Source organism: Perca fluviatilis, chromosome 3 (genome assembly GCF_010015445.1).
Source record: "Perca fluviatilis chromosome 3, GENO_Pfluv_1.0, whole genome shotgun sequence".
Lineage (NCBI taxonomy): Eukaryota > Metazoa > Chordata > Actinopteri > Perciformes > Percidae > Perca > Perca fluviatilis.
In genome coordinates this window covers 13,995,803-14,097,289 of record NC_053114.1, presented here as the reverse complement: position 1 = coordinate 14,097,289, position 101,487 = coordinate 13,995,803, and the positions used below count along the sequence as shown (strand labels likewise).

Sequence of the window (101,487 nt, the reverse complement as noted above, 5' to 3'; positions counted from 1 at the left end):
CTCCTACCAGTCCCTGTGGCCACTTGGCCAGTGCGAATGCAAATGGTTTTGGGGGAGAATAGTTAGTAGAACTGTTTAGAAGTGGACTGTTCCTATATCTACGTTCCTGTAACTACTTGGTCGGAAAGAGGCTAATGCTTCACTTGAAAAGTTTAAGTTTAATCAAATGCTGTTTTCACTTTTCAGTCTTTCACATGTTTAGAAATATTCTTCTGTTGCAACAAAGAATTGTGGTAATTATTTACCAAGTGTCTTATGTGTTGTGTCTGGTGCCTGAAGGGAAATCTCTGCCTAAAACAAATGAGCTAAAAAAAAATATATATATATATATATATCAGTTTACAGTGAGATCTTTTCCCTTCGCCAGAGGTGGTTTGATAGAAGCAAAAAGTTATAGTTTTACATTAAATAGAAAATGTTTTTTCCAGTTTCTTCTCTCCTCAGTCATCAATCAAATTTTTTTTTCACTTTTTAAATTTAAGGAGATTCAAGTCACTGTTTCCTTAATATGCGCGTATCACTCGTAGCAGACTTTCCTTTATTGTTGCTAGGTGGGGGTGGCTGTCCTCACTGACTTATGTAAAATAGCCAAAAGCATGGCTAAAAGCATGCTCTTTACACGGATGACCTTTAGGCAGCAGATGGTGACCACCCCCCCCCCCAGGCCATCCATGGGGTGTCCAGGCATTCCTTCACACAAGTGTCCATGTGGAGTAAAAGCCCAAATGACCATCTGCCTCATGTTGTCCACAACAATGGGCCCCACCCTCCAAAAGTGTGCTGAGGGGTGGTTGGCCTTTGTGCTGACCCGGAGGTGGGGGAGGGCACAGTTTCACTAAAGGGAGTGCGTGGAGGTTTTTAAAATAAAAGACCCCCCCCCCTCCAACAGTCATAAACACAATAAAGAGGATCAATCCATCCAAAAAAAAAACAGCAAAACTAAATAGTACGTGAACACCTGATTTGATTGAATAAGGATGAATAGAAAAGGAATATTTGCATCTCAGGCTACAGTTTACTAAGATGCTATTTGCTGAATCTTCAGCGTGAATAAAATGTGCAAAGCTACAAATGTAGATACATTCTTAATGAGTTTTTTGTGTGCTTATTTCATTTTAAAATGTCAAACTGCATTCCTGAATCCGCAATTATTGGACTTGCAAATCCTAACGTCTGCCTCCTTTTGCAGTTTTCTCATTTAGCTTCTTCTAATTTGAACAATTTGATCAAAGCCTGGTCAGAAGAAGCCACCATCATGAAGATTAAGACCATTAACACCATTCCTGAGTCAAATTTATTTTAGCGTGCAAACCTACACGGTACACCTCTAATGCATTCAGCAGCATCACTGACGTTTTAATTGACACCATCGCTGCACTACTGAAAGCTTCATTCACTGACAATGTACTGAGCAGCTTGTAGGTTACATCTTTAAGGGAATTCAATTCATGTATTGGGTGGAAAAATTGGAATCCCATGAGACTTTTTTGGACCCTAGGGATAGTTTGATTATTGATTTCTTGACTGGTAACATGCATCCATTAGAGCTGAATGTAAGATCAGCTGTTCCTAATGCAGAAATAACACACTTAGCATTGGCTGTCCTTGGCATTTCGGCTTTTAAAAATGTAAATGTGGTGTTTGCTCTTTCTTTTATGCCTGAACTTTGCTGCAGCAGCATACAAGTTAACAGGGGCCAAAGTGAGAGTAAGCATTAGTAGATAGTAGATAGGCTCGGACACGTCAGCGATAATAGCTGCTTCGACTTTGAAAAGGGACAGAATGAAAAGAGAAAAGTTAAGAAAAGACCTGGGGGGGTTGAGGAGCTCCAAAGGCTGATTTGCAGGTGAATTAGATGGCACACTGCTTTGTGGCAATTGTCCTGCTCTGTGGCCAGATGGCCTCTTGAAATTCTCTTGAGCTGAAAGCGCAACACCGTGGGGGCGAATACGCCTCTGTGGGATTTGGCCTCTCCAATGGGCTAATTTGGCAGTTACGGCTCATATTAAAGGGTATAATTTCAAGCCTGACAGCACAGTCCTTATGATTGTGATTATGGAATATCTCATAATGCAACCCAGGAAATGCAATTACTCGAAAACGTTTTTCTCCTTTTGATTGCCAAACTTGCATCTTGAATTGATTTTTCGACGACTTTAGAGGGACACTTATTATTAGCTTACTCATGTGTGGCTGCCACAAAGTCAGCATAAAACCAAAGATGTACTTTCCCTTAGAACTGCAGTCATATTGAATATCTAATAATTTGAAATTCTGTTCACAAATCACTACAATTACAGAACTCCAGGGTCCGTTTTTTAGTGCCAGTAAGTTCTCACAGCAGCTTTTAGATAAAGAGAGTCACTCTCACGATGAGGACATTTTTTTTGTACTTCCAAACCTAAAAGTGCACTTAAAACTACGAACGTTTCAGGGAACACTGTTGACGTGTTCAACATATCTGAGGCTGACAAGATGTTTAACAGAGTGGTATTAGAAAGTTTAAACTCTGTAAAGTGTAAAGAATTTCTCCCAAAGACAATGCCAAAGAGACCTTTTGTTGCACATTATTTTGTTTATTACAAATCAGTGTGTTTGTATCCTAAACTTTCTGCAGTAAATGCTGCAGGGGCCAGTTAATATAAGAAATATATTCTGGACTATAGAATGTGAAACATTGTTTGGAGAATTGATGAAGTTTTATGAGCTATTTTGTCACATTTTACTCAAGATAGGAAACAAAAACTAAGATGCTATGAATGTTCTACACGACTAAATAATTGAATCATTGAATTAGCATTTATCAACAAATGAATTTGGACTACAGCTTATTGTGTTTTTGTCAGCATATGAAATGTTTCAACGTGCTATAGGCCTTTCTCAGAGGAACGATTCTCCTAGAAGACGGCAGCAATGACAATCATTCAATCAGAAGTACAACTATAGTGTCACTGTTAAAGCAGTTTATTAAAATTGCAATATTTGTAGGCATTTACAATCTCAGTTCATTTAGGCAAACATGACAAGGACAAAACAGTGCTTTTCTATATAGTTAACCGAAGCAGCTCATTATTGCAGAAATCCACCAACAAGATTGAAAAAGACACACACGGAAACAAAATGTCATTAAGTCTTTCCAAGGCTCACATAACAAACAGATGAAAATGAGAAGAAAAAAAAACATCTAGAAACAAACATATTTGTTACAGCAACTTATCAATGAAAAAAAAAAAAATGCAAAGACATTAAATAAAAGTCCATAAATAGAATAAATAACAGAAAAGTGGTATAATTTAACCCCGTTTCACAAAATACAAAAAAATGGCAATAAAATAAAGTGTATAGGCTAATAAAATAACATATAACAAAATCCTTTGGTGCAGTGAATAGGCCTTGGTCCAGTCCATAAAACATAAATATAGTAAATCGTCCATTTTCAGCAGGATGTTCACCTTATTGTTTTGCACAGAGCTGCTTCATTGGAACTTGTGTGGAAAGGATTCTGGATGCTCTTGGTTTCTGTAGTTTTCCTTCTCTTTGGGAAAAAATCTGCCAGGAAAAACAAGAAAAAAAAAAGACGTTTACTCAATATTCATCATGATAATCGAATTAGTGTGGGTTACAGCATGGGCGCCCGGATATGGTAGAGCGGGCCCCTCTATATAGAGGTTTACTCCTCGACGCAGCGGGCCCGGGTTCGACTCCGACCTGTGACCCTTTGCTGCATGTCATTCCCCCCTCTCTTTCCCCTTTCATTTCTTCAGCTGTCCTGTCAATAAAGGCCCAAAAAATAATCTAAAAAAAAAAAAAAACTATCCGTATTATGGAGCTGTAAGCCGGGTTCCTCACCTGTAATTCGGGCGTTGTTTCTGTTCTTGGCTGCCGGTTTTGAGAGCATCCTCTTCCTCCGGACGGGCGTCACTTCAGCGGGACACTTGTGTGTGTTGGAGACGCTGGAGCAGTTCTCCTGGTCGATCCCGGCTGCGCTTTCTTCCTCTTCTTCTTCTTCTTCTACTTCTTTACTCAGCCTGTCGTCTTCCTCACAGACATCGTCCTTCAGCTGTGCGGACTCCTGATAGATAGCAGCAGCGCAGTCTGCGGGTATTTCCTCCCACTGAAACCGGCCGCACAGCGGCGTCTCAGTGTGGAAGTTAAAGTTCCAGCGGCGGCTGTCCCGCTCGCTGATCTCCTTCAGCTTCAGCGTCAAGTCCCGGCGCAGCTGCTCGTGGTCCACCGGGCCAAACAAACTCCTGCAAACGGACTCTCTGCGCCTGATGATGGGATTCATCCTTCTAGCGTGGTTCTGGTGGAGTTCTGGTGGAGTTCTGGTGGAGTTCTGGTGGGGATCAGGTCTTCCTGTAGTTTAAGGGGAAGCTGCTGCTGCTGCTGCTGCTGCTGCTGCTGTCTCCCTCTGGTCTGCTCTAGTCATCACTTTTCCGGCAGGACGATTTAAAGGATGAAGGGCGCACGGTGTTCTGTTTGTACACAATGGGCAGAGGCTGCTGATTGGCTGCAGCCCTCTGAATTGGCGGATAATGGGAGGGGGCAAAATCCAGTCATTGTGTGATGAAGACCAGACCATCAAAGGTCTCCAGTTCCATTTTTTTTACATTGTGCAATAATTTGGGCTGGGTGTTCTCTTCTTACATCCATGGTCCTCCCCCAAGGAAGTTTTGAGCATCAACGACTTCATTTCCTGTATTCTGATACATTTATCGATTTACGGTGGAAATACATTGTTGTTATCTGTATTTATATTTTTCCATTCCGAGTACTTACTTTTTCAATATTATTTATATTATGGTCACACTTCAATATCATTTATATTATGGTTAATTACTTTTGCTATGTTATTTAATTACATATTATTCAATCTAATTTCACGTCAATTACCCACTTACATTACAATATTGTTCATACTATGGCCACCTAACTTTAATTTACTTTACTTTACTTTACTTTACTTTACAATACTTTTTTATACAATGCCACTTTACATTCATTCAGTACTTTTTGCACATTGTCTGTTGTTTGCCTGTTGTTTGTTTGTTTGGTTGTTTGTTGGTTTGTTTGTTTTTATTAAACTGCTGCTGTAACAAGTGAATTTCCCCATTGTGGGATGAATAAAGTATTATCTAATCTAATCTAATCTAATTTATTTAGCCTATGTGAAGAAAAAAAATAACAGATGACAATTCAAAATATATAAAAAATATAATGGTAATGGTATGTTGTTGTGTGTCATTGGCCATTTTTAAGTGGGTATATGGAAATCCTGGAGCTTTCCTAGTGGGTATAGGCTACTGTACCTGCATCACATAGACTAGGCCTACACCACTGCCTTCTTCTAGCTGACTGACAGCATTCTTGGTGCACATAGGCTATCCCATAGGGTTGTCATGTTGTCATTGTGAGTTCATTTTCCTACTTTTTACTTGCATATGATTGCAACCGTTTAGCACATTAAAAGGCCGTTTTATGCTGACGCTTGGTTGAGGACACCTTGGCGTCACTTTTGAACACTCAGACAGACCATTGATGTAGGCCATTAAGAGTCTATAGGAACCACTGGCGTCACTTTAGCAAGGGCAAAACAACCCTAAAAACCTCAGGGTTGTAGTCACAATGTCTGAATGAAAAAGGGCAACAAAATGCAGCAGTGCAGTTTAGCCTCTGGAGAACTGCAGTGATAATGGCCACAAGGCACATCTGTCTGAAGACCATATAGAGTCTTCTTGCCAAAATGAGTTAGAAAGTAAATGTATGGTCTACAATGTAAAAATAGTTCAAATCAGGAGATGAGATTTTGTTTAAGTTACATATAGGTCAAGAAGACTGTAGTAATTAAAAAGGTCCTCGCTTTAATTGCTTTTTTTTAATTACATACTTAAAGAAGAGTTTTCCACAGATTAGAGTGGTTCTAATTTTTGCAATTGCTTTAAAGCCCCAAATCAATGTTCCTACTAGATAGTTTATTATAGCCTATACTTAATTAAATAAACTGTTTTAAATAAACAGAAAAAGGTTTTTTTCAACTTTGGCTGAGAAACTACAGGAAGACCTCACTCACACAGTCAAACACCCTCACAGGGCCCTTCTATACTAGAATGCAAATAGTGTGACTAGCCTGATGATACGGGCCACAACCCTGATAAACTTCTTCTCTGTGTATTCTCTTTGCTATAATGGTGACTTAGTATAGAATGTAAGCTTAGACCTGAACTAACACGTTATGATGAAGCACAATAGGCTACTAATCTCAAGTTCATCGGACAATGATTTTCATCGGTTTTTGTCATGACAAGTTATGGTTAGAGTTAGGGTTAGGGTTCATGTGTTTATGACTGTACGTCATGACAGTGTCATGTCACTCTTATGTAGATACCTTCAAGTGTTACCCATATTTCTTTCCATTCAACTATATATTAAATATTGCAGCACGCTCACATTGATGGAGTGAGGATCAATGCTGAAGCTTGATATAATACTAAATTAGCCTACACTTTTTATGTAAATCTATTTTCCATTGTGTTTTTTTTAAGTTTGTTAGATGTTTGGGAAAATGCAAACATATATCTAGCCTATGTTACCACAAAGTTTGAGTTCTTTAAAAGTAAAGTACTTAAAATACATGTGTTTCACAGTGCAGCAGGATAATGTGGTCCTGATGAGAGCGATTTGCAGTGCCTGACCAACATGCAAAGCAATGGTGCACAGCAGTGTCTGGGATTGGCCAGGAGGAAGAGCTCCACCTTTGTACCACAAGCTGATGGCCCAGGTAGCTAGTTCACCTGAGGGCATGTGAAGGAAAACCCTTACAGGTGGAGTTCAGCAGCAGGAGGAGAAGAAACATTTATTTGAGCCATGCAGGAGAGACAAGGCACACCTCTGGTGAGTTTGTACAGTGTAGCAGCTGTTTTCTTTTCTGTTTATCACTGTAGGGACGGTCTAGATAGCTACATTTGGCCAAGTGAAAAGATTATATCTGTGATTCCCAACCAGGGGGTAGCCTATGTGGAAAGATTGTATTGTATTGTATTGTATTAGTTAGCTAGCTAGTATGTGAATAATGTTAATATGTCCACATATTAACATGAAGTCAACTGTACACCCGAAAACTAGCTAACGCTAGCTACATGTCGCAGTCAACGTTATGTAAAAGTGTGAAAACTTGTCAGCAAGCGAGCACAGAAGTTTAGCTAGAAGTAGAGCTGGGCAATATATCGATATTATATCGATATCGTGATATGAGACTAGATTTCGTCTTAGATTTTGGATATCGTAATATCGTAACATAAGTGTTGTCTTTTCCTGGTTTGAAAGGCTGCATTACGGTAAAGTGATGTCATTTTCTGAACTTACCAGACTGTTGTATTATTTGCCTTTACCCACTTAGTCATTATATCCACATTACTGATAATTATTTATCAAAAATCTCATTGTGTAAATATGAAAGCACCAATAGTCAACACTACAATATCGTTGCGGTATCGATATCGAAGTATTTGGTCAAAATTATCGTGATATTTGATTTTATCCATATCGCCCAGCCCTAGCTAGAAGTAATGAATAGATGGATAGGTAGAAATAACTAGTTAAAAATAATGACTGCAGTTCAAATTATTAGCTATCTAGCTAAAGTAACAGAGAAACGGTTAAATTAGCTAGCTAAAAGTTGAAATAGTTAGCTAGATAACAGTTAAAATACTTTGCTAATGGCTGAAATAGAACCAATGATAGCTAGCTAGCTAGCGCGATATGGTTGAAAAACATTCAGTTTCACTCCAAGTAGGAGCTAGTAGCCTAGAAGGCTATAGTACGGTTGCTGACCAAACCAACTTGAGAGTTTAAGCGTATGAAATAATTAACAATATCCAGTTTTATATAATGAATAGTGTTAGATTTGACAAAATACATTGTGAATTGATGAAGGGGTAACGTTAGGCTATGTAGCTAAGTTTATCTGACAGGGTTGGGGGGGTTGGGGGTGGGGGACCAACGTTGTTTTACTTAAAAATTGTTTCTGTTGATAATACAAATCATATTCTATGTTAAAAGTGATAAAGCAATGTGTGGAACATTCATTCTATAATTAAAAAAAGTCATAACTTGATGTAGCTAGCTAACACAGTTGAAGATTTTGACATGAAGGTGAAGCAGAAGTTGTGGATTTTGTCTTTTTCTTAGCCTTAACAACAAACAGAGATGTAGGCCTACTTATGTAGCCTACCTACAGTATGTCTTCACAAGTAGCCTATTATACAAATGTAGACACATATGTCCTACATATCTCCCCCTCACCCAATCTCACAATCATATTACCCAATGACATTGCCTACTTATGTTAGTAAGCAACACTTTTTATGTGCAATATCTTACCTCTCTTGGTTTATGGTTAAGTGAAGGATTGATTTTTCCTTCCACGATAATATTTTCAAGGGCTGTAAAATGTTGAAATCAAGTATTGATTTCTAACCAGTATATTCATTTTTTCCTCATGAATACATATTTTAAGGGCTCTGCAGTTTTACACATACTCAAAATGTAGCTGTGTGTTTGCTGTCTGTAGCTACACTATGAATTAAGAAATCCCAGATCATAATTTCTTCCATTTCAGTTAATTATGACAGACTTCAAACAAAATGTCAATGTGTGTGTGTGTGCGTGTGTGCGTGCTTGTGTGTGGGTGTGTGAGGGTGTCTCTGACCATACCTTTGCATGCAAATCGTCCTGTTTGCATATCCAATCTTCTTTTCCCTCCCAGATCCAGACCTGTAGTCAAATAAAGGCCTCCAGGCTAATAACAAATGACTCTCAGTGTATGAGTGTGTGTGTGTGTGTGTGTTAACTATTGTACCACAATTCTATTAAGACACTTTCATTAATTCGAGGTACCCACAGAAGCTTTTTGTCAAAGAAATATGCGCTTGTTCTAATCATCTTTCACAAATAGCCCACACAAATAAAGCAGTGTTTACTCATGCAGATGGATAATCTTATCAATAATGAATGAGTTTCTTTTCTGAACTCAGTGTCATTTGTTTCTATTAAAATAACCGTTCAGATATAACCAGACTGACTGTTTTCATTGTACAACAATAACTACATACAGACCAAGTCATGATGTCACATTCGACTGCTTAATAAAACCGATTGCCATTTGACATATTAGAGGGCTTTTATGTTTAGAGATTCTGTTGGGAGCCTACAGTATTGTGGCCCAGTTTTCTTGGTTTCATGTATATGAGTGACAGGGTTTTGTGAATTTCTAATTCAAACATCATGCAGGAAGCACTTTGCGTATGAAGCGAGGATGAAAATTCTGCCAACTTTGCATTGACCACAAGTATTTCTAAGGACCTTCCCCTCTGTTAAAGGAGTGTGCGAGTGAGTCATAATGGATTTAGAGGAAAATAGAAAATCGACATATTATCTGTTTATTCATTTGTTTACAGGTGTCACTGCAGCCACAGACCCGATGTCTGCGATGTGGGGACGTGCTGGAGTGGTCAGAGGAGCACAGGTGTGTGTGTGTATGTATGTGTATGTGTATGTGTATGTGTATGTGTATGTGTATGTGTATGTGTATGTGTATGTGTATGTGTATGTGTGTGTGTGTGTCTGTGTGAAAGTAAATGATGCTTCAAACACATACAATAGGCCTATTCCCTCCGCATGAAGTGATATAAACAATACATTCATGCCAATTGGCAGAACCTTACACATTACATTACAGTGCTGTTCAGTATTCATGATAAAGAAATCCCTATCAGATAATTTGCAAGCAATCAGATCTGACTTGCAAGCCATAAAAGGAAGAGTTGCTACAGGAAGCAAACATTTGTACTGGACTAAGAAGCCTTAACTAATTCCAAGCATAGTTTTCTATTTAAGTTATTCATGAGAGCTGGTCATACTTTCCTCGCTGGAGACAAAGAATGCTTTCTGTTAAATACATAGTATACAAGTATATTTGTAATCCACCTCTGCATTTGGATCTGCTTTAACATAATATGCATTGTGATGCTGTAAGCTTTGTCCAATTAAGGATAAAAGTGAGGGTTATAGCATGGTGTAGAACAGTGAGTTATGTCCAATTATGACATGAAAAATACATACGAATAAGTTTGTGATAATCCAAAAGTGTTTATTGCCAATTATGGTGAAAGCTGGATACTATGTGTATGAATCATGGTTTAAAAAAAAAAAAGAAGCTTATTGGTGGAAAGACACAAATGGGCGTGGGCGCTGCTGAACATTTCCATGAAATCATTATATGCCTTACTGTTTAGGAGTTATGATCTGAAAGAGTTTATAAATAACCCCATGGTGGCATTAATCTGTTTGTCCTTGGCCCATGGCTTTACTTTCCTGCAACAAATTGACGAGTAGTGTTTGAAAGCCTCTGCTAAAGAACACCAAAACAAGCACAGAACAACACAATCACCTCCTTGGGAGAAACAAAACTCTGACTTTTTGCAGTGGGTTGAATTAAGCACTGAGCTAATTGGGCAATTTAAACCTTTGTAATTAGAAAAAGTAGAGACTGAAAAGTTGTATGTTTTAAGAGGTGAGTCTTAATTTTGTGTTTGAAGATTGCGAGAGATTCCACAGTCTTATTTAAATGCTTGCTAATCTACAGGCGGGCAGGGAGAGAGAATCACCTTGGTGCATTTTTATGAAGAACATACTGAGAGGGATATTCCACTCAGAATTTGTGCTACAGCTTAGTTTTATTTTTTTATTGTGTGTTGGTAGAAACTACTGTATGAAACAATACCCATATATATTGATTGTGTGCTTCTGTCAGTGTCCTGCTGGGCTGTTCCTGCTGCTCTACAGTGGATGAGACTCTGGAGAATGTAGCCAGAGGCATGGCTATCAGAATGAAGAGGGAAAAGAGTCACTGGGCATCTGGAAGAGTGGGCGACATTGACTTTTCTGGCCCTACTAAGACAAGAGGAAAGGTGAAACCAGATAACATAACAAATACTGAGGTTTTTATATTAGCATAGAAAGAGTTTGCAGAATGATGACGTAACAACTCGTCTTTTTTTATACCCAGTTTGTGAGGGTGCGCAGCAACACAGACCCAGTGCTGATCTACCAGATGCTGACAGAGGAGTGGGGCCTTGCTCCTCCACACTTGGTGGTGGCCCTGGTCGGAGGAGATGAGCTGGCCCAGATGAAGCCCTGGCTCAGGGACACGCTGAGAAAAGGACTTGTGAAGGCTGCACAGAGCACAGGTTATAGTCAAGTGGCTAAAACTGGCCTTCGGCTTTTAAAATCTCTCTGCCATTGATGAAGAATTGCTTCTCTGTTTCCCTCTATTGGCTAGTAGAAGAATTACTAAAAACAACATCATAATATTTCCATGACGTTTAATGCTTGTTAGGAGGACAAACACAGAATGCTTCATAACCATATAAGGCAATAACCTAATTAGCATAATCAATAAGCCAGCTATGATATATAGAATCCAAGACATAACTTTTTGGTTTGATATACACATAGAGACTGGCTATAACTTCCTCTAGATCCCGCTATTAAGTGCACAAAAAACTGTCTATACCACATACACACACACATATGCAACTGTTTCTCTGTTCAATAGGGGCATGGATTTTGACTAATGGCCTTCGCTTTGGCATCACCAAGCACTTGGGCCAGGCTGTGAGGGATCACTCGCTGGCCAGCACCTCCTCTAAAGTGCGTGTAGTGGCCATTGGCATCGCACCCTGGAACATGATCCACAACCGAGAGGCACTACTCACTAGCCACTACGCCAAGGTCTCTGTTCGTACACAGACAATATAGAGCTGATTAAAAACAGCAGCAGCATCTATGAGCAAAGATTTACACCTTTCACAATAAACGTGTCCATGCTGTCCTCTGTCATGGGTCTACATACCTGTATTTATGTGCTCAAGGTGGACGAGCCTGCAGTATACCAGCCACAGGACTTGCCCCATGGGTCGGTGTATTCTCTGGACAGCCACCACTCCCACTTTGTGCTGGTGGAGGAGGATCCCAACAGACCAGGAGCCACCAGTGAAATGAGGGTGAAGCTGCTCAAACACATCTCTCTCCAGCGCACTGGTTATGGAGGTAAAGCCCTTTATCTCACAGAAATGGAACCAGAATCCTTTACGTAAGCAGTAATAGCAGTACCAGAATTTGAAATTACATAATTAAATGTTAAAGTCCTGCTTTTACTTATATAAATAAAAAAATATAAACAGTAAAATGCACTTAAAAATTAAAAGTAGGAGTACTCATTCCAACAAATGGTCCCTTTTATGGTGTTAAATTATAGATGCATTAAGCATTATTTCACTGTCGAGCTGTTTGTAGTACAGGTGGTTGCTTCATATACTGATAGCTTAAAAAAAGCCCCGCTTCATATTTAATGACCTTTTCGTATGGCTTGCTGTAAAATCACATGCCTCAAAATTGGTACACAGTGCTGTAGTCGAGGGAATGCACTTCTGCTCAGAACAGGGGTTTGCAGTACGTCTGCAATTGAAATTCTGTGTGTTGGGTATGGACTTTTCACTGCCCAAGGGCAGTAAAATATATATATTAAAGATTGGAATACAAACTGTCTCCTTAAGAACAGCAAGAGAGTAGACTCACCAGTGTTTGCTGTTTTCTTACTCTCATCCCTGTAGTATTCTTCCAATTGACTAAGATAGATAACTGGTGCTACTTTACCAGAGTAGTTAAAGGTAATCTGTGTAGTTTTCCTGTTGTCAAGTACAAAGCAGTGAGGACATGAGGAGAACAGGAGTTTTCACTGAAATTTTTTATTTTTTTTACCCAAAAAATGCTAATATAAATGAAGACCTATTAAAGAGGTCAACAAAATATAACTATTCTCAAAATAGCAACAACAATAACAACAAAAACCGGATGGTCACTAAACAAACTGACCTAACTGAATGAGACACAAGGGGACATAATGTACATATACTGGCTTGGCCAAACCAAAGGACACACTAGGGGAAACCAAGATGGACATAAACAATACAAAGAAAAACAAACTCTACCTAAATACCCCCTCCACCACGGCAGCACATTGTATCGCTCAGTTGGCAGGCCATAGGATTTAACGGTTCTTGTTAGAATAATTACATTATCAAGAATAGACAGAAACCACTGAAGATCTCTCAAAGTAGATTTTTACTTGCGAACACAACAAGGAACCAGTCACAGCACTACTCATAGTACAGAAAATGTCTATCGAAACACTCTCTACAATAGCTATTGTAATACAACGTGGAATGTGATACAAAGTCTATAGTCATAATAAAGAGTCAATGTTGATGTTATGTCTGGTCAGGCTGAAATCTCCTCTGCCTGCTCTGCCCTCAGAAGCATCCTGTGTCTTTCACAAGGACAGTCGATAGATCCATGGTATCTTATTTAGAGTACTCAGTATAATATGGTATTCTAATGCAAACAGTTTTAATAATTATAAGACACAAGTAAGTAAATCATAATTTTACTAACAGTCCTCCACTCATGGCCACACCTTTTTCTCCACCAGGAAGGACATCCCCATCAGCATGGTAACAACAACAAAAACATAATGAATAAAACAGAAAAGAATTATTTTACCCTACAATGTAAGAATGTGTGTTGTCCATTTAAACGGTGTAAGGCCAAAAGTGCAAATAAATATGTAGATTACAAATCAAATAAACAGTGTAATGCGTACCTTTTTGAACATGAATTGTTTGGCGTATGGCTGACTGCAAAATAAATGAACCTACGCACTTAACAAAATGAGGTGAAATTGTGTACAATATGATCATTGCTGGGTGTTACCATGTGTGGCTTTGGCCATCAAACTTGTGTTGTTTTTACAATTGTGTGTTGACCGGGGCAGCAGTAGCTCAGTCTGTAAGGACTGGGCTTGGTAACCGGAGGGTAGCCGGTACAACGTGTGGACTGGTAGCTGGAGAGGTGCCAGTTCACCTTGGTGCCCTTGAGCAAGGCACTTGCCTAACTGTTCGGCGCAGATCTGCTGTCGCCATCAATCATTCTGACATCTCTTGAGAATGAAAAAATGATTTTTTCCCCCCAAGGGGGCAAATAAAGTAGGCCTACATTATAAAAAACAAGGTTAACATTTACTAAAACACATTGTATATAGGTCTAAATGTGTTTAGTGCATTTCCTTCCTCATATAACATTTGTTAAGCCAATAATGTAAATTATGAATATGATATAAATTGTGAGTGTGTGCTAGCTTGAGCCCTTCTTCGCTGTCTTTGTAGGATTAATGCAGTTACTGTATTATTATATTGGTTCCCAACCTAGGGGACGGGAGTTCTCAAGGGGTCACAAGATAAATATTAAGAGGTGCATATTTTTCCTACATTTGTCTCTACTCCATTTACCTCTTCAGGTCTCCAAAACTGTTCCAATTTAACAATCTGAGAGGGGAACATCCCTCTTTGGTTTATCTGCTCGCAACTCAGACACAAAGGGAACCTGTGAAAAAGATATTTGTCACTATATGTATGAAAATCACTTTGATCAGACAATGCTTGTTTTACAGTTGACAGTAGAAGCCTATATGCTCCATCCACACAACAGTGGGATGTAATACCAGTGTGGTCATAATTTGAGACGCTTTGAGATGCATAAGATATTATTATAAATGTTCTTGTTGGTGCTTGCAGGCACAGGCAGTTTCGAGATCCCTGTTCTGTGTCTCTTGGTCCACGGGGAGCCCAGGATCCTAAAGGTCAGTTTTCATTTCATTATGCTGTGTTGGTTACTCAAGAACTTTAAAGACGTCACTGCAAAGAGACCTTTTGAGAGCTAGATATCTTTTGTCATATGAATGTGCACAATCTGACTTTGAGCAGCAGCTGAGGCTTGAGAACTAGGCTCCAAATCAAATTTTGTCTGTGCCACTTCCCGAAGTTGCTGGCCAAAGCCAGACCGAGAAACAAATTCTTTCTGTTTTCACAAAACTAATCTCTTCGGCTGGAAAGCCTGTCAAAGCCACCACATTAGCATAAATGGAGCCATACACGATTATGGAACACAGCTAACACTGATCAATATAATTCTTTGTTTGTGTTTAGTTGAGATGTTATTTTGTGAAACTGAGGATGTTTGTGAGTTTGCCCGCAAGTCTGAACATTGTGTCCCTGTCTGCAGAGGATGTACAAAGGCATTGGCAATTCGACACCATGGCTGATCCTGGCAGGCTCGGGAGGCGTGGCTGACATCCTCGTCACACTGATGAATAGGGGCTGCTGGGATATGGACAGCGTTCATGAGCTGTTGCTGGACACCTTTCCAAATGCCCACCACAGCACAGACATCAGTAACTGGGTCAAGCTGGTGAGAGCGATGTGCACAGCATGGAGGCAGGCGCATACACGGATATGCGCATCACAAGACTTTAAACGTTGCCAGAAAAATGGGGCACACTGGGGAAGATTGTGAGGGAAGCTTATGTGGGATTTTTTTTTTTTATAGTTATCTTCAAAACTTGTATGTGATGACCTAATTACGGATACGAAGGAGGAGGGAAGGATACTGATGATGGAATATTTGATCAAGCTGACATACACAGTGAAGGGATTGTTATTTTAGAAAACAATGCATAAGTGATAAAACAATTGTACATTGTTCAACTAAAATAAGGTATTAGTAATAACTGACTGTCAATCTGCCAATCAGATCCAGAAGATACTTGATCACGGGCATCTCCTTACTGTCCACGACCCTAAACAGGAGAGCTCTGAGCTGTCCACGGTCATCCTCAAAGCGCTAGTCAAGGGTAAAGTACCTTTTGAGAGATATGTTTTGAAGAACTTGCAATTTCAGTCTGACTTTAGAGTTGCATGAAGAGAGAGCCTTGACATTTTGAGCACCACATGTGAACCTCTTGAGTGTGTGTGTGTGTGTGTGTGTGTGTGTGTGTGTGTGTGTGTGTGTGTGTGTGTGTGTGTGTGTGTGTGTTTGTGTGTGTGTGGCTGTGGCTGTGGCTATGGGTGTGTCTCTCAGCATGTAAGAGCCAAAGTCAGGAAGCTCAAGACTTCCTGGATGAACTGAAGCTGGCTGTGGCCTGGAACAGGGTGGATATTGCCAAGAGTGACATCTTTAATGGAGATGTGGAGTGGAAGGTGAGACAATTAGTTATTTGATAAGCGGTTTGTCATGCTCTTATAATTAAACATTCAGCGTGGGAAAAAACTGTAGAGTTCAATCGGCAATCAAGTCAAAGTTTAGCATATTTAGTGAATGACATAACCACCTACTAGTGGTTCCATGAGGCTATACTTCCGTGTGGATGGCCCCTTAGGCAGAGTGGTGCTGTAAGCTGAATGCTAATCTCAATATGCTAATATGCTCACAGTCACAATTCTAGCATACTTCACTTAGGGGCCATCCACACGGAAACGTTTTTTTGTGCAAACGCACGTTTTGCATCGTTTGGGCCGACCGTCCAGACGAATCCTGCAAAGCACTGCCTGAAAACACACTTTTTTGAAACCTGGTCTCAGGGTGAAAAAATCCGAAAACGGCTCTCGTTTGGCTTCGTATAGATGGTGAATACGAATTCGTATTGATGATGTCATCGCCCCCCCCCCTCTTTTACACCCTCTCCGGACGTACACCTGAGTGAAGCTAAGCGAGCATGTCCCATCTCCATGGTCAAACCAGCTCACTTCATCTAAATACTTTGTCTCTGCTCCCTGACCCTTCCCTCTGGATTCTACACAAAATATATTGCTAACGTTATGTAGCCAACGTTAAACATCGCTAAAGCAGCTGACCGCTCCAACAGCGAAGTAACGTTAACGTTAGCTGCTATGGCTATCTGTTTATAAAGTGGAAGTAGACAACTTATCAACTAACTAGCTAATCTGTCTGCTTATCAACTCCTTGAACGGATTATAGTAACTTTTACCCCGGCTTATTGTAGAAAAGCTACTGCAAGAAAAACGTATAGATTATTAAAAAGACAACATTCATGGATCATTGATGTTTGTTTGACTGCCGAAGTTAGAGCTAGCTAACGTTAGCGCGCTGCTAGCGCGCTGCAATCATGCAAAATAAAAAGCAATCCAACAGCACATTATACAACGTAAACAAAGACACGTTTTCTTGCAGCGTCCTTTATAAAATGAGCAGTGGTGAAAGTTATTATAGTCCACGGATGTATTAAGAGAAAGTTATAATCTAGCTAGTCATGTTATGATGGGAAGTGGAAGTGACTATGCTCTTGTTCTCCGTTTTTTGGTGAATTTCTGTAGCAGAAGCAGCGCCGCCTATAGGCCTGGCATATGAAGTAGCGTATTGAGTCATTTACAAGTGGATTCGTTTGGACGCAACTATTCTTGAAACGAATCCAGGGAAGACGGGTAAAAAAAAGATCGTTTTGGTACGTGTGGACGTGGCCTTAGTTAGTTGGTGTGCTAACATCTGCTGATAAACACACATCCATCCAATTGTTGACAGGATATATCACTGAAAACCACAAATGTCAACCGGATGGTGGCCCTAGAGGAACAATCAGAGGATCATCAAACTCAGTAGGTTTTATCCTCTGGGGACCATGAATGTCTGTACAAAACTGGCAAACTATCCAATAGTTTTTCGAGATATTTCAGTCTGAGCCAAATTGTGGATCAATCAATCAATCAATCAATCAATCAAGGCAAGGCGAATTTATTTATAGAACACTTTCTCATACACAGAGGTCATTCAAAGTGCTTTACAGGCAGAAACAACAACAACAAATATACAATTGAGAGACATGAGAAGACAAACATAAAGGCATAACATAGTTTAAAAACAAATAATAAAGTAATTAAAATACCATCAATCAACCGACCGATCGCCCAATTTCCATCCCTAGAGCCAATGCTGCTAGCGTGGCTAAAAGCTATTTTGCGTGAGCATGTCTTTTGTTATTTATTTACATTTGGACGCAATCAATATGAAAGGGAATGGTTAACTACTATTACTATTACTACTATTAACTTACTTTACAGGCATCGGACCTTGAGGAGGTGATGATGGATGCACTGATCAACGACAAACCGGACTTTGTGCGCCTCTTTGTGGACAACGGCGTGAACCTGGGCGAGTTCCTTACCTACGGTCGTCTCCAGGAGCTTTACTGGTCCGTGTCGGAGAAGAGCCTCTTTCACAACCTGCTCCTCAAAAAGTACGAGGAGAAGCAGCTTCTGCTTGGAGCTGCCAGGACACCTGGTCCACCTGGGCACCATCCGCCTGAGCAAGGGGACCGGAAAGCCCGCTTCACCCTCTTCGAAGTCGCCAAAGTGCTCAAAGACTTTCTCCATGACTCCTGCAAAGGCTTTTACCAAAAGATTCCCACAGTGAGTGATGTACTCTGTCTCGGATGTTCTAGTAAATCATATATACCGCGCTGAATAAGAAATCCTTTCAACTGATGAATGATGGTCCACCTTGATTTGCTTCTTGCGGTGGTTCTCATCCTTTTTGGCTTGTGACACCTTAAAATGAAGCAACGTCTATTTGTGCCCCCTTTGCACAGTTTGCATTCGTCTCTGAGTTGTGAGCGGAGAGTGATTTTGGTAAAGGCCTGAAAGATGCAATGAAATAGACAATACACAGACTTCATAGTAAACTCACTTCCTTGATAACAGTGAATCTTTGATGGCGACATCATCCTGCACTTGTCAGAGTTAAACATCCAAGCTAATCTAAATCTAAAGCAATTGCAATTTTTAGGTGATCTTGGGGGGAAATTGAATATGGTTTGTGTATCAGAACAATGTGTTTTTCTATCCTGTTAGTCAACATGAGACCCCTCAGATTTTTCTTGTGACCCACTAGAAAGGTCCTCACCCCCAAGTTGGGAAGCACTGGGGGAGGGGGCCTTCAATTTCACCGTAATTGTGGAAAGAAAGATATGGATCATCATCGCACACCAAACCTGCTGTTACACCCTAACTATACCCTCAGGATTTGCAGTGAATTACCTAACTATAGATGGTGTAAACGTATGTTGTTTGTTTTATGCTGTGCAGCTAAAAAAAAGCTCATGACCTCGGGGAAGGAAGCTCAGATCGTAACCAAAATCTATTTGTTACTTGGCTGAAGATCTGTCTGTCATACATTTTTGAAATACCTACATATCTGTTGAGTGACAGAATAACCTCCTTGGCAGAGGAAGTCATTCTTTTTGCAATAATGACTAATTACTATACACATTCCTCGCCACTGTCGCACTGTTGCACTAAATGCTTGCTCTTGGGGGAATTACTAGAAATGTTGGGGCTTTGTAAACTATAGAGTGTGTTCTAGACCTACTCTATCTGTAAATTGTCTCGAGATAACTCTTGTTATGATTTGATACTATAAATAAAATTGAATTGAATTGAATTTAATACTGCCTGTGCGCTCCAGGAGAAGCCAGCGAAGGGTCGACTGTTCCACAGCCAGAAGAACCTGCCCGAGTTAGAGGAACGCTGCGAGCATCCTTGGAGGGATCTCTTCCTCTGGGCCGTCCTTCAGAACCGACAGCAGATGGCTAACTACTTCTGGGCTATGGTCAGTTTTGTTAGCTTCTTTAGTCAGTTCTGCTCCAACTTGTGCTATCTCAGCTCTGTGTGGTTCAACCCATAAAAGTCCAAATGGGACTGGCACTGGCAAAAACGATTCAAACCACACTGAAGTGAGCTGAATTATACTGCGCCAGTTTGTATTCTGAATTTAGTGTGAACAAGAGTGATGTGAGCCAGCACAGCGCAGGTGCAGGTCAGTCCTGCCATATGAAAATTACACTCCAGATAAAAGAGCCCAGCAAACGGCATATTTATCAAGAACTCAGGTGAACTATAAAAGCTATCTAATCTCCAAGAACATTATTCAAATGAAGGTCATGCTGCTTTGTGGGACAGTATATTCAACAAGCTGTGAGGTAGTGCAGGCGTATCTAAAGTCCTGATGAAATTAATGACATAGTATTGATGCCCTATGAATAGTTTAAAAGACCCAAATCAACCATAATTGCACTTTGTTTGCAACATCTTTTCAAGGCACCTTTCATTTCTTTATTGCCCTTCCCCGAACTAAGGGAACCAATTATTGTAATCTCACAAGCGGTCACCCTCATGTGCTCCTTTCCTGCGTCTTATTTCAAACATTATCGGAAATTATGGTAATTGTATTCAGTGTGTGTACAACCCCCACTGCAAATCTTTTTACCACTCACACTCTGGCTGGGATATGTGCATTCATAATTTTCATTGTTTGAAGTGTCTATCGTGTTGAAGGCCTCATTACAATTATCCTTGCAGGCTGGCTTATGCTAGCAAAATATTTCATATGTATTATGTAGATATACATGAGCCCAAGTGAAACATTATAGAGGGATGTATAAAAATATTGATTACTTGAATAAAGAGGATTGAGGTCCACACCCAACACAAAGTATAGGGCCACTAAAGGTTGCTATTAACTGTTAATTGTAGGAAATTACAATATAATACAATAAACATAATGTACTAATAATGAATGTAATAATAAACAATGCCAATATCTTATCAGAAAGGACCAGCTAACAATTTCCTTTTTATATTAAAAAGAGTACATTTGTTATCTTTTGGCTTCTGTGTTCCTATAAACACCCTCTTTATTCTGTCAAGAAATCAACCTGGAAGAAAGTTCAACGCTTTCGGAAATAAGTTTATTAGCTGTCTTAAATGAGGAGATTGCTATCGGAGAGTGGTATCTATCTTCTCATCTAACACACGGTAAGAAAAGAAAGGACCACAGAGCGGTTTTGCATATTTAAACTTACTTAATAAAAATTGCCAGTTTGCAAAACTACCAAATATTTTCCAAAATGTCAGGTCTAGACAGTGGTTTGTCTCCATTCATTTGAGTAAGTTATTCAAATCAACAGGTAGATTTTTCAGATCCATCTGCACTTTTTAAGCACAGCATGCTACTTAGGGCATTTTCACACCTACCTCATTTGGTCCGGACTTTCGGACTTTTCAGTTTGGTCCGTACCAAAATTGCAGGTGAGAAAGGTGCCTCAAATTTTGGTCCGATCAAAAGAGGTGGTCTCGGTCCGGACCAAACTGAATCATGGTCCGGTTCGTTTATAGTGCGAAAGCATTTTTTGGATGGTTCGGACTTTCGGACCAAATACAACAAGCTCTGGCAGGCTCTCCTTGTGTTACAAGAGAAGCTCTTTTAAGGAATAGCTCGGTGCTTAGTGTTTAGGCTACATGAGAGAGTGAGTGACGGTGAATGCGCTCAGAGCAGACAGCTGTCGGCTATCGGAGCAGAGAATACATCAGCAGTTTACTTGTTAAGTGGTTGTAAATGCACATTGTAGGTTTCCGTTTGTCCCTGAATAAATGCTCCAGAAAGAAAGTATCCCCGTGTCTTGCTTCTCAACATCACAACAAAACAAAAAGAGCCGTGGCAGTAGGGGAGAGCAGCAGTCAGTTGAAAAAACCTCCGACCCAGAGAGAGAGAGGATACGAGAGGACGGGGAAGCGCGTCATCAAACCAATCAATTCTAAGTATCTGGACACGCAGCTCATGTATGTGATGACGGCAGGACGTAGTATTTGTCACCTATAGATCTTTAGCGCGCATGCACAACTGCAGTGTACAATTTAACAAAAACATGAACCTTGGTCTGGACCTTGTTGTGAAAACACCCTTAGGCTAAAGTGAATGAAGACCTGACGTCCACTATGATGAATTACCTCTTCTCAACAATGTTTGAGAGTTGATTTTCCAGTTGAAGCCTGATACAGGTTTTTATGTTTTGTACTCCATATCACAATGTGTGGTCTATGAGTAAAAATATCTGAAATCTGAAAAAATAGTGAGCAGAAAAGTGTAAGTATGCATGAATTATATTCAAAAGGGCAAACACTGGTAAAGTCTTGTAGGTAGATTTTTTCCATCTCAGGTTTGTACAAACACCACTTTAGTCGATTCCACAACCAACATTCAAAACTGTTGACCGCTGTAGACTATAACAACAACTCCATTTAAGATATTGATTTTATAGATTTGTTTTTTCTGATGCTGCCAAAGGCGTGTTCACGTATGTGGTAAATACAGGGTAAAGAGGTCTATAACCTTAAATTAAAAAGGCTGCTTACGTTTTATGTAAATATTAGAGTATAAGTGTTACATGGTCAAACAAACCAGACAGGCTTCAGAAACAGCAGGTCGACTTGCAGGTGGAAATGTATCTTTTGCAGCCTGATGCAGTAGATTTCTCCGATCGCTCTCTCAGACCTATTTCTTGGATCCAGCTTTATTTTTATCCTTCAGGGCCCTGAGGCGGTTGCGGCAGCGCTGGCGGGTTGTAAGATTCTGAAAGAGATGGCACGACTGGAATCCGAGGCCGAGTCTGCGCGTAGTATGAAGGAGGCCAAGTATGAGCAGTTCGCCCTTGGTGAGTACACGAACTGTCGGATGAACAGCCGAATGTGTTAACCCTCAAAAGCAATGGTCAAACATGGCAAGAGGTGCACTCACTGACCTCAAACAACACAAACAGATTAGAGCTGCCTTAAAAGTTAGGCCCGACGAGGCCCGAGCCCGACAGAATTCGGCCCGAGCCCGACAAGTACATTTTGATTGACAGCTTTTTAAAAGCCCAAACTCGTTAACAGCCCGACATTATTCAAATGTGCGCACGCACACACAGCTCTTTCGCCTTTTCGTCAAGAATGAGTCATTTATACATATTTTTAAAATAATTTATTCATGACTAACGTAGGCTATAGGCCACTTGGAAGTTGGAACAAAGAAATAAAATAAGTACACATTTACACCTGACCGCTCATTTACCGCGGAACCCAGAGCGCAAGCCCGAGCCCGGCCCGGCCCGATCCCGTGTAAAATGATTAAAATTAAGCAAAGGCAAAGATTTTCAGCTCTAAAACAGGTCCCAAGGGAATGACATAGGAATCTGAATGTGCAAATTCTTCAAATGTGGCCGAGTGGTTGACGCTGTGTTCCCGTTGTTCTTGTTGTGGCAGATGTCTTCGGAGAGTGTTACTCCAACAGTGAAGACAGGGCGTATGCTTTGTTAGTGAGAAGAACACACTGCTGGAGCAAATCTACGGTCCTTAACCTGGCCACTGAGGCAGATGCCAAATCCTTCTTTGCCCACGATGGAGTTCAGGTAACAAGGACACATATCCATGTGCTCATGTAGCTCCAATTTCACTGATTCTTTTAGCTAATGTAAAACATTTAACTATCACACTGTAACAGTTTCAAAGAATTGTGCATTTGATCAAGAGAGTTATGCAGTTTATTTTTCCGACTTCTGTATTGAAATACTGGTGTTGGCCGGCAGTTATTGAAAAAGATGTTCCAGGACATTGCACATAATCAAATACTTATTTCAAAGTCATATCATTTTGCTGATCACTGGACTCCATCACTATACAATTTGACCTAAATAGACGTCCTTGTCATTACAAAGCCATCATTGAGAGTTAATTGGTATTCAATGTCAGCAGGGAAGGTTAGTATGCAGGAACCTCTTGACAGCAAAGTCATATTTTATTAAAGGAACTAAAAAGTATTACAAAATGTAGCCTATTTAAAGCTGCACAATGTTTCAAGTGAATAGGGATTTTACTGGTCTGGTACAGAAGATGGACAAACCCATGACTAAGCATCAGATGTCCTTACATTTAACTGACTCATCGACTGCGACTAGTCAGCTGTGGAAAAGGAAACTGATCACACGTCCTTTGAAATGGTTTAATGAGGAGGGAAAAATTAAAATTTTTGCTCTTCTGTCAGCTGAGGGTAACTCCCTCTACGATGCTTCCACAAGACTGTAAGGCAGAAATACTCTATGCCTATGATGCCCTCTTGTGGAAAACATTCAGATGTTAAAGTGCTCATATTATTCTCATTTTCAGGTTCATAATTGTATTTAGAGGTCCTACCAGAATAGGTTTACATGGTTTAATTTTTTTAAAAAACAACATATTTTATTGTACTACAAATTGCTGCAGCTCCTCTTTTCACCCTGTGTGTTGAGCTCTCTGTTTTAGCTACAGAGTGAGACATCTCACTTCTGTACCATCTTTGTTGAGTCGCACATGCGCAGTAGCTAGGTAAGCACTGCTAGCTAGTCAGTTGCAGAGTATGAGGGCGTGCCACGCTAGCAGCTAGGCGAGCATTATAACGTGCGTTACAAAGTGACGCACGTTCGTCACGGAAGTAAAGGCTGGACTACAATAGAGCTGTTTGGAGCAGTTTGTGAACAGTGTTTTCTGTTGGAGATGGTAAGTCCCTTTGGGGTGGACTTTGGGCTTTTTCACTTTGTAAACCTATAACATGCACACAAAAAAGATATACAACACAATAAAAGAAAGGGAAAAAGCCCAAAAGCATAATATGAGCACTTTAAGTTAGTTTGTCCCTGCTGTGTAACCGTGTCTGATTTGAACCTAAATGACACAAAAGGAAACCTTTACTGCAGGCCCTCCTCACAAAGATTTGGTGGGGGGCGATGACGACAGACACAGCCATCTCCAAACTCGTGGTGTGTTTCTTCTGTCCACCACTCATCTGGACCAACCTCATAAAGTTCAGGTGATCAATCTCATCCTGCCCCACCATTTTGTCTCATCAACGTGGATGTACCGTACGTACGCCTTTTTGGTGTGTGCGCTGACACTCTTATGTGTTTCTCAGTGACGAGGAACTCGATAATCGTAATAGCCGCGAGCAGTTTGTGGAGCTGGACAGTCTGGATACAGAAAAGGCTTTACTGTTAACTGACGACGATGACCACATGTGAGTTTGCAATTAAATAATACTGAAATTCCTGATAAATAACCTGAAAAATGATCTTTGTTAATCATTATTTAAGATGTCTGACTGATCAATTTCTTATTCTCATTATTTCTTTCTAAAATATGTAGCATGAATTACCCTGCATTGTATACTAACAATAAAGCTGTGCTGGATAAAAGTATAAAAGTCAGATGCACCACACTGATTCACTTAGTACATTATGTTTACTTCATATTGTAAATTATTCCTTTTCAGTTTAACTCCAACTTTATTGAACACATGCAGACTTGAACAAAAACATAACAAAATGCAAACGACATATAATAAAAATAAGTAAAACGCGCTAAAACCCACCACATGCGTAAATCTGTTTCATCGGATTTTGAAATTAAAAAGCCATTCAATTTCTGGCACTTGAAATTTGCTTTATGCATTGAAATTATGTATCTGAATTTTTTTGCCCGTAAATTTTACTCTTCATACTTTCAACAACTAATTTTCACCTTTATTTTTCTAAGTTCATAAATTCAGAATCCAAAATTTACTGTTAAAAAAATTCAATATAACAAATTCAGATGCAAAATACGATGTATTCAATTCAACTAATATATTTTCAACTTCCTCAAATTCCACAGGCCAAATTCAGCTGCAAAATGTAATGTTTCAAATTCAGTGTGGAGCTTTTTAACTCTGAAAGGCAGATAACCGTAAGTTGCCGTTTATCTTGAGGCTCTGACACACCAACCCGACGGCCAATCACTGATCAGTCTACCCGAGTCGGTCCAAAAAGTGCCTCGGAACACACCGAAGCGACGCCGACTTGGGCATAGGTTCTGTGCGTGCGTGAGACGTAATACGTCTCCATAACAGCAGGCGGCGCTAAATCTGTATTGTCACCCAAAAAATGAAAACCGGCAGCTGATTGGACGAACGCGTCACGTGGGTCTGGCTGCTCCCGGATTTTACAACGGAGCATAATGGCGGCTCGCTCTGAACACGGTCTCATATTTTACGAAAATAGTTCACCGAAACGTGTTTCTGAAAACATTTTAAGCCAGAAATAGGCCATGCAGTTGCTGAATCTGTCTTCATTTGAGATTGACAAAGGTCTGTTTAAAAGATTTCCGTCAGATTTTGAGAGGCGTGAGTCAGGCTCATCCCGCTCGTCATTTCCGGGTTAGCGCTCCACCAATCAGACTGGCCATTGAGTCCGGCTGCCCGCCTTCCGATTCAACATGTAAAATCGGCCCAAATGAAGGCCGGCGTCCCCTCAGACTGACAATGGCACGGAACACACCAAACTGACCTCGCCAGACTGTCCGACGGCCGATAATTGGGTTGGTATGTCAGGGCCTTTATAATGGATTATTGTGTTTTGTTATTTAAACAAACGATTGAGGAAATAAACTTGTCCATGAGTCTTTTGAGTAGACTTCCAGCTGACAGCGGGGTCTGGGAGCATCACTGGTCGGGCCAGCGAGCAAGCGATCCCGGCCGCCACCAGCTGGCTGTCACGTCAGACTGGAGCTTCTCAAGTCCAACAACATCGGAGCAAATGTGCAAATGACCATACATTTTTGTAAAACTGCCCATATTTAAACTCTACACAGTTGATTTCTCGCATAAAAAAATTCTCAGAAGTGAATTTAGTGGTGAAATAGCAGACTAAAATTGTAAAAAGTTTCCAGTTGTTGGCTGCAGCTGCCATGGCAAACTACCGATCTAGATTCTAGAATCGATTGCTTTTCCTTGGATTCCCGGATGTTAACACTGCATTTGAAACGTTACGTTTTGCAGCTGAATTTGGCCCGTTGAATTTGAGCCAGTTGAACATATATTAGTTAAATGTAATACATTGCAATTTGCATCTGAATTTCTTATATTGAATTTTTCATGTTTCATTTTTGATTCTGAATGTATGAACTTAGAAAAATAAAGGTGAAAATTAGGTGTTGATTCAGAGGCAATACATTCAGATACATAATTTCCATGCATAAATATTCAGTGCTAGAAATTCAATGTTCATATGTATACATACAATGTTCAATGTTCACAAATTGAACAGTGTTCAACAGTGACGGCACAACATAAAACGTATGTTTTGTGTGTAAACATTTTTTTTTTTTTTAAGTTCAAGAAGCATTTCTTTTCTTTTCCACTCCCCCCCAGGGAGTCTTCACCTGGAGCTCCAGCAACTCAGAGCTGTGCCTCTGTCTGGTGGCGTTTCCTGCTCCGCCGCTGGCGTCGCTTCTGGAGTGCTGCTGTCACTGTGTTCCTCGGTAATGTCATCATGTACTTCGCCTTCCTCTTCCTCTTCACCTACGTGCTCCTGCTAGACTTCCGTCCGCCGCCTCCCCTTGGCCCTGGAGCCCACGAAATAATTCTCTACTTCTGGGTCTTCACCTTGGTGCTGGAGGAACTTCGACAGGTGACCGTCATAGCAATCCGATCTCACTGGTTCCTTTTTAAAATGCCATTTCATCTTTTCAAACACATTTTGAGTTCCTCAGATCGTTATTTAGCGATTACCTTTTGTTAAGGATCCATCTACATCTACCCATGCAGTGTCGCACCCATTCTGAAGCACTGTTATTAGATGTGTTTGCACGACAGCGTTCAGGCCTGAAAAGTCAGTCATCTCTTGAGGTTGTGTGAATCGCTCCAATAAGCTCATTCTCTCTGGGGTTTTAAGGATTCATAAGCCTTTCACCTTTCTGCCTGACTCCCTCCCAGTGAGCCGGGTCAGACAAGCATGAGCCCTTATTGCACTGATCCCGCTGAGCCTTCTCCCTTGGGCACAAAAGCCCGAGATGAGACAGGCCTTGTTCTCTCGTCTCGCTTTTTCAACATGCATCTCAGAAATTCCCTGAGCTGACAGAAATATGGCACAGGTTTCCAAATAAAGAGCCACACTGCTGCGGGCGGCTCTATACCATGCTAACAAGCCCAGGGCCGCATGCCCCTCCCTGAAGGAAGACAATGCCACAGAGGTCTTAATTCTCACCATATTTTTCATAGAACAAGGTGTGAGACTGCAGGTTTAGCAGCTTTTTAAATGTGAAGTAGATGGACTGGTGTAAGGCTGCTCACTCTCACAAAGATGTGAAAACCAATATGTGATTGCCTGAATTGATGTAGGCTGGTAGCAATATGTAGTGTCTCATTGCATCAACAGTCCTCACTGGGGTTCACATTACATTTTAGTGCTATTAGTTTATTATTCCAGAAGTTTGTATAATGTCAGTCTAGGAGAGACTTTAGATAATCAGGGCTGTTTTATTGTTATTTGTACAGAATGTATAATTAAATCCTTATATTAAACCAACACCAATTCATCTGTGATGACGTTTGATTGGTTTACAGTCAGTATCTAACTCTACACCTTATACCTAGTTTATAGAAACTTCCAAAAAGCCATTGAGGAGCAGACTCCACTACTGCTTTTATCAAAACAGTTTGTTGGGGAATTCTGTCGCTTAAACATAGTGAAACTGAACGGAACTGACAAGATCTGGTAGAAGATTTAGCGGTTGTGATAGTAAGGATTAAAGGACAAATCCGGCGCAAAATGAACCTAGGGGTTAATAACACATGATTACCAAGTCGCTAGTCGTCGGGGCACAGGTAAAGTAAAAAAGAAATAGCTATTTCCACACCACTAACAAGGCTCAAAATAACACCACACTTCCACGGTAGCATAATGAGGGTCCCTACATGTAAACCGAAGCATTGTGTACACACTGTACCGCTCAAGTATACAGGCAGGCGCCATCTTGGGAAAACAGTCACGATCAGTCAAGCGCCGTGCAACCAGTAACATAGCCTAAGAACGGCGTTCGTCGTTCGACTGGTCGTGACTGTTTTCCCAAGATGGCGCCTGCCTGTATACGTGAAAGGTACTGTCTCTCTAAACTATCTTTTTAATAAACTGTCTGTACACTTACAAAGTTCTCAATGCTTCGGTTTACATGTAGGGACGCTCATTACGCTACCGTGGAAGTGTGGTGCTATTTTGAGCCTTGTAGTATAGAAATAGAGATTTCTTTTTACTTTACCCGTGCCCCGATGACTAGCGGCAGTCTAGTATAAAGTACTCGAAAGCAGTACTTGAGTAAAAGTACAAGTATCTTACCAGAAAATGACTTTGGTAGAAGTTGAAGTCTCCTTTTAGAATATTGCTTGAGTAAAAGTCTTAAAGTATCTGATATCAACAGTACTTAAGTAGAAGTAAAAAGTAAAAGTAAAAAAAAAAACTTTGATTATGAACTTTATGGCCAAAGGTGTGTAACGTTATCTTCATCACCACTGTCGTCGGGGTGGTCATCCTCTGTTACCATGGTGGCAGAGCCTGCACCAGGTGCTTCCATTACACTATCAGTCATTATGCTTCCTCCTCTTCTTCTTTAGTTTTTGCCTATGCTTTTTATTTATTTATTTTTTGCCGCTTGGCCACAAACAGGCATCACGTCACCAACTGGAATGGAGCGTACGTTATTCTGGCAATTTAGGAGCAATGATTCGCCAAACTTCCTTTTTTTCAGTGTAATAAATTTCTTCAGATTTTATTTTGTAGTAACGAGTAACTAAGATGCTTAGGGGAAATGTAGTGGAGTAAAAGTATACATTTTATTTAGGAAATGTAGTGGATTAAAAGTAAAAATTTCCGGAAATATAAATAACGAAGTAAAGTACAGATACGTAAAGATTCTACTTAAGTACAGTAGTGAAGTATTTGTACTTTGTTACATTACATTACTGACTAGTGTTATAAGCCAATCAGCGGTTTGGGCTAAAACTGGTCACATTCGATTAGCAAGAAAACATATCCCAGAGAACGGTCAACTCGGTAATCACGTGTTATTAACCCCTAAGTTGCATTTTGCGCCGGATTTGTCCTTTAAGACAACTCTGACAACTTGTCATTAGTACTTGGACTATTTGGTCGTCATGTTGGGCTTTGTGGTTGGACGGCCAGGGCCTTTATGAAAACAGCATACTTCCCTCAGCTTGTTCTCAAACCAATTGTGCCATTAAGGGACCAAGAACTGCTTTTTTTGATGCACTTACAAGTGCTTTTATTGCAAGAGACATTTTACAGGATTGAGTATGTGGGACACTGCAGGTGCTTGCAAAGCAGCAGGGCTGTGTACCTGTGATCCTTTTGGACTCTGCAGGTGTGTCTGAATAGGACTCCAGTGTATGAACTGGCAGAGGGCCTTTTTTACATGGTTAACCTAGTTTAAAAAGGTTGAAAAGGTTTATTATAGCCTCATTTCTTAACAACTACAACTATTTATATGGTGTGTGAACACATGGACACTTTACAGTAGCACCTACATTTAGAAATAGATTTTTTCAAGTTCATAACGTTATTAATATTTCAGTCCGATTGCACAAAAGAGTCCCAATATTTTCAAAAAACATATCAAGGATACACATTAAGACCAGGCACTGTAAACAATTTATTTTAATTTCTGTCATAGCAAAAGAAAACTGTTACACATATCACTTTCTATTAAAATACTAATGCTACTGAAGCACAAATTAATATGCTGACAAAATGTACTATATTTCACATCACGCTCATCATACCAAAGATAAGGTTGGTGAAGAATTACTGGCTCTGGTTTTCTAATGAACTCCCTTCTTTTTTTTGTATTTTATTTTTTATTTTTGGTCAAACATTTACAAAAAAATGATGTCCTCTCGTAACGCATAAACTATCTTTAATGATGCAGAGCTTCTTCACGGATGAAGAGATTAACATCTTGAAGAAGTTCAAACTCTATGTAGAGGACAACTGGAACAAGTGTGACATGGTTGCCATCTCGCTCTTTGTCGTTGGGGTTTCATGCAGGTAATTAACCTTAAATGACATCGGTGACACTGAAGAAATAAAAAATAACACAATGAGCTCTAGCGCTGTTGTTACAATGGGGGAGGCTAGATCGTTAAAATAAGGGAGTAAGTGAACAAATTACTGAACGGGAAGAGTAAAAAATACACAGTTAATAATATCAGTTTTCTTTGATTTTGCAGGATGTCTAACAACACGTATGAGGCAGGAAGGACAGTTCTGGCGATAGACTTCATGGTATTCACTCTACGTCTGATCCACATCTTTGCCATTCATAAGCAGCTGGGACCCAAGATCATCATCGTGGAAAGAATGGTGACCAAACGTCTGAACGTTCTAATCATGGACGTTTTGAAGTGACGTTCACGGTCATAGACGAAACCATTTGTAGACCTTGTGTAGCCAATTAGGACGATTAAAAACAGGTCCGTTTCTCCTTTACAGATGAAGGATGTTTTCTTCTTCCTTTTTTTCCTGAGTGTGTGGATGATTGCGTACGGTGTTGCCACCCAGGCTCTTCTCCACCCCAATGACCCACGGATTGACTGGGTGTTTCGCAGAGCCTTGTACCGCCCATACCTGCACATTTTTGGCCAGATCCCCTTGGAGGAAATAGATGGTAAATTACAGTAACTACGGTTACACTTTACTTTAAGGGTATCGACATAAGAGTGACATGACACTGTCATGAACGTGTCATAAACATTCTAAACAAGTCATAAACGTTTATCACATAATGCTTCTTTTAGTAAGTGTCATTCGGTTTGTGTCATGTTATGTCAAGTTATGGTTAGGGTTCATGTGTCATGTGTTCATGACAGTGTCATGTCACTCTTATGTAGATACCTTCAAGTAAAGTGTTACCTTAAATACTAATTTCTGTATTTATTTAAGGTATAGAACATGAACCTTTTTAAATGTGTGTTTATCCATGGAAACTGTGCACTGTAAATGTTATATTTGAACCATTTATGCAATCTGGCGGGCTTTCCGTTGGCCTGAATCTTCTAAACTAATGTTACTGTTCTTTCATTTAACGGAGCACAGCTGCTCGCATGCCCGACATTAACTGCACCAGTGACTCAGAGGAGATTATCATGGGCCTACGGCCGCCCTGTCCCAACGTCTACGCCAACTGGCTGGTCATCCTGCTGCTGGTCATCTTCCTTCTTGTCACCAATGTCCTGCTGCTAAACCTACTCATTGCCATGTTCAGGTCAGAGGCTGGGAATCCAGAAAGCCCTCCATATGTTTGTCTGTCTGAGGACATGGGTTTACATATGCGCGTGGCTTTTTTTGTACATTATAAAATCCCAAAACACAAACTGATTTTATTGGCTTTTTGTTCTTCTTCTTCTTTTATTTTTTTTAACCATTTGCAGCTACACGTTCCAGGTAGTGCAAGAAAACGCGGACATCTTCTGGAAGTTCCAGAGGTACAACCTGATTGTAGAATACCACAGCCGTCCGGCATTAGCCCCACCCTTCATCATCATCAGCCACCTCTCTCAGCTTCTCCTCAGCCTGTTTAAACAGCCTGCGTCCAAGCAGGAGCACCTTGGTATTATTATTATTCGTTTTATTTGTTAGGGACCATGTACAATTTTTAACATAAATGTTGCCATTTGATGGACTGTACCAGAGTTAGCCTTAGGCTCATTTACATCTGCAGTACCTAGGCAGGGCACAATTTAAATCCAACGGTAAAAACATGACAACATCTAATAAAACAACAAGACAGATCACAAATCCTACATCAATATAATGCACATTGTGAAACACACACACACACACACACACACACACACACACACACACACAACACACACACACACACCTCTTCAGCACCATGTTGAAAAACTAAAAAATAAAAGAAATAAAAGTGAAAAAAGCAGGATGTTAGTGGTTGCAGAGTTGATTGTTGTATGAAGGTTATATCTGCATATTTCAATGAGGAGCTATTACGCCCATCCTACTTTATTTCAAACAGATATTGAAATAGTTTGTTGGGTCTTATCTGGCTAAATTAAAAAGAAATACTGAAAAACAAACTGTGTGCTTATCTCTGTCCTTCACCTGCTTTATCCATGGCAATTGCTGCTGTTGGTTAATTGGTTATTGGACGGCCTCCTTGTGTGTTTTGCCAGAGAGGGAGCTGCCAGCGGGGCTAGACCAGAGGCTGATAACATGGGAGACGGTGCAAAAAGAGAACTACCTGACCAAACTGGAGCGCCAGCATTGGGAGAGCAGTGAAGAGAGACTTAAGAGTACCTCCTCAAAGTAATTGTTCTTTTTTAATTTTGTAAAATAAATCAGTAAACTGTCATATAGTAGGAGTATGAGAAGGTATAATCTTTTAAGAAAATGCGCTCTGATAAACCCACTGGACACTAACTGCCCAGCACCAAACTGTAGCTTGTTTTAAAGCTTGTCTGCCTCACAGTGGTAAGAAATTGATGATTGCAGCACTGAATATGATTTGAACTGGTTTTTGTTTGTGACCAAGGGTTCAGAGCTTGCTGACGATTGTTGGTGGGTTCAAGGACCAAGAGAAACGAATGGCATCCATGGAGGCTCAGGTAAACCTGGAAAAGTGACCTCAACAGCACCATGTATGACCCATAATCAAGTTGCATTTTCCTATTTCATAGAACGCCATAGGCGCAAAGTAACGAATTACAATTACTCACGTTACTGTAATTGAGTAGTTTTTTTGTGTGCACTTCTACTTTTTAAAATCTGATATTTTACTTTTAAGTACTTTTTATGTTTCGTTCAAAGTATTGTACTTCGCTCCATTTGAAATCACATCCGGGACCGTTGCTATGTTAAAAATGCAAGGGAAAAATTGCTCACTGGAAACTACTACAGTGAATAATGGGCAGTATGGGCAGCGTCAGTTTGTGTTTGCTGTCGCTTAAATCACAAGAAAGATGGAGATGGAAAAGTCAGACACCGTGTAGAGCAAGCTAAAAGCGAAACCCCGTTAAATTCTGCTAAAGTTGAACTCGAAGGAAAAATGACAACAATGTTGTGACTTTGCGCGGAAAATCGGACCCGGGCAGAGGCATTAATTAAAAACTATATAAAAATAGCGTTCTTTTCACTGTTGGTCTCGTTTGCTGTTACAGGTCATTTATGATCATCAGATGAAAAATTACACAGTTTCAGAAACATTTAAAGGTCCCATGGCATGACAATTTCCCTTTATGAGGTTTTTTAACATTAATATGCGTTCCCCCAGCCTGCCTATGGTCCCCCAGTGGCTAGAAATGGCGATAGTTGTAACCCGAGCCCTGGGTATCCTGCTCTGCCTTTGATCTGGAATCTTCCCTTTATGATGTCATAAGGGGAAAGGTTACCTCTCCTTTCTCTGCTTTGCCCGCCCAGAGAATTTGGCCCACCCATGAGAGAGAGAGAGAGAGAGAGAGAGAGAGAGAGAGAGAGAGAGAGAGAGAGAGAGAGAGAGAGAGAGAGAGACGTCATGGCTTGCAAACAAGCGAAGCATGGCAGTTGGTCAAGGCCACACCCCCACCCTCCACCTTGCCCCCCCCCCCTCTCTCCTCCTCAATAGCATTTATAGCTACAGACACAGAAATGGCACATACTAAGGAAAGCTCTTTGTGGGACTGGCTCTAGTGGCTGTAATTCTGCACCAAGGCTGAATTTCGGGAAAGGGACTTCAAAAACAGTATTAGGGGACCACTAAGGTCTATATAAAAGCATCCAAAAAGCAGCATGTCGTAGGACCTTTAAAAGTAACATATAGTCACTTTAAGTAGAATATTTTTGTACTCTTTCCACCTCTGTATAAGACCAGCTTGTAAGTGATCTGACAGACAGTTAGCATAACCCTCAGTCATTTCTGGCTTGGTCTAGGTCAGATATTGTGGAGAGGTGTTGTCCTGGATGGCAGAGTGCTTTGCTCAAAGTACGCTGAAGTGCGGGAAAGAAGCTCCAACAGCTCCAAGTAAGTCACAAATCTGAAACAGGAAAGATTGACTCATAACTGATAATCACGTGACAATAGACCAAAAAATACTAAAAAACGCAGTAGACTACTGAGATTATGCTCTTTCACTGTATGCATTGTGATCCAATTTCATATTAATATGACATGAAATTGCAGCGTCTCTAACAGGCTGCCAGGCAAGCAGCACCAAGGACACACCTCAAAATCAACGGGAGAAAGAAGTCAAACAAGAAGAGGCTGAAGCCAGACCAGGTCCCTCAGGATATGGAGCTAACAAAAAATTCCCTTACATTGATGCATAAACGGTGATTTCAGTAACTGGTAGCACCCAGACAGCTATTTATGATAAAATATGTAAGACGTTCAGAATACGTTGAGGTATGATGTTGGTGCTGTTGGGGGAGAAGGGACATGGATCGCGTTGGGACTTTAAATTGACAAAATGATGTTGAATGTATTGACAGACGCCTCCTTGGTTTTTGAGTGTTGTTGCAGTTTGTTATATATCTTAAGAAACAAATTTCACTTTATGAATTTCATTCTTTTTACACGTTGAAGGTCCAATATGTAATACTGACAGCTGGTGTTTAAAAACGTTACTGCAGTACAAATTCAAAATACTGGAGAGAGTCGTCTCCCCCGCCCCCTCCTCCCCAGACTCAAAATTCACGTTGGTTGCCAGGCTGAGACCGGAGCATCCACAACAATGTTGCTAGACGCTTGTCTCACATAGCCAGACATTACTCCACAGCACAGCGGAGTAGCTAACGTTAGATGCTAGTCTCACATAGCCAGACATTACTCCACAGCACAGCGGAGTAGCTAACGTTAGATGCTAGTCTCACATAGCCAGACATTACTCCACAGCACAGCGGAGTAGCTAACGTTAGATGCTAGTCTCACATAGCCAGACATTACTCCACAGCACAGCGGAGTAGCTAACGTTAGATGCTGGCTATATTGACAGTCATAGAAGCCCGTGCTCACCCGGAGCTCTCTACCCAACTGACTGACAAACTTTTTCGGCTTAGAATTACAGTTGGAACCGCCAAAAAACCCACAACCTCGCCGTCCTCTCCACACGCGAGACAGGCACACTTCCTTGGCTTAGAATTACAATACGAAACGCTAAAAATACCACTACCTTGCCGACTGAACACACTTCATTGGCTTAGAATTACGGCAACAATCGCTAAACACACTGCAAACTCACAGTCCTCTCTTCCCGATTTACAGCCCCCCTCTCGTGGCTTAAAATAACTCACCGTTGTCGGCTACGGCCGCTGAACTACACGTTGTAAACAGCCATGGGCTGCTTGCCTGGTCCTCCCGGTAACGTTAGCAGTGTTAGCATGGCGGCGTTAGCGAGGACTAGCCAGGACCAGTCGGGATCACTTTACTGGCTATGTCTCAATTGTTTTTGCAAGTAACCAACTCGGGTACTCTAGCTATATGATTCAGTGTGAGTACACAAATGTTGAAATGACATAAAATGCCCGTCCCTAAGTGATAAATTAGCCTGAAGCTAATGCTTACCTGTTCAGGAGGAAATAAGCCAACTCTGAGTCCTTTTGGGCTCTAAGCTGTCTCCATATTTGAAATACATCTCCAATATTTACCAGGGGGTTGTTACGTCTCTGGTCACACACTATCTCTGTTGATCCTGTTCGTTTGTGTGCTACTTTCATGGCTGTACTACCGTTACAGCTGTAGCGCGCTGGGTTTACGTTTTTACAGGTATATCTGGCAACCCGACCTGACTGTCAAACTGGGAAGTTGATGACAACATAAAGGCCAAAACACAAACATAAATTCCGTCACGGAACGTACATTTCAATAAGAAAAAATACTGACATTAGCATTGTTGTCAGAAAAGATAATATTTCAGCTTAACATGTTTCCTTAATATCAGATGAGTCATTGGTGTCATTTTTGGATTTATTACAGTAGGCTACATATATTACATATTGGACCTTTTAAGCTTTCAAGTTTAAATGTTTTTTTACTAAATCTTAATTATCTGAAAACATAACTTCAGCATTTCAGGACACATTTTCAACCCTTACTTGCTGTTGCTGTAAGACGAGACAACTCTGTCTTTCTCATAGGAAAATATTTGATCAAGGTCCTTGAGTGCAGCAAAAAGTACACACGTCTCCTTGGTTTAACCCTCGTGTTGTCGTCCCGTGACCATGAAGTTGCGGGTCAAATTAAAAAATTAACTATTTTTTCCACTTTATTTAATGATGCTTTTGACGCTTTTTTGAAACGTTTTGTCACTTCCCCCCCCCCCCCAACCCTTTTTTTTTTTTTTATTCATGGTCAATAAACCTAAATGATATGACATTAAACCTTTCTTTTCTTTCTTTATTTTGGATAGCCCCTTAGAGATGTACCATCTCATTTTCAAGGGGGTCCTTTCAATCACTATTAGAAAATATTAAATAAAACCTAATTTGTGAACAGAAACTGTGAATTAATTTGACTAATAGTTAAGATCAGAGGATGTTGAGTGGATCACAGACTGGTGCATGTCAAAGTTTAGTCAGGATTCTGTTTTTTCAAATGCTATAAAACTGAATAAAACTCCCAAAATTCAGTGAAAGTGATCATTTATTTTACCTGTGAACAAGGTTGCGTGGTTCCCATACAACGTACATCTATCCATCCAGTTTGTTTTGGGGCAATTTGGTTGAAAGAAACCCATATTTCTCATATAAAAAAAAATCTGAAATTTGACCCCGAGGACAAGACAAGGGTTAAAGAAAACGAAAATTAGAGAAATAAAAAAAAAAAATTCTTGTCTTTTTTTTAAGATGATTGTATTGGCCATTTTAGGCCTTTATTTGTATAGGACAGCTTAGACTTGAAAGGGGAGAGAGAAAGGGAATGACATGCAGCAAACCATGTCTTAAAGGGGTGATAGAATGCAAAACCGATTTTACCCTGTCATAGTTGAATAACGACAGTTCGGTGGGTAAATAGGACATACATAGAAGCTCAAAATCCCATTGACACCCCTTTACTATGAAAATCTCATATTTTGAAAATGCCGCTGAAAACGGGCGAATCCCAACAAAGCTGGAAGTTGACGTCAACCTCCCAAAAACCGGAACCTTTGTCAGCCCATGGGTGTATTAAGAGAACGGTCACGCCCCAACATTTACATAGGCTACACAACTGACCTGAGATCAGGTAGTTTTCTGAATCTAGCTAGGTCACGCAGATCTCTGCTATTCCATTACAAAATTCACTTCTGAAACTTTTTTATGCGAGAAATCAACCATATAAAGAACAAATATGGGCCGCTTTACGAAAATGGATGGCTATTTGCAAATTTAGTGCCGGTGTTGGTGCTGCCTGGGTTGCTACATCGCCGCCCTGACGGCAGTGTCAGCGAGCTTGTTGCGCCCGCAATCTTTTACCGCAGCCCGCAGGTTCCAGTAAATCTTATAATGGGTATGTGTGTTGAGTTATTTAAACAAACAATCGGGGAAATAAACGCCTCTTGTCCTCGAGTCTCATTGATAGAGCCGTGGTGAGATGGAGTCCATCAATGAGAGCTAGCTAGCCTCCTCCTAACTCTGACATTCACAAAAATACATTCAATTGAAATCCGAAATCGGACAAGTGTTAGCTAAGCTTTGTAAGACCTTGAGGAACCTATAATATTCATGCCGTGACGAAATTCAAACTGTAAATATACTTTAGTTATGCGAAAGTGAGCAAGCTGCATTATTTCCCCATTGTAATGAATGGGACATATAGCAAGCAGCTGCTCCACCTACAAAGACGCCTTGCGTTCATAAAAATGCCTTAAAATCAAATCGGACACAACGGTTAGCTTTATAAGACATTGGGGAATGATGTTGTATAAGTGGCGTGACGAAATTCAAACTGTAAATATAATTTAGTTATGGCGACAGTGTAGCTAGCTAGCTGCGGTATTTCCCCATTGTAATGAATGGGACATATAGCAAGCAGCTGCTCGTCCTACAAAGGACTGGCGATCGTAAAAATGCCTTAAAATCAAATCGGACACAATGGTTAGCTTTATAAGCCATTGGGGAATGATGTTATATAAGTGGCGTGACGAAATTCAAACCGTAAATATATTATAGTTATGCCGGCAGCTGGCCGCGGAGCCCCGTAGTGCAGTATCCACAAAGGGTGACTTTGCCCTGGGTATGGAGCCCAGCAGGCTGCCGCTTTCTCGTCAGACTGTGTGGAGCTCCTAAAGTCCGACACGTCTTACCAAATTTGCAATTAGCCATCAATTTTTGTAAAATGGCCCATATTTCAGCTTTATATAGTTGATTTCTCGCTTAAAAAAAGTCTCAGAAGTGAATTTGGTAATGAAACATTGCAGTGTCTGGAATATGAGATTCTGTCGCTTCTCTAATGTATGTGTATTGGGGATTCGCTCAACCAATCAGCGCGCGTCTCTAATGTCTGCGTATGGCAAGTCGCTCAACCAATCAGCGCGCAGCTCATCTAAATATTCATGACCATACCATATTTGGAAGAAAAGCTCTTGTTACAAATAGGGCCAAAACACAGGGATGCATAAGGGCCAGTAAAATATCAACCAGGCCATTTTCAGCCCAACCAATGTTACATACCCCATTAGGAGACCATAAGGAACAGTGTGAAATACCCTATATAATCATTCTATCACCCTTTTAATGTATGGTCCAAGTCAGTAGAAGACATGAAATGTTAGACACTACAGTGGCTGTGAGTGAGCTCAACTTTAATTCAAGGCTAATTTCATCAGTATTGGATCATATGCTAAAATTCATTAGAAACACCACATTCAATTATTAACACGAATCACTTCTTACACAGTCAAATCATTGAATGGCGTCACAGCAACGCAATGTTACAGATGGAGAAACAATACTAAAAAAAAACAAAAAAACACATTACTTACATCACGTGAAGGCTTAGCAGGTAGCATATTGGTTTGAAGTAAAGACACTGACCCATGATGTTGAATTTAAAATCAATTCTTAAAATACGTTTCAAGATCACATTAGGTAGGAAAGGCACTATAAATCCTGTCAAAGCAACCTGTATTAGGCAGTGGTGATGAAACCAGGTAAACAGAAACTCCACGCTGAAAATGGTCTTTAATTTTTAACTGATAGGTCCCCGTGACGCTCTAAGAACAGTGCAGTCAAAAGTAGTGAGGTGTGAAATGCCAAATTTGGAATGCACATTCAGGTCTTTTGCTATTCCTATTCTTTAAAATGTGCTCCTTTAAAAAGGTACCCTGTGAGTTTTAAGTTTACAAGTCAGTGTTTCTTATCAAAAAACACTGTACGCCTCCTTGAGGTCCAGCAAATGTGTTGAATAAGTTTCCAGGGGCGTAGCACCAAATTCTGGGGCCCTGTAGAAAGGCATTCTCTACGGGCCCCTCCCCGCATCCACAGCTAATCATTCTAGCATCTTTTTGGGGCTCTCCTCACATGAGGTGATATTTTTCTAAATAAATAATTGCTTGCGTAATGGTCAGTGTGCGGGATTTTCTCTAAACTTTTTGATCTGCTACTTTTGATCATATCCTACGCACCTGAGGTGTGCAAAAAAAAAGAGGGCCCCTAGTGGCCTGAGGGCAGAAGCTCCTCCTCGGTGCTGGCCTGGGGTAGCCGTACCTTGTCCCCCAACCTCAACAGGGACAGAGGGCTACCTGGGTGGTTTGGATCTTTAAGGATTCTCCAGTCCCTCCAGAAAAACGCGATTATGCGATCGCATAATTCAATGCATAATCAGCCAAAGTCCGCATATTTATGCGGGGGGCGCATTTTTTTTCAAATACGACGCACTTTTGCCGCATAAATTGCCGACTTCCGCGCAAAATATGCGGGGGCTTTGCATGATTTCATAATCCCCGCATTTTCGTTGCAAAAAAGTCCCATAATATCTGAGCAGAAAGTTGAAAAATGTTGCATTTACTTCACACAAGAACAGCCATTTTCCCCTGTTGCCATGGGAACGTTTATGAAGTGACGTAATTATGCGACGTGAACATCATCGAAAAGCAGGGTGTTGGGGGAAATCACTTTTTTCCCCTCTTTTTCATCAAACCACAATTTTTGCAAGTTCATCGCATAAAATTGCATCAATATCCCGCATATTCCATCGCATTTTTTAAGAAAACGTGCCGCATAATCAAGGATTTTTGCCCGCAACAATCACAAAAAGGGCTAGGCTAGGCTAGGCTTGTTCTTGCAACGCCTGGCGTAAATATCCTTTAGGCGGGGCAGGGCACCGCCTATGCCGTGCTCGGGCCGAACAAAACCGCTCTGTGATCCTGGTTAACTCCAGGATCAGGTGAGCAGGAACAGGATATTATTTTAATATTCCTGCGGTTACACCAGTCCCCATTCACAATAAAGCACACTCCTCCCTTATTATTATTTTTTTTTTACCTTCCCGGAGTCATCTGTTCCATCACGACGGTAGGCTATACCGAAAAAGAGTCACCTGGTTGAATGGCGTTGTCCGCTACTCCGAGATTAAGCCAAGTTTCGGTGAAACAGAAAGGACATTACGGTTCGTCCGCTTTCTACTTTGGCTAGCCAGTTGCTCTGACCGGGATCTCAGCTGGTGTTTGATCCCTCCTCGCTTGCCCTCGATGCAGAGATGGACGCAGAGGTTTGTCTTGCTTGTCTATGTAGTGGGGGGAGGGGGGATCATAGCTGAAGTTCATCTTTCCTACACCGTGGCGAGTTGGGTTTTCTATCCTCATTAGTGTCTTGGGGTCAAGTAACAAAATTGTTACACAGCCCGGCGCTGTTCCTTAACCCGTTGGCCCTTTTTTTATTTTTAAATGGCTTGTATGCGCTACTCACCTTTGTTAGCACCCTCTGCATCTTTGAGAATGAGATAAAAAATAAAAATAAAAAAAAAAAAATACAATGATCTTGCAACAAACATTGCTCCCTAGCGCCACTAGCGGTCAAAAACTCCACAGGGTATCTTTAAAGTGCACATCTTGAACTGGTGACGTCAAGCTGATTAAATGGTTTTGACTATTTACAAAATTTGAATTCATGAGGCTTGCTGAATGTTGGTACCTTGTTGGTGACTACATACATTTCAAATATATTAAAATAATTGTGCTGTATATATTTCTTTTTTTTTTTTTTTTTTACACACTGACATTTTAAAAGTTGGTGAACAAATAAATACTAGCATACTTGCAGTGTCCAAACTTTAAATGGGTGTGAACATCGATTTCCCTCCCCCTGAGGTCCACTAACTAAAATGAACAGAGCAGTATTTAAAAACTGGAGATAATCCTGGAGATCGGAGTTTGACTTTAGTCCCTCGAAACGGAGGCCTCGTGGCCCCTGGGCTGCACCGTTGGCCCCTCGCGGTGAAGCATATTGTCAAAACGCGGCGTCACCTCGCAGCGGATGAGTAGAGTGTCATCTTTAACGAAGGCCCTCTGACTCAGCTGGTGCAGGTGCAGAAAGGTGACGTAGCCGAATCCCTTGGGGTTGCGCTGGATTGTGGGCTTCTGGAAGGCCTGCAGGTCTGGTTTGGTCTCCATCGCCTCCGTGTGGTGCTGGCCCTCGGGGCCCTGGTCTAGGATGGTGAGGCGGATGGTGCCCTGGAACGGCCAGGTCAGCTGCCCGTCGAAAGCCCCTTGCATGGTGTGGACAAAGAGGGAGATGTAGTTGGAGCAGCGCGGGGCGTTGGGGGTCTGCAGGTGCAAGCGCAGGCACAGCTTGTAGCCCGGGCGGCCTGTGTAGAAGCCGGGGCTGTGCTCGACCACCGGCTGTCCCGCTTCTTGGTTCCGCAGGTGGACAGAGAAACCTTTGAGGCGCCAGATGAAGATACCGTTGCACTGCTGCGACTCCAGCTCCCGTACGGTCTCCTCCAGCATTGACACTCGCCGCCTTAACTCCGCAAGATGGCCAGCCTGCGGAAGAGACGGGACGATAGCTTCAAGATGACCAAAAGAGTTACACGGGTCTACTCGGGAGGCGTAGCGTTGAATCTGCTATAACTTCGTATTACATTTCTGCACCGTCTGACACATATGAAAGAGATCAAAGACATGACAGCGGAACGTAGCTAGGCAACATGCGCCACTTGTCAATTGGGGTTTGCGATTACACATGCAAACCGCATGCAAATATGTGGAATCTAAGGGCTCCTGCACACTGCCTGCGTGGCGTGTCCGTTTTGATTTCGGCTCCCGTGTTAACAGGTTAGAGCTGGCCCACTGCCTGCGTGACACGCACGTCTCAGACGCGGCTCGGAAACGCGTGCATGCCAGAAATAAGACTGACGCCTATTTGTCAGGCGACACGCAAGCGTGTTGGAAGCGTTTCCAGGCAAAATAGAACAGGAAAAGATGTTTATATGTCATTTTGACACAAATACATTTAATAAATGACTTTCTCTAGGTTTTGACATAAACGCAGATATAAATGTAATTTAAAAAAAATAATAATATTGATTTTTCAAATATTGCACGGAATATTCTGTAGCCTATTTTGCCATCAATACTGCCGACGTTGTCTTTGCTGTAAATCGGTATATATTTATGTTTAACATGAAGTATGCTACTGCTTGCAAGGCGTTTCCGGGGTGCAAAGACACAGAAAACGCCACACAACTGACACGCAACAGAAACGCCACCACGCTCGCGCCACGCGGCCAGTGTGCAGGAGGCCTAAGGCTCAAGGACCTACTTTACCTGTGTTTCTTTTAAGATGATGAGCTCACGCAGCTGGTGATCCTGCCTTACCAACCGTCCGTCCATCTCCCTAAGCCTCTGCATCTCCTCGCTAGGCGGACACGGGGCACAGTTGTTGCTGCAGCTCGCGGCTCCTCTGGGCCCGCTACAGGCTGATCCCGATGCTGCAGCTCCTAGGTCCTCGGAGGAAACACAACGTCCTAGCGTCCAGGGGGACTTGGGTGTGGTGCCATTGAGGCTAAGGCCACGCAGGAACTCAGCCAGGTAGCGCATGTGCATCTGCGTGAACTCCTGCATGTGCTGAGCCAGGTTGTGGCGCTGCATCTGAAAAGGTCAAGGTGAACTTTATTATCCACAAGGAAGAAATTCATGTGGTCGCCATTACACGCTCCATCGTTACATTAAAGCGCCCATATTATGCTCATTTTCAGGTTCATAACTGTATTTTAAGGTTGTACCAGAATAGGTTTACATGGTTTAATTTTCAAAAAACACCATATTTTTGTTGTACTGCACAGCTCTCTCTCACTGCTGTAGATCCTCTTTTCACCTGGTTTCTGTTTTAGCTACAGAGTGAGACCTCTTTTCATATTCTTCTTCTGTACTATCTTTGATTGCACTCGCACATGCGCAGTAGCTCAGATGTAGAGCATGTCAGCTAGCTAACTCTAGAGACAGTAAAAGAGAGCCTGTTTCTTCAACTTTGGTCAGTTACAAGGCAGGATTAGCTGGGAGACTTCTAAATGAGGGCACACATGTAAGTAGTTCTTTTGTAGATTATGGTGAACTTGTGTGTGTTGTAGCAGTGCTTTGCTATTGAGAACGACGTAGCATGCTAGCGTTAGCGTTAGCCGGCTAACACTAACACTACCAGCTAACGGTTGTGGTTAGCCAGCTCATTTCGGACTGTGACGTTACAGTCCGAGGCCGATTTTGAACAGCTCACTAGGAGACTGAAGGCAGGACACATTCAGAAACCGTATCTCACTCAAAACAGCATGGATGGATTTTTTTCAAAGTTTGTATGTGTGTGGAAGCACCAGAGACACAAAAGAACACCCCAAATCCCAGAAAAAGTATTTTTTTCATAATATGGGCACTTTAACATTAACATTAAAAGACAGGAAAACAAGGACAAGACAGACAAGACGGTAAAAACATTGAGGAAACGTGACAATCATATCGTATTTCAAAGTTGAGTGTTGATATATACAGTATGCTCATAGTTTAAAAATGCTTAAGAGTTAAGTCTATTGTTGTGCAGTCTAACTGCTGTAGGCACAAAAGACTTGCTGTACCTTGTAGTCCTAATTTTCCTTTGCAGGAGTCTGCCACTTGACCTGTTGCTTCTTAAAAATTTCTGATGAAGAGGTTGGGTTGAATCATTTAGAATTGTTTTTTAAACTAAGGTCATTGTACAGTTGAGCTACGGATACCTGATCAACTCCAATGATCTTACTGCCTGTTTGACCATTCGTCAAACTATTTCCTTTCTTCTGGTCCTTAATATACATGTTACCAAAGGCACAAATAAGGCCAAATGATAAGACACTCCGCAAGAGAGCTTTGTGAAACATCTGAAGAATACAGTGGTCTATTCTAAAATGATTGAGTTACCTTAGAAAAAACACCCTCTTCTGTAACTTTTTGGACTTGTTTTGTGCACATTCATTAAATGTCAGTTTATTGTCCATTTCAACACCCAAATATGTGTAGAGGCAAACATTGTTTTCTTTGTGAAAACTGGATCTGCAGGACTGATAGGACTAACGGTCATTTAACAAACCAAGTTCTCAAGGATCATTAACAGTGTGTGGAAGATTAACTTTGGATCACCTACCCTTTCCTTACATCCAAAGGTGCTAAAGTTACAGGAAATGGGTGCTTTGGGGCAATCTGTATCACAATGAGATTCCATCTGAAACAAAAATTTAAATTAAAAAAATCAGTTATAACAAGTCCGTTATTACTGTATGATTGTGGGCAAAAGTAATGAGGAAACCCTCTTGGAAAGAACTCATTGGTCTGTTCTCATACTGAAAATTATTTAAACGTCATCAAGAAATGGTGGATGCCCACATCAACTGTGACATGCACTGCGGCTAGGTGCGATGTGTTTTTAATTTAATGAAAAGAGAAGTTATTGTTGACAGTAGTTACCTTAAAGGAACACGCCGACTTATTGGGAATTTAGCTTATTCACCGTAACCCCCAGAGTAAGACAAGTCGATACGTACCCTTCTCATCTCCGTGCGTGCTGTAACGCTGTCTGACGGCTCCAGCGTTAGCTTAGCCCAGCACAGATCCTGCAGGTAACTGGTTCCAACTAGCCTACTGCTCCGAATTGTGACAAAAGTGACAAAATAACGCCAACATGTTCCTATTTACATGTTGTGATTTGTAGAGTCACGGGAACTATATTCTCAGACAGGCTTGCTGCGAGCATATCACTCCGCCCAAGTACTATATTCTTCCGCCTGAGAATATAGTTCCCGGTTTGTTTACGGATAGAAGATGGCTATGTCTCATGTTACGTTGTTTTTTGTACACGCTGTGACTCTACAAATCACAACATGTAAATAGGAACACGTGGGCGTTATTTTGTCACTTATTCAGAGCAGTAGGATTACTGGAACCATTCACCTGCCTGTTCTGTGCTGGCCTGATGCCGCTGGAGCCGTCAGACAGCCTTACAGCATGCACGGAGATGAGAAGGTTATGTATCGACTTGTCTAACTCTGGAGGTTACGGTGAATAAGCTAAATTCCCAATAAGTCGGCATGTTCCTTTAAATGATTAACAATACACAACTAGGAAAAACAGTTTGATTTATCTGAGGCCTTTTTTTATTTTTTATTAAGGCAGACACTGTCTAACTCACCTGGTCTCTGATGAGATCCATCTCACAGTACTGGCACTTCACACTGGCAAAGGGACACTGCTGCTCATGAAGCTAGAGGAGCAACCACACCAGATATATGTAAGGAGACTTATCCTCACTGCGACACAATGCAGCTGTACGATTTTTCCAAAAGAAACTATTCTTGGAAGAACAAAAAAGCGAGCAGGGAGCAGTTAGATAAGGGAGTCCACATTACCTCGCTCTCCTCATAAACAAAGTGTGCCACACAATCTGGGCACGACACAGGTCTCCTCTGGCACTCAACAGTTGTGTGCTCCTCGAGGTGGCTCTTTCTCACAGACTGTTGGCACTGCGGGCAAGGCACAGTGGCAAACTGACACTGCGCCAAATGGTTCTGGGAAGGAGAAATAAAACATTGAAACAAGGCAGTTGATTTTATTCTGCATTCAGACGGCAGTGGCTTCCGTATAACAAGTTCATCGTCCACACCAGAGGAAGGTGCCGTGCTTTACTTGGCACGTAACACATTTCTTACATGCCAAAGCAAGGACGCATAGTGTGAGGAAATGTTAGAACAGTCAGCAGGAAGAGTCTGTGCTGACTATGGTGGCGTTGACAGGGGAAGTATCTTACTTGTTGCCTTGTTTTTTTTTACTACCTTATTTTTATTGAGGCAGTTCTTTTAAAGTAGTGACGAATCAACCATAAATGATCACAACGACATGCCCTGGGACCATTTATGCTTTATACAGTATAATAAACACATCTAAGTAATCACAACGATCTAAATATCATTTAAATAGTATTATGCAACCCGATGTCATTTTAAATTCTGGACTTTTAACTTAAAAAATTCTGTTTTCATGTTGTTGGTTGGGCTGCGTTTAAAAATTCAGAGATGCCTTTCGCTTTTAAAAATGCTCACCTCTAAACTTCGGAGCTCCATTTTCTCAGCACAGCCAGAGTTTGGACAGCGAACAGTTAGCGACAGAATCTCCCGTTTGGCAAAGTTATCCGGAAACAACTGGTCTTCTAACAGCCGTTCATTGTCCACAGGGCACCTCTGTCCTGTGTCGCTGTTTTGCAAGAGGAAGAAAAGTCATAATTTAAAGCAGCGCGTTTTATATTTGTTCAGGAAAGTTAGTGTGATAATGTGTCAGACACACACTGTAGCTAGAGCACATTTATTTTAAGAGAGCTGCAACAATAGCGTACCGAATAGACTTCTCAATGCAGTGCTTGCAGAAACGGTGACCACAGGGTGTTTGAATGGCATTCCTCAAAGCCATGAGACAGATAGGGCACTCATATTTACTCTCTAGGGGCGGGTCAAACTCCACGTCATAGCCCTGGAGGGGTGCAGTGGCCAGAAGACTAGTGGAGGTGCTGCTGATGAAGGTGCCAGGGCTCTCTGAAGGGCTGGGAAGAGATTCCCGTTCCTTTTCCAGCATTGCCAACGCGCAGCTGGACAGCTCTCCGCCGACAGCTCCTTCATAGCTGTCCTCCTCCAAACTCCCCTTATTGCTGTCAAAGCACGCCATCTGTGGAGAGTAAGACACAAATGGGCAATCAAAGGGTGAAAGTGGCAGAATAAATAAAGCATGTAAATATTCATTATTTTTCCAAGTTGTTAATTGCAATTATTTTCATCTCTTAAAGTGGGAAGTCAATATTTCAACAGTACTGAGAAAGCTCAGCAAAGACTTTTTTTTAATTTTTTTATTCAAGACAGCTTGAATGGATGGCAGAAATGTTATTATTCTCCACCATAAGATACCATTTTGGTATGTACACAATTAGTACACATCATAGTTGGTTTACAGTGCTAATATGGGAACGCTTAAGGGATGCCACTAACAATGATTTTCATTATTGAATAATCAGTCTATTAGGTTTTCAGATAACTGATTCATAATTTGATCTTTAACGCTAAACATTCGACATCAGAGAAACAGTGTCAACTGACAACAGAGCTGAATATTTCATCTGCTCATGGCACTTCCTTATATGCAGACATATACTGAGAATTTGTAGCTCAACACACACAAAATAATATCAACACAATCCCAGTGCAGCTCACGATATATTCATTAAGTAACGGTTAACTATACAGCTGCATCTGTGTACATTGAAGCCATATCTATTACTCATACGGTTATCCAGTATACTGTAAATATACAGCGGCGGTGTCGAAACATTAGCGCTAAAAATCACTATTATGTTACTAGCTTGGCGCTGTAAACTGCTAAAAAAAAAACGAGGTAAAGCTACACCTACAATGGGAAGTAACGTGGAAGTCATACGTTACAATAACATGACTCAGCGATGTCCTAACTAAAGCGGTAACGTTACCTTAACACTGAGACGCCTTCGCAAATGATGTACTATTACTGCACACACAAAAAAACTGTGTTGGCAATGTTGTCACTTGATGTAGCTAGCTAGTAACCTTAGTCATGCCCATAGACAGTGCCCCTGGATGCGGAACTGCAACTTTTAAACCCATAACGTTAACTGTGCTAAAAAAGCGATTACAAGAAAAGTTACTGACCAAAACAGCAGGGTAAACGAACATACGTCCTCTTCAGCAACAACGGCATTAAGGTACTGCCTATTTCCGTGAAAGCATATATTATTTTTTATATATAATACCCACCTTTGCGTTTGAAAACGTCTCGGACTTTTCGTTTCTACAGAATTTCCTGTTTTCTTTTCCAGACGTCATCAAAGATAACCTGTTGAGTGTCCGCCAAGGGCGGACGTGAGCGCCGCCGGCAGGCCGGAGGTTGCCCTGCTACAGAGCAAAATGAGACAGAAAAATGGCGGACGTCAGGAAAATCTGTCCCGAGTATTTGCCCTGTCGTGTCAACTATTCGCGGAAAACCACATTTCAGGGGAAGCTTTTCGTCCTTCTTTGCATCCTTATAGTGGACTCCGGAGGAGCTACGACCCATTGGGTTGTCACGGAGGATGGGAAAATTCAACAACAAGTATGACAGTTAACGCTAGCTCATTGACCTGCTATCTCGTAACGTTACGTTACGTTAGGTGGCTAGCTTGTGAAGCTAGCTAGCTAGCTTTATTCGTTAGCATTAACAGTTAGGTTTTGTTATGTGGTTTGTCAGCGTAATTTCCAGTAGTTAATTTGATCTCATCAAGACTCGTTTGCCAGTGTCGGTAACGTTACATGAGGCGATAATGTAGCATTGCAAACCTTTTATTTGGCTAAATCGGTTAGCTCACAATAACTAACGTTCATTTTTACCTCAAACCTGACGTTTATCGTTAGGTATCTGAGGTCAAGATGACCAACATATATTACAGGCCCATGTCAACATCCGCGTTGGAAACCGCTTATTTATTACAGTTGAGATAACGTTGATGTTTGTTGGTGACAATCACCAGCGAACTGCTACCTTCATTTAGAGTTATGTTGTGTTGCATGTTATGTTAATGTTAGATAGATAGATGGATGGATGGATGGATGGATGGATAGATATTTCCAACATGACTCAAAAGAACTTGAAACTACTGTCATATCCTTAAATTGTTATTGCATTGCTAGACCTAGCTAACTCCACAGCTCTGGTTTAATCTAACTTAATAGTTGAACAATGGCTGTAACCCTATTACTTCAAACCTCTAACATTGACTGTTGAGTTGTGTCTATCCTACTGTCTACTTTATTCCCTTATAATGCCCATATTTGATGCTGTCTTTTTTTAAACTTTATCCTTGCACTGCTGTGGTTTTTATATTACTATGTTTACATTATTCTCTTATATTGTCCATATCTAATGCTGGTCTCTAGACTTTATCCTTGCACTATTGGGCTTATTTGCACTACCACCATGACACACACACTCATAGAGCTCCTTACCATACATACTGAATCACAGGGTCAGTCCCAGCCCTGTCACTGCCCTGCCATGCGTATACATCCCTTAGTACATTCATGTGGATTTTTTTTATTTTATTTAGTATTTTTTATTTTATTGTCCATGCTATTCATGTGGATTTGCTTTTTATCATCCTGTTTTGTGATGTTTGTGAATGTTGTGTGTCATGTCTTAAGCTACTGGGACCTTGAATTTCCCCTTGGGGATCAATAAAGTATCTATCTATCTATCTATCTATCTAAATCTGTTTCATACTCACTGGGAGTGACTTTACTCTATCTGTGCCAGTCCTTACCATGCTGTTTTTGCTTTTTGCTTAAGGTTGACTCACCTTTGAATCTAAAGCATCCTCACGACGTTGTGATCTTCATGAGGCAAGAGACTCGTGTTAACTACCTCAAGAAGCTGGAGGTTTGTGGGTTTCACTTTGTCAGTGTCATGTGCAAAGATGTTGTCTAAAGTGTTTCCTTCTTTGGGTTCTCCTTTTGGTTATTCTCTAACAACAGCATTTCTTGTCTTCAGATTAATATGTGCAGAGAAGATGTAACAGTATCTCAATTCCATGGGGGGGGGGGAAGCATTATCTTTTAGTTGGAAACATAAATACCTTCTATCACTACTACTACTACTACTACTACTACCATTCATTGATCGCCGTTACTTAATCGGTCAACAGTCCATTTCTTGTGCTTACTTGTCCTCACTGATTGATTGATTTTGATTATTGGTTTTAAACAGAAGCAGCTTGTGGCACAGAAGATTCACATTGAGGAGAACGAGGACAGAGACACAGGGCTGGAACAGAGACACTACAAAGAGGATGCGGACTGCGTCATGGCTAAGGTACCCCTGGGAGACCTGGATCTGTATGATGGTACTTATATTTCCCTGGAAAGCAAAGACATCAGGTACGCTTTCCTCAGTAAAACAATTGCCAACATTCTCGTTATCTTGACAATGTTTTTGTAAAGTGGTTAAATCGTCATTTGTGTTTAGTGTCTCTGTGATTATGAAGACATTGTCGTCATGAAAGAGATTTCTCTGCTCTCCTCCCATAGCCCAGAAGAATATGTGGATTCCCGGTCAGCTCTGCCCCCAGATCTAGAGAAGCCTGACTGTGCCATAGTGTTTGAACTACCTTATAGTATCCATGCTTTTCAACATCTCAGGGTGAGTAGAGGCCAAACTTGGCTTGCTCAGGATGGAAGTAGATGGGAATGACTCATGAGTCATGATAAGTGCCGTCGAAGTTGCTTTTGATCATCCAATAAATATTTTATTTATATCAGTATGCTGACTTACACCTCTGTTTTTGAGGGGGGGGGATGCACTCAAGGTATGCTGCAATAGGGCTGCACAATTAATCACAATTTTATCGAAATCGCAGTATGAACTAGTGCAATATCCAAATCGTGGGGGGGAGGGGGGGCCCAATATTTGTTAAAGGCAAAATATGGTGCTGCTGAGATGTCCCGGCCTACAAATCGTATCCTACAGACTAAAGAAAAAACTCTTTGTTTGGTACAGATCCTCGCAAAAAAATCACACTTCAATCATTTTATTTTGAATTTTTATATTTTTCAATGAAAATGAGAAAAATTATACAAAAATGATCATTGCCTCCAATATTGTGAATCATATCGCAATATCAGTCAAAAATAATTGCAATTAGATATTTTCCTAATATCGTGCAGCCCTATGCTGTAACTATGTGTAAAAGAACTCTCCATTGTCAAATGTATGTTAAATTGAATATCATTAGTTACAGGTGCTTAACATTCTTTTTTCCCAACAATTTTTCTCCATCAAATGTAAGCATCCTGTTGCCGATGTATGTTCAAAGGACCTAAATATTTCCCATAGGCGGGAGTTTCAAAAACCTACTGCGTTCTTCTTCACAATAAAACCTCTTTGGTGATATGTCAGCGAGTCATTTGGCCATTCACAATCACTCACATTAGTTCAAGTGCTGTTATCTGCCAACAATATAATTGTTGTCATAATATGTGTCACCTTTTTCAGCCCTTCTGAGTTTGCAGCTATGTATTTAACAGCAAAAGCAGTTTTATTTAGATCAGTTGTGGCACAGGGTTACTGAAGCATCAGCTAGTCACTAAAGTAAGTTAAGCATGGGCAGAGTTCAAGCACCAAAGATAAGTTATAAGGTGGCCATTTTCTTTGGCAAGACTTTGCACGTTTATAAAGACTGAAGTGTATTATGTTTCTCAGAAAGGGAAGCCCAGGCAACCTTAGCAAATAAAATGCAGTGGCGAGTATTGTAATTATCTTCAGTAATGAGCTAAAGAGCTTAATGGGAAATGCAATCTAAAGGCCTAGAGTGGAGGCCGCTGCATGTCAATAAATTACATCCCAATCGTCCAGAACTAAAAAGAAGAGCTCAGAGGGAAGCTGTTTTGTTGCAGTTTATCAACAAGGTTGTCCGTGTGATATTTAAATGTGAGTCTTTCATCGGGACACTGATATTCCGTGACCCTTTTTTAATGATAAAAATGGTCTCTGTGGAGATATGCAAATCATTGTTATCTGTGTCTCTGAATCTTGAGAATAACTTGATTGTGTTTTACGGTTGCATTCAAGTCCAACAACAATTTCATAAATGAGGCCCTTGGGTAAAGATAAAAGGGCAGTGGTGTTTTTTTTTTTTTTTTTGTGAGCAAGTAACAATAACTAAAGTTGATATTTTGTTACAGTCAAGAGTGGAAAACCCGGACCACTTCACCACATTTCATTCAGTCACTGATTTATCATGTTCATTTGCTTATCAGGTTTAGAGTCCAGTGGGCGGTCACCACTACATCGTCTTCATTTGAATATAGTTGCAGATGCATTTAAAGTTAAAAAGTTGGTATGGTGTTTATCTAGTTGTAAAATACTTGAGTTTCAGTTAGCATCGCTGTCAGAGCTGGTCATTTGTGCTCTGCTTAATATTTCAGTCCTTCCAGAAAAATGCGGAGTTTTTTGTGATTGTTGCGGGCAAAAATCCTTGATTATGCGGCACGTTTTCTTAAAAAATGTGATGGAATATGCAGGATATTTATGCAATTTTATGCGATGAAATTGCGGGAACTTGCACAAATTTATGAAAAAAAGAAAAAAAAGTGATTCCCCCATCACCCTGCTTTTCGATGATTTTCACGTTGCGTAATTGCGTCCCTTCATAACGTTCCCATGGCAACCGGGGCAAATGGCTGCTCTTGTGTGAAGCAATCGCAACATTTTTCAACTTTCTGCTAAGATATTATGTGACTTTTTTGCAACGAAAATACGGGGATTATGAAATCATGCAAGCCCCGCATATTTTGCGTGGAAATCTGCAATTTATGCGGTGAAAGTGCGGCATGTTTGAAAAAAATGCGGCCCCTGCATAAATATGCGGACTTTGGCTGATTATGCATTGAATTATGCGATCGCATGATCGCGTTTTTCTGGAGGGACTAATATGTACACAACAGAGATGTAGCCGTTGTGTGACTGATCACATGCTAAAATTCCAAGTAATTGACTCTTCCCTCCTGTCTGTTACAGGGTGTGCAGGAGAGGGCAAACTTGACCTCCCCTCTGCTTTCTAAGGAAGATCCCATTTTTAGTTCATTGTCTCATAAGCTGGGCCGCAGTGTTGATGAGTTGGGCCATCGCATCCATCAAGGGTTACTGAGGGTAAGGTCTGCCTGTACAACTTTGCCTCACTAAACTGTACAAATATTTACAGACCTGTGTTCTCCCCTGTGCATTTACTGGACAAAGCATGGAATGGGCAGAGAGGAAAAAAAAAAACACATTCGATTTGGACAAAGCCTTTTTATAGAAATTGTAAAGCATGGAAAATAATGGGGAGCATATCCATATTTTTAGGATTTTGTCATGCGTGCGTCTGTGTACATGTGTATTTATCTGCCTTTCTCTCAGTCAGCATCCGTGTGAAAAAAGCGCTGCGTGGTTTTGAAGTTGGGTCAATGACTCCCAAGATATTGTAGCAATAACAAGCCCAGACGCATTCAGAGTACTAGCAAGTCAGCCCAATTACACATGTGACCAAGATCCATTGTTCAATGCAGCAAAACTACGTTGGGGAAAAACAAAGATTCCACGCCTAACACTTAGCAGTTAGTCCTTCGAAAGTAGTTATGAAAGTGTGTATTTGCACATCTTTATGACTGTGTGTTCCAGAACTCATCGTCCTGGGTGCTGTACAACATGGCATCATTTTACTGGCGTATGAAGAACGAGCCTCAGAGAGCAGTGGACTGTGTAGTGCGTGCTCTGCATTTCTCCCCAAGGTACTGTCGGGCTGGTCAGAAGGCCACTGCAATAGTATGCAGTGTTTTATTGTATGAGACTGATCACAGATGTTCAAATTCTCATACTGTGTGTGTGTGTGTGTGTGTGTGTGTGTGTGTGTGTGTGTGTGTGTGTGTGTGTGTGTGTGTGTGTGTGTGTGTGTGTGTGTGTGTGTGTGTGTGTGTGTGTGTGTGTGTGTGTGTGTGTGCGCACGTGTGTGCGCACGTGTGTTTGCACTTGTAGGCAGCACAAGGATGTAGCCCTGGTCAACATGGCCAACATCCTGCACCGTGCCCATTTCTCAGCCGATGCCGCTATTCTCGCCCACGCTGCCCTGGACCTAACATCCGATCTGTTCACCAGCCACTACACCTTAGGAAACATTTATGCTGTAAGTAAAAGGGAAAATCATTCCACTGCAGTAGACACATGGGGATTTAAACCACATACATACCGTATGGTTAACCATTTAGTAGGGTTTTTATGGTTTGGTTTATTGGGAATCAAAGCCCATACACTCTCTTGCGTAAGCTCAATATTACGCATGTTTGCATGTGTTAAAGTAAAAGCTTACGAAACAAGATAGTTTACAGACTTTTTGGAGAACTGTTTCAAAGTAAAAAATATCCAGCGCATCTAGCATTAATCAGATATATTGGTGGAGCAGTGTGCATTGGACAAATGGAGAAATGCTTTCAATTTACCAGTTTTTTATTTTTTATTTTTTGCTGCCCACCTGTCCTTACCTACCCATGCTAATTTTCAGGTGTTTGGTTAGAAATACATAGCTAATTGAGGCCTAGCTATCTAAACTACTGGAGTTCAGTTAGCTGTACTATTACTGTACTGTTGCTACACTAGCTTTTTACACTATGATTTTTGCTATCCCACCATCTGTGGTTGAGTTTCAGTGTTCCCATAACACAAACGAGACAGAATTCAGTGGTCTGCAATTTATTTTCTTACTGGTCAATATATATATTATATATATGGACTTAAATAAATCACAGCATGATTTCTACATGAGACAAATCACCGTTTGACCTCTGCCTATATCCATGGTCTGTTTCTCTCCCTTTTTTATGGCTGTCTGACCAGATGCTTGGGGAATACAACCACTCCGTGCTGTGTTACGAGCAGGCACTGCAGGCCCAGCCAGGCTTTGAACAGGCCCTGAGGAGGAAACATGCCGTGCTCTGTCAGCAAAAGCTGGAGCAGCGCCTGGAAGCCCAGCACAGGTAGGCAAGCACTCGTACATACACACTTTAAAGGGGTGATAGATTGATTATATAGGGTATTTTACACTCTTCCTTAAAGATGAACTGAACTGAAATAATCTGCGTTGATAATGTGTTGGTTATGACAAATAAAAATGAATGACACTAAAAAGTTTAATAAAAAAAAAATCAATATAGCTTTTTTTTAAAGCAACACAAAAATTACGTTTGTTAGTATTGGAACGCTGATAATTTCGATGACGTCACTGGCATGGTAGGACCTGCGAAGGTATATAGGCTACAGTGCAGCATACACATGAAAATGAGTAATTTTAATGGCATAGGTTACGCATTTGAGCCTGTGAGGGACAGGCCTGCAATGTCTGACTACCACCACATGGAGGATGATCAGTTTCAGGCTCCACCTGCAGTACAGGATCGTGTGGGGGGGGGGAAGTGACTGGTGTGTGTATGTGGGCGCTGCCGGAGCATGGACACTGCAACTGAATCCATCTTTGATTGGACGAATTCATCCAAGGGATCGCTTGTTAAGTTACCTGCACGCAAAATGTTAAAACCCAAATAAATAAAGTTTGAAAAAAGAAAAAAAAAGTTCGCTGCACGTTGGAGAGTCACCCCAGGTTGACCGTAGATGCTCGGAGGATTCACAAGTTTTGCCGTTTACGTTAGGCTAGTGTAGAGTTGGCAGATTTTTTCCTTGATGGATATTGCACAAATGGATACTGCACAGATACCTCTTACTATGGAACTAGCAGCTTTTTCTGCGAGTTGAGCTCCCTCTGCATCAACGATGTGCCCTGAGGCGGTGAACATAAGCTAGCTTCAGGGTGAGTAGAAAGGGACATTGGAGTCTGTTTACAGACCTGATGTGGTTTAGTTAGCAGCTAGTAACGCATTGTTATTGATCTGTGATATCGTCTGAGTCAGGATTTATTCATACAGTCTATGGTCGGAGTGCTAGCTTGTGGAGTTTGACAAGTGTTCCCAACGTGTTTAGCTGCTAGCCCTTTCCCTAGGTTGGATCGTGTGGTGTCTAGCTTGGTTTTGTGACTCTATTTCATTTTTTTTTCAATTTTGTGTGTCAGTCTCAGTTTTGTTGAACGCTATAAAGCCTACACGTTAGGCTTTATTTGTGCGTGTAGGTGAATATGTACGTGTTTTGTGTATGTGACAACAACGTTACATCCAGCCCTTTGCCTAGTAGACTTTCTAGCATGCTGGATAAAAGCTAAACATCCCTCTCTGTCCTCTGCCTGATGTGAGCGTTTCAGCGCCCTGTCTCTGCGGCAGATAGCATCGGTGGTGTTAATACTTGCCGTTGGTCTATCGGGCTGCCCTGTACTGTAGCCTGAAAAGTCGATCAATGAGGGTATGGCCTCAGGTTTCAGTCTGTTGGACTTAACCCTCACTAGTGACCCTGTTGTATCAAAAGTACAGCTCCCTAAATAGTCTGTCGCTAAAAAATGGTCGCTACAGACTCTAAATCCAGGGGCTGTCGGAGGGCTAGCCAGTTTTAAGGCAGCTAGCCATGAGTTGAGGACTGGTTTCCTTGTCAAAGGTAGCCTGTGGAAATGTATCGTAACCCCAGCTGCTTTAGCCCTATACAGTTCATTACTGCAGCCAGGGGCAATACAGTAAGACCCCCTCCCCCCCCCTAGACCTGTTGGTTGCCGTTTCCTCAGCCATGTTAGCCTCTGACTGTTTACATTCTATGGCTGCTTACCATGCCAGTGACGTAGCTGGTTGTGTAATTCCAACATTGTGGCCGCCCATGTAACAACAACAACAACAACACTTTCAATGTACCATTTTTTTCCCTTTTAACAAATTCAGCCATTTTAATCATTGTACCACCGAGAAGAAATAAAATACATCTGTTATATCACCTTTACTCAAATTCCAGTTCAGTTCATCTTTAAGGTCACCTAAGAGAGTATGTAACATTGGTTGGGCTGAAAATTGCCCAAATGCTATTTTATTAGGCCCTTAACTACCCTGTGAAAATGGCTCTATTTGGAACAAGAGCTTTTCTTCCAAATATGGTATGCTCATGAATATTTAGAATGAGCTACGCGCTGATTGGTTTGAGCAAACTACATAGAAACACATGGGAGACTCGACAGCAGGTCTCATATTTCAGACACTGCAAAGTTATACGTTGTTTGTCGGGCTATTTCGTTATTAAATTCACTTCTGAGACTTTTTTTTTAGCGAGAAATCAATTCTATAAAGCTCAAATATGGGCCGTTTTACTAAAATTGATGGCCAATTGCAAATTTGGTAAGACTGTGTGTCAGGAGTTCAGCGGCTGGTGTTGCCTGTGTTGCTGCCTCGCCGCCCGGCCTGCCTTCCTTCACAGACCCCGGCCTGCTATGAGGTACTTGGAGCTCCGTCACGGCTGGCAGCCCACAGCACTCCATACCCGCGCAAAGTCACCGTTTTTTGCGCTAACGTACAACCAAACGCCGCTGCCCTGACAGAGCTCCGGACTGCAACTCCCCTCTTCCTGCTAGCTAAATGGCCCGTGTGTGAGGGTGAGAGCGCGGTCAGTGAGCTTGTTACACACAATATCACATTTTGTCAATATCATGCAACCCTACTTTCCACTATCTATTTTGCAAGGGAACAGTTGCTTAGTGCCTCTCAGGACAGTTGTCATTGGTTTAGATAAGTACTAACAAGCCAGAGAGTTTTTCCCCTATCCCAGAATAGATGAGCGGTGTAGCCAAATCAGCGCTGGCACAGATTAAAAATGACAACGGTAGAACTGAATTCATATTTATCATCATAACTTTTCTTTACAAATGGGCTTCTGAACTGGTAAGCAATTCAGACTACCTGGGACTGTCCACTATATTTCTGTTTGAACAAGGATTGGTTGGTGTAAGATTTCATTAAAATGTCAAAGTATGGGCGCCCGGATAGCTCAGTTGGTAGAGCGGGCGCCCATATGTAGAGGTTTACTCCTCGGTGCAGTGGCCCCGGGTTCGACTCCGACCTGCGACCCTAAGCTGCATGTCATTGTCATTGTCATTGTCATGTCAGCTGTCCTGTCAAAAATAAAGGCCGGAAATGCCCAAAAAATAATCGTAAAAAAAAAAAAAAAAATGTCAATATCATTCGGTATAGGGGATTTTTTTTTTTTTTTTTTAAATAACGGTAAAACCAAAACATTGTAGGGAAAATGTCCGGCCCCATGGAGGAGTCTGAAAAGTCCCTGGAGCTGGCGGAGAGTCCGTGTTGTGCTCATAAATGCAGCGTGGATTTTGTGCAGATACCAAGGCCTTAAAGCCTCCTTTACCTTTCATGGGTCTTGTGGCTGTAGAAGGATCATGTGATTTGCTGTGCTTTGCCATGCATTTCTGCCTTTCCTGTATTTCCCTTCCTCATTTCACTATGTTTCTAGATCCCTGCAGCGGACACTGAATGAACTGAAGGAGTACCAGAAGCAGCATGACCACTACCTTCGCCAGCAGGAGGCACTGGACAAACACAAGCTGCTGCAGGAAGAGCAGATCCTGCGCAACATTATCCATGAGACCCAGATGGCTAAGGAAGCCCAACTTGGTAAGATGCCATGCATATACAACTGAGACACAACATGCATGAGGTGTGAAAGGGTGTGCATTACTTTTTTGGATTTTGTATAGGAAAGTATTATTATATTTTTTAACTGAAGAAAAGCCAATTGCTTTCACTGGTGAAGGAAAAAAAAATGTGTAGACTTTTTCCGGCTGTGATTTTAGCATGTTTAATGTTGGAGTTGAGATAAATGTGATTGCACGGGAAAAGCTGCATTGTCCCATTCATCTAGCTTGATATTCATGCATACTGCTACATACACATGCCTTGATTTGGCAGTGTAGAGCAGCACCTGAGTACTGTGTGTCATATGTGCTCCAGGGAACCATCAGATGTGTCGGCTGGGTCAGCAGCAGCGCAGCCTCTACTGCCCCTTCGACCTGCCTGTGCGCTATCACCGCGGTGATGTGTTTGAGCATGTCCATTATGTCCAAGTGAGTCTGAGATATTACAATGTAGGCCTGTCGCGATAGTCAATAAATCAATTAATCCTGCGATAATTTCCATTTGCATGCTTGTTTGTTTTCCCTCTCTCTCCCTCTCTCTCTCTCTCTCTCTCTTCTCTCTACCAACCAAAGAGACTGGATGACCACTCTCGGTTCCTTAGCGTAACGAGGAGTGAACCCTCTTGTCAGTCACATGGTCTTTGTGTGGGGAGGCGGGACTCCAGGTAGAGAGAGAGAGAGAGAGAGACGCTAGTTGAGAGTTGGAGCAGGGTTTCCCGCAGCACTTTGCAGTTAAGGCGCCGTCAAAAAAAAATTAAAAAAAAGAAGTATACAAGCGATATCCGCCGTGTTACTCGGCGTCCGGTTTTCTCCCTTTCATTCCAAACCACACAGTTGACAACCTGCAGGTGGAGACAGGCTCGGACATACTCGCCACAGCAGCTTGTCAGTCTCTCAAGCGGTTTCAGGAAAGTGGCTGCATGTGTCTGGCAATGCACAGAGCATTAACCGGTACAAGCCTCCAGCTGTGTGTGTGTGTGTGTGTGTGTGTGTGTGTGTGTGTGTGTGTGTGTGTGTGTGTGTGTGTGTGTGTGTGTGTGTGTGTGTGTGTGTGTGTGTGTGTGTGTGTGTGTGTGTGTGTGTGGGCCCCCGCGAAGCTCCGACCTGCAGAAGAAAGTAGCCGCACCTTCACCAAAATGAAGACTGTAAAACTGAACTATTTTGGTACAAACATTTACTCCTCGATATGTGGCAGATAGCCATATAGATAGATATAATTTATTAATTACATATTATTTAAATTTAATATTTAATGTAATTGTTAAATGTAGTACAGGGTATGTATTCTATCGCACAAACACTGGAGGAATGCTGTAAACATTTGACAGCCAGTATGAATTACCTGGGGGAACATACGTGTCACAAACGGCAATTCCACAACTGTAAAGACGACATACTAAAGGAGATCAAAGACATATTGTGGATATTTAAAATGTCTTCCAGTTCCAGTGTTAAATATTCTTTAGAAATAAAAGTTTATCGATCTTTGAAAAGGTGTACCCGCATTATTATGCCATTATCATTATATTAGATGAAAATGGTCTCGGAACGACAATATTATCGTTTATCGCAATAATTTCTGGGACAATTTATCGTCCAGCAAAAAATTTTTATCGTGACAGGCCTATTACAATGTACTTGGTCATGTTTAGCCCCAATTATTTTTCCTGCATAAAGAATTTAAAGGGAGGCCACAAATGCACAAATTCCTTTTTCATTATGAAAATAGTCTGTCCGTTTCAGTGGATATTTGTCAATGAGAGCAAACAAACAGGGCCACATTACCGGTGGGGGAAAAACAACTTCAGTTTCTGTTTCTCAGTTCTTTCGGTTTCTCTCTTTGTAAATAGTTTGGGGAGGAGGTGTCAGTGGCATCCAGTGTGGCACTTGTGTCCGAGCGCAACTCAAACCAGACGGCAGCCAGCCCCCAGCTTCATCCCTCTGTGTCCGGAGACCATGACCCTGCTGCTGCCCTCTGGAGCAGCCATCAGGATTACACACAGGCAAGAGCAGAGAACTGCATTTGATTTGTTTTCTCTTCATGTTTGAATGCGTTTTCAGCAGGTCAGCTCAGTGACTGTGGAGTACACTGTCAAATTAAAACCAAAAGGACAAATCATACCTCTTAGGGGTGTGCAAAAAAAATCCATTCACATTCGTATCGCGATTCAAGCTCTACAGATTCAAAATCGATTCATAGAATTCCAAATATCGAATCATTTTTTTTGTTATTTTTTTTTTTCGTTTTTAAATTGTATGTCTACTGCAACCACATGGTAAAAGTAACTACATTTACATACCGTGAATCGTTTTTTTTTTTCTTCTTTTTTTTAAGATTATGTTTTGGGGCTTTTTCAGCCTTTATTCTGATAGGACAGCAGAAGAAATGAAAGGGGAGGGAGAGGGAATGACAGGAATGACAACCCGGGCCCACTGCGTCGAGGAGTAAACCTTCTATATATGGGCGCCCGCTCTACCAACTGAGCCATCCAGGTGCCTGTGAATCCTTTTTTTTTTTTTTTTAATCGAGAATCGTTTTTTAATTGAATCTTGAACGTAAAAATTGATCGAATCGTTACATTTTCTGAATCGTGTACCCCTAACTTCTGCAATGCGAATGTCCAAAATCTTTCAAAGACCACACTGGACCTGCCAAAGTTCTGCTACCATTAAAAAAAAAAAAAAGCTGGATCATATTTTGTCTTGCATATGAATGCGAGGACAGTCTACCAATATTTAAGAATAGGTTGCAATAGACTTGAATTCAACCATGTGATTGTTTTGCAGAATGAGAGCAAAGTGTGTTTTCGCTTTAGGACATACAGAAGATGTTGTGGCCTCAGAGGACCAACTGTGTCCACGAGTACCCAAGTGTTCCCCCTGCTCACCTGCTGCCTACCTACTACCTTCCACCTGAAACTCAGGGCCTCAGGTCAGTACATATTGTAAATATATGTAAATATCCCCCACACTGGATGTGGGTACATAGTAACAACATCTTCAAAGCAAAGAATGCTGATTTTATATCCAAGTGAGAAAAGGGTCAACTTGTGCCTCCAGAGTTGCATACTAAAACTTAAACACCTAAGCTTGAAACCCATAAAAAAAATGACTTATGAGTGCAAAATGTCTAATTGTGTATATTCAGCCCAGTGGCAACTCTGCTCTATGGGAGCAGCAGTCCTCCTCTGACAGTAGCTCTGCCAAACTGTGGTCCCGTCCCCCAACCATATCCAGCCCTCCTGCCTGCCTCGCTAGACTGGCCTCTGGAAGAAAAGATGCTGCCAGATCCCTCTGCCTCCCAGGTGTGTGCGTGTGCGTGTGCGTGTGCGTGTGCGTGTGCGTGTGTGTGTGTGTGTGTGTAATAATATATTTGAATAGGAAAATATTGGAGCATGTGCAGTATGTTTCACAGAATTACTATGCCCTTACTCTGTTTGTCTGTGTATGATTGTTGTCTATGGTATGTAGAACTGTGCAGAAGAATATCCAATCATTATTATCACTGTGTGATTACAGATACTGCAGTTACGTATATATCCAATCATTATTATCACTGTGTGATTACAGATACTGCAGTTACGTATATATCCAATCATTATTATTACTGTGTGATTACAGATACTGCAGTTACGTATATATCCAATCATTATTATCACTGTGTGATTACAGATACTGCAGTTACGTATATATCCAATCATTATTATCACTGTGTGATTACAGATACTGCAGTTACGTATATATCCAATCATTATTATCACTGTGTGATTACAGATACTGCAGTTACGTATATATCCAATCATTATTATCACTGTGTGATTACAGATACTGCAGTTACGTAGTGGAGGATGGACGCTGGAGCAGATTGGCTCCAGAATAGCTCAAGCTATGAAACAAGTAAGAGGGCTCCTAACTCTTCTGCTCTTGTTGCACAATAATATATCTCACTACCTAAATGAAATGAAATGCTTGAAAGTCGTAATATGTAGAGTGGCACATACATTTTTTTTTTTTTTTTTTTTGTAGGGATTACTTGATAAAGTTTTTTTTGTTTGGGCCTACTTCCGATTCAGGTTCTTTTTAATATTGTGTATCTTCGATACCAAGTCCGATTATATGCTTATATTTCATCTAAATGTAGATTAAATATGTATCTGACACATTGAATTAACAACTGAAATTACTAAACTTTTATTTCACAAGCTACTTGATCCAAACACTGAAGGCCCTGGTACCAAACTATTAAATTGATAAACTTAAATTATAGATATCATAATAAGGACAGTTTAGTGGGAGAATGTGAGTCCTGCAATTGACATGAAGCGATCCACTAGGGAGGTTGTTGTTGGACTACAAAAACACTCAGTCCACTTGTAGTTGTACAGTGGTGGGACAGAGTGATGCGTCTTTTCCTTCCATAAAGGATCTTTTGGCAGAGTACATAAACCTCACAAAGGCCAAGTTTTGTATTGGCCTACCATCAACGTGCTCACAGAATGAATGTCAATTCGCAAAAGCTGACCACCTGCTGCCAGTGACCGTTGTCATTTTTTTTATCCTGCCAAAGTGATGCTCAGCTGGCTAAAAATGAGAAGCTGCTTCCCGAAGGTTTGGTACACTGATCTTTGCTAATGAGAAAGGGAGAGGTGACAGATTTGTTTCCGCTTAGCAAGTCAGTCTGCAATGAAATCATTTTTCACCTTTACACACTGTAATTGTATCTCTCATTCTGAGTACAGTGCTCACACTGTAGAGCCTGGCTGAAGGGGGAGCCATAGTGCAACACTAGTAGGCTGAGGTGGACTAAACACAGTGGAGTTCAGTAAAAAAAAAAAAACGGGATCAGATTTTGATCAGCTATATTTTAGCCGGTACCGCTAGGATCGGCATTGGACAATGCTCAAACGCTCCTACTCAAACTAGAGTGGTTGTTTATAGGGATGCACCGATCCGACTTTTTAGGTACCGATACGATGCCAGGGCTTTGTGTATCTGTCGATACCCGATACCGATCCGATACCGTTGCTGAATTAATAATAAACTTAGGTATAAGTACTTAGGTATGATGTGGAAGTATACCTTCCACATCATACCTTCCTTCCACCATGTGGAAGACACTAAAGGCACCAGACCTTCCTAACTAAACATTACTTTCCTAACTAAGACAAAATAACATAGATGTAATGTATTGAATTCTTATTTGTTATTCAAAAAACAATTGTGCATTCAAATATAATATATATATATATAAAATATAATGTAATCAAACTTCTTAAAATAAATTTAAATACATAATAAAGGGCCATCAATAATGGGCCACCTTTTATATAGGTTTATTATGGCTTATTCTACTGTCAGGAGTACATAGAATATCACAAAAACATGTTAATGTCATCATGTTTACTTAAAGCTTTGATTAAGGGTTTGCTTGGCTCCAAGACATTATACAATAACTTTGTATGAAGGGGAATCCATGAAACAGTTACAGAAGCTAAACTATTTGTATTGTGCAAACTGCAAAGTAGTAAAATAAACTCAAATCGAATGAATAGCCTACACATACAAACAACTTTAACACTGTTTCCCTTTCAAAACTAAATAGTTGTAAGCTAGTACTGTATAACCACTACCTTGGCCACAGGTAAGTTAGGTTGTAGTGTGGTTGTAGTGGGCGATTGAACGTAGCTCCGCTGTCAGCCTCCTTCGCTGTTTAAATAACGTTAGTAGGTTGGCGGACGTATTTCAGCGAGGCAAGACATCTTAAATCCAGAGTTTTAGTCATTGCTCTGAACCCGTCTTTCTCAACGGTCTGTAGCGGGACCGGAGGTGGATTGCGTTCATAACGTTGCTCCGCTGCATGCTTGAAGTGACAGGTCTTTAACGTTAGCACAGTAACGTTAGCACGGCCGAGTAACGTTAGAGCGACGGGCAACAACAGTGGCTAAATTATGTCCGATTTGTTAGAAAGAAAAAACTTGGGAACAACAGACGGCTCCTCTCTTGAGCACACGTTTTTCTGGTGTATCTCCGGTCTTTCTTCATCCTCTAGCTAACTTTCTTCTCGGTTCTTGTGCAGTAGCGACCGTAGCCTCTCCCAGCTTAACAGACTGTTATGCTACCTGGCTAGCTAGGCTAGCAGCTGTAATGTTACCCAGCATGCCATTCGGCGGTGTAGCTACATTTGTAAATGTAAAATTAATGTTAGAAACTGTTTAAGTCTCAAATTGTTATATGCTTTGGTGTTGTATCCTTTTAAGAGAGTTAGTTGTGGGTTATTAATTGTTGTGTTATAAAGTTACTACCATGAGTGAGAAGGGTACGCAGTTAACAGGGGCCCCGGTGCTGCGACGGAGTGTAAAAAAAACCCAAAACTATTATCGGCCCCGATATTTTTGCAATATCGGGGCCGATATCTGGTCCTTATATCGGATCGGTGCACCCCTAGTTGTTTAGAGAAAAACGTCTCTATTGAATCTCAGATTTGAGAATGTGAATATGAATCACTCTAAATTGCTACCAACTGAACCCATCTTAAGTCATTCATTTTTTAGATCTAACAGAAGTTTGTTTGTGTATATATAGGCCACTGTACCCCGCTGGCAGGTCCAGAATGAGGCAGCTCTATTCTGGCGGGCCAAAGGCAATGGCAGCCGTGCCCTGCAGTGCCTGCGCCAAGTTTTGAGCTCAGCCCCGCCTTCCCACCGCCACTTGTCCCTCACCAACGCTGCTAACCTGCTGCTACATCACGGCTTGACCACCCACGCACAAACACTGCTGGAGCAAGCACTGGCTCTCAATGCATCAGAGGTAAAGGCACATTGGAAACATAACCCGCTGGGTTTTACTCTCTTAGAGTTGCACTCATACACTGTTACGTTTACTTTACAGACAAATACAAGCAGTTCCTTCAGATAGTCAGTCACATGGCTTCAGTGTAGTATACAACTTTAACTGGTATTGGTGTACCGGTGTTGATGAAACATTAAAGGTGCCCTGCCACACAAAACTGTTTTTACTTGTATTTTTTTTTAAATACGTTAGGTCCACATGTGTTTGTGTTATGTAGTGAATGTAAAAATGAACTGCTACCTCCTCTGTCAGCTCTAGCCACTGAAAAGAAATAAGCGGAGAAATCAGGCCAATTACAAAAGCTGGTCCGTCTGACGTGGTGTTGCCTGAGCTCATTATTGTTCATGAGCTCGCCCAGTTGCGCTGGGCAAAGGATGCTGATAGCCAGGCTCTCATTGGCTAGCTGTTAGCCAATCAGAGTCAAGCACTTTAGCTAGTTGAATATTAATGAGAACTGGCACAAATTGAGCTGAGTTAAGGCATTTTTTCCACTTTTTTTTTTTTACAGTCTCTGGTAGAACTTCAGACATTACCACAAAGTAATGAAATACGTGTGGCAGGGCACCTTTAATATTACCACTGGAGTGTAAAAAGATTCTTATTCATCAGGTTAGCCAAAAGCAAAAATCTGCCATTACACCACATAGTATTAATGCAGCGCTGATTACATGTTATATCAGCAATGCATTTATACTTAGAGATATCCACATTAAAGTTAGATCTCATAGGTGAGAGGACATTTCAAACAGGAATCTGAGGCTGAAATTAATACTGCATAAGGCGTAAGAAGGGCAATATTGGCTTGAATCTTAATGAAACAGAATTGTTGGATACTTTCTTTGTTTAGGACTGTACAAGGTAATGTACATGTATTTTAGCCTTTTATACGAAGTGTCTGGAACAAAATGTACTTTGTCCAAAATCATTACTAGCAATACAAGTTGACAAAAGATACCCTGCCCTGAATACCGGTTGAGCAACGTTTGAATGGCACATAATGCCCAAACTTTGCTTACTAAGCACATCTTTGAATGGCTACTCACTGTACCTTTTGTCAGTTTTAGGCATCCAGCTGTATATTGTGCCATGTCACAAAGCACTCTTCATCTCAAGGTGGTTCTGGGAACACAAATATGAATTTAGTCCTCCCCAGTGGCCTGCAGATTCTCCACGATTCACCCCAAAGGACTACCTTTGGAAGATTTAAAGCATGAGTGTGTGTGGCAGAAAAATTTGCTGGATCTGCAAGATGCTATTGAGTCAGCATGGACTAAAATCGATATAGATTTCCAACTTCTTGTTAAATCAAGCCTTGGGAAAAAAAAACTTGTAGAGGTAAAAAGGGGTGTCTGTGCAATGCATGTCGATTAGGGGCGGGGGAATCCGATTCTTGGATGCATCGCGATTCTCTCTTGAAAGATTATGGCTCGATGCAGTAAAGTCAATAATCGGACATGTACTGCAGTTGAGCTCTCGTTGAGAGCGGAGCTCTCAGGATGGCTGCTAATAAACCTGAGATTGCAGATTCACACACACTCAAGGCAGAAGTGATACACTCCGAACAAACATTTCATTTATCTACGGCATCACCCGACCGCAAATTAGCAGAACAAGACAAAAACAGACGGGAAGGCGAGTCCTCCCCGCAGCGTTTAGGCAGCCTCCCGCTGCAGATTGGGACCGTGCCAAGGTGTTAATCACTGAGAGTTAAAGCATTTGGGTCAAAGTGTCCTTGCCCTGCTACAATGTGCCTTCATATGTGCATAACCTGTTGGGTAACATTTTACACTCTGTTGTGTTTTAATCAGTCCGTTGTGTCTGCCCTGAATAAACGAGCGAAAGCTGCAGATCATAAAATGATCAACAGGTCAGAATCTTATGATGGAGCATTACTGATTAATACGCTTTTTTCTTGTTATTGACAAAATGCCAGTATTTGAGTACCTTAACTCTTACAGTAAGAAGTATGACCAATAAGCCACCTTTTGAATGTTTTTAAAGTGCTCATATTATGCTTTTTGGCTTTCCCCCTTTCATTTATTGTGTTATATATCTTTTTATGCACGTTATAGGTTTAAAAAGTGAAAAAGCCCAAAGTCCACCCCAAAGGGACTTACCATCTCCAACAGAAAACACTGTTCACAAACTGCTCCAAACCGCTCTATTGTAGTCCAGCCTTTACTTCCGTGACAAACGTGCGTCACTTTGTAACGCACGTTATAATGCTATAACACCTCTACTTACTGCGCATCTGCGACTCCTAACAAAGATGGAACAGAAGTGCGATGTCTCACTCTGTAGCTAAAACGGAGAGCTCAACACACAGGGTGAAAAGAGGAGCTGCAGCAATGTGCAGTACAAGAAATGTATAGTTATATATTTATATATAGTCTTCTGCAAATTAAACCACATAAACCTATTCTGGTACAACCTCTAAATACAATTATGAACCTGAAAATGAGCATAATATGAGTACTTTAAATTTTTGTAGATGTATGTATGTATATATATATATATATATATATATATATATATATATATATATATATATATATATATATATATATATATATATATATATATATATATATATATAGCAAGTTGTGTCTAACTAAACTAAAAGATAATGTAAATTCATAATGAGTAAATTGTTTATTTTTAAATGTTTTCTTATTACACATACGCTGAATAAAACAATCATCTGTAGAAATCAAGCTACATCAATAATCATTTCATCATCGCATCGCAGCCCCCCCACATTGGAATTGAATCGTGGGGTGCCTAGAGATTCCCACCGCTGATGTTGATGATATACCAGTCCAGGAACCGCAGGTGGAATATATGTAAGAACTGAAGCCGGTAAAGTGTCGTAGGGTATGGTAATATATTAATACAGTATACGACTCGCGTCACTCAACCGCCACAGACTGCAAACGTTTTGTTGTAGGTGCAGTTTTATGAAAAAGAAATGTTGTCTCTATATCTTTCTAGTAGGTACACATATCTGCTAAAGGGGAGTGTTAGTTTTCCCATATGTTACCCGTCAGCTAATGTTCCCCTGTTTTGTTTTGCTTCCCTTCCTCAGCCCCACACCCTGCTCAGCCTGGTGAGCGTGCAGCTGGCCCAGGGCAACGTGACGGGTGCTCTGGCGTTGTTCCGCCACATCCTGGCGACGGCCCTTTCCTCCTCCTCTTCCTTCTCATCCTTTGCTGGCTGCGAACAGTGTCGCACCAGCCTACCTCTGCTGCGTTGTCTGCAGTTCTACCCCTTCCTTTACAATCTCTCCCACCGGCAGCCCTGCCCACGTAAGTGAATCAAACACACAAGTAGACTCGTTTTACTCAATTGCTTTTTATTTTGCTTACTTTTTTCCTTTGGAATTGTACTACTTATAATGGTACACTCGCTGATTTTGTTATAGCAGGCAACTAAACTTAACTGTGATGAAGTTTCAAAACCTAAATGTTAATCTGGGATAACAATTAGGAATTTGGAGACACTGTTAGAAAGCTATACCAAAGTAAAGGGTAGGTTTTAAAGGGGTTTCTTGGTTTTTGAACGCCAAACTATTGCATAGTTTGACCGTGTTTAGGCCAAAGCAAACCGTTGTTAGTAAATCTTGCCATATTTAACAAACAGGATAGAGCAGTGATGATCATAATTTCCTGAAGTTATTTTATTATTTTTTTATCAAAGCTGTAGCATAAAGATAGCAGATGGACAGACCAGGGACACTAATCCTTGCTTTAATTTCATGATGGAAATCAACAGATGTATATATTGCGTACACTTAACACAATTCACCTTATGTTCTGATTTGATTTGACAACTTGTCACTTGTCAACCTATTATTTCATCTCTAAGTTTGAAATTTGAAATGAAATTTAGTTTCATTTAGTCTGAGACATCACGTTACTGTTGTGATTACAAACCATCTTTTGTACCAACCATTACTTATTATTACCAAGTTTCTGTACTCAACATTCAGAACATTAATATAGCAGCAAACAAATATTTGCTCTGTAAAGAAAAAGTAAAGTAATGGTGCCCTGAGCAGATACACACTCTCTCCGTCTGTGTGCATTGTAATCCGAGTTTCTATGTTGTTTTTTGAACGCCAGTATTTCATGAATTGGGAAACCATTTTTGAGAGCCATGTGGGGGCAATCCAAGACAACTTCTTTTTTGAGTACAGCCCCTTTTTAAATAGCCTGGTCCTACCAGACTCTGGTACATTTAATTTGTACAGAGAGTCTGGCCACTCTCCGTTGACAAGTGTTAACTTCCTTGAAGGCGGGTACTCTGTTGAAGTTTAAAACTATTGGATCTGCCCAGAGCCACTCTGGATCTGCCATAACCAATCGCTAATGTTTGGTCGTGACGTCGGCTTAGCAGCGCTAGCGTTCGTCCTTAGCCAACTCTTTCACCACTAACGGAGCGAGCTGGAAAATCTAACTTTTCCCGAAACCCTGTGTGGAGGAGGGCCACAACATCAACAAAACTCAGCAACGATTGTTCTTGCTCGGGCTTTAACTTATGTATGTTCGGCAGCGTTGCCACAACAATGGCTTCGCTCGCATATTTCTCCGCCGCCATTACGGAACTCACCGAAGGTTACCGAACCTCAACGTCATCGTTCTCAGCCACTCCCTCTGTTCGCTGATTGGACCGGTAAAGATTTGACCGGAGAAAACCTGTGAATATACCGCAAACCCAGACGGAGTAGTGAAGGAAAACGAAAATGGAGCGGAAGTATGTAGGAGGGCGGAGCCAGGCTACCTTTTTTAAGGCTTACAAAAGCAAAACGCTAACATAATATTTTGTTGCTAAATTGTCCAGCTCTACCAGCCACCTGTGTTGAGGTGGAAATTAGCCATCGTCTGTCCCTGTAGCTGTAAAAAAAAAAACAAGTAGTATGTTGTGCTTCTGATGTGAATAGAGACTGCAACTTCTTCTTTATTCATATCAGTGGGAGTAAAGAGAAAAGTGCTTTGAAGTGGAGAAATTTTGCCACTCAATAATTTAGACTGCAGAAAATAGCTGATGCCAAATTTAGAAGGGTCTATATTTTACTCTTCAAAGCTAAATATTGCACCCTTAAAGTATGCTGAGTACATGAGGTCACACAAGCACTTCTAAAACACCCACCCACCTCAAGTTAGGGCAAAAGTCTAAATATACAAAAACAAATACACAAACCTTTCCCACGTTACATTTGTTTTCATGGTAACTCCTGTTCCTACCACATGTTTGATCCTGTTAGGGGTATTGCTACAGTAAAATAAATGGTCATTATTTGGGCGCTCTGTCTTTTTAACGGTTGTGGAAAAACATCATATCATACATAGTCTCGGTAAGTAGCTAACTAATACACTTAGGAAACAGCTTCACAGCCCAATATTATGTAATACCATTCACTGTAAACAAGCTAACAAACAACTGAAAAACATACTAGCGTAACAAAGAGCCATACAGGGCTGTTACAAGAGCATTATTGCAATACTACGTTGTTAGGAGGTATAATCCATGGCATAGCATGTTCTCATCATTACTATCTTCTTACTGTTGCTTGTAAAAAGCGGTGTCCAGCCTGCAACAGTCCTACTAGGTTAAATGAAAATAAAGAAAATACTTGCCAACTAGCCGTCCATGGTGTCAGTGCACAGATCTAATGTCTTCCTGGCAGTAGCTGAGTCTCCAAGTTGAAGAAAAAAAAAAACTGAGCTTTGCTAGAGTAAATTGAGACAGTGAATGGAGTTAGCAGAGTGTATAGAGAGAGATTCTGAAGGGACGGATTTGTTTGTTCCAAAAAAAAACAAACAAAAAACACAGTTGCTGTGGTTTGAAATATAAAATGCATCATTTTCTGTCCTGGAGAGAATTGTTCCCAAGGAAGATCTAGTGCAGAAGCTTTTTATGGTCTGTCTTTGGTTTGAACCAATATATTGGCCAGTGATGTAGTAATAGTGAGTAATAATAAGAACCATATTTATAGACAAAAAGTTGAACTCAAAGTAAATATCCAAACTGCCTTCGTAGCTTGTCTGTAATAACATTATGATGACATCATTTCCCATATAAGAGTGGGCTAATTGTTCAAGTTTCAGAATATTAGTTTTATTCCAAATTTACAGATGCAATTAATGTGCACTAAGTCACTGTTTGAGAATACATTCAATCCGTCTTTGTTAATCAATTTGATTACAAATACATTTGACTTGCTGCCAGCTAATACACTTCCTGCGGCAGGTCTACTATCATGGTGAGGTTTGGATACTAAGGGTGCCTAAACTTGTGTTCTCCAGAGGGTGCTGCCTGCGTGGCTGAGAAGGACCTTGGTATACAGCTGGAGGAATGGGAGGGCATCGAAGAGAATCAGGATGTGCCAGCCATTTCTGCCATGGAGGACTCCTTGCTCTTTGAGAGTAAGAAAATGATTTAGTGACCCCTCCAGTGGCAATATGAAACAGTCAAGAAATGTATACTGCATCCAATATGAACACTAGAGGGTGACACAGGAATCAATTGTCGCTCCCATCCCATCCCGAGCCAACGAAAATGATATCCCGACCAGGTGGAGAAAAAAAACCTGTCCTGCAAAATCCTGAGAGATAGACTCCCGAGTCCCGTCACGCTCCTGTTTTTGTTCCCCATGTTGTCTAAAGTTATCAGACTCTGTTGCCCCCCTGTAGCATTTTTCGTTAATCGCGGTCAAATCACTGAGGTTGCCTCGGAAATTTAGGCTACACTATTGTCTATACGTGCGTTACGTGCAGGCCTCGGCGATTTCATTACGTAATTCCTAACGGAGATCTTCTCACAGCTCCTGAAAATGGCTCGAGGCGTCCTTCGATGACACTTTGAATTGCAACAGCTTCGCTCCAGAATCCATTTTGCCGACTCTCGGTGTGGTCGCTGACGCTGATTGATTGACTTGTGAACAGGGCAGCTGCTTTGTCTTGCTCTGATAGGCTAACAGTAGCCAATCACCAAACGTATTGTGAGTTATAAGTGGTTCTCTTTTCTAAAACGGAATGCCTCGCAATCTTTGGGCGCACTCACCGCATTGCAGCGTAATTTTTTTATTTAATCTCAGGCTCCGTCCCGCTCCCGTTGATTTCCATGCTCTATTCCGTCCCTATCACGTTACCATCAGTGAAATTGACTCCCGTACCGTGACCCGCGGGAGTCCTGAAAACTTGTCACCCTCTAATGAACATACAAGATTTTAAAGTAATAGCCTTATTTGCTACTTTATACTGCACAATACATTTCAATGATTGCAATCGTGAGCACTGTTTTATATACAGTATGGGCATCTCTGGGCCCTGGAGTTGAATGTACTCTAATGGTATAATTGTCTTGAGTTAACTAACAAAATGTCATTGAGAACAAGTCAGTTGGCTTAACGTGATGCCCTTAAAAAAAAGTAATCAGACTCTAAATAGTGTTTCTGTCTAAATAGTTGTGCTCCTATAGCTCCGGCCCACGTTTATCTATTCTCTAATTTCCCACTCTCCAGAGGTTATCTTGGACAGCAATGGGTCAGGGGAGGCAGCTGGACAGCAGCGGGCCTCTCCCTCTGCCTCAGGAACAGCTAAGATGGCCACCCCCTTTGGTGGTGGTGGAGGAGTGGAAGGGGAAGAGGAGTGGCAGCTGAAAGAGGACCTGATGGGAGCCTTCGAGGGAGCACTGGATGTTGGAGGCAAACGAGGGGACCTGCGAGGTATCCGGGTGCTGAAGAATGACCGTGTCATGGGTGCCCGTGCCGGTGGTGGGCCCTGCTTCGGAAACTGTGAGGATGACGAGGGAGCTGAGTGGGTAAGTGTACATGCCACATCCTTTTCACGACATAAAATTATGTTTGATTTCTAATCACCAAAGTCTGTGAGATTTGAGGAACTGATGTGACTGAAGTGTGGATAGCCGAACTGAATTGGAGTGCCTTTTGTTCATCAGATCACCTTCCAGGTGAAGCGGGTCAGGAAGGCTAAGGTGGATGGCATAGAGAGTGTTGCCAGCGCTGATGATGGCCAGAATGGGGAGTCCCTGCCTGGAGGACACTCTGTCTTGGAGATAAGTGGGCCAACTATCCCATCGCCTGGCCCTTCAGGTACCACAATCACCACATTTTTTACAACCGCATGACCACAGAAAAAGCACTGCTGTGCTGGACCTCACCCAACTGAGAGAGATGTCTTTTTGTGTGTGTTTTTGGGCAGGCCGCTGGAGGGACTACACAAGTCTTGGCTGGCCAGGGCCTGAGGAGTGCCAGCGGACACGAAGGGTAGACCTTACCACTGTAGCTAGCACCTGGTTGGCTGTTTCTGCCAAGAACATTGAGTAAGATCATGGTCACATTTAGAGAGAGAGAGAGAGAGAGAGAGAGAGAGAGAGAGAGAGAAAAAAAAAAAAAAAAAAAAAAAAAAAAAAAAAAAAAAAAAAAAAAAAAAAAAAAAAAAAAAAAAAAAAAAAAAAAAAAAAAAAAAAAAAAAAAAAAATTGACCATCTATACACCATGTTCTCTTTTTTTGCTCACAGAACAACTGGAAAAATCTACAAAGCTTTCAAGACACCTTAGAAATGTGTGGAGTAATTTAGCAAATACCTTCATTTTTTTTAAAGATTATTTTTAGGTTTTTTTCTGCCTTTAATTGATAGGACAGCTAGGTGAGAAAGGGCGAAGACATGCAGAAAATCGTCTCAGGTCGGACTTGAACCCTCGACATCTGCGTCGAGGCATAAGCCTCTCAGTATATGTGCGCCTGCTCTACCCACTGTCCCAACCCGGCCACATCAAATACCTTTTTAAAGGTTTAGAAATAGAAAACGGAGACAGGAAAACAAAGGAAAAAAGAAAACATTGCTGCCTCATTGATGTTCTTGCATCACAGCATATCAACAACCAAAATTCAGTAAATCCAGTTTTTAGTCTTGTGCTTGATTTTTTTTTTTTTTTTTCTTCCCCTTTTCGATCTCTTCTTTTCAGCATTACAGAGCACATAGACTTTGCCACTCCACTGCAGGAGCCAGCTGCTGAACCTTTATGCAACGCCAACCTAGCTGCCAGTATGCACACACTCGACCACCTGGCGGGGGTGGCCAATCGTGCCGCCATCCACTACACCGGAGAGAGCCAACTGCGCGAGGTATGCTGAGGCCGAAGCTGAAGATTACAAGAATCAACATGCATAAAATAGCCCCACATCATCACATACCCTTCACCATACCTAGAGATTGGCATGGGGTACTTTCCATAAAATCATCTCTCAATGTAAATCAAACCAGCTAACTAGGCTAACTGATTGAACTGACTAAAACCATGCCAATCTCTAGGTATGGTGAAGGGTATGTGCTGATGTGGGGGGGCTATTTTAATTCGAAAGGCCAAGGGAACTTTATCAGGATGCATAGTATCCTGGCTCCATGAAATAACTGACCTTTAAAAATAAAAATCTGCCTGCTCCTATGGGAATTTAACATAGGGGTGTCTATACTACTGCCCCCTGTATTTTAAGGAAGAACATTTATTTATTTACGATACATTATTCATTCACAAAGAAATTTGGTGTCCTTAAAGGTTGGATTTTTCCTAATGTTTTGTAATTAAGGCATTAAGATCAATTTCCAAAAGATGATTTTTATATTTTTTTTCCTCTTTTTAGTCAACTTTAGCAGGGGTTCCTATACTCATGAGCAGCACTGTATAATGCATGCTCAAGGCCAGTCCTAATGTATTGAAACTCTCAAGTGGAAAATGATTCTTATACTGTGTAGAAAAACAGTCAGGCTACTATTAAAACTGTCCCTCCAGAAAAACGTGATTATGCGATCGCATCATTCAATGCATAATCAGCCAAAGTCCGCATATTTATGCGGGGGCCGCATTTTTTTCAAATACGCCGCACTTTCGCTGCATAAATTGCCAATTTTCGTGCAAAATATGCGGGGCTTGCATGATTTCATAATGCCCGCATTTTCGTAGCAAAAAAGTCACATATATCTTAGCAGAAAGTTGAAAAATGTTGCGTTTACTTCACACAAGAGCAGCCATTTTCCCCTGTTGCCATGGGAACATTAAGTAACGTTAATTACGCGATGTTAATTACGCGAGGTGAACATCATCGAAAAGCAGGGTGTTGGGGGAAATCACTTATTTTTTTTATTTTTATTTTTTCAGTTTTTGCAAGTTCCCTAAATTTTTTGCAAGTTCTCGCAATTTCATTGCATAAAATTGCATAAATATCCCGCATGTTCCATCGCATTTTTTAAGAAAACGTGCCGCATAATCAAGGATTTTTGCCCGCAACAGTCACAAAAAAACTCCGCATTTTTCTGGAAGGACTGTTAAATGATCAGAACAGCCCCACTCGTTAGTTAATAGTCTCACGTGTGTCTCTTCTTATCCTTACCCCCAGGTCCTGCAGAATCTCGGTAAAGATAAGTTCTCCCCTCAGTCCTTTGAGCAGGTGGGAACGCGCATCGCTAAAGTACTGGAGAAGGTAAGGGCTCTCACATCTCTGAGTTAAAGAGAACCGTTGGTGTTGAAATAATGGATATTTTGACATCTTGGATATCACCCAAATGTAACCGCAAAGATAGATGGCAGATACATTTGTTCCCGTGTTTGTCGTTCCTTCCTACTGTCCTCCGCACACTGCTACAGTTTACTACTATTAAGACACTAATGTTGATGTGAATTTGGAAAGGATCAAATGGCACACGTTGTGTGCTATGTAACAAGCTCAATTTGACAATTGACAAACTTTTCAGATTTTCCGATTGTAGGCATTTTAGAAAAGCCAGTGAAGACGGGGTTTTTCTCACTGAGAAAACATACGAAACGCCAACAAGAAGACTAAAGTAGAAGAAGAAATATATAAACCTAAAGATGTGCTTATTTGTGCTCCGTCGCTGTAAACTGTAGTAATGTGAAAGCCATTACTGGGTCAGTTGCAGGAGAAACGCTAATATTAGCACGGATTTGGAGCAAGCGTCATTGCTGTTCATAATTTAGCAGTAACACCTAGCCATTGTGACACCCTACTACTACACTCAACCAAATAGCTGTAGATGTAAATTGAACATCTCTCTCTCTCTCTCTCTCTCTCTCTCTCTCTCTCTCTCTCTCTCTCTCTCTCTCATATATCCATGACTGCAGAATCAGACATCGTGGGTATTATCCAGCATGGCCGCTCTGTACTGGAGGGTGAAAGGTCAAGGCAAGAGAGCCATCGACTGCCTGCGACAGGCCCTCAACTACGCCCCCCATCACATGAAGGCAAGTTAAAGATCAGCTGCTCCCAACATGAACCTGCCGGGTACTACTCAAACATTTAAAATGAACTTTTGTTGGCGCTTTTGACACTTTTTAAAATGTTTTTGTGACTTTTTTTTTTTTTCCCCCTAATGCTTTTTTTTGAAATTCATGGTCAATGAACCTAATTTTGATGACTTTATACCTTCATTTTTGTTTTAAAAAAAAAACACATAAATTATCAATTATTTTGACTAATATTTAAGACCAGAGGATGTGGAGTGGATCACAGTTTATGTCAAAGTTTAGTGAAACCATTTCATTTTTATTAAAATGTAATAAAACGCCCAAAATTCAACGGAATAAATTATTCATTTAACCTGCGAAGAATGTTTTGTGGCTTCCATACACTGTTCATCCACGTAGGGCTGGAAAATTAATCAAAATTGTATCGAAATCGCTGTATGAACTAGTGCAATAACCAAATCGCAGGGGTGTGTGCAATATTTGTTAAAGGCAAAATATGTGTCAAACCATTCTAAAATAAAGTATTGTGGTGCTGCAGAGACGTCCCGGCCTACAAATCATATCCTACAGATTGTACAGTTTCGTACAGATCCTCGCAAAAATTCAATCTTTTTTTTTTTTTTTTTTTCAATGAAAATGAGAATAATGATCCAAAAACAACAAATCATTCCCTCCAATATCGTGAATCATATCGCAATCGCAATATCAGTCAAAAATAATCGCAATTAGATATTTTCATAATATCGTGCAGCCATGCATCCATGTTATTTTTGGGCTATTTGGGTGAAAGAAACCCATATTTCTGATATAAAAAAACTTTGAAAATGGGTCAAATTTGATCCGAGGACAACACAAGGGTTAAACAGGAAAATAATCTGTTCTTTTTTTCCCTTTCCCTCCTGAATTGTGAACCAGGACGTGCCCCTCATCAGCCTGGCCAACATCTTCCAGAACGCTCGGCTATGGGAGGACGCTCTCACGGTCGCCCGTATGGCAGTAGAAATCGCCCCGCACTTTGTCGTCAACCACTTTACCCTCGCCAACGTCTATATAGCGATGGTAATGGCTACAGTCACACTTTCTGTTACTGTTCATCACGTTGGTCATTATTTGTTTGCCTGTCCTGACATGACCCGCACTGCTCAGCTCCTCGAGTTCAGCCTGTGCAGAGCGGCAAGTCGAGGCATTTATCAAGCAGCGGTGCAAGTCGTGGGTCCTTAACGGTGACGTGGTTGTTGTGTTTCTTGGCGACAGGAGGAGTTTGAGAAAGCCATGCGCTGGTACGAGTCTACGTTGAAGCTGCAGCCAGAGTTCGCCCCTGCCAAAGATCGGCTGAGAACCATCCAGTGTTACCTGCTCACCAAGAGGGAACGCCGTCAGCCCTAAACCGCTCCACCAGTTTGATCACAAGGAGTAACCCACAATCATGCACACACTAGATAACCAACACACACACACACACACACACACACTCACTCATCTGAAGACCACCGATAAGAAGCACAAAATGAAAGTGTAAGAAACGTTTTATGTGGTTAAAGGTGAGGTGTCAAGATCCATATCCAGTAGAATCTGGGCTCTAACTCCCCCGAAGAATTAGGTTCGAAACGTCACAGAAGTACAACTGTAGATAATTCTGCCCCCCCGCCACTACTTACAGTATGTCAAATGCAGGACCTCTTGTTATCAAACAATCAAGACGTTGGGATTGTCAGACTCGGTTTTTTTCTAGGTTTGCTTGACTTGCAAAAATGGAATTGAACAAGATTTGAAAATCCCAGTGAATTCTTCAGCGACATTTTGATTTCAACCGCTGCTAATTGGAAGAAAACTCACATTGTCATTCGTTAAGACATTTTAGCATTTTGGTATGAGGAGGAGGCATCTAGGAGGTTCTCCAGGATAATAACATACTACAGCCTGGAGATGGCGCCATGTTTTAATGTAACCTGATTGGACATTTTAAAAGAAAAGGATGTTATACAGTCTTATGCTGAGATGGTAAGGAATGTGCCTCGCAACTCCGAGGTTAAAGGAGTTTGAATTGAACGTTATATGCCCTCAATATTTCTGCTTCATAAAATGGATGGGAATTCTCAGTTTTTGCACTTTTTATTTTTCTTTATCATTCCTATTTCTATGGGACCTACAAACTTTGATTTTGCTCCAAGGTAATTTAAATACAAAAGAGAGAAACTGAAATACGCTATAACATTTGCTTCTTAACTTATGGAAATCATAAGGCAGAAAAAGGATTTGCCATTGACCATCTATAATAAAAAAAAAAAAAAGTGGAATCTGTATTTAATGTACAGTATTAAAGGCAGTGTGTGGATTTCATTAGTTAATTTCTCTGTGTCAATTCTTTGTCTCCTATGGGAAATCAAATCAAAGTGTTTGGACTCGTTGAAGCTTAAAGGATAGAAGTTGTAGCATTTTAGCAGTAATTCTTTAAAGCCACACTAAATAAATCCTTGAATGGGAACCGCTGTCCTAAACACGACTGGAACCTTCCCCTAGTTAACATTTTAAAACTGGCCTAATGGGGACACTGTCAACCTTGTTTAGGCACACTCCTATCAACTCCTACAATCTCTCCCTTTCTGTATGATTGCCCAAAATGCATTCTATATGGGGTTAAATGTCAGCCACATGTCCTCAGCTCTGTAATGACTGATACATGATTCAAACATCTAAAACTGTAGCTCAGTCATAACACCCAAACATTCAGCTTAAACTGTTTTAATCAAAGGGAGAGTGTATGGTTTACACTCTCGTAATGGTTTTTTATGAGAACCTGACATAGACCTGTATTCTTAGTTATGTTACAATCATTTACTGTAAAATACATCGGTCACGTTCGGGTTGTGCATTGAAATTCAGCTTATGTTGAACATAGCTGATCAGATGAATGAGTTGCAGATTTCAGATTCACACTACTCTGGCCTTTATAGATCAATTCGGAGATTGATGAGCATCTTCAGTCCAGTCTTACTTATGCTATTTATAATGCTATTTATCAAAAATAATGCACTTTTTTTTTTGTTAATAGATTTTCTACCTTGCACCAGTCACCAACTACTATATACCATTTTCAAAATGTCAGGTTGCAGTGCAGTGAGGGGGAGTGAGTTCACATTACTAAAGCAATCCAGCAGCTGTGATGGTGGGTTCATGAAACATGTTTAAATAGCTTAAGTGATTAAAGATGTACTCCCCGGCCCACTCTATACTGTATTTGGGAAACCTGAGGAGTTTGACTTGAAGGTGTGAAAACAATTAGCTTCAACTCAAAACAAGACGAGTCGATGCATTTTCTTTCGATGTGATATGTGTCAGATATGTGAATTAACTATTTACAGGATTCAAATAGATTTCCTGTTAATGGACCTTTTTTCACAGCAGACATTTGGACTTGTCGTAGTAGGAAAAGCATAGCTGAAATTTATAACCTTAACAATGGCTCAATTCCATCAAGTGTAAGTTAAGCTATTTCAGTGAGTCAGCATGCAACAATACCAGGGCCTCTCCTAAGTGGAATGCAGCCATCAGTAATGGGTTTGAATACACCTGTGCTTTTCCTACTATGACATGTCAACATGTCTGCTGTGAAAAAGCTCTATTAAATGCCAAACAGTTGGGGGGGGGGGGGGAAACATATTGAACTACATTAACCCATTTGTGGTGCAGTGACAAGATTTTAAAATGGCAGTAATACAATGTTTTAGGTGTGTCTGTCCTTTTATTTTCTGACCTGAGGACATAAAAACACCAACATTTATATCTACCTTTTCAACCTTTAACCAGCTATTTTGCCATCCATAGTTGTAGTCAGAAACAAATTCATGATAATAAGAAACTTAAAGGGTAACTCTCGCCAAAATGCAACCTAGGGTGTTTTCGTGAATATACCCGAGTCAGACTTTTCGTTTAAAAGCATAATTAGGACGGAAACGCCACTTTTTAAGATTTACCGTATTCTCGTTTTCAGGTCAAATGGCCTTTTGAATGGGAGTGCTAGGGGCCCTACTATGATCGCATCAAAATCGCTATTTTTAAAACACTAAGAAGGCTCGACACAACATGAAACTTTGCTCGTAGTATCACCAGGAGCTCTACACATGAACTCAGCACTGAGAACATTGTTTGAGTACACACAGTTTACTAAAAAGAAAGGTTTTGAACAACTCACTTTAGCAGTTGTTCACGCTGTCCGCCATCTTGCCAGTCAAAAAGAGTCGATCTCCGAATGCGAATGAACGGACTCCATAGGAGAAAATGTCCTTTTTCAACTACGAGGTCAATATTGTTTTTCACTAACGACTAGTGCTGTCAGTTAAACGCGCTATTACAGGCGTTAACGCAAACCCAATTTAAACGGCATAAATGTTTTTTATCGCGAGATTAATGTTCTTTTTGGCCTAGCAAACTTTGTCGTTTTTTTTCACATGCTGTTGCAACAACTAGTAACGTTAGAAAAACGACAACACCACACCAGATCTGGCTAGACCGGAAACAAAACAACCGGCACGCCGCACACACTTGTTTGGGCTCGCGAGCCGGCCAAAGAGTAGTAGGCTAACGTTACGTTTTGAGTGGATGGCGAGCGCGAGACGCCGAAATTGATGCCAATAAAATTCTGAATGGAAAGTTTACTTTTAAAAAGCTGCCAAATGGTTCCATTGACAAGGCCAAAGTGATCTGTGTGTTTTGTCGTCGTGAACTGAGCTATCCTCGCAGCACGTCCAGTCTGAAATACCACTTGATGGCCGAGCACACAGCTGATGCCAATTCTCCGCCCCCTCGTCAAAGCCAGGCGATAGTGGATGACTTCAGACAGAAGCACGTGGATGTTAGTGTGAAATTGAACACTACAGTAGCTACATTCCATGTTGTTTCCAATAAAAAAACATTTGCACAAAGCAAGCCGATCCACTTTTCCATGTTGATAAGAGCATTAAAGTGAGAAAAAATCAAGGGACATTCAGAATAGATAAAAATGTGCGATTAATTGGGAGTTAACTATGACATTAAAGGTGCAATATGTAATATTGTATGTAATACTGGCAGCTAGCGGTTAAAATAGTTACTGCACTACCAATTCAAAATACTGGAGAGTCGTTTCCCCCTCCCCCTCCTGCCCAGAATCGAAGTTCACCGGGGTTGGCTGCGGTCTCAGGGTTGCCTGCATTCACAACAATGTTGCTAGACGCTTTTCTCACATAGCCAGACATTACTTCACAGCACAGCGGAGTCTTTTATATATGTCAATGAGCGGAGTAAACAAGGTAGAAATGGAGTGACCCTGCCCGGAGGAAGCCCGGGGCCCCCGTCTGGAGCCAGGCCCAGACGGCGGGCTCGTCGGCGAGCGCCTGGTGGCCGGGTTTGCCACGGAGCCCGGCCGGGCACAGCCCGAACAAGCTACGTGGCTCCCATCTCTCCAGCCCATGGGCCCACCACCTGTGGGAGGAACCGCTGGGGTCGGGTGCGCTGCCACATGGGTGGCAGTGAAGGTCAGGGGCCTCGACGGACCAGACCCGGGCAGCAGACGCTGGCTCTGGGGACGTGGAACGTCACCTCTCTGTGGGGGAAGGAGCCGGAACTGGTGCGGGAGGTGGAGCGCTACCGGTTAGATCTGGTGGGGCTTACCTCTACGCACAGTCTCGGTTCTGGAACTGTACTCCTGGATAGGGGTTGGACTCTTTTCTTCTCCGGAGTTGCTCAGGGTGTGCGGCGCCGGGCGGGTGTGGAGATACTAACAAGCCCCCGGCTGAGCGCCGCGCGCGTGGAGTTTACCCCGGTGGACGAGAGGGTCGCCTCCCTACGCCTGCGGGTTGTGGGGGAAAACTCTGACTGTTGTTTGTGCATATGCACCAAACAGGAGTTCGGGTTTCGGCCTTCTTGGAGACCTTGAGTGGAGTCCTGCATGGGGCGCCAGTGGGGGAATCCATTGTTCTGCTGGGGGACTTCAACGCACACGTGGGCAATGATGGAGACACCTGGAGAGGCGTGATTGGGAGGAACGGCCTCCCTGATCTAAACCAGAGTGGTTGTTTGTTGTTGGACTTCTGTGCTAGTCATGGATTGTCTATAACGAACACCATGTTCGAACATAGGGATGCTCATAAGTGTACCTGGTACCAGAGCACCCTAGGCCGGAAGGTCAATGATCGATTTTATAATCGTTTCATCTGATCTGAGGCCGATGTTTTGACACGTCGGGTGAAGAGAGGGGCAGAGCTGTCAACCGATCACCATCTGGTGGTGAGTTGGGTCAGGGGTGGGGAAGACTCTGGACAGACCTGGTAAGCCCAAACGTGTAGTGCGGGTAAATTGGGAACGTCTGGAGGAGGCCCCTGTCCAACGGACTTTCAACTCGCACCTCCGGGCGGAGCTTTCGTGCATCCCTGTGGAGGCTGGGGGCATTGAACCAGAGTGGACAATGTTCAAAGTTTCCATTGCTGAAGCGTGCGGCGGAGGAGCTGTGGTCTTAGGGTCTTGGGTGCCTCAAGGGGTGGTAACCCACGAACACCGTGGTGGACACCGGTGGTCAGGGAAGCCGTCCGACTGAAGGAGTCTTTCCGGGATATGTTATCCCAGAGGACTCGGAGGCAGTTGCAGGAGTGCGCCGGCGGGCCGAAGCGGCTGCCGCCGGAAAGAGGCAAAGCAGCGGGGTGTAGAAGTAAAAATTTTGAGAAGACATGGAGAAGGACTTTTGGTCGGCACCAAAGTGCTTCTGGAAAACTGTTCGCCACCTCAGGAGGGGAAGCGGGAACCATCCAAGCTGTGTACAGTAAGGATGGGACACTGTTGACCTCAACTGAGGAGGTAATAGGGCGGTGGAAGGAGCATTTTGAGGAACTCCTGAATCCGACTAATACGCCCTCTATGTTAGAGGCAGAGCTGGAGGATGACGGGGATTGTCGTCGATTTCCGGGCGGAAGTCACTGATGTAGTCAAACAACTCCACAGTGGCGCAAAGCCCCGGGGATTGATGAGATCCGGTCCAGAAATGCTCAAGGCTCTGGGTGTGGAGGGGCTGTCCTGGTTGACACGTCTCTTCAACATTGCGTGGAAGTCTGGAACAGTGCCAAAGGAGTGGCAGACTGGGGTGGTGGTTCCCCTTTTTAAAAAGGGGACCAGAGGGGTGTGGCCAATTACAGGGGTATCACACTTCTCAGCCTCCCTGGTAAAGTCTACTCCAAGGTGCTGGAAAGGAGGGGTTCGGCCGATAGTCGAACCTCAGGTTGAGGAGGAACAATGCGGATTCCGTCCTGGTCGTGGAACAACGGACCAGCTCTTCACTCGCGCAAGGATCCTGAGGGGGGCCTGGGAGTATGCCCAACCGGTCTACATGTGTTTTGTGGATTTGGAGAAGGCGTGACCGGGTCCCCGGGAAGATACTGTGGGAGGTGCGGCGGGAGTATGGGGTGAGGGGGTCTCTACTCAGGGCCATCCAATCTCTGTACGACCAAAGTGAGAGCTGTGTCCGGGTTCTCGGCAGTAAGTCGGACTCGTTTCAGGTGAGGGTTGGCCTCCCGCGCGGGGCGCGCTTTGTCACCAATCCTGTTTGTAATATTTATGGACAGGATATCGAGGCGTAGTCGGGGTGGGGAGGGGTTGCGGTTCGGTGGGCTGGGGATCTCATCGCTGCTTTTTGCAGATGATGTGGTCCTGATGGCATCATCGGTCTGCGACCTTCAGCACTCACTGGATCGGTTCGCAGCCGAGTGTGAAGCGGTTGGGATGAGGATCAGCACCTCTAAATCTGAGGCCATGGTTCTCAGCAGGAAACCGATGGAATGCCTTCTCCAGGTAGGGAATGAGTCCTTACCCCAAGTGAAGGAGTTCAAGTACCTTGGGGTTTTGTTCGCGAGTGAGGGGACAATGGAGTGGGAGATTGGTCGGAGAATCGGCGCAGCGGGTGCGGTATTACATTCCATCTATCGCACCGTTGTGACGAAAAGAGAGCTGAGCCAGAAGGCAAAGCTCTTGATCTACCGGTCAGTTTTCGTTCCTACCCTCACCTATGGTCATGAAGGCTGGGTCATGACCGAAAGAACGAGATCCAGGGTGCAAGCGGCCGAAATGGGTTTCCTCAGGAGGGTGGCTGGCGTCTCCCTTAGAGATAGGGTGAGAAGCTCAGTCATCCGTGAGGAGCTCGGAGTAGAGCCACTGCTCCTTTGCGTCGAAAGGAGCCAGTTGAGGTGGTTCGGGCATCTGGTGAGGATGCCCCTGGGCGCCTCCCTAGGGAGGTGTTCCAGGCACGTCCAGCTGGGAGGAGGCCTCGGGGAAGACCCAGGACTAGGTGGAGGGATTATATCTCCAACCTGGCCTGGGAACGCCTCGGGATCCCCCAGTCGGAGCTGGTTAATGTTGCTCGGGAAAGGGAAGTTTGGGGTCCCCTGCTGGAGCTGCTCCCCCCGCGACCCGACACCGGATAAGCGGACGAAGATGGATGGATGGAATGAGCGGAGTAGCTAACGTTAGATGCTGGCTATATTGACAGTCATAAAAGCCCGTGCTCACGCAGAGCTCTGTAACTAACTGACAGACAAACTTTTTTGGCTTAAAATTACAGTATGAACCGCTAAAAACACAACAACCTCACCGTCCTCTCCACACGCCAGTCAGGCACACTTCCTCGGCTTAGAATTACAATACGAAACGCTAAAAATACCACTACCTTGCCGACGGAACACACTTCATTGGCTTAGAATTACGGCAACAATCGCTAAACACACTGCAAACTCACAGTCCTCTCTTCCCGATTTACAGCCCCCCTCTCGTGGCTTAAAATAACTCACCGTTGTCGGCTCCAGCCGCTGAACTACACGTTGTAAACAGCCATGGCCCGCTTGCCTGGTCCTCCCGGTAACGTTAGCAGTTAACAGGGTTAGCATGGCGGCGTTGGCCAGGACCAGTCGGGATCACTTTACTGTTGATGCTGTACAGACGCCGGTGGTTAACGGTGAGAAATAGACATAAATAGGCAACGTAAAGAAATTCCGCACATTGTAATCAAAACAATACACATACATAATATGTACTACTACAGGTTATGTTTATTAAATGAAGACCAAAATATGTCGCCAACTAGAAATCGGTAACGCTAGCTAACGCTAGCTAGAAGGGTTTGCGGTGACTGTGCCTGGAGCGCTACCAAGTCGTGAGTCGTGACTTGAAGTCGTAACTTACGGGCTAAAAATTGTGTCTGGAACGCAGCAATAGTAGGGCCCCTAGCACTACCATTCAAAAGGCCGTTACTCGGGTATATTGGCGAGAGTTACGTTTTAAGAAGCGTCTTAGTTTGACAACCATAACTGTTTTTTTTTTTTTTTAGCCCTTTACAAAACACAATGCTTTTTCTTTCAGACAGTGTGTAAAGCGGTAAATATGGCAGACGTGAATTAAAACCAGGCAGCTCGAAAGGTGCTTATTTGAATATAATGTTGCCGATGCAGCGTGGAGCATCTTAGAACAAAGATGGAACAGTGCGTCCACAAAAAAATGCGTCCACTTAGCATCCTTGTGAAGCAGCCCTTTTTTTTTCCCTGCTGCCTTTTTCTCCCTTTTTAAATTGCAAAACCTAAGAATGGAACAAGCACAGTGCAGTCTGCTATTTTTAGAATCTTGTAAAGGAACAAGATGGTTGCAGAGGAGCTGAAGTATATGCACAGACTCCTATAAATACAAGCGCAACGCATGAGAGGGCAAATTTGCGGCTCCGCGTTTCCCGCCCTTCCCTTTCAGATTCGGTACAACTGAGGACAAACGGGCTGCTGCATCGCTAATGGACATTATTTCTTGTTAGCCCCCTGGTGGATATTCCTGTGCAGCCGAAACCCACTCCACGCACTGTTTTGGAATGTTTCTTAATAAATAATTGACTGAAGTGGTATTTTTGACCAGCCCTGTCTTGGGTGCAGTATATAAATAGCTCATGTGCAGCAAAGCGTGCATGGATTTGTCAGGGGCGTTAGGCCTGGGAGTAGGAGCTCTGTTATGTAATAGGCACACCATAGAGACACTGCATTGAATCGGTGTGTGCGCGTGTGCGTGTATGTGTGATGCTCTGTTCCCATTGAGTGTTTTCAGAGTGATATTATACTTACTGGGAGTCTGTTAAGTCTGCTGCAGCTGAGGCAGCTTATTGTATTATTGCATTGGTAACACAAACCTTACATGCACATTTGTACATTTAAATCATGCATACATATGTTTATACAGATCTAAATTAGCAGTAAAGTATGCTGATCTATGTCTATTATTGATTAAATACACATTTTCATTTTGAATATCCGCATTTGTATGAACTTGTATTAGCCATATATTGCACTGTTAAAGCAAATATCCTTATGCATAGAGTGTGGCACCAATCTGGCCTTTTTTTTTTTTTACATTACATGTCATCTAGCTGACCCTTTTATCCAAAGCGACTTACAGTTGCTACATTCGTCAGAGGTCGCACACCTCTGGAGCAACTAGGGGTTAATGTCTTGCTCAGGGACACATGGGTTGATGTATCGCGGTGGGAGTTGAACCCAGATCTCCCGCACCAAAGGCACGTGTCATATCCACTGCGCCATCACCACCCAGTCTTATCAGTCGCACGCTAGTAATAGTTAAATAATCTCTTTTTGTGCAACACTCTGGGGTGTTCAAATGAATGCCATTGTTTTCTTAGCATTGTTTGCAACTATTTATTTATGAGCCAGTCAAACTTGCTGCTAAATAGATGCTGAAAAGTCATTTCGGGTTGAGGAACGAGCAGAACGAGTGGGCGATGTTTTTGAGGTTCTCATTTGTTCTGATTCAAAAACTTGTGATGCCCATTTCCACGCAGGAATGTGTTATTGCAGCTCACAGTGCGTGGATATATTTGGCTCAGCGCTGCCGAATATAGTAACACTGAATGGATGTTGCTGCAAGACATTACATAATGATAGTGAATTTCCTACATGCACATGAAAGGAAAGGACTATTTTAAAGACGCAGACACCAAGAGTGGAACAAGATTCCAACACAAGGACAGAATGTCTGAATGTCTCTCATTTATGGTGTGGACTTATATATATAAACATTATATATATAAACATTTGCATGCAGTGTTGTATTATCAGACAGTTAGACAGCGACTTCTCAGTTGCCGCAGCAAAATAATACTAGACCATATGTCTGAGACAGGATATGTAAGACATGGTCGGTTATCTAGATATCAGAAGAAATTTACAGTTTATTGCTTGCTTCAACAAATAAAAATAAGTAACTGGAAAATAGAATATAATCATTATAAGCAGAATCTAAAAAAAATATTAAAACAGGAAAACAAGAAGTCAATAGAGAAAATGAATTCCATAAACTTGCAGTTGGCTTTTGCAGCATGTTAAGTAGGCAATACAAGTATTTGATATGTAAGTTCTTATTTCATGTGTAAACATGTACTAAGTCTGCATATATAGATATATATATATACACACACCATGGAAGATCTGAGGACCATACCGTGAAGTAAAATGCTAATATGGCAGCAACAATCTATTTTCTCCACCATTTGCGCTTCATGTTTTGGCGACAATTCATCTAAACACTGCACTAGTTCACCACGTTCATTGAGCGTGCATTATCTTCTGCTCGGCTGTATCCTCAAGGGATTTACTGGCTGTTTAATTCCAGTTCGGTGTAATAAAAATGTATTGGCCCTGTGGGTGAAATAGTGTCACACTGCCATTAACACCAAAGTCTTGTCTTCATCTTCAGTCTAATCTGAACTCACTCCTGACTGTGTTGACTACTTCGCTGTGGGTTTAGTACCATGGACAGCTCCAAAGTAATGCCGTCACACTCTTCCCCTCAGCGTGCTGCTGTGCCACTGAAGTTACAGACCTGGAGTTCTACTGAAGGCATTGCCATTGTGGAATAGACCACTCTCATTAGGTTTTTCTTCTTCTTCTTCTTGTAAATATATTAACTAACTAACATAGCACAGCTTACATCTGTCCTTACATTTGTCTATAATTAGGACAATGTGCCAGAGGTGTAGAGTAACTGTACTGTGGACCTGCTATTAAACATTGTGGATATTGACCTTTTTGTAAATTTGAGCTGGTTGGAGCCTACTGTTATACAACACCGAACCTAGTTATTAATGTTGCAAGTCACGCTTAAAACTGAAATATCTACACTCGCCTTCCAAGTCAAAAAATGATGTAGATCACAACAAGCAATTACCAAGTCTTAAATCAAGTCCTGAACCATTCTGTAAACATAATATAGGCCATTTACAAACGTAATAAATGCTTTTTACAATTTGTGTTATCTGCGTTTTCCTTACCTTTAACCATAAAGCATGGGTAACCCTGATGATGACATGTCGCAATACAGAAAAAGTAATGAAATTGCACATAAAGTGCCTGTATGTGTAGACCTCATGGAAGAAATCCTGCCAAATTTTGTGGAGGGTATCAAGGACTACGGTTGAAAATTAGCCGGCTGGCTAACACTGGCACATTTACAGAAATGTTGATTCATGTGTGCTGTCCTTTTTGAAATAAAGAATAAAAATAAGTCTTTCATTTCAAAAGGCTCAAATGTAAGCGAAATCAGGAGGTATTGGCTCTAAGTTCTAAGTCTTTTTCTTCTGTTTGGTCAGGACGACTCTGAAACAATCCGATTTCATGATCTGAGCCATGTGAATTGAGTCCACACCTCGAGTCTGGCACTCTCTGTTCCTTCTCCTCTCGGTCTCAGAGCAGCGCTCAGGACGGTTTCAGAATTTGGTCTTGTATTTCAAAATGTATGACTTTTTGTGGGTGTATTTCGATTTACACAGAGAACAATTTTATTTGTTGGGGGGGGGGTTGAAAGCTGTAAGAATAGAGTGGTACACTGCATTAACCAACTGACCTTGTTTGCAACCATGTCCTCGTTTCTTTGTCTTTATACCTGTCATTAGCAATCGTGTGCAGGAGCTGCAAGGTAACCTACGTCAATGCGGTCTTAGAGGATCTGAATCTGTTGAGTCTTTCAGATGAAGTCTTAAAGGTCCCATGACATGGTGCTCTTTGGATGTTTTTATATAGCCCTTAGTGGTCCCCTAATACTGTATCTGACGTCTCTTTCCTGAAATTCAGCCTTGGTGCAGAATTACAGCCACTAGAGCCAGTCCCACAATGACCTTTACTTAGTGCCATTTCTGTGTCTGTAGCTATTGAAGAGGAGAGGGGTGTGGCCTTGACCAACTGCCACTTTGCTCATTTGAAAGCCATGATGTCTCTCTCTCTCATGGGTGGGCTGGGCAGGCAAAGCAGAGTAAGGGGAGGTAACCTTGCTCCTTATGAGCTCATCTGAGCTTTCATTTTCTCAAAGGCAGAGCAGGATACCCAGGGCTCGGTTTACACCTATCACCATTTCTAGCCACTGGGGGACCATAGGCAGGCTGGGGGAACGCATATTAATGTTAAAAAACCTCATAAAGGGACCTTTTCATAATTGCTTTCTCCTGAGGTGTTTTGAGCCAAAGGTTGTTTCATCTTGTCTTTTTCTGTCGTTTTAAATTGATGTTTTTTATTGTCTTACCATGCATTATATATTGTCTGTTTTTTTTTATGTTAAGCACTTTGTGTTGCATTTTATGCAATACTTTGTGCTATATAAATAAAGATTATTATTATTTTAGTAGTAGTAGTAGTAGTAGTAGTAGTAGTAGTTGTATTCACTTGTGTGCAGGATGTGTGTGGTGTACATATAATGTATTATAAATAGGCTCGATTATTTACTTCAAAGACAAATCATATTTGAATTCATCAACATTTAAATTGTTATAATTATGATATTAAAAAAAAGTATGTAATAATTCATGTCGCCGGGGATCAATGCAAATCTTCATTACATACATACACATAGTCAATGGAATGAACAAGTTGAATCCTGCAATTGCAATGTCATGAAAATCCTACAGGTTGCAGCTTTAATAAATAACTGAAGAGATGCATTGATAAAAATTATAAAAGAAAATACTAATAATCTAAGGAGGATTATTTTTATCTTGCCTATATATATATATATATATATATATATATATATATATATATATATATATATATATATATATATATATATATATATATATATAAAAATATATTGTTCTGGCAGAGCAAAAGAATCCAGCCCGCTTGTCCTCCTGGAAGCTGTCCTGCTGTGTTTATGTTTTGCCTCTCTCTCTCTCTCTCTCTCTCTCTCTCTCTTTCTTCGTACAGTAGTAGGCTACCCTGAGCAGAGAAACCCGCAGCGCCAGGCATGTTGAGTATGGGAGTTAAAAATAGCATCATCGGTCGGCCAAGCGCCGCTCCGTTACTACGCGTTTCAGCATTCTGCCCTGTGCAGGGGGGAGTCTGCAGGACGGAGTACCGCGGCAGCCTGTAATCAGCCTTCCCCCTTCGTGTGTGTGTGTAGCTCTGCATCATCACACCGAGGGCCACTTGGGGCTCTGCTGGAGGCTTAAAACCCCAACCCGGAGTAATTTTAACCACCTTTACAGATGTGCTGAGGGAAAAGAATAAAATGAAAAAAACGCCTTCATCTGACATTCGGTGCTGGTTTTGTCTGATGGCCATGCGGATCTCATCATTTCCTCACCGTTATATTTATAATACGGCACCTTTGCTTCAAATGGCATGACAGATAGGTTTGACTACAGCCATCACACGATGGCCTTTCCAGTTTAAAGGAGGAAGGGGGGGGGGGCGCCTTCTTTAGCCTATCCTCTGCTATTTTACATTCTAAGCGGACGTTAAATTGGACCCGTGCCGTCGCTGTCTTTTGGCCGCCGTACAGACAACTGGAGGCTCCCGCTTCCGCCTTCAAAGTGGGAGATTCTCCACCTGATCCTGATGTCCCCCCTATTCTTCCATTTCTTTTGGGGTTCAATAGAGCAGGTCGTGGGTAGCCACTATGCTTTCAGCAGCAAATCATAAATTAATTAAAAAAATAATAATATTTTTTCTGCACACTTCCATGACACTTCCATGAAATCCGGGCGTGCTGTTTTCCACAGCACCATTATGTTAGGGAGATGCTACCGTGCACGCGCATTCGATCGTGCAGGGAGGGAGAAACGCGGGAGCTCGCGCCAGTTCTCAAACGCCGCACGCACGCACGCACGCAGGCAGGCACGCTCGAAATTCCTCCAAGGAACCTCTTCTTTTTTTTTTTTTTTTTCTTTTTTTTTTTCATCACGCGCGAGCTAAAAATAGAAACGGGGTTGGATCGTGATCCAGAAATAGATAGGGGGCATCACTCCTATGAAAGGCACACCATTCAAGAGTGCAGTGTGTGCACAGTTTGAAGAAGCGAAAAGCCGGAGCGTGTTTGATGGAGGAACGAGGGGGGGTCTTTTTCTTGTCCCCCGTGTTCGTGGCACTTCTCTCGTGTTTTTAAAGGAGCCTCAGCTGCTACAACGGTGAGTTGTGTGAACCTTTCTCTAGCTGCACGCGCCCCCCTGTTTTCTTTTTTTTCTTTCGTACGGCTCTGCTATCTTATGTGTGCGTTTCATTCAATGCAAATGCAAAACGTGGGGCAGTAGCAAATGCAATTGTTTGATGAGAAGGGGGGGGGGGACGTGTGCGGAGAGAAGCGCGATGTCATGAGTGTTTTGTGTGGATTTATGCTTTTTTTAATTTTTTTATTTTATTACACAGGGATCTCTAACCAGTCTGTGTTTGCAGCTGCACGGGAATCACCCTCACTTCTGATTCAAATAGGGTGGATGTGTCTCCTGTCAGTACGCTGTAGTTGACTAAAGCATTGTTACCCTAATGTGTACTGTAGCTACTCTATTAGACCAAGAAAACGTGTTTGGGTTATTCTGAAGGCGATTTTTCTTTTCTTTTTTAGAGTGAGTGGGGAGCTGTCCTCTGGCTGTGGTGCTGAAGTGCTTTAAGACAGTGTTTGCTCTTTTACGCGGAACGTCCTTACAGTACCGGTGTGGGCATTTCTGATAAGTTCCAATGCCCCAGGTTTCACATAAAAGCTTTTATGGGCTTTTACGATATGTTGTTCTCGATTTTTTATTTTTTTTTAAACGTGCTATACTCCATCATCGCTTTTTTTTTTTTACTGAAGAGGCTGAAGGGCGAGAATCCCAAGCAGCTCGCCGCCGAACGCACACAGCGCTACCTTTACGATCCGATCCTTCTTTGCATTTTTTTGTTTTTTCCCCCCCTTCTTTTTTCTTCTTTTGTGCACGATGAGTCTCGAGTCGTGACTGCTAAAAAGTGAGTAAGGCGCGTGCTGCGTCAGTGGCGTCTGGCTCCGGTGCGCTCGAGACAGATGGGGGGAAATCGTGACCGGCTGGGAGACGCGTCCACGAATGAAAGGCTTGGACGGCCCAATGGAAACGGAGCGAGGGTGGGGCCCCTGCTTCGGCAGCTGGAGGTTTTGGAGCCAAATTAACCCTTTGCAAATAAAGGGAACTTTACTATTAATGGAACTGGAGGCACTGGTGGTTTTCAACCAATTCTTATTTATTTTTCTTTTATTATTATTTTTAATTTTCAATGTAAAAAAGGATCCACACATAGGAAACCACACATCAGATTACGATGTTGTCTCGTGTATTGTCCTAATCTGTTTTTGGTTATTGTTTGGTTTAATGTCCCATTGGTGTCCATAGTGAACGTTGGAGGGGAGTAATGAAAGTGTCAGGTGCTGTGGCCTCCTGCTTATAGGGCTGCCCATCCCCAAATCGCTATTGGTAGATGACGAGTCGTCCTGTCCAATGGAACCGCGGCCATCCCTCTGCTGCGTGTTAAAGTCTGTAACGGCAGTGAGATGCCGCCTCTTCTCGCCGCCGCTCTTTTTAATAACAAGGCTGCGTGTTGCTGCAAAAAAGCAATGCCAATCCAGTTTGGTTGAGCTTTTGTTAGCAACATCTACGGCGGATGATCAACCAAAATAACCCAGCCGTTTGTGCATAAACGCCCCTATAACGCACAAACACTGTGAGGATGAAGACCCCTCGAGGAGCCGTGGACTGGAGTGGATGTGGATCTGGGAGCCGTAGCCGTTGTCCGTCACGAATCTTTTTGCGGTCTGGGCTTGCTGTACCTACATGAATCTGGGAAGCCCTTACCCCAAAAAGCATTTGTGGAGGATACGAACGTCGTTCATGCTGTTGGGACAGAGAAGTCACACTGCTGGCTCAGTGGGTTTGTTGTAACAACGGGGGTCTGGACTCCCAAAGTGTACAAGTGTGACCCATGCTTTCAAAACACACGCACGCACACACACACACACACACACACACACACACACCACACACACACACACACACACACACACACACACACACACACACACACACACACAAAAACACACACACACACACACACACACACACACACACAGAGTGAGTTGTAATAGCATGATGTTACACATTTAAATGGATTTCAATATGAATCCTCTCCAGCTGTGATACCTAAAGTAAGGGAGTGAGTCCACAGGTCAATTTTTTTTAAAAAAAATACTAAAATAAGGAGTGTTGCCTTGCACCCCTGAACACACTCCAATGTTCTGTATAGGCTCTGCCAGTTCTCCATTAGATACAGGGGAGCGTAGCAGCTATGGAACAGTTACATCAACGCTGCATTTCAGTCAACTTCTGTCAAAAATGATTAAAAAAAAGAGGCTTAGGACCTGTCTCATGACCCAAACTTAACTGTCTGTATATTGATCTGAGCTATTCATATTCATGAATAGTTCACATTCATATCTGCTTTTGTTTGGCCTTCCTGTCTCTCATAACTACTCACACATACACACATAAGTCCACACATCATCCTTGTATCTATGTTCTCGTAATTTATTTTATGCCTTCGTTGTTTTACGTAGCCAACCTTATGCTTGTTTTGTTTTTAAATTCAGGGCATACTTGTGTTCAATTTGTAGATTTTAGGACTCTTGTAATTGTAATTTTAAATATATATAGGCCTATATATGGAGCTGCTCCCCCCGCGACCTGACACCGGATAAGCGGAAGAAGATGGATGGATGGATATATATATATATATATATATATATATATATATATATATATATATATATATATATATATATATATCTTCTTCTTCTTCACTTCCTTAGGGGCGATCCCTTCTATAAGCCCCTAGGGGTTTTCTTAATCTCACCTGCACAATCTTTTTTTTTGTATATAGTTTTCTATTTTCTTGCGTTACTGTTGCCTTGATTTTATTGTGCAAAACAAACAAATTCAAATTCAAAAACTACACCATCTCCTACCTCCAACAGCAGTGTACACTCATTCAGCAGTCCACTGGATTGTTTGGTGTTACACTTGTGATGCACCATTATGCACAGCGTTGGTTTCTGTTGTGCTATAAACGAACATGTTTAAAAGAGCAACAGATGTGGAGGATTTTTCACAACACAGTAGGAATGTATGCATTATTAGACTAAACAAAAATAGTTTTTTATTGAGTCATTATTTTGCATCAGAATTACATCATCTTCATCAGAATTTGTTCTCTGGACATGCCTGCTAATGCCTTCTTATGTGATGTTTATTTTTTACAGCTTCTTGTTTGTGAGCAGATGAAAATGCGACGTTCTACGGTGAAGCTTTTATTTTAGCAACGTGTTGTTTTGATTCTTACATTTCTGCTGACTAAACATCTGGGACAGCTAGACTGACAGCTGTCACAGAGATGAAGATGAATCAGCTGTGGGGATTTTTTTGTTGCTTTTATTCGAAATAGTTATTAAGGCATTATATTCAAAGCAGTTTCTCAACAATGTCACAGATTCAGTCATTTTTAAGTTACTTAAATATACCTTAAATCAGGATTTTGGGGCGTTTCTGCATAGATGTCATACAAACACATGATGTACTACAAATCACCACTGCAGAAACCTGAGGTGCACTTACATGTTTTTCAAATTTTCTTGTAATTTAAATATTTGGCTTTTTTTTTTTAAATACACCTCTGTATGCTTTTGTGAACCTAATCAACAGTCAACAAAATGCAAATTCAAAAGCGCAAGAATTCCTATTTTATCACATTCGAAGCATACTACTGTATATATGGATGTTCTCAATGTTTTGAGTGTCTTCTTCATTTTGCGGTACATTTTCCCATTTAACTCACAATGTAATGTATGCCAATGTCACATCACTTTCCCTTCTGGATCAGGAACGGTTGTAAGCAATATGGACGATATATTTGCTTCCGCTTTCTCATATTATCTTTATTGTTTTTGTTTATGGCTTTTGAACTCGCAGGCCGTCTACACATCACGCACACACTACGCCGGGAGACGGGAGCACTGACCAAACCAAAGTGGGGGCCGCAGGATGAATCCACCGAGTGAGTGGGGAAAACTGTAAAAGAGTAAACAGTTGTTTTTCATCATTTTCAGCAACAACTTCTGTTAAAATGCTCAGGCAGCATGGATGGGCATTTATCTGTGTGTCACCCTAAGATTGTGTTATATTTAAAATTGTCTTGTTCTTTATCCTCTTCTTCTTCTACTTCTTCTTCTTCTTCTTTTTGATCACCGCATATTACAAGAATGGAAATGAATTTTGTCTACACATCCTTTACTTAAAAAATCAAACAAACAAAAAGATTAGGCTATTAGACTTGCTTAGCAGTATTATCTGCAATAAACAAAGGACGTCTACTTATTATTGCCAGCTCAGTCTGACTCACCGGATGTAGACTGTTGGGATAAGGACTGCCATTGGCTGCATATTTTAGTCGGCATTCCCCTCCCCGCTATATCTCCGCCGGTATCTATTTTGCAAGGGCACTGTCGCTGCATCTGGAGCTTAGCGCTGCCCAAGGCGATTGTGATTGGTTTAAAGAAATTCAAACAAGCCGCAATGTTTTTTTCCTCCTATCCCAGAATGTCAACTCATGCAGCCAGACGTTTCTCCAGCGCTGACACAGCACTGTGCAAGTTAGGAATGCGCCTGAATCGCAATAATTATCAGCCATATAAGGAAATGCATTTGTTCTGATTAAGGCTCAGTACTAGCCTCACTCCGCCCTCCTACGTACTTCCGCTCAATTTTCATTTCCCTTCAGTACTCCGTCTGGGTTTGCGGTATATTCTTGGGTTTTCTCCGGTTTTCAAATATTTGGCAGTCCAATCAGCGAACAGAGGGAGTGGCTGAGATCGACGAAGTTGAAGACGTGCGCTAGAAAGATGCGAGCGAAGCCATTCGGTCCGTTGTGGCAGCAACGCTGCCGAACATCCAGAAGCAAAAGCCCGAGCAAGAACAATCTTTGCTGAGTTTTGTTGGTGGACATGATGTTGTGGCCCCTTCTCCCCACGGGGGTTCGGGAAAAGTTAGATTGTCCAGCTCGCTCTGTTAGTGGTGAAGGAGTTGGCTAAGGCTAACACTAGCGATGCTAATGCTAAATATAAGCCGATAGTTGTCGGTCTCCCCTCTTGTTGCACATGCGCATGACATACGATTGTCATGCGATTGTTAGCGATTGGTTATGGCAGATCCAGAGTGGCTCTTGGCAGATCCAATAGTTTTAAACTTCAACAGAGTACCCGCCCTCAAGGAAGTTAACCCTTGTCAATGGAGAGTGGACAGATTCTCTGTACAAATGAAATGTAGCAGAGTCTGGTAGGACCAGGCTAGTTCAGTACTACTGTAAATGGCAAATGGACTGCATTTATAGACAAAGCGCTTTACAATCTGCCTCTCATTCACCCATTTACACACACTAAAACAAGTAGAAAGTGTTAATCACACATTGTGTTGAAAATCATTCATAATACTTCAATGTGCGAACACTGGCAGCACGCTTAGCAACTTTGACTGCCATGTGAAAATCGGTTGTTCAGTCAAAATCTCCACGCAGTTGAAAAAGTACTCAGTTCAAATAGTTCACTAGACCTGAACGTCCTTCAGAAAAGCCTAAGGTGATGAATGATACTTCCTTGTGAATGTTTAAGCTTTTCCTTTGGTTTTACAAATGTGCTTTGTTTTTGTAATCTGACTTCAATAACTGATCCTTTAAAATTTGCGATGTGAAATATTTTTATGAGAGTCACTTCACACAGGAGATCTGGCTCAGGGGCCCCAAACCTAGGGTCCTGTGGTCTCAGGTCTCACGCCCATGAGCAATAAGCCCCCCCCCCCCCCAGCTCCAGTAGAGAAGTGTAGCAGCTCACGAAGCAGGGAGCTCCTGCTTCGGGTACAGTGCAAATGTGTTAAAGCCTCCCTCTCCCTGTGATTTCCCCTCCAGGACAGCTTTTTTAATCAGCTCACCTGCTTGAAGGAGAAGTACTTACAGTTACACACACACACACACACACACACACACACACACACACACACACACACACACACACACACACACACACACACACACTGGTCCGAACAGTCTGTTTCTGTACAGTTCTCTGTTTTGAGAGGTGTGGGGTTGGTGACAATAACTTGATAAAAAATGCAGCAATAGTGGAAAGATGATGTGATGTCTACAGTGAAAGACAACCACATTTAAAAAGTCTTTACATATTTGACCAATATAATTCCTATTTTAGAGAAATATTAGGAACACTAAAATGATATATAAATGTAAAGAGTTCAGATCCAGGGACTAAAGAAGTTGTGTGTTTGTGTGTGTGTGTGTTTGTGTGATTTTCTTTTTCACGTGTTATGTGTCATTATTATATATATTATGGGACATACTGTGTTTGTCCTTGTCGTGTAAATCATGTCCTGTACGTAATGTGATGGAAGTGTTTGGGACGGGACATTAAACAAGAAAGAAACCTTGCATGGACATTTCTAAATGTATTACTGTAGGATGTGCCATCTCTTAGTTTTTCTTTGACTTTGTCCTTTATTTTTTCTGCTGTGACAACAGTATCACTGTTATGTATCACAGCTATGACTATGTGTGCAATCTTTATTTAAAAGGCAAGACGCACAGAGAAAGATGTGTATAGGGAATTAATGCCCATTCATGTTATAGTGTTACTTTTGCAGAAGTGTGTCTGTGTGTGTATATACTGTATATATATATGTGTGTGTGTGTGTGTGTGTGTGTGTGTGTGTGTATGTGTGTAAGGGAAGGAGCAATAGAAAGAGAGAATGTTTTCACAATTATTTGTAAAATACAGCAGTATAGTTATCAGATGGACACCGAGCAGCCATTTAATCAGCCAGACATGCACTGAACTAAATGAAAAGCTGCGACCATTTCTTCTCACGCTCTATAGGTGAAGGAAATGTTCAACTATCTTGAACTGGAAAACAACCAGGTACACATAAGTGGTTAGGCTCCAAAAGCAAATTGATCAACATTTAAAACTCTTTTAAATATGCCATTTAGCTCAACTCTCCATTTTCCCTTGAATAATTGATTTGTGGTCTTTTTCTCAATTTAACAACAGATGAAAAAGTGAGACAAGACACACTGTGTGTGTGTGTGTGTGTGTCTGTTACTTTTTACCTTACACTTTAATCCCTCTCTTCATGTGTGCTTTTTTGTCTCCCTATTTGTTATAATTAACATAACATAATTTTATATTTGATCTGATTTTGTCTTATTTTGTCATATCTTTTCTCTTCTTTGTTCAAATATGTCATAATGTCTATGGACTAATTGAAAATGTGCATACATAGATTTAAAAAAAGAAAGCCTAACTTTAAGAAAGACTGAATGGGTTTACTGGTATATTCACCTTTGTAGATTATGTATGTTTCAATATTAATGATGCTTTTAACCATTTCTATACAGCAGCTTTTTTTTAATAAAAGCAGTGTGAAATCTTACATCATGTGTCTGTATTGCTTTTGCATGTGTAGTTTTAATAAATAACATCACGGCATTTGGAGTGCCATGTTTGTGAAACAAACGTTTAATCAGTGTGTACCTTTGCGGTGTACAATTGCTCTATGACTGTGGTTTTCCTTTTGTATGTGTGTGTTTTATGCAATAACAGACAGGTTGTTCACAATATGTACCGTTGTAAATCTCTCAACTATACGTCTCTTTATCAACAAGGTGCATTCTCAAAATCAATGACAATGATGAGGAGCTGTCCATCAACACACGGTGCTGAATGTCTATCTGTAGTGCACCATGTTGTGTGATTAAAATATGTCCATATACTTTTATATATTAAAACAGGTTTTTTTTATATGTTTCGTCAAAGTCATAATTTAACTTATTACTTGATCATTTATCAATGCAACAGTTTTAACTCTCAGTCTTCATCCACCTCATTCACACTCAGTCACACGTGGACATCAGGCCCTCTGTACTTGCCTGCAGGCTCTCATGGTTAGGATCAGCAGCGGGTCCATTTATGTCCGAGATGGCACTTTAATCTAAATTTCATTCAGGTTCCTTTGAAAGCTTAGAGCCAACAGTTTAGGCTCCTGTTTACCATTGCTGCATTTCTATTTTTAGATGCAGCAATGCTCTTATGTAACGCTCACTCTCCCATTATGGACCACTGCTGTCTGCTCCACTTGGCTGAATTGTGCACTGTGTGTGTGTGTGTGTGTGTGTGTGTGTGTGTGTGTGTGTGTGTGTGTGTGTGTGTGTTGTGTGTGTGTCTGTAAACTAAGTTAGATTCAATTATATCTTGTAACTTTTATGAATTAAAAAGAAATTGAAAGGAATGAAAAAGCATCTATTGTACATGTTGGTAAAACTATAAAATCAAACTAAATATCTAACTGAGGAAAATTCCTTCATGAGGCTGTTTGTTAACAATTTTACAGTAGCCTACTATTTACATCCACATTTGGGCCCCTTTTTTAAAATACACTCAAAATAATTCTCACATAGGGTGAATATGGTGTACATGCCATGCATTTGTCGTGTTAATGGCTTTCTCACGATACGATAACTATATTTCATGAACTGCTTATGATCGCTAAACCAAAAACCTTGTTTCAATATCTTTACAGTATTTCTACAGTATTTCCATGAAACCAGAAAAAATGAAGGAAAGCAAGCTTAATGTTGCCATTTTTCATTAGAGCAAATACAAAATCCACCAAAACACACTAGAGGGGGTAATAATTACACAGGGCACTGAC

At 41.6% G+C, this 101,487-nt stretch overlaps 4 protein-coding genes and 1 long non-coding RNA gene across 8 annotated transcripts; 2 read left to right on the top strand and 3 right to left on the bottom strand.

Annotated features, from left to right (window-relative positions):
• Positions 1-2,968: 2,968 nt before the first annotated feature.
• On the bottom strand, positions 2,969-4,426 carry cdkn1ca (cyclin-dependent kinase inhibitor 1Ca). The gene is made up of 2 exons (XM_039795637.1): positions 3,850-4,426; positions 2,969-3,549 (listed from the first exon to the last, which is right to left on the bottom strand). Exons 1-2 carry the CDS (start codon positions 4,286-4,288, stop codon positions 3,449-3,451), a joined length of 540 nt encoding a protein of 179 aa, XP_039651571.1. The 5' UTR covers positions 4,289-4,426; the 3' UTR covers positions 2,969-3,448.
• A 2,403-nt stretch (positions 4,427-6,829) lies between these two features.
• Positions 6,830-35,254, top strand: trpm5 (transient receptor potential cation channel, subfamily M, member 5). Its single transcript, XM_039794175.1, has 26 exons — positions 6,830-6,891; positions 9,456-9,523; positions 10,811-10,967; positions 11,066-11,246; positions 11,615-11,790; positions 11,931-12,108; positions 14,691-14,755; positions 15,178-15,363; positions 15,706-15,805; positions 16,033-16,151; positions 18,027-18,374; positions 19,429-19,572; positions 22,330-22,453; positions 23,043-23,188; positions 24,509-24,621; positions 24,724-24,825; positions 26,995-27,253; positions 30,564-30,682; positions 30,865-30,997; positions 31,127-31,301; positions 31,730-31,898; positions 32,065-32,243; positions 32,830-32,962; positions 33,189-33,261; positions 34,562-34,652; positions 34,812-35,254. The coding sequence occupies exons 1-26, from the start codon at positions 6,865-6,867 to the stop codon at positions 34,955-34,957; spliced, it is 3,711 nt and encodes a 1,236-aa protein (XP_039650109.1). The 5' UTR covers positions 6,830-6,864; the 3' UTR covers positions 34,958-35,254.
• A 6,541-nt stretch (positions 35,255-41,795) lies between these two features.
• traf6 (TNF receptor-associated factor 6) lies at positions 41,796-48,999 on the bottom strand. 3 transcript variants are annotated; one of them, XM_039794847.1, is made up of 8 exons: positions 48,891-48,999; positions 47,450-47,775; positions 47,160-47,310; positions 46,470-46,628; positions 46,253-46,324; positions 45,212-45,289; positions 43,372-43,695; positions 41,796-42,588 (listed from the first exon to the last, which is right to left on the bottom strand). In XM_039794847.1, exons 1-8 carry the CDS (start codon positions 48,957-48,959, stop codon positions 41,983-41,985), a joined length of 1,785 nt encoding a protein of 594 aa, XP_039650781.1. In that variant the 5' UTR covers positions 48,960-48,999; the 3' UTR covers positions 41,796-41,982. The 3 variants fall into 3 exon arrangements, with proteins under 3 accessions (XP_039650781.1, XP_039650782.1, XP_039650783.1); XM_039794848.1 differs by having other exon boundaries at positions 48,786-48,920; XM_039794849.1 differs by lacking the exon at positions 48,891-48,999 and adding an exon at positions 48,587-48,734.
• On the top strand, positions 48,996-79,738 carry ttc17 (tetratricopeptide repeat domain 17). Of its 2 annotated transcripts, XM_039794844.1 has the most exons (25): positions 48,997-49,224; positions 50,455-50,544; positions 50,872-51,041; positions 51,192-51,303; positions 53,680-53,811; positions 54,322-54,431; positions 54,676-54,823; positions 55,531-55,670; positions 59,077-59,237; positions 59,574-59,686; positions 61,108-61,260; positions 62,074-62,189; positions 62,406-62,562; positions 63,083-63,154; positions 65,840-66,064; positions 69,192-69,411; positions 72,412-72,531; positions 73,629-73,927; positions 74,066-74,219; positions 74,329-74,449; positions 75,096-75,255; positions 76,525-76,608; positions 77,268-77,387; positions 78,306-78,449; positions 78,645-79,738. In XM_039794844.1, the coding sequence occupies exons 1-25, from the start codon at positions 49,054-49,056 to the stop codon at positions 78,774-78,776; spliced, it is 3,624 nt and encodes a 1,207-aa protein (XP_039650778.1). In that variant the 5' UTR covers positions 48,997-49,053; the 3' UTR covers positions 78,777-79,738. The 2 variants fall into 2 exon arrangements, with proteins under 2 accessions (XP_039650779.1, XP_039650778.1); XM_039794845.1 differs by lacking the exon at positions 65,840-66,064 and having other exon boundaries at positions 48,996-49,224.
• Positions 79,739-95,855: 16,117 nt separating this feature from the next.
• Positions 95,856-97,755, bottom strand: LOC120555409. The gene is made up of 2 exons (XR_005638709.1): positions 97,118-97,755; positions 95,856-96,786 (listed from the first exon to the last, which is right to left on the bottom strand). It is a non-coding gene; the product is annotated as an uncharacterized LOC120555409 (long non-coding RNA).
• Positions 97,756-101,487: the final 3,732 nt, after the last annotated feature.

What these genes read in the sequence shown, in the direction of transcription:
- cdkn1ca (XM_039795637.1), bottom strand. Translation starts at nt 4,288, where the DNA reads ATGAATCCCATCATCAGGCGCAGAGAGTCCGTTTGCAGGAGTTTGTTT. An exon ending in AAACAACGCCCGAATTACAG is followed by an intron (nt 3,550 to 3,849) that starts GTGAGGAACCCG and finishes TTTTCCTGGCAG; the next exon opens with ATTTTTTCCCAAAGAGAAGG.
- trpm5 (XM_039794175.1), top strand. Translation starts at nt 6,865, where the DNA reads ATGCAGGAGAGACAAGGCACACCTCTG. An exon ending in CCCCTTGGAGGAAATAGATG is followed by an intron (nt 31,302 to 31,729) that starts GTAAATTACAGT and finishes AACGGAGCACAG; the next exon opens with CTGCTCGCATGCCCGACATT. An exon ending in GTCCAAGCAGGAGCACCTTG is followed by an intron (nt 32,244 to 32,829) that starts GTATTATTATTA and finishes GTGTTTTGCCAG; the next exon opens with AGAGGGAGCTGCCAGCGGGG.
- traf6 (XM_039794847.1), bottom strand. Translation starts at nt 48,959, where the DNA reads ATGACGTCTGGAAAAGAAAACAGGAAATTCTGTAGAAACGAAAAGTCC. An exon ending in TGCATTGAGAAGTCTATTCG is followed by an intron (nt 47,311 to 47,449) that starts GTACGCTATTGT and finishes CTTGCAAAACAG; the next exon opens with CGACACAGGACAGAGGTGCC. An exon ending in TCATCTTAAAAGAAACACAG is followed by an intron (nt 42,589 to 43,371) that starts GTAAAGTAGGTC and finishes TCTCTTCCGCAG; the next exon opens with GCTGGCCATCTTGCGGAGTT.
- ttc17 (XM_039794844.1), top strand. Translation starts at nt 49,054, where the DNA reads ATGGCGGACGTCAGGAAAATCTGTCCCGAGTATTTGCCCTGTCGTGTC. An exon ending in TCCATCAAGGGTTACTGAGG is followed by an intron (nt 53,812 to 54,321) that starts GTAAGGTCTGCC and finishes TGTGTGTTCCAG; the next exon opens with AACTCATCGTCCTGGGTGCT. An exon ending in TAGCTCAAGCTATGAAACAA is followed by an intron (nt 63,155 to 65,839) that starts GTAAGAGGGCTC and finishes GTGTATATATAG; the next exon opens with GCCACTGTACCCCGCTGGCA.